Below are 144179 nucleotides of genomic sequence, written 5' to 3' on the forward strand. Positions count from 1 at the left end.
AACCAATCAACAACACAGTCAACCCCTTTTTTAACAAGTTGCAATACCATCCAAACCCGCCGCCTTGCCGGATTTCATCTACCGTAAAGCTTTCACTACCTCTTCTCTCTAAACCAAACCATTCTCCTTAACCCTCCGCACACTATCCCGACCAAAACTCCCTATATCTGTTACTCTATCATCAAATGCATTAAAAAAAACTTTAAAATTTTCACTCCATCTCCTCACTTCATCACTACCTGTTATTACTTCCCCATTTGCCCCCTTCACCGATATTCCCATCTGTTCTCTTGTCTTACGCAAGTTATTTACCTCCTTCCAAAACACATTTTATTCTCCCTGAAATTTACTGATACTCTCTCACCTCAATTCTCATTTGCCTTCGTTTTTAACCCTTGCACCGTTCTCTTGACCTCCTGTCTGTTTCTTTTATGCATCTCCCAGTGATCTGCACTCCTTCCTTGCAAGTATCGTCCAAACGTCTCTTTTTTCTTTCTCTAACAACCTTACTTTTCATTTCACCACTCACTACCGTTTCTAGTCTGCCCACCTCTCACCTTTCTCATGTTGTTATTACCATTATTGTTATTATTATTATTATAATCATTATTATCATTATTATCATTATCATTATTATTATTATTATTATTATTATTATTATTATTATTATTATTATTATTATCATTATTATTATTATTATTATTATTATTATTATTATTATCATTATCATTATTACTTTTACTACTACTACTACTACTACTACTACTACTACTATCATTATTATTTATATGCAAACCCAGTACCCATTTCATGGGCTTCCTTCAGCTTCAAGACGATAGTAATATGTGTTTCATGATACGGGCTTTAAGATCTTATTTTCTAACCATACCATATTCTTCCTTGTCCTTAATGTGTCATTTGAAGCTAATAATTTGCAAAGGGATTTTGCGTTCATAGTAACTAGATCCAATTAAATGTTACATAAAACTAAGAAACAAACAAGTGATATCTTACTAGAATGACAGTGAAATCTCGAGTCCACACTGATATGTGCATAAGGATATCATTCCTCCCTCCTATAGTTATGCAATCAACGATAGGGTATATCATATGAGGTGCCTGGCAACAAGAAGATACAAACATGGCTGCACGTACGTTCTGGCTTACCACTTCGCTCTAGCAGGGATGAATTAAAGACGAAATACAATTACACTAAACAAATAGGAAAATGGACGTTGATGAAAAAGACACACGTAAACAGTTCTTACTCTAGGCTGTTACAATCTTCCTTGAGTGTAGTTTGGACGACTGGTTGTCAGGCAGGAGATGAAAAATTTGGGGTAATTGTAACTGAAGGGTTAATGGAAGGTTAGGACAATAAATTCAAAGTAGAAGTGTCAGAGGCCTTGGGCTCGTGTGTGCGTCGTGGAGGTGGGTGTGATAAAGTGTTTTGTTACGTAATGAATAGTTGGTGTAGTGCTTCGCTGTTTTTCCTTGTGAGTGGCCAACCATGTTCTTATTCTTCTGGTTTGTATCCCTTATCTCCATTATTTTGTGGTGAGCCACCTATTCAGGGCCTTGTGTAATCACAGATTGGTAGTTTGACGAGCAGTAAGGGTTCTAGCTGAATGACTGTTGATAGCTTTTAAATCCGACAACATATATTCATTATTTTACTCCATTAAGAAACAGTTACTAAACATTATTCAGCTGGAATTAAGGAAAAACTTAGCAGTGCATACAACGCACAAAGACGATTATTGAAATAGATGAAAATACTACCTTAAGTATTACTTTAGATTACAGTTTCCAACAGTGTTCAGTTGTGTTTTATTGCAAAACTCGCAACATATCATCGATGTTTAAGTAAAGAGCTTTTTTCAAAACATCTATGAGGTATCAATGTTTTGTTTTACTTTATACAGGACCCCATAAGTTTATAATATTATAAGTAGAATATGTAGATTATTAAGACTATAGTTTATCATATATTATTATCGTGTTCTTTGAATTAGCGAATATCTAAAGAAAATACAATAAATGGGAAACTAGTACTTTAAAATTTTGAATTATCAATTCATAGAAATAGATTATTATAGAGAAACTAGTAAAAGTGAAATACCTAACTTATCAATAGTAAGTGAATAATAGATAAAAATTTGATAAGCCTCTGGATGCCATTTTTTTTCTCTATAAGCATGATAATCAGACGTAGGTCCAGTGCAGGTTATTGCAAATATACAGATTGATATATAGTTCAATAGATAGATAGATATGTACTGAGAGAGAGAGAGAGAGAGAGAGAGAGAGAGAGAGAGAGAGAGAGAGAGAGAGAGAGAGAGAGAGAGAGAGAGAGAGAGAGAGAGAGAGAGAGAGAGAATCAATGTAATATGAGAAAAAATCAAAATCAAAGGAAATTGATAAGGAAATTTTCTTTCAGTGAAATGCAGAGCTTCTCCGTATGATTAAGGTGATATAACAATCTAAATTGTCACGTTTTGAGTTGCTAGGAGTTTATTTGACCCTGAATATCTTACAATCGCAAATTTACGTTGAAGACCTACATAGGAATTTTCTGATTTCTCTTACGTATCGCTAATGAACTTTATCAAAACTTACACCATAATGTTATTACCAGCTAATATATGTAGTAACTCTACAGTAATGAAATACCAACATATACAGCTATTAACAAAGGTTTCCATTCCATTCGTTTTTTCTGATTCTACACATATTGGCAGGTTTGTTATGGGATGATTTTTAGTTTTCTGACGTTGATATGAAGCTGATAATTCGTAACCTATCCTCGCCTATTGAGTTAGACTCACAAGCATATTTTTCCTGACAAAATGCTACTATACAGTGCATCGTTTAATCTTAATATAAAGTTATTATGTTCAGATTGTTTCTTCGCGCTATTGGTCATTCTAGATTTTGATTAGCGTTTGATTGTAGGTTAATTTTGTTTTACATGAACAAAATGAATACCTATATATTCAGTTGAATGGAAATAAAGAAATGACACATTTTCTTTTTTCTAATCTACTGATCTTAAATAAATTAACTGGTATAAATCTGTAACAGAGGGTCCTGTATTTATGCTAATAAAAGTTATCGAGAAAACATTGCACGTGTATCTAAGGCCATATAGTGAATTTGGCTATGAGAGATTGGTGTGAATAAAGTTTATTTATAGGTAAAGGATCACACCCGCAATTTCAAGCAAGAATTTTGAATTTGAAGGAGTGTCATAGATGGCGCTTGAAACGTAAACAAACCAGACTGTGTGTCGGGCGTCTCTGCAGCTTTACCAACACTGTTACAAACCCTTCACTTAAACTAATGGGTATCATGATAATTATGACGCATGTAGATATAATAGATTTGATTCTATCTCATATCCGAAGGGTCTAGATATTTACAGTATCTTTTACAATCAAATGGCACATTCAGTAAGTAGATAGATAAAGATGATATAAGATGTAAGGTTGATTAATTCGGGCTATAGTGCAAGATTCTAGGCAGGCCAGAATCTCTCAGAATTGTGATGCTGGGCGTAGCTCCTCCAGTGGTCGCTCGGTATGTCTCCTTTCAGGTACACACATGCGATTGTATGTAGGATCCCGGAGTCCTTCAAGACGAATGCTGTCGGCGTCTCGACCCAGGTTGACTTGTCCAAGGCGAGTGTTTTCCTAAAGTTCTTAAGTACGGGGATGAAATATACAGGTATGAAAACTTATGGGCCATGGTATGGTATCTTAAAGACATGGAAAGCTTCAGAATATTTGGAAGATGTCCCATCAGAAATGAGGATATCTCGTCACTTATCCACATCTTGAACACAGTGTTCACATAATCCCTGAGAAGTTTATATTTGAGGCCATAAGTAAAAGTTGTCATGTCCCATATTTGCCTGATTTCCTGGAATAGTATTCTGACTAGAAGGTAAAGGATAAGATCCTGGTTACAACTTTGGTAAAGGATAGTTTAGCCTCGACAGTTTCTTTGGTATCTTCCTTACATTTAAGTGATGGAGACCATCTTAAGTGATGAAGACCATCGCTTCGTGAGTAGAATTTTTTTCTTATAATAAGTAAAGGATAGTGGGGAGGGCTTTGAAGATCAGCGAAAATGTTGGGTTATGGATAAGTAGATGAAACACATAGAAATCAAGCACCCCAGAAAACCACTTAGTAACCCCCGGATTTTGAGATGGAACACTTATATAGATAGATTAACAGAATACCTGAAAGCAACACATGATATCCCTCAAGTGATGACATTTACAATAGAATATTTGAAAAGTAATGTAGCTTCTAAGATGATTTTTGTATTGAGAAACAAATCCTGTGGGAGTTGGCCAGATGTTGAGTTGATTGGTACAGGTATTCAGAATTATGAAGGTTTAGAAGATATCTGACTGAATAGGTATTAAAGGTTTGATAAGTATAGATTTAATTGTAATGTATTTAGATTTCTAAGCAAATGTTTGTTTGGTAATATATCAATTTATAGATGCACATGTTTAGCGTGCAATCTGCTTTTCTTTCTCTGGGAATCATTATTTTTTATAAGAATGAGGAATTAAAAGTGCAAGATTTTCATTGGCACTTATTTATCATTTCATAATGAATTACTTTTTAGTGAGGAATGTTATGAAGGAAAAGGAAGACATGGAAATAATAATAGAGCATTGTAAAGTCTAACCATATACTATATCTCTGATCCCCGTTCCCATCTGGGAACTCCCATCAAGGTGTGGCCATGGCAAAAGTCTCCACTAATCCCTTTGCTTATGTGCTTCCCTCGCATACACAATTCCACACTTTCTCTCCCTCCAGTATTCCTCCACCCTATTTGCCCATGTCTCAGTTAGTCTTCCACTCACACATTCTCCTTTAATTGTACTTTTATACACTCTCCTTGTAAACTCCCAGTCTTGCATTCTTTCCACAAGCCCATCCCCCCTCAAAGTATTATGTTTCACCCATTCTACCACTCCACAATTCATTCCCTTTGCGTTCACTGCTGAACCATATCTCTCACACTCCCTTCATTTCTTTCTTCATTCCATCTAGTCACACCACATGCCCTTTTCAGATAGCTCATTTGCACAGCCTGGATTCTTGACCTCTGTGACTCATTCCATGTCCATGTTTCAGCTGCATATCTCATAGAGGATATTGCTGTTCTTTAATCTTCTCTTCACTTCTGTACTTACACCTGTGCCCTTCATTATTCATTTAAGGGACCTAGTGACTCTTCTGCCCTGTACTGCTCTTCCCCTTATCTCCTTCCATATCACCACACTTACCCAAAACAGCTTCTAGATACTTAAATTCTCTCACTTCTTCCAGTCTTTCTCCCCCCATATCCAAAAAATAATTCAGTACACTTTATTCTTTGACTCTGTATGGTTTTACAGAATCTTTACTTTCACTGGTTCCTTTCATACATCATTATTTCAACACCATTACTTTTACTTGCATTTACCTTCAAGTGCTTATGCTTACGCACACCATAAAACATGCTTACAACCTTCTTAAACTTCACCTCACTCGTAACAAACAACACAGTTTCATCAGCAGACAGGCTTGCCACTAGCCACCATGTCATGCCACCACACTCCATCTCTGCACCTCTTTTCCCTAGTTTTACTTTCATCTCTCTTATCACTCCAGCCATTTATATATTGATTTTTTTTATTATACGAAGTCACTGTCTCCTGCTTATGTAAGGTGGCATAAGGAAACAGACAAAAGAATGGCCCAACCCACCCACATACACATGTACATGCATAAACGCCCACACACGCACATATACATACCAATATATTTCACCGTACACACACTTATACATACACAGCCATATACATATATACTCATGTACATATACTTGCTGCCTTCATCCATTCCTGTTGCCACCCTGACATACATGAAACAGCATGCCTCTCCCCCACACGCGCACGAGGTAGTGCTAGGAAAAGACAACAAAGGCCACATTCGTTCATACTCAGTCTCTGGCTGTCATGTGTAATGCACCGAAACCACAGCTCCCTTTCCATATCCAGGCCCCACATAATGTTCCATGGTTTACCTCAGGTGCTTCAAATGCCCTGGTTTAATCTATTAACAGCACGTCGACCCTGGTATACCACATCGTTCCAATTCACTCTGTTCTTTTTACGCCTTTCACCCTCCAGTATGTTCAGGCCCCAGTCGCTCAAAATCTTTTTCAATCCATCCTTCCACCTCCAGTTTGGTTTCCCATTTCTCCTCATTCCTTGACCCTCTGACCCATAGATACACTTTGTCAATCTTTCCTCACTCATTCTCTCCATGTGACCAAACCACTTCAATACACCCTCTTCTATCGCTCAACCACACTCTTTTTTTATTACCACACATCTCTCTTACCCTTTCATTACTTACTCGATCAAACCACCTCACACCACATATTGTCCTCAGACATTTTATATCCAACACATCCACCCTCCTCCACACAACCCTATCTATAGCCCATGCCTTGCAACCATAAAACATTGTTGGAACCACTGTCCTTTCAAACATACCCATTTTTGCTCTCCGAGATAACATACTTGACTTCCACACATTCTTCAACTCTCCCAGAACCTTCGCCCCTTCCCCCACCCTATGACTCACTTCTGCTTCCATGGTTCCATTCACTGCTAAATCCACTCCCAGATATCAAAATCACTTTGCTTCCTACAGTTTTTCTTCATTCAAACTTACCTTTCAATCAACTTGTCCCTCAACCTTACTGAACCTAATAACCTTGCTCTTATTCATATTTACTCTCAACTTCTATCTTTCACACATTTTACCAAACTCAATCACCAGCTTCTGCAGTTTCTCATCAGAATCAGCCACCAGCTCTGCATCATCAGCAAGCAAAGACTGACTCACTTCCCAAGCCCTCTCATCCACGACAGACTGCATACTTGCCCCTCTCTCCAAAACTTTTGCATTCACCTCACTAACAACCTCATCCGTAAACAGATTAAACAACCATGGAGACATCACACACCCCTGCCGCAAACCGACATTCACTAGGAACCAATCACTTTCCTCTTTTCCTACTCGTGCACATGCCTTACATCCTTGATAAAAACTTTTCACTACTGATAGCAACTTACCTCCCTCACCATATAATCTTAATACCTTCCACAAAGCACCTCTATCAACTCTGTCATATGCCTTCTCCAGATCCATAAATGCTACATACAAAGTCATCTGTTTTTCTAAGTATTTCTCGCATACATTCTTCAAAGCAAACACCTGATCCATACATCCTCTACCACTTCTGAAACCACACTGTTCTTCCCCAATCTGATGCTCTGTACACGCCTTTACCCTCTCAATCGATACCCTACCAGGAAACAAATTAAACAACCTTGGAGACATCACGCACCCCTGCTGCAAAGTGACATACACTGGGAACAAAATCACTTTCCTCTCTTCCTATTTGTACAAATGCCTTACATCCCTCCCACACCATATACTCTTAATACCTTCCACAATACCTTCCACAAAGCACCTCTATCAACTCTTATCATATGCCTTCTCCAGATCCATAAATGCTACATACAAACTCATTTGTTTTTCTAAGTGTTTCTCACATACATTCTTCAAAGGAAACACCTGATCCACACATCCTCTGCCACTTCTGAAACCACTCTGCTCTTCCCCAATCTGATGCTCTGTACATGTCTTCACCCTCTCAATGAATTACCCTCCATATAATTTTCCTGGAATAATCAACAAACTTATACCACTATGATTTGAACACTCACCTTTATTCCCTTTGCCTTTGTACAATGGCACTATGCATGCATTCTGCCAATGCTCAGGCTTTTCACCATGAACCATACATACATTGAATATCCTCACCAACCAGTCAACAACACAGTTACCTCTTTTAATAAATTCCATAGCAATTCCATCCAAACCTGCCACCTTGCCGGCTTTCATCTTCCGCAAAGCTTTCACTACCTCTTCTTTCTTTACCAAATCATTCTCCCTGATCCTCTCACTTCACTCACCACCTCCACCAAAGCACCGTATATCTGCCATTCTCTCATCAAACACATTCAACAAACCTTCAAAATACTCACTCCATTAACCTCTCACTTCACCACTGCTTGTTATTACCTCCCCATTAGCCCCCTTCACGAATGTTCCTATTTGTTCTCTTGTCTTACGCACTTTATTTATCTCCTTCCAAAACATCTTTTTATTCTCCCTAAAATTTACTGATACTCTCTCACCCCCAACTCTCATTTGCCCTCTTTTTCAGCTATTGCACCTTTCTCTTTACCTCTTACCTCTTTCTCTTATACATCTCCGAGTCATTTGCTCTATTTCCCTGCAAAGATCGTCCAAATGCCTCTCTCTTCTCTTTCACTAACAATATTACTTCTTCATCCCACCACTCACTACCCTTTCTAATCTTCCCACCTCTAACCTTTCTCATGCCACAGGCATCTTTTGTGCAAGCCATCACTGCTTCCCTAAATACATCCCATTCCTCCCCAACTCCCCTTGCATCATTTGCTTTCACCTTTTTCCATTCTGCACTCAATTTCTCCTGATTCTTCCTTACACAAGTCTCCCTTCCAAGCTCACTTCCTCTCACCACTCTCTTCACCCCAACATATCTTCACCTTCACCTTCACAAGATAATGATCAGACATCCTTCCAGTTGCCCCTCTCACCACAGTAACATCTAGAAGTCTCTCTTTCACACGCCTATCAATTAATATGTAATCCAATAATGCTCTCTGGCCATCTCTCCTACTAACATACGTATACTTATGTATATCTCTCTTTTTAAACCAGGTATTCCCAATCACCAATCCTTTTTCAGCACAAATCTACAAGCTCTTCACCATTTCCATTTACAGCACTGAAAACCCCATGTACACCAATGATACCCTCTACTGTCACATTACTCACCTTTGCATTCAAATCACCCATCACTGTAACCCGGTCTCGTGCATCAAAGCTGCCAACACACTCACTTAGCTGCGCCCAAAACACTTTCCTCTCATGATCTTTCTTCTCACGACCATGTGCATAGGCACCAATAATCACCCATTTCTCTCCATCCACTTTCAGTTTTACCCATGTCAATCTAGAGTTTAATTTCTTACACTGTATCACATACTCCCACCACTCCTGTTTCAGGAGTAGTGCTACTTCTTCCTTTGCTCTTTTCCTCTTACCAACCCTTGAATGTACTCCCAAGACATTCCCAAACCACCCTACCCCTTTAACACTTGAGCTTTGTTTCTCTCAGAGCCAAAACATCCAAGTTCCTTTCTTCAAACATACTACCTAAATCTCCTTTTTTCTCATCTTGGTTACATCCACACACATTTAGACACCACAATCTGAGCCTACGAGAAAGATGAGCACTCCCTGCATGACTCCTTCTTCTGTTTCCCCTTTTAGAAATTTAAATTACAAGAAGGGGAGGGTTTCTAACCCCCACTCCCGTCTCCTTTAGTCGCCTTTTACGACACAAGGGTAATGCGTGGGAAGCATTCTTTCTCCACTATCCCCAGGGATATATATTGGAGGTGGAAATATGGAGTGAAAAAGATTTTGAGCGATCAGGGCCTGAACATGCAGGAGGGTGCAAGGTGTGCAACGAATAGAGTGAATTGGAACGATGTGGTATACTGGGGTCGACATGCTGTCAGTGGATTGAACCAAGGCTTGTGAAGCGTCTGGGGTAGACCATGGAAAGTTTTGTGGGGCCTGGATGTGAAAAGGAAGCTCTGATTTCAGTGCATTATACATGACAGCTAGAGACTGAGTGTGAACGAATGTGGCCTTTGTTGTCTTTTCCTAGTGCTACCTCGTGGGGTGGCGACGGGAATGAATAAGGGCAGACAGTATGAATTATGTACATGTGTACATATGTATATGTCTGTGTGTATATATATGTATACGTTGAGATGTATAGGTATGTATAAGTGAGTGTGTGGATGTGTATATATATATACATGTGTATGTGGGTCGGTTGGGCCATTCTTTTGCCTGTTTCTCTGCGCTACCTCGCTAATGCGGGAGACAATGACAAAGTATAATAGATAAAGATGAATATATTTTTTTTTCTTCATACTATTCGCCATTTCCTGCATTAGCGAGGTAGCGTTAAGAACAGAGGACTGGGCCTTTGAGGGAATATCATCACTTGGCCCCCTTCTCTGTTCCTTCTTTTGGAGAAAAAAAAAATATATATATATATGTGTATGGGGTGGGTTGGGCCATTTCTTTCATCTGTTTCATTGCGCTACCTCGCAAACGCGGGAGACAGCGACAAAGCAAAAAAAAAAAAAAATATATTATATTTTTTTTTTTATTATACTTTGTCGCTGTCTCCCGCGTTTGCGAGGTAGCGCAAGGAAACAGACGAAAGAAATGGCCCAACCCCCCCCATACACATGTATATACATACGTCCACACACGCAAATATACATACCTACACAGCTTTCCATGGTTTACCCCAGACGCTTCACATGCCTTGATTCAATCCACTGACAGCACGTCAACCCCGGTATACCACATCGCTCCAATTCACTCTATTCCTTGCCCTCCTTTCACCCTCCTGCATGTTCAGGCCCGATCACACAAAATCTTTTTCACTCCATCTTTCCACTTCCAATTTGGTCTCCCTCTTCTCCTCGTTCCCTCCACCTCCGACACATATATCCTCTTGGTCAATCTTTCCTCACTCATTCTCTCCATGTGCCCAAACCACTTCAAAACACCCTCTTCTGCTCTCTCAACCACGCTCTTTTTATTTCCACACATCTCTCTTACCCTTACGTTACTCACTCGATCAAACCACCTCACACCACACATTGTCCTCAAACATCTCATTTCCAGCACATCCATCCTCCTGCGCACAACTCTATCCATAGCCCACGCCTCGCAACCATACAACATTGTTGGAACCACTATTCCTTCAAACATAGCCGTTTTTGCTTTCCGAGATAATGTTCTCGACTTCCACACATTCTTCAAGGCCCCCAGAATTTTTGCCCCCTCCCCCACCCTATGATCCACTTCTGCTTCCATGGTTCCATCCGCTGCCAGATCCACTCCCAGATATCTAAAACACTTCACTTCCTCCAGTTTTTCTCCATTCAAACTCACCTCCCAATTGACTTGACCCTCAACCCTACTGTACCTAATAACCTTGCTCTTATTCACATTTACTCTTAACTTTCTTCTTCCACACACTTTACCAAACTCAGTCACCAGCTTCTGCAGTTTCTCACATGAATCAGCCACCAGCGCTGTATCATCAGCGAACAACAACTGACTCACTTCCCAAGCTCTCTCATCCCCAACAGACTTCATATTTGCCCCTCTTTCCAAAACTCTTGCATTTACCTCCCTAACAACCCGATCCATAAACAAATTAAACAACCATGGAGACATCACACACCCCTGCCACAAACCTACATTCACTGAGAACCAATCACTTTCCTCTCTTCCTACACGTACACATGCCTTACATCCTCGATAAAAACTTTTCACTGCTTCTAACAACTTTCCTCCCACACCATATATTCTTAATACCTTCCACAGAGCATCTCTATCAACTCTATCATATGCCTTCTCCAGATCCATAAATGCTACATACAAATCCATTTGCTTTTCTAAGTATTTCTCACATACATTCTTCAAAGCAAACACCTGATCCATACATCCTCTACCACTTCTGAAACCACACTGCTCTTCCCCAATCTGATGCTCTGTACATGCCTTCACCCTCTCAATCAATACCCTCCCATATAATTTACCAGGAATACTCAACAAACTTATACCTCTGTAATTTGAGCACTCACTCTTATCCCCTTTGCCTTTCTACAATGGCACTATGCACGCATTCCACCAATCCTCAGGCACCTCACCATGAGTCATACATACATTAAATAACCTTACCAACCAGTCAACAATACAGTCACCCCCTTTTTTAATAAATTCCACTGCAATACCATCCAAACCTGCTACCTTGCCGGCTTTCATCTTCCGCAAAGCTTTCACTACCTCTTCTCTGTTTACCAAATCATTTTCCCTAACCCTCTCACTTTGCACACCACCTCGACCAAAACACCCTATATCTGCCACTCTATCATCAAACTCATTCAACAAACCTTCAAAATACTCACTCCATCTCCTTCTCACATCACCACTACTTGTTATCACCTCCCCATTTGCGCCCTTCACTGAAGTTCCCATTTGCTCCCTTGTCTTACGCACTTTATTTACCTCCTTCCAGAACATCTTTTTATTCTCCCTAAAATTTAATGATACTCTCTCACCCCAACTCTCATTTGCCCTTTTTTTCACCTCTTGCACCTTTCTCTTGACCTCCTGTCTCTTTCTTTTATACATCTCCCACTCAATTGCATTTTTTCCCTGCAAAAATCGTCCAAATGCCTCTCTCTTCTCTTTCACCAATACTCTTACTTCTTCATCCCACCACTCACTACCAAAACACCCTATATCTGCCACTCTATCATCAAACTCATTCAACAAACCTTCAAAATACTCACTCCATCTCCTTCTCACATCACCACTACTTGTTATCACCTCCCCATTTGCGCCCTTCACTGAAGTTCCCATTTGCTCCCTTGTCTTACGCACTTTATTTACCTCCTTCCAGAACATCTTTTTATTCTCCCTAAAATTTAATGATACTCTCTCACCCCAACTCTCATTTGCCCTTTTTTTCACCTCTTGCACCTTTCTCTTGACCTCCTGTCTCTTTCTTTTATACATCTCCCACTCAATTGCATTTTTTCCCTGCAAAAATCGTCCAAATGCCTCTCTCTTCTCTTTCACTAATACTCTTACTTCTTCTTCCCACCACTCACTACCCTTTCTAATAACCCACCTCCCACTCTTCTCATGCCACAAGCATCTTTTGCGCAATCCATTACTGATTCCCTAAATACATCCCATTCCTCCCCCACTCCCCTTACTTCCATTGTTCTCACCTTTTTCCATTCTGTACTCAGTCTCTCCTGGTACTTCCTCACACAGGTCTCCTTCCCAAGCTCACTTACTCTCACCACCCTCTTCACCCCAACATTCACTCTTCTTTTCTGAAAACCCATACAAATCTTCACCTTAGCCTCCACAAGATAATGATCAGACATCCCTCCAGTTGCACCTCTCAGCACATTAACATCCAAAAGTCTCTCTTTCGCACGCCTATCAATTAACACGTAATCCAATAACGCTCTCTGGCCATCTCTCCTACTTACATAAGTATACTTATGTATATCTAGCTTTTTAAACCAGGTATTCCCAATCATCAGTCCTTTTTCAGCACATAAATCTACAAGCTCTTCACCATTTCCATTTACAACACTGAACACCCCATGTATACCAATTATTCCCTCAACTGCCACATTACTCACCTTTGCATTCAAATCACCCATCACTATAACCCGGTCTTGTGCATCAAAACCACTAACACACTCATTCAGCTGCTCCCAAAACACTTGCCTCTCATGATCTTTCTTCTCATGCCCAGGTGCATATGCACCAATTATCACCCACCTCTCTCCATCAACTTTCAGTTTTACCCATATTAATCGAGAATTTACTTTCTTACATTCTATCACATACTCCCACAACTCCTGTTTCAGGAGTATTGCTACTCCTTCCCTTGCTCTTGTCCTCTCACTAACCCCTGACTTTACTCCCCAGACATTCCCAAACCACTCTTTCCCTTTACCCTTGAGCTTCGTTTCACTCAGAGCCAAAAATCCAGGTTCCTTTCCTCAAACATACTACCTATCTCTCCTTTTTTCACATCTTGGTTACATCCACACACATTTAGGCACCCCACTCTGAGCCTCCGAGGAGGATGAGCACTCCCTGCGTGACTCCTTCTTCTGTTTCCCATTTTAGAAAGTTAATACAAGGAGGGGAGGATATCTGGCCCCCCGCTCCCGTCCCCTCTAGTCGCTTTCTATGACACGCGAGGAATACGTGGGAAGTATTCTTTCACCCCTATCCCCAGGGATAATATATATATATATATATATATATATATATATATATATATATATATATATATATACATTAAATAACCTTACCAACCAATCAACAATACAGTCACCCCCTTTTTTGATAAATTCCACTGCAATACCATCCAAACCTGCTGCCTTGCCAGCTTTCATCTTCCGCAAAGCTTTTACTACCTCTTCTCGGTTTACCAAATCATTTTCCCTAACCCTCTCACTTTGCACACCACCTCGACCAAAACACCCTATATCTGCCACTCTATCATCAAACACATTCAACAAACCTTCAAAATACTCACTCCATCTCCTTCTCACATCACCACCACTTGTTATCACCTCCCCATTTGCGCCCTTCACCGAAGTTCCCATTTGCTCCCTTGTCTTACGCACTTTATTTACCCCCTTCCAGAACATCTTTTTATTCTCCCTAAAATTTAATGATACTATCTCACCCCAACTCTCATTTGCCCTCTTTTTCACCTCTTGCACCTTTCTCTTGACCTCCTGTCTCTTTCTTTTATACATCTCCCACTCAATTGCATTTTTTCCCTGCAAAAATTGTCCAAATGCCTCTCTCTTCTCTTTCACTAATAATCTTACTTCTTCATCCCACCACTCACTACCCTTTCTAATCAACCCACCTCCCACTCTTCTCATGCCACAAGCATCTTTTGCGCAATCCATCACTGATTTCCTAAATACATCGCATTCCTCCCCCACTCCCCTTCCATTGTTCTCACCTTTTTCCATTCTGTACTCAGTCTCTCCTGGTACTTCCTCACACAAGTCTCCTTCCCAAGCTCACTTACTCTCACCACCCTCTTCACCCCAACATTCACTCTTCTTTTCTGAAAACCCATACAAATCTTCACCTTATCCTCCACAAGGTAATGATCAGACATCCCTCCAGTTGCACCTCTCAGCACATTAACATCCAAAAGTCTCTCTTTCGCCTGTCAATTAACACGTAATCCAATAACGCTCTCTGGCATTCTCTCCTACTTACATACGTATACTTATGTATATCTTGCTTTTTGAACCAGGTATTCCCAATCACCAGTCCTTTTTCAGCACATAAATCTACAAGCTCTTCACCATTTCCATTTACAACACTGAACACCCCATGTATACCAATTATTCCCTCAACTGCCACATTACTCACCTTTGCATTCAAATCACCCATCACTATAACCCGGTCTCGTGCATCAAAACCACTAACACACTCATTCAGCTGCTCCCAGAACACTTGCCTCTCATGATCTTTCTTCTCATGCCCAGGTGCATATGCACCAATAATCACCCATCTCTCTCCATCAACTTTCAGTTTTACCCATATTAATCGAGAATTTACTTTCTTACATTCTATCACATACTCCCATAACTCCTGTTTCAGGAGTAGTGCTACTGGGAGTGGATCTGGCAGCGAATGGAGCCATGGAAGAGGAAGTGAATCATAGGGTGGGGGAGGGGGCGAAAATCCTGGGAGCCTTGAAGAATGTGTGGAAGTCGAGAACATTATCTCAGAAAGCAAAAATGGGTATGTTTGAAGGAATAGTGGTTCCAACAATGTTGTATGGTTGCGAGGCGTGGGCTATGGATAGAGTTGTGCGCAGGAGGATGGATGTGCTGGAAATGAGATGTTTGAGGACAATGTGTGGTGTGAGGTGGTTTGATCGAGTGAGTAACGTAAGGGTAAGAGAGATGTGTGGAAATAAAAAGAGCGTGGTTGAAAGAGCAGAAGAGGGTGTTTTGAAGTGGTTTGGGCACATGGAGAGGATGAGTGAGGAAAGATTGACCAAGAGGATATATGTGTCGGAGGTGGAGGGAACAAGGAGAAGAGGGAGACCAAATTGGAGGTGGAAAGATGGAGTGAAAAAGATTTTGTGTGATCGGGGCCTGAACATGCAGGAGGGTGAAAGGAGGGCAAGGAATAGAGTGAATTGGAGCAATGTGGTATACCGGGGCTGACGTGCTGTCAGTGGATTGAATCAAGGCATGTGAAGCGTCTGGGGTAAACCATGGAAAGCTGTGTAGGTATGTATATTTGCTTGTGTGGACGTATGTATATACATGTGTATGGGGGGGGTTGGGCCATTTCTTTCGTCTGTTTCCTTGCGCTACCTCGCAAACGCGGGAGACAGCGACAAAGTATAAAAAAAAAAAAAAAAATTTATTTTGCTTTGTCGCTGTCTCCCGCGTTTGCGAGGTAGCACAAGGAAACAGACGAAAGAAATGGCCCAACCCACCCCCATACACATGTATATACATGCACGTCCACACTTGCAAATATACATACCCATACATCTCAATGTACACATATATATACACACACAGACATATACATCTATACACATGCACACAATTCACACTCTGCCTTTATTCATTCCCATCGCCACCTCGCCACACATGGAATAACATCCCCCTCCCCCCTCATGTGCGCGAGGTAGCGCTAGGAAAAGACAACAAAGGCCCCATTCGTTCACACTCAGTCTCTAGCTGTCATGCAATAATGCCTGAAACCACAGCTCCCTTTCCACATCCAGGCCCCACAGAACTTTCCATGGTTTACCTCAGACGCTTCACATGCCCTGATTTAATCCATTGACAGCACGTCAACCCCGATATACCACATCGATCCAATTCACTCTATTCCTTGCCTGCCTTTCACCCTCCTGCATGTTCAGGCCTCGATCACTCAAAATCTTTTTCACTCCATCTTTCCACCTGCAATTTGGTCTCCCACTTCTCCTCGTTCCCTCCACCTCTGACACATATATCCTCTTTGTCAATCTTTCCTCACTCATTCTCTCCATGTGACCAAACCATTTCAAAACACCCTCTTTTGCTCTCTCAACCACACTCTTTTTATTTCCACACATCTCTCGTACCCTTACATTACTTACTCGCTCAAACCACCTCACACCACATATTGTCCTCAAACATCTCATTTCCAGCACATCCACCCTCCTGTGCACAACTCTATCCATAGCCCACGCCTCGCAACCATACAACATTGTTGGAACCACTATTCCTTCAAACATACCTAATTTTGCTTTCCAAGATAATGTTCTTGGCTTCCACACATTCTTCAAGGCTCCCAGGATTTTCGCCCCCTCCCCCACCCTATGATTCACTTCCGCTTCCATGGTTCCATCCGCTGCCAGATCCACTCCCAGATATCTAAAACACTTTACTTCCTCCAGTTTTTCTCCATTCAAACTTACCTCCCAATTGACTTGACCCTCAACCGTACTGTACCTAATAACCTTGCTCTTATTCACATTTACTCTTAACTTTCTTCTTTCACACACTTTACCAAACTCAGTCACCAACTTCTGCAGTTTCTCACATGAATCAGCCACCAGCGCTGTATCATCAGCGAACAACAACTGACTCACTTCCCAAGCTCTCTCATCCACAACAGACTGCATACTTCCCCCTCTTTCCAAAACTCTTACATTCACTTCCCTAACAACCCCATCCATAAATAAATTAAACAACCATGGAGACATCACACACCCCTGCCACAAACCTACATTCACTGAGAACCAATCATTTTCCTCTCTTCCTACACGTACACATGCCTAACATCCTCGATAAAAACTTTTCACTGCTTCTAACAACTTATATTCTAACACCGTATATTCTTAATACCTTCCACAGAGCATCTCTATCAACTCTATCAACCCTCTCAATCAATACCCTCCCATATAATTTCCCAGCAATGGTCAACAAACTGATACCCCTTTGCCTTTGTACAATGGCACCATGCAAGCATTCCTCCTCAGGCACCTCACCATGAGTCATGCATACATTGAATAACCTTACCAACCAGTCAACAATACAGTCACCCCCTTTTTTAATAAATTCCACTGCAATACCATCCAAACCCGCTGATTTGCTGGCTTTCATCTTCCGCAAAGCTTTTAATACCTCTTCTCCGTTTACCAAATCATTCTCCCTAACCCTCTCACTTTGCACACCACCTCGACCAAAACACCCTATATCTGCCACTCTATCATCAAACACATTGAAGAAACCTTCAAAATACTCCATGTCCTTTTCACATCTCCACTACTTGTTATCACCTCCCCATTAGCCCCCTTCCCTGAAGTTCCCATTTGTTCCCTTGTCTTATGCACTTTATTTTACCTCCTTCCAAAACATCTTTTTATTCTCCCTAAAATTTAATGATACTCTCTCACCCCAACTCTCATTTGCCCTCTTTTTCACCTCTTGCCCCTTTCTTTTGACCTCCTGCCTCTTTCTTTTATACATCTTCCACTCATTTGCATTATTTCCCTGCAAAACTCGTCCAAATGCCTCTCTCTTCTCTTTCACTAATAATCTTACTTCTTCATCCCACCACTCACTACCCTTTCTAATCTGCTCCCACGCTTCTCATGCCACAAGCATCTTTTGCGCAAGCCATCACTATATTTATTTATTTTGCTTTGTCGCTGTCTCCCGCGTTTGCGAGGTAGCGCAAGGAAACAGACGAAAGAAATGGCCCAACTCACCCCAATACACAATGTATATACATACACGTCCACACACGCAAATATACATACCTATACATCTCAATGTACACATATATACACACACACAGACACACACATATATAACCATGCACACAATGTACACTGACTGCCTTTATTCATTCCCATCGCCACCTCGCCACACATGGAATACCATCCCCTCCCCCCTCATGTGTGCGAGGTAGCACTAGGAAAAGACAACAAAGGGCCCATTCGTTCACACTCAGTCTCTAGCTGTCATGCAATAATGCCCGAAACCACAGCTCCCTTTCCACATCCAGGCACACACAACTTTCCATGGTTTACCCCAGACGCTTCACATGCCTTGATTCAATCCACTGACAGCACGTCAACCCCGGTATACCACATCGATCCAATTCACTCTATTCCTTGCCCTCTTTTCACCCTCCTGCATGTTCAGGCCCCGATCACACAAAATCTTTTTCACTCCATCTTTCCACCTGCAATTTGGTCTCCCACTTCTCCTCGTTCCCTCCACCTCTGACACATATATCCTCTTGATCAATCTTTCCTCACTTATTCTCTCCATGTGCCCAAACCATTTCAAAACACCCTCTTCTGCTCTCTCAACCACGCTCTTTTTATTTCCACACATCTCTCTTAACCTTACATTACTTACTCGATCAAACCACCTCACTCCACACATTGTCCTCAAACATCTCATTTCCAGCACATCCACCCACCTGCGCACAACTCTATCCATAGCCCACGCCTCGTAACCTTCAAACATGCCCATATTTGCTTTCCGAGATAATGTTCTCGACTTCCACACATTCTTCAAGGCTCCCAGGATTTTCGCCCCCTCCCCCACCCTATGATTCACTTCTGCTTCCATGGTTCCATCTGCTGCCAGATCCACTCCCAGATATCTAAAACACTTTACTTCTTCCAGTTTTTCTCCATTCAAACTTACCTCCCAATTGACTTGACCCTCAACCCTACTGTACCTAATAACCTAGCTCTTATTCACATTTACTCTTAACTTTCTCTTTCACACACTTTACCAAACTCAGTCACCAGCTTCTTCAGTTTCTCACATGAATCAGCCACCAGCGCTGTATCATGAGCGAACAACTGACTCACTTCCCAAGCTCTCTAATCCACAACAGACTGCATACTTGCCTCTCTTTCCAAAAGTCTTGCATTAACCACCCTAACAACCCCATCCATAAACAAATTAAACAACCATGGAGACATCACACACCCCTGCCGCAAACCTACATTCACTGAGAACCAATCACTTTCCTCTCTTCCTACACGTACACATGCCTTACATCCTCGATAAAAACTTCACTGATTCTAACAACTTGCCTCCTACACCATATATTCTTAATACCTTCCACAGAGCATCTCTATCAACTCTATCATATGCCTTCTCCAGATCCATAAATGCTACATACAAATGCATTTGCTTTTCTAAGTATTTCTCACATACATTATTCAAAGCAAACACCTGATCCACACATCCTCTACCACTTCTGAAACCACACTGCTCTTCCCCAATCTGCTGCTCTGTACATGCCTTCACCCTCTCAATCAATACCCTCCCATATAATTTACCAGGAATACTCAACAAACTTATACCTGCCATCACTGCTTCCCTAAATACATCCCATTCCTCCCCCATTCCCCTTACCTCCTTTGTTCTCACCTTTTTCAATTCTGTACTCAGTCTCTCCTGGTACTTCCTCACATAAGTCTCCTTCCCAAGCTCACTTATTCTCACCTCTATCTTCACCCCAGCATTCTTCTTTTCTGAAAACCTCTACAAATCTTCACCTTCACCTCCACAAGATAATGATCAGACATCCCTCCAGTTGCACATCCAAAAGTCTCTCTTTCGCGCACCTATCAATTAACACATAATCCAGTAATGCTATCTGGCCATCTCTCCTACTTACATACATATACTTATATATTTCTTTATTTTTAAAGCAGGTATTCCCAATCACCAGTCCTTTTTCAGCACATAAATCTACAAGCTCTTCAACATTTCCATTTACAACACTGAACACTCCATGTATACCAATTATTCCCTCAACTGCCACATTACTCACCTTTGCATTCAAATCACCCATCACTATAACCCAGTCTCGTGCATCAAAACTACTAACACACTCATTCACCTGCTTCCAAAACACTTGCCTCTCATGATCTTTCTTCTCTTGCCCATGTGCATATGCACCAATAATCACCCATCCCTCTCCATCCACTTTTAGTTTTACCCATATCAATCTAGCTAGAGTTTACTTTCTTACACTCTATTACATACCCCCACCACTCCTGTTTCAGGAGTTGTGCCTTTATTCGTTCCCGTCGCCACCCTGTCACACATGAAATGACAGCCCCCTCCCCCGCATGGGCACGACTTAGTGCTAGGAAAAGACAACAATGGCCACATTTGTTCACATTCAGTCTCTAGCTGTCATGGATAATGCACCGAAACCACAGCTCCCTTTCCACATCCAGGCCCCTCAAAACTTTCCATGGTTTACCCCAGGCACTTCATATGCCCTTGTTCAATCTGTTGACAGTTTGTTGACCACGGTATACCACATCGTTCCAATTCACTCTATTCCTTGCACACCTTTCACCATCCTGCGTGTTCAGGCCCCAATCGCTTGCAATCATTTTCACTCCATCCTTCCACCTTGAATTTGGTCTCCCACTTCTCCTTGCTCCCTCCACCTCAGACACATATATATTCTTTGTCAATCTTTCCTCACTCATTCTCTCCATGTGACCAAACCATATCAAAACACCCTCTTCTGCTCTCTCAACCACACTCTTTTGCTTACCATACATCTCTCTTACCCTTTCATTACTTATTCGATCAAACCACCTCACACCACCTATGGTCCTCAAACATCTCATTTCCAATACATCCACCCTCCTCTCTATCTATAGCCTACGCCTCACAACCATATAGCATTGTTAGAACCGCTGTTCCTTCAAACATACCCATTTTTGCTTTCCGAGATAGTGCTCTTGCCCTCCGCACATTTTTCAACGCTCCCAGAACTTTCACCCCGTACCCCACCGTGTGACTCACTTCCGCCTCCATGACTCCATCTGCTGCCAAATCCGCTCCCAGATATCTAAAACACTTCATTTCCTCCAGTTTTTCTCCATTCAAACTTACCTCCCAATTGACTTGTCCCTCAACCCTATTGTACCTAATAACCTTGCTCTTATTCACATTTACTCTCATCTTTCTTTCACACACTTTACCAAACTCAGTCATCAGCTTCTGCAGTTTCTCACCCGAATCAGCCACCAGTGCTGTATCATCAGCGAACAACAACTGACACTTCCCAAGCTCTCTCATCCAACACAGACTGCATTCCTGCCCCTTTTCCAAAACTCTTGCATTCACCTCCCTAACAACCCCATCCATAAACAAATTAAACAACCATGGAGACATCACTCACCCCTGCCACAAACCGACATTTACTGAGAACAATTACTTTCCTCGCCTCCCACTCGCACACATACCTTACATCCTCAATGAAAACTTTTCACTGCTTCTAACAACTTGCCTTCCACACCATATATTTTTAATACCTTCCACAGAGCATCTCTATTGACTCTTATCGTATGCCTTCTCCAGATCCATAAATGCTTCATACAAATCCATTTGCTTTTCTAAGTATTTCTCACATACATTCTTCAAAGCAAACACCTGATCCACACATCCTCTACCACTTCTGAAACCACTCTGCTCTTCCCCAATCTGATGCTCTGTACATGTCTTCACCCTCTCAATCAATACCCTCCCATGTAATTTCCCAGGAATACTCAACAAACTTATACCTCTGTAATTTGAGCATTCACCTTTATCCCCTTTGCCTTTGTACAATGGCACTATGCATGCATTCCGCTAATCCTCAGGCATCTCACCATGAGTCATACATACGTTGAATATCCTTACCAACCAGTCAACAACACAGTCACCCCTTTTTTTTAATAAATTCCACTGCAATACCATCCAAACCCACTGCCTTGCTGGCTTTCATCTTCTGCAAAGCTTTTACTACCTCTTTGTTTACCAAATCATTTTTCCTAACCCTCTCACTTTGCACACCACCTTGACCAAAGCACCCTATATCTGCCACTCTATCATCTAACACATTCAACAAACCTTCAAAATACTCACTCTATCTTCTCACATCACCACTACTTGTTATCACCTCCCTATTAGCCCCCTTCACCAATGTTCCCATTAAAAAGCTATGGTGACATCACACAGTCCTTCCTCACATCTAAATGTCTTCCAAAACTTTTGCTGAAATCTCCATCTTTTCTTATGCATTTGTTCCGCTGTAGAAGGCTTTCACACCATCCATTAGTTGTCCACTTATACCATATATCCTTAACACACTCCTTAAAGTATTTCACATGACTGTCATATATTTTCTCCAGATCCATAAAAACTCCATACAACTTCTTACCTCTCCCAAAATATGTTTCCTTAGTCATATCTATTATAATCATCTGCTAGACTGATGTGGTTAAAACTGAAAGCAGATAGAGAGAGATGGGCGATTATTGATGCTTATGCACCTGGTCATGAGAGGATAGGTCATGAAACGCAAGTGTGTGGGAGTAGCTGGGTGAGTTTCTCAACAGTTTTGGTGCACGAGACCAGGTATTAGTGATGGGTGATTTAAAGGGGAAGGTGAGTAATGTGGCAGTTGAGGGTATAATTGGTGTATATGGGGTTGTCAGTTTGTTAATAGAAATGGAAGAGCTTTTGGAATTGTATGCTGAAAAAAGACTGGTGCTTGGGAATACCCAGTTTAAAAAGAGAGATATATATAACTTTATGTATGTAAATAGGAGAGATGGTCAAAGGGCATTATTGGATTATGTGTTATTTGATTGGCATGTAAAATAGAGACTTTTGGATGTTAATGTGCTGAGAAGGGTAACTGGAGAGATGTCTCTTCTTGTGGAGGTGAGGGAGAATATTTGTAGAGGTTTTTAAGAAAGAGGAGAGAATGTTGGGGAGAAGAGAGTGTCAAAAGTAAGTGAACTTGGAAAAGAGACTTATGTAAGGAAGTACCAGGAAAGATTGAGTGTAGAATGGCAAAAGGTGAGAGCAAATGACATGGGTGAGGTGAGGAATAGGATGTATTTAAGAAGGCAGTGATGGCATGTGCAAGAGATGCATGTGGTATGAAAAAGTGGAGGTGAGCAGATTAAAAAGGGTATTGAATGGTGGGATGAAGAAGTATAGTTGTCAGTGAAAGAGAAAAGAGAGTCTTTTAGATGATACTTACAAGGAAGTAGTGCCAATGACTGGGAGATGTATAGAAGAAAGTGGCAGGAGGTCAAGAGGAAGATGCAAGGGTTGAAAAAGAGTGCAAATGAGAGTTGGGATGAGAGAGTATCAATAAACTTTAGGGAGAATGAAAGATGTTTTGGATGGAGGTAAATAACTTGCAAAAGACAAGAGAACAAATGGGAACATCAGTGAAGGGGGCAAGGGGGAAATGATGATAGGTAGTGATGAAGTTTTGGTGAGAGGGGTGAATGTTCAGTCTGTTTGGGATGAGAGGGCCTGGGAAGTGAGTCAGTTGCTGTTCGCTGATGATACAGCACTGGTGGCTGATTCAAGTGAGAAACTGCAGAAATTGGTGACTGAGTTTGGAGAAGTGTGTGAAGGGAGAAAGCTGAGAGTAAATGTGAATAGGAGCAAGGTTCAGCAGGATTGAAGAACAAGTAATTGGGATTTATGTTTGAATGGAGAAAAATTGGAGGAAATGAAGTGTTTTAGATATCTGGGAGTGGACTTAACATTTAATGGAACCATGTAGGCAGAAGTGAGTCAGAGGATGAGGGAGGGGGTGAAGGTTTCTGGAGCGATGAAGAATGTTTGAAAGGAGAGAACGTTATCTCGGAGAGCAAAAATGGATATGTATGAAGGAATAGTAGTTCCGACAATATTATATGGTTGTCAGTCATGGTCTATAGCTAGGGTTGTATGGAGGAGGGTGGATGTGTTGGAAATGAAATGTTTGAGGACAGTATGTGGTGTGAGGTGGTTTGATTAAGTAATGAAAGGGTAAGGGAGATGTGTGGAAATAAAGAATGTGTTTGAGAGAGCAGGAGAGGATGTGTTGAAATGGTTCTGACTTATGGAGGGAATGAGTGAAGAAAAGTTAACGGAGAGGATAAAGGGAACAAGGAGAAGCAGGATACCAAATTGGCGATGGAAGGATGAAGTGAAAAAGGTTTTGTGATTGGGGCCTGAACATACAGGAGGATGAGAGGCTTGTAAGGAGTAGAGTGAATTGGAATGATGTGATATATCAGGATTGACGTGCTGTCAATTGACTGAACTAAGGCATGTGAAACATCTGGGGTAAACCATGGAATGTGAATAGTGAGCTGTGGTTTCAGTGCATTACACTTGACAGCTAGAGACTGAGTGTGAACTAATGTGGCCTTTTTTATCTGTTTTCCTGGTGCTACCTCGCTGAAGCAGTGGTTAGCAATGCTATTTCCTCTGGGTTGGGGTAGTGCCTGGAATAGATGAAGGCAAGCAAGTATGAATATGTACATGTGTATATATTTATATGTTTGTGTATGCATTTGTATGTGTGTATATGTTGATATGCATATGTGTTTGTGTGGGCATTTATGTATATATGTGTATATATATATGAGTGGATGGGCTGTTCTTCGTCCTTTTCCTGGCGTTACCTTGCTGATATAGGAAATGACAATCAAATATGATAGATAAATATAAGTATAAAACATCTGATCCACACATTCCTTACCTTTACTAAAAAACCCTTACTCTTCACTTATTCTCCATTTAGTCATTTCCATCACTCTATCAAGTTATATTCTTACATACTCTTTTCCTGGTATACTTGACAGACATTACCTTATAATTGCTACATACATCCTTAGCACCTTTATATTTGAATAGAGGAATGATGATAGCTTTCACCCAATCCTTAGGCACAACCTTATGTTTCCATGGTAAATTACAAATAAGATGCATCCACTCTTATCACACTTTCTCCTCCATACTTCAGCATTTCAGCTGTAATCCCATCCATTCCAGGTGCCTTTCCTACTTTGAGCCTCATTATTGCCCTTCTTACCTCCCTTTTTGCTATAGGCCCTTGCATTGTATCCTTTTCCTTCCATCCTCCATACCCATGCATGTAACTGCTGCCTCCCCTTCTCCCACATTCATCTGTTCTTCAAAATACTCTTTCCATCTTCCTCTCACTTCCTCCTTTTGATTCAGCAACTCCCCTTTCTTTCTTCTCACATTAAGATTTCCACTCTTTCCTTTTTCACCTCCTTCCAGTATAGTTTCTTATTATCCTGGAACCTAGGAACAGTGCAAGAAGACATGCAATATTGGTATCCAGTTGTAATAGAATTCAAGAGTAGTGAGAATGAATAACATATTAATGGATTGTTTCTGTATACATATATTCTTAAAATCAAAATGTAATAAACTAGAGCAAGATCTCATTTTCATCATCCCTTCAAGAAACAAAAAAGAAGTCTTCTCTGTCATAGGCCCATCAAGAATTCAAGCTTATGACTGAAGGCTTTTGTGAAGTAATTATCAACTCATAGAAAAGCAACAAACAAGCAGTGAAATAGATGATAGTTTGAGAAAATGCGATAGAAATAATAACAACTTTGAAGATCACAAAAACATTAGAAATATTCTCACAGACTTACTTGTTTGATGCAATACCAACTTTAGTGATGTGTGATTTATTGTTGGACAGTTTAACTCAAAGTTGTGCTTGAACATTGAACTTGTTCCTGTTTGTTGTTATTAAAAGAAGCCAGCTTCGTAAAGATACATGGAGTAGAATGTTAGCAACAGTCTCAGTACAAGGTCACATTGAATATTCTGAGTGAACTTTGATTTAAAATGCAGATATTGTTGTTTCACTTTTAAAGAGGGCTTCTTATCCTTTGGGCCATTTTGATACCTGCTTCTTTCCCTACTTGTCGAAGCTTTGGAACTCTCTACCTTCTCGTGTCTTTCCCAATAACTGTGACCTGGCACATTTCAAATGACAGGTTTTTCACTTTCTCAAAAATTCATAAATACTCTTCCTTGTCTTTTCCATTTCATAATTCTCTCTATATTTTAATTAAGGCCTGGCCTTGATGTGGACTTTTATCTGTGACTTGAGCCTTCAGCACATAAAAAATGTCTATTTTGCACAGCATTTAAGCTTGATCTGGTTGAGATGGTTTTGATAGCAAACTAGGTTTGATATCCATTCACATCCTCTCCTGGGGTTGTTGTCTATAGCAAAATGAGCATCAAGCTGTTTTTGCAAAGATTTCAAATGCCTTATAGTAACAGAAGACAAATTATGAATTTCAAATTTTTCAGTTTCATCTCTAAAGGATTACAGCCATGTTGAAGTTTTATGTACCCAAACCTTTAGCTCTTTTTGAAGGCACAAATCTTGCCAAACATACAAAGCAGTGAAGCCTTCTTTACTTGCAGAGATACTCAGCTTATTGAAGATGAAAAATTTGTCAGCCAAATATGCCATTTTGACAACCCGTCCTGGCTCCCCAAAATACTTTAGCTTGCTCACACTTCTCAGTGAGAAATAATGCCAGTACATTGCTGAGTTTAAGGATATGACACAGTACTGTGTCCCATGAAAGCTGAAACACTCTTGGATGAAGAGGTAGCTGTTGATGCATATACCCCACATTATCACACAGCGGTGATAACAAATGACAACTTAGGTGTTAGCTTTTACAAATTTGACCATTTTGTTAGTTCCACTGAAATCATCATTATATTCAACTGCCTTTTTTGTTGTTGTTGCTAGAGTTTAATGGTGGAGGAGGCAGTATATGACTGCAGTTGCAAGAAGTTTCTCTTATTCCTACTATGTGACAACAACAAATTGATGTGATAGATATCATGTGGAGTACACAAGTCCAACAGGCTTTTGTCATATCTGTTTCTTCAGTCTTTCTTCTGAAATCCTGTATTAGCTACTGACTAGCCTGTTCCTGTTTTTCTTTGGTTTTGTATGAACATATAAAGATCTTCTAAGTGATTATTTTAAGGTCTTCCATAGATAATGATTCTGCCCTCCTCTTATATATATGTAGCATAGATATCAGAATTCATTTTTTTTTATGCCTGATCACCTTTCTTGCTTCCATGAGGTATCTTCAGGAACAGAAAAACAGTGGTCTCGTTTGCACATGTCCAGTCTCTGGTTGTCATGTATTATTTATCAACGATAAAATCAGTGAGGTTAAGTTGTCAACCTTGCCTCATTCTTGTGATCCCTCTTCTTAGTCAGATTTCTACCTCCAAAAATTATGGTCATTGTCGTAACAAGGGTTCCAAAAGTTATTAGAAATCCTGGAAAATTCTTTAAAGAAAATTGTCTCTTGGGAAAATTACAGAAAAGCCCTATTTTGATTTTGCTAAAAATCTTGGATACTTAGGAAAAGGTCCTGGAAAATTCTCGAGCATCTTCCAAAAGGTTAGAAGCGAAGAGAAATGTGATGTAGAAAAAATGGTACTGTATATGTCATGAAAATTGACTGTACCAAAGTTATGAATAGTGAATAGTGATCTCTCTGGGAAGAGCTAGAAATACCTAAAGCACTATTTCTCAAATGGTGGGTAGGTCACGAGCAGGTTTCTGCAGATCAAGTGGTCTGAGAAGTGCAAATTTCACCTGCATTGTGGCTTAGTTTATTTTTATATAGTAATAACACATTAAAAAGTCAAATTACAATTAGAAAAGTCTTCATATGGTTAAGTTAAACTGAAAGCTAACTTAACCTTGAATGACTTTAAGATCCCTTCACCTCTTTTTGCTCCTCTTACTAATCCTGTGTCCCTCCCATAATTCCTTTTTGGCTTATCCAAAAAGCTCTTCTCTCTTTGGACACAAACAAGGCTTATGTTCCTGATGGCATCCAACACCATATACTGAAAGAGTGTGCCTCTAGACTTACGCTTGTGCATGCTCGTGTTCCCTTTCTGTTTAAAACCAAAACTTTTCCTTCTTCATGGAAGTGTGCACTGATACATCCCATTCCTAAGAATGGCAACCCCTCTAACTATTGTCCTATTGCTTGTACATCTACCATTTCTAAAGTATTTTGAATCCTTCATCAGCTCCTATGTCCTTAGACACCTTGAATCTCGCAGTCTTCTCTCTGATCACCAGCATGGCCTCCACAAGGCGAGATCCATTGGTGATATTCTTTCCTGTCTTATTAATGTCTGGTCATCATCCTTGAAGGATTTTGAGGAGTCTTATGTAGTTAACCCTTGACATATCCAAAGCCTTTGACAGGGTGTGGGATCATGGTCTTATCCTCAAGCTTCCATCTTTTAGCTTCCCTCCCTCACTTTGCTCCCTAATATCTAGCTTCCTATCTGGTCGATCTATCTCTGTGGTGGTTGATGGTTCAGCCTCCCCACCTCTCTCAATCAACAGTGGTGTCCCTCAAGGTTCTGTACTGTTGCCTACACTTTTTTCCTCTTTATCAACAATTTCTTCTCTTCTTCAGAGATGTCTCAACACTGCATTCATCCACATTCCTCAGTTCTGCTCCTTCTCTCATTTGATCTGCATCTTATCTTGACACAACCTTCTCGATAAACTCAGACTTGGTACAGGATATCTCAGTAGGGTAGACAATATCTAGTTAAGTTTGATGCTTCCAAGACCCAGTTTCTACACATCTTTCCTTCAAAAATTCCTCACAATTCTTGTGTCCCCTTTGATGGTTCTTGACTCAGTGAACATACTTGATATTAATGCAGCATCCTCTCCTTTTTGGAAACCCCACTTTATGAAAATAGCTTTGTCTGTCTCTAAGAAACTGGGAATCCTGTTTAGATGTCAGAATTTCTTTTCTTCCAAAAAGTTGTTCTGTTTATACAAAGTATTGATTCGTTCTTGTATGGTGTACTTCTCTCACACGTTGGGTGGTTATAGCTCTGCATCCTTATTTGACAGAGTTGAGTTGAAAGTGGTCTGACTTATAAACTCTCCTAGGCTAACTCCCAAACTTGATCGTCTTGCCCTTACGCCACAATGCTGGTTTACTTTTCCTCTTCCATAGATAGGTATTGGATTTTGCTTCCGAGAGCTGGCTGCTTGTATCCCACCCGCCACTAGGTAGACCATGTGATACTTGGCAAGCTGCAGCAGCACATGATTATTGTGTCACTGTTAGCAACTCAAGGGTGGGCCATTTTTATAACTGTTTCTTTCTCTACACCTCTAAGCTTTAGAACTCTTTACCTTCTCTTGTCTTTCCCAACAGCTGTAACTTGGCACATTACAAATGACATTTTTTAACTAACTAAAATTCATAGATACTCTCTTGTTTTTACTTTTTCCTTTTCTTAATTCTGACTATATTTCATTTAGTTTTTATCGGGGATGTAAGGCATGTGTACGTGTAGGAAGAGAGGAAAGTGATTGGTTCTCAGTGAATGTAGGTTTGCGGCAGGGGTGTGTGATGTCTCCATGGTTGTTTAATTTGTTTATGGATGGGGTTGTTAGGGAGGTGAATGCAAGAGTTTTGGAAAGAGGGGCAAGTATGAAGTCTGTTGGGGATGAGAGAGCTTGGGAAGTGAGTCAGTTGTTCGCTGATGATACAGTGCTGGTGGCTGATTCATGTGAGAAACTGCAGAAGCTGGTGACTGAGTTTGGTAAAGTGTGTGAAAGAAGAAAGTTAAGAGTAAATGTGAATAAGAGCAAGGTAATTAGGTACAGTAGGGTTGAGGGTCAAGTCAATTGGGAGGTAAGTTTGAATGGAGAAAAACTGGAGGAAGTAAAGTGTTTAGATATCTGGGAGTGGATCTGGCAGCGGATGGAACCATGGAAGCAGAAGTGGATCATAGGGTGGGGGAGGGGGTGAAAATTCTGGGAGCCTTGAAGAATGTGTGGAAGTCGAGAACATTATCTCGGAAAGCAAAAATGGGTATGTTTGAAGGAATAGTGGTTCCAACAATGTTGTATGGTTGCGAGGCATGGGCTATGGATAGAGTTGTGTGCAGGAGGATGGATGTGCTGGAAATGAGATGTTTGAGGACAATGTGTGGTGTGAGGTGGTTTGATCGAGTAAGTAACGTAAGGGTAAGAGAGATGTGTGGAAATAAAAAGAGCGTGGTTGAGAGAGCAGAAGAGGGTGTTTTGAAATGGTTTGGGCACATGGAGAGAATGAGAGATTGACCGAGAGGATATATGTGTCGGAGGTGGAGGGAACGAGGAGAAGTGGGAGACCAAATTGGAAGTGGAAAGATGGAGTGAAAATGATTTTGTGTGATCGGGGCCTGAACATGCAGGAGGGTGAAAGGAGGGCAAGGAATAGAGTGAATTGGATCGATGTGGTATACCGGGGTTGACGTGCTGTCAATGGATTGAATCAGGCATGTGAAGCGTCTGGGGTAAGCCATGGAAAGCTGTGTAGGTATGTATATTTGCGTGTGTGGACGTATGTATATACATGTGTATGGGGGTGGCTTGGGCCATTTCTTTCGTCTGTTTCCTTGCGCTACCTCGCAAACGCGGGAGACAGCGGCAAAAAAAAAAATTCATTTAAGGCTTTTTATCTGTGCAGAGGCCCCCCCCAGTATAAAAAGAACCTGTGCAGAGGCCCCCAGCGTAAAAAGAAAATATGTACATGTGATATATATAACCTCGTTGCAACCGTAAGAATGGGCTTATAAATGTCCCATCTCATAAATCTGGTATTAGTCACCTGTATGGTTAACAGCAATGATAAATATTTATTATTCAGTAACTTATTTTGAGTTTGGTGACAGGACTGATAACACTAAGTTGAATGTAAGTGAACTGACCTGTGATTCAGTGCATGAAAATCTCTTAAGGTCACTGATTGAACAAAAACTGTGAATTGATTATGCTTTCTGGAGTTCAGGACATTGTGGAAAAATCTACTATCCACAATCACTGAGAATTTTTTTGAAAGATATACTCCCATGTTTCTTCTTGTCAATCATTGTTTGTTACTGGATCAAGATGAAATGGTTGTGGCACGTAATGATTGCATTACCAAATTCAGGAAGGTTCTTTTATTAAGCAAATGGTGCTGTGAGAATTAATGTGATCTGGTCTTACTTGATTTTAAAACATTTTTGTGAGAATTAAAACAAGAACGTCTTGATGAGATCAGAAAAATAACACTCATTGGAAAGATTAATGTTTTTCAGTGTAAGTACATCACAGGTGCTAACTTTTAAGAACCTTCTATCTGTGTTCTGAATACTTTTGACTCTCCCATTGCAAAGTGTCTTTTGAAAGAGGTTACTCTGTGAACAAGGCTGTTCTTTCGGAAAATCTTCCAGAAAAGCAGCTTTGATGATGGTATATGAATGTCACCCTTCACTCTATGTGAAATGCCACTTACTACAGTACTGAAAAATAATGTTAGGTTTGCAGGGATGAGGAATAGGAAGTGTTTAAATCAGAAGGCTGAAAAGTAAGATGAAAAAATGAAGAAAAGGAAAGCTTCTCATGAAGAGTTAATTATCCTATGGCAGCTAGAAAATTGATATAACAAGTTTTCTTTGGTCTAGAACATGGAGTCAATTATCTTGCCAGTAAAGTGGAAAAGAAGCATAATTTTATTCTGTTTTGTAAAGGTAATGCCCTAAAGTTAAAAGTTTATGAAAAAGCAATTTGTTTTTCAGCCTTGGAGAAGAAATCAAAGCATTGAGAGGAAAGTTTGAGAATTGAAAATACCTTGAGAGAAGAGAGAAGCGGGTTTGCTGTTTTTTTGGTATATTAGCTATATTTTTTTCCTATTAGAATTGTTGTTTTTTATGTTTTGATAGTTCAGGCTTGATTTATGTGTAACGCTAGAAGTGCATCTACTTTTATACATAGATCTCTCTAAACTGAGTTTCAATTACATCATATTTTTGTTTTTTCATATCTTTTACATCTGTTTTGTATTTTTCTTGTTGCTTTGTATGATTCTTGTATAGGTATACCACAGATTTTCTGGCACTTTTGGTTCCAGAGCCTTGCCGGATTAACCATTTTGCCGGACCAACCATGTTCATGCAATAACAATTCATCAGCACACCTCTAACCCTCTGATTATCCATCTCCCATGTGTCTAAAGTATACCATGGACTACTAGGAATTTAAATTGAACAAATAGTAAATGTTTGAGCACCCTAAGATGGTAAGTCTGTCCTTAGATTGTTTGAATCTTGTGGGGTCTTCTTCGTCTTGTTTTGTTAGTGTTTTCCTAGGTGTGCATTGCTAGAATAATGCAGTTTTGTCTGCATTATATACCTTCTCAGGACTGAGGTGCACGTCAGCTACGAGTTTTGCAATTTGTCCACATACTCGGCAGCTTCTTCGTGGTTTGCAGACTGCTTTTCGCCACACACTTTATTCATGGAAATTCTATGACGCTTCTTGTATCTTTGAAGCCATCCTTCGCTCTAGTCACGCTCATGTTGTAATTTAAGTTCTTCATGGAACAACTTAGCCAGGTCCATTATCATGCTACCTGACAAGTCCACTCCAATGCTGTTGAAATCATTCCATCATCACTCAATCGTGCTCAGTACTCTTACCATCTTTCATAGTTTTTCTAATCGTCATTTGCTTCTTGGAATCACTGTCTGCATAGAATTTCAATACTTTCTCCCTTTGCTTCTTTATATCATAAACAGTTGATGAACCAATACTGTAGATGTCACACAGCTTACGCACTGAAACACCTTTGTCCATTTTTTCAACAATTCTACTTTACCTTGGATAGACTGGTGTTTACATTTGACACCACAACCGACACTCATATATCTTAGAAGTCATAGCTAGGGTTAAATTAAGCTAAATAAGCTAAGAATCTCAAAGAATTGTGGTATCACCACCAACAAGTGCAATGTAAAGAACGTAAATAAGGGCACCCTACACACAATGCCATCTGTGGCCATCCAGTAAACTAGTCTGGTGGCTGCAGTAATTTCAAGTGCCCTCACATAATTTTGTCGTGACTAAAGGAGGTGCCAAACCATCAGTTGTTGGAAATTCAGTGGTGTACTTGTATATTATACTGAAATTATCGCCTTGTAAATAATGAATTGATATTTTTACAAATAAGTCCAGAAATTTTTGCAAAAAAAAATCCTGGAAGTCATGAAAAAATTTTTCAGTATGTCTGTGGGAACCCAGAATATAGGAAAATTGGTCAGACTGTTGTCACTGGCTTTCCATATCTTATGTTATTTAGAGCCAAGAAGCAGCAACTTTCCCAACAGTAAATCTTTGAAACTGGGTTGTCATCCTCACCTCACTTTCATGATTCCCCTTCCTGGTCAATTTCATACCTTTGAAATTATGGTCATTGCAATAATGGAAATCTAGCCAAACTGTTTGTCACTGGCTTTTCATATGTTATTTCAGGCCAGGAAACAGCATGAAACGTATGTGGCAACTTTACGTGAAATAGGTTTAGATGTTATTGAACTACCGGCAGACGAGAATCATCCAGACTGCACGTTTGTGGAGGACGTAGCCGTCGTCTGTAATGGAACGGCACTTCTTACCAGACCAGGTCATCCTTCCAGGGAAAAAGAGGTATAGTAAACAAGTAATGTTGAACTCTTAATATGAATTTTGGACTTACTGAAAATTTCTGATTTAGTTCTTGTGCTGAATGCTAGTAAACTAAGTCTCTCAGTCTTTTTCTTATTTCTCTTCAGCACAGTAGCTGATGCAGATCATCTTTTTCTGGTTACATTGTCAGCTTATCCCTTGTACATGTAATACTTATCTGTCTTATGAGACAGTTTTCTCTTACTTGTGCCTTTGCTTCTCTCATTATTTGGCTCCTCCTGTCCACACTTTAATTTTTTTTTCAAAATCATCCTGCAAAGTTGATATTCCATTTCAAATCTGTGATGCATGCATTTTGCTTTTGTTGTGCTCATCTGCTGTTTCTGTGTATTCATTTTCAAAATGCCACAATTCAACCCTGTAATTACATAAACATATTAGGCATAACCATATCTTCCACTCTATCCTGGAAACTCCACATAATCAACATCATAAATCCATTATTCCAAAAGCTGGGAGTGATGTACAGGTGCTGTAATAATTTTTCTTTGTGAGTGGCTATTTTGTGTCTACAGAGGCATAATTCACCCAAGTGTGGATTATTGCTTACACATCTGGGATTGCTCACCCTTCATTTTTCTGTTAGAGCGGAATCAGAAGCCTTCTGTCTAGTTAATTCTCATTAATTCTTACCTTTTCATGTGCCACAGTAGTGTAGCTCACTCAGTTTTATAGTTGTTATTGTTTTGATCTCATAAGCTGTTTGCATGTGTCCCCACTATATATGTTTGGATGGAAGAATATTCAATAAGGACAGTTTATGATTACAGTTGAACTGTTATTTATAAGCTGCATAGACTTGTACAGAGGTGAATCACTGGGGTTATGTTCCTGGAAGACCCTATATCCCATAAGTCCCTTCAGGGTTAGAATTAAGCATGTTTTACTTCAAAAACAACATGATAATTGTATAAAAGTACAAAACAATAATCTACAAAATTGTACAATTACACATTGTACAATTGAACAGAATTGATTGCCATGTGTCACCACTGATCCTGCACTTTCATTACTCCCGCAACGTAGCCAGCCAGCTGCACTGCACAAAAGGCTACCTTGATACTCACCATAGCAACATCTAATTATGACATTCCTTCCTCTCTGAAGAAATTTTGGTATGCCAATGTAGGCCACAGGCAACCTGTCGTGATCTGACATCCAGTGCATGAATATTATTTTGGTAGTACCATGGAAAATCATGGATACTTAAAACTTGGTATGCACTATTTTAAGCTTGCCATCTCAAAACCATGGTAGTCAAGGGATCTCTGTATACTGTGTCAGGAAATGCCACAGGCTCTTATGATTTTGAAAAGTTTGAAAAGTTTAAAGTTCATGAATGTTCATGATTTTGAAAAGGTGTAAACCTTTATTTTCCACCTGTCTCATGTTTAGTGTGAGAAAATGAAGAAATCCCAATATGAAAGTTATATTAGCATTTACAAGTAACAGAAGAATCACAGAAAGTTAGATTTTTACCTTTTGTGATGGCCTGGTCCTGTGGTGAGTAAGCACTCGGAGGGGTAGAGAAAAATATGTTTGACAGCACCTGATTGTTGAGGATAGAAGGTTAAAACCATTTCTTTCTTTCTTTTGAGTTTGTTTTCCTTGTGTACTTGTATATTATACATGTATATATATATTATATTATACATGTATATATATATACATGTGTATGGGGGTGGGTTGGGCCACTTCTTTCGTCTGTTTCCTTGCACTACCTCGCAAATGCGGGAGACAAAAAAAAAAAAAAAAAACGTATATTATACACAGGCACAATATTTTTGGTAAATAACACAAATATTTAGAAATATTACACCTTTTACAAAAGAATTCAGTGATGAAGGTTATTGGGTGTCTAGTGTTGGGATGATATGGAGGGATTTGTTTCTTTCGTCATACTGAAAACTAAACTCTTATTTCATATATAAAGAAGCAGTCTTATTGGAGAATAACAGGAATATATATAGAAATATTACACCTTTTATTCTACTGATAAGTGTGAGGAGATTGAGTGGGTGGCATGTATGGAGAGGATATATGAGGTGCTTTTTCTTTGGAAATGTATGCACCAAAGTTCTCATATACCCCAGGAATTCATTGAGAAAATAAGGCAATCACTTGATATCTTCCAGAAGAATATAACCCCCTTTCTTTCTTATATGTGACTAAAATCACTTTAGTGAGTCATTTACTTCTGCACATTTCTCATATATATGTCAGAGGTGGAGGGAACAAGGAGAAGCAGGAGACCAAATTGGAGGTGGAAGGATGGAGTGAAAAAGATTTTGAGCGATCGGGGCCTGAACATGCTGGAGGGTGATAGACATGCAAGGAATAGAGTGAATTAGAATGATGTGGTATACCGGAGTTGAAGTTCTGTCATTGGACTGAACCAAGGCATGTGAAACATCGAGGGTAAACCATGGAACGATCTATGGGGCCTGGATGTGGATAGGGAGCTGTGGTTTTGGTGCATTACACTTCACAGCTAGAGATTTAGTGTGAACGAATGTGGCCTTTTATGTCTGTTTTCCTGGCAATACCTCACTGTTGCAGGGGTGGCATTGCTGTATCAAAAAGCCATGATGATATCACACAGCCTTGTTTGACACCCACATTTATACTGAAACCTTTGCACAACTCTCCATCCACTCTTACATTTGCTACTCCAGAGATGGCTTCCACACCATTCAACAGTTGTTTTCCTACCCTATATATTCTTAGCAGATCCCCTAACGCATTCCAATTGGCTCTGTCTTATGCTTACTCCAGGTCCATAAGTTACATGCAGTTTTATTACGTTTCTCTAGATACTTTTCCACAGTCATTTTCACCACAAAAATCTGATCCACACACCCCCTACCTTTCATAAAAACCCCTCACTCTTCACTTATTCTCCATTCAGTCACTTCCATCACTCTGTCAGTTAATATTCTTGCATACACTTTTCCTTGTATACATAACAGACTTATTCCTCTATAATTGGTACATGCATCCTTAGCACCTTGTCCTTTGAATAAAGGAATGATAATAGCTTTTACCCACTCCTCAGGCTCAACCTTCTTTTTCAAAATTACATATTAGATGCATCGACTCTATTACTTCAGCATTTCAGCCATAATCCCATCCACTGCAGGTGCCTTTCCTACCTTCAGCCTCATTATTGCCCTTCTTATCTCCCTCTTTTCTTTTGGCTCTTGCATTCGTATCCTCTTCCTTCCTTCCTCCAAACCCATGCATGTAACAACTGCTGCCTCCCTTTCTTCCACATTCATAATTTCTTCAAAATACTCTTTCCATTTTCTTTTCACTTTCACCTTTTGATTCAGCAACTCCCCTTCCTTCTCACATTATTCTTACTTCATACATCAACATTTCTACTCTTACATCCATCTCTTTCCCTGTTCACCTCCTTCCAGTCTAGTTTCTTAGTATCCTGAAACTTTTCACTTCAGAAATCTTCATACACTCTTTTTTTTTTTGCTTTACTCTATCAACTGCTTAACATTCTGCTTGCATATTTTATATTCCTCTCTCCTTTATTGAACTTCCACTGGTACATTCCTATTGAGCAATCTACCTTATGCCTTTAAGTCTCTTCCACAGCATTTCTAATCTCTTCTGTCCACCATGCATTGCCCTTTTTATTCCTGTATCACAGTACCTTGTGTCCAAATACTGATTACACAACCTTTAAAAGTATTTCTCTAAAAATTTTAGACACCTCATTCAGACAAGACTGCATTTTTACATTCACTGCACTTCCATCTAAGCTTTCAGTTACCTTCCTTTCATACTCCTCCCTGCATTTTTTCTGATTCATCTTCTTGCTTGCAAACACTTTTACCTCTCCATTCTTCCCTACGCCATACCTCCACTTCTCCCTGATCATCATCCTCACAAGAACTGCAAAATGGTAAGTCTCCAAAGAATCCTCTCATGACTCAAGCATCTAGCATGGCCCTTCTCAATCTTTCATCCAATGCCACATAGTCAATCAAAGCCTTTTGCTCTTCTCTTCCATCATTCCTCATCCTTGTATATCTGTGGTTCATCCTATCCTGATAAAAGGGTTTGCAATGAATAAACCCCTCTCAGCACAAATATCCACCAGATAACCTCAATTTTCATATACTCCAGGCACCCACATTTACCAACTATCTCACCAATTCTATCACATCCCACTTTTGCATTCATATCACCCAATATAACCATGTTTCTCTCATTCTCACAACCATTTATACAGTCATTCAAATCTCTCCAGAAAAGCTTTATTTCATCCTTATCTCATACGGTCTTCATAACCACAGGTGCATATATACATACCCATGTATACTTCACAGTCCCAATCTTTCCTTTCACCCACACTATTTTTGATCCAATCTATCCATGCTTTGATGATAGCAGAATTGCACATCCTTCTTTTCCTCTTCCCCAATAACTTTCACTCATTCCCATCCATACCACACCATTCATGCCCTCCCATAACTTGCATTCATCATTTCCTCTTTCACCCCACACACTCTTCCTATAGATATGGGTTTCCTCAATCCTTAGCACATCCATACTAAAACTTTTAAACCCCTCCATGGTGTCCCTCCTTTTACTCTCACCTGTCATCCCATTCACATTCAGTTTCCTAGCCATCAGTATTCTTTTTATATGCATTTCCTCCTTTTTATCCTTTCTTATGTGGTGTTTGATTTTCCTGGCCAGGAAAAATTAGTGATTTGTCACAATGTGGTATACTGGTATCGATGTGCTGTCAGTGGATTGAAACAGGGCATGTGAAGCATCTGGGGTAAACCATGGAAAGGTCTGTGGGGACGGGATGTGGAAAGGGAGCTGTGGTTTCAGTGCATTAGATGACAGCTAGAGACCTGAGTGTGAACGAATGTGGCCTTTTTGTCTTTTCCTGGCACTTCCTGGCTGGGGGGAATGTTGTTTCTTGGATGAAGGCAGCAAGTATGAATATGTACATGTGTATATACGTATGTATGTATATGTATAAATGTGTATGTATACGTATGCATACATTGAAATGTATATGTATGTATATGTGCGTGTATGGAAGTCTATGTATATGTGTATATTAGTATATGTGTTGTTGACTGGTTGGTAAGGATATTGAATATATGTATGGTTCATGGTGAAGTGCCTGAGGATTGGTGGAATGCATGCATAGTGCCATTGTACAAAGGCAAAGAGGATAAAGGTTAGTGTTGAAATTACAGAGTTATAAGTTTGTTGAGTATTCCTAAGAAATGATATGGGAGGGTATTGCTTGAGAGGGTGAAGCAATGTACAGAGCATCAGATTATGGAAGAGCAGTATGGTTTCAGAAGTGGTAGAGGATGTGTGGATCAGGTGTTTGCTTTGAATAATATATTTATATTGTATTATACTTTGTCGCTGTCTCCAGCGTTAGCGAGGTAGCGCAAGGAAACAGACGAAAGAATGGCTCAACCCACCCACATACACATGTATCTACATACATGTCCACACGCGCATATACATACCTTTACATTTCAACGTATACATACATATACATACACAAACATATACATATATACACATGTACATAATTCATACTTGCTGCCTTTATTCACTCCCATCGCCAACCCGCCACACATGAAAAGACCCCCCCCCACGTGCGTGCGAGTTAGCGCTAGAAAAAGACAACAAAGGCCACATTCGTTCACACTCAGTCTCTAGCTGTCAGGTATAATGCACCAAAAATACAGCTCCCTTTCCACATCCAGACCCCACAAAACTTTCCATGGTTTACCCCAGACGCTTCACATGCCCTGGTTCAATCCATTAACAGCACATCGACCCCAATATACCACATCGTTCCAGTTCACTCTATTCCTTGCATGCCTTTCACCCTCCTGCATGTTCAGGCCCCGATCGCTCAAAATCTTTTTCACTCCATCTTTCCACCTCCAGTTTGGTTTCCCACTTCTTCTCGTTCCCTCCTCCTCTGACACATATATCCTCTTTGTCAGTCTTTCCTCACTCATTCTCTCCATGTGACCTAACCATTTCAAAACACCCTCTTCTGCTCTCTCAACCACACTCTTTTTATTACCACACATCTCTCTTACCCTTTCTTTACTTACTTGATCAAACCACCTCACACCACATATTGTCCCCAAACATCTCATTTCCAACACATCCACCCTCCTCTGCACAACTCTATCTATAGCCCACGCCTCGCACCCATATAACATTGTTGGAACCACTATTCCTTCAAACATACCCAATTATGCTTTCTGAGATAATGTTCTCACCTTCCGCACATTTTTTAATGCTCCCAGAACTTTCGCCCCCTCCCGTACCCTGTGACTCACTTCCGCTTCCATGGTTCCATCTGCTGCCAAATCCACTTCCAAATATGTAAAACACTTCAATTCCTCCAGTTTTTCTCCATTCAAAGTTACCTGACAATTGAATTGTCCCTCAACCCTACTGTACCTAATAGACTTGCTCTTATTCACATTTACTCTCAGCTTTCTTCTTTCACACACTTTACCAAACTCAGTCACCAGCTTCTTCAGCTTCTCACCCAAATCAGCCACCAGTGCCGTATCATCAGCGAACAACAACCGACTCACTTCCCAAGCCATCTCATCCACAATAGACTGCGTACTTGCCCCTCTCTCCAAAACTCTTGCAATTACCTTCCTAACAACCCCATCCATAAACAAATTAAACAACCATGGAGACATCTCGCACCCCTGCTGCAAACCGACATTCACCGAAAACCAATCACTTTCCTCTCTTCCTTCTTGTACACATCCCTTACTTCCTCGATAAAAACTTCTCACTGCTTCTAGCAACTTGCCTCCCACACCATATATTCTTAATACCTTCCACAGAGCATCTCTATCAACTCTATCATATGCTTTCTCCAGATCCATAAATGCTACATACAAATCCATTTGTTTTTCTAAGTATTTCTCACATATTCTTCAAAGCAAACACCTGATCCACACATCTTTTACCACTTCTGAAATCACACACTGCTCTTCCCTAATCTGATGCTCTGTATTTACCTCACCCACTCAGTCATTACCCTCCCATGTAATTTCCCAGGAATACTCAACAAACTTATATGTCTGTAATTTGAGTACTCACCTTTATCCCCTGTGCCTTTGTACAGTGGCACTATGCATGCATTTTGCCAATCCTCAGGCACCTACCATGAGCCATACACACATTGAGTATCCTTACCAACCAGTCAACAACACAGTCACCCCCTATTTTAATAAATTCCACTGCAGTACCATCCAAACCTGCCACCTTGCCGGCTTTCATCTTCTGGAAAGCTTTCGCTACCTCTTCTCTGTTTACCATATCTTTCTCCCTAACCCTCTCACTTCGCACACCACCTGGACCAAAACACCCTATATCTGCCACTCTATCATCTAAAACATTCAACAAACCTTCAAAATACTCACTCCATATCCTTCTCACATCACTGCTACTTGATATTACCTCCCCATTAGCTACCTTCACCAATGTTCCCATTTGTTCTCTTGTCTTATGCACTTTATTTACCTCCTTCCAAAACATCTTTTTATTTTCACTAAAATTTATGATACTCTCTCATCCTGACTCTCATTTGCCCTCTTTCTCACCTCTTGCACCTTTCTCTTGACCTCGCCCCTCTTTCTTTTATACATCTCCCAGTCATTTGCTCTCCCAGTCATGTGCACTATTTCCCTGCAAAAATCGTCTAAATGACTCTCTCTTCTCTTTCACTGATAATCTTACTTCTTCATCCCACCACTCATTACCCTTTCTAATCTGCCCACCTCCCATGCTTTTCATGCCACAAGCATCTTTTGCACTAGCCATCACTGCTTCCCTAAATACATCCCATTCCTCCCCCACTCCCCTTACGTCCTTTATTCTCACCTTTTTCCATTCTGTACTCAGTCTCTCTTGGTACTACCTCACACAAGTCTTCCCAAGCTCACTTACTCTCACCACTCTCTTCACCCCAACATTCTCTCTTCTTTTCTGAAAGCCTCCACAAATCTTCACCTTTGCCTCCACAAGATTATGATCGGACATCCCTCCAGTTGCACCTCTCAGCACATTAACATCCAAAAGTCTCTCTTTCCCGTGCCTATCAATTAACACATAATCCAGTAACGCTCTCTGGCCATCTCTCCTACTTACATATGTATACTTCTGCATATATCTCTTTTTAAATCAGGTATTCCCAATCACCAGTCCTTTTTCAGCACACACATCTACAAGCTCTTCACCATTTCCATTTACAACACTGTACACCAATCATTCCCTCAACTGCCACATTACTCGCCTTTGCATTTAAATCACCCATCACTATAATGTGGTCTTGTGCATCAAAACTACTAACATACTCACTTAGCTACTCCCAAAAGACTTGCCTCTCATGATCGTTCTTATGCCCAGGTGCATATGCACCAATAATCACCCATCTCTCTCCATCTACTTTCAGTTTTACCCATATCAATCTAGAGTTTACTTTCTTACACTATCACATACTCCCACCACTCCTGTTTCAGGAGTAGTGCTACTCCTTCCCTTGCTCTTGTCCTCTCACCAACCCCTGACTTTATTCCCAAAACATTCCCTAACCACTCTTCCTCTTTACCCTTGCGCTTCATTTCTTTCAGAGCCAAAACATCCAGGTTCCTTTCCTCAAACATACTACCTGTCTCTCTTTCTTTCTAATCTTGGTTACATGTGGCCACTCACATTTAGACACCCCAATCTGAGCCTTGGAGGAGGATGAGCACTCCCACGTGACTCCTTCTGTTTTCTCTTTCAGAAAGTTAAGATACAAGGAGGGGAGGGTTTGTAGCCCCACACTCCCATCCCTTTAGTTGCCTTTGAAGAACGTATGTGAGAAATACTTAGAAAATCAGATGGATTAGTATGTAGCATTTATGGATTTGAAGAAGGCATATGATAGAGTTGATAGAGATGCTTTGTGCAAGGTGTTAAGAGTATATGGTGTGGGAGGTAAGTTGCTAGAAGCAGTGAAAAATTTTTTATCAAGGATGTAAGGCATGTGTACGAGTAGGAAGAGAGGAAAGTGATTGGTTCCCAGTGGATGTTGGTTTGCAGCAGTGGTGTGTGATGTCTCCTGGGTTGTTTAATTTGTTTATGGATGGGGTTGTTAGGGAGGTGAATGCAAGAGTTTTGGTGAGAGGGGCAAGTATACAGTCTGTGGTGGATGGGAGGGCTTGGGAAGTGAGTCATTTGTTGTTTGCTAATGATACAGTGCTGGTGGCTGATTCGGGTGAGAAACTGCAGAGGTTGGTGACTAAGTTTGGTAAAGTGTGTGAAAGAAGAAAGCTGAGAGTAAATGTGAATAAGAGTAAGGTTATGAGGTTCAGTAGGGACAAGTCAGTCGGGAGGTAAATTTGAATGGAGAAAAACTGGAGGAAGTGAAGTGTTTTAGATATCTGGGATTGGATTTAGCAGTGGATGGAACCATGGAAGCAGAAGTGAGTCACAGGGTGGGGGAGGGGGCGAAGGGATAGTGGTTCCAACAATGTTATATGGTTGCGAGGCATGGGCTATCGGTAGGGTTGTGCGGAGGAGGATGGATGTGTTGGAAATGAGATGTTTGAGGACAGTATGTGGTGTGAGATGGTTTGATTGAGTAAGTAATGTAAGGGTAAAGGAGATATGTGGTAATAATAAGAGTGTGGTTGAGAGAGCAGAAGAGGGTCTATTGATATGGTTTGTTCACATGGAGAGAATGAGTGAGGAAAGATTTACAAAGAGGATATATGTGTCAGAGGTGGAGGGAACGAGGAGAAGTGGTAGACCAAATTGGAGGTGGAAGGATGGAGTGAAAAAGATTTTGAGTGATCGGGGCCTGAACTTAGCGGAAGGTGAAAGGTGTGCAAGGAATAGAGTGAATTGGAATGATTTGGTATACTGGGGTAGATGTGCTGTCAATGGATTGAACCAGGTCATGTGAAGCATCTTGATTAAACCATGGAAAGTTTTGTGGGGTCTGGATGTGGAAAGGGAGCTGTGGTTTCGGTGCATTGTTCATGACAGCGAGAGACTGAGTGTGAATGAATGTGGCCTTTGTTGTCTTTTCCTGTCACTACCTCGCACACGCACGGGGGGAGGGGGGTTGCCATTTCATCTGTGGTGGGGTGGCGACGAGAATGGATGAAGGCAGGAAGTATGAGTATGTACATGTATATATATGTATTTGTCTGTGAGGCAGGGTGGCGACGGGAATGAATAAAGGCAGCAAGTATGAATTATGTGCATGTGTATATATGTATATGTATGTGTTTATATACGTATGTATACGTTGAAATGTAAAGGTATGTATATGTGCGTGTTTGGACGTGTATGTATATACATGTGTGTGTGGGTGGGTTGGGCCATTCTTTCATCTATTTTCTTGTGCTACCTCCCTAATGCGGGAGAGAGTGACAAAGCATGATAAAATGTCTCTGCATGCATATGTATGTATATTTTGAAATTTATAGGTATGTATATGTGCGTGTGGGCCTGTATGTTTATACATGTGTGTATTGGTGGGTTGGGCCATTCTTTCATCTGTTTCCTTGCACTACCTCGCTAACGCGGGAGACAGCGACAAATTATAATAAATGGATGAATATGTGTATATGAATGGTTGGGCCATTCTTCGTCTGTTTCCTTGCACTACCTCACTGATATGGGAAACAGCAATTAAGTATAATGAATGATATATAAGATTTGTCTTATCAAACCCTCTGCTCCACTAATCTTTCTAATTTTGGTGCTAGCCATTTTTCAGCTAGATCCCTTGGTGTGGTAGTTGCATCCATTATGTCTGTAACTTTCTCTATAATCTCTTTTTGGCTTGCAAGCACTGGTACTGCATTCTCAGTACTTTTCTAAACTTTTCATCAAATAACCCATATATTTCCTTAATTGCTTCATCTCTAATGGAGATATTATTCTTTCACCTGCTATCCACAATTTCCTGTGTTCCTCTTTTTGTGTCAACCTGAGTCTGAGTTCTCTCCCATTAGTCATGTTCTGTTGATTTGCTTCTGAATTTGTTCCATCTAATATTTTGTCAGTGTCTGTGTTTGTGTGTGTCTTAGTTCCTTTTTTTTTTTACCTGAACAACTTTCAATATTGTTCCAGTAGATTTAGAATGCAATTTTTTCCTTTGTTCTATCTGGGAGACTCCCATTAATACTGTGTTTTTGTTCCTTTCTAGTATTATGACTCTCCTTCGTGATCCTTGAAAAGCTTCCTAATTTTTTTAACTGCAGCACTATTTGTGGTGTACTCTGATCTTGCTCCTTCACACATTCACATAACATCCTCAAACATTCGTTCTGTCGCATTTTCTTGTTTAACCATTTTCTAGCTTTTATTTTTATCCATCTCTTTGCAGATCTGGTTTTGACTGACTGGTTTAGGAACATTTTGTACCTGAGCCATACTAGCCAGCATGATACATTATTATTATTTTTTTTATTATACATTGTCGCTGTCTCCCGCGTTAGCGAGGTAGCGCAAGGAATCAGACGAAAGAATTGCCCAACCCACCCACATTCACATGTATATACATACACATCCACACACGCACATATACATACCTGTACATCTCAGCGTATGCATATATATACACACACAGACATATACATATATACACATGTACATAATTCATACTGTCTGCCCTTATTTGTTCCCGTCGCCATCCCTCCACACATGAAATGACAACCCCATCCCCCGCATGTGCGCGAAGTAGTGCTAGGAAAAGACAATAAAGGCCACATTCGTTCACACTCAGTCTCTAGCTGTCATGTATAATGCACCGAAACCACATCTCCATTTCCGTATCCAGGCCCCACAAAACTTTCCATGCTTTGACCCAGATGCTTCACATGCCCTGGTTCAATCCATTGACAGCATGTCGACCCCGGTATACCACATTGTTCCAATTCGCTCTGTTCCTTGCACGCCTTTCACCCTCCTGCGTGTTCAGACCCCGATCACTCAAAATCTTTTTCGCTCCATCTTTCCACCTCAAATTTGGTCTCCCACTTCTACTCGTTCCCTCCACTTCTGACACACATATCCTCTTTGTCAATCTTTCCTCACTCATTCTCTCCATGTGATCAAACCATTTCAAAACACCCTCTTCTGCTCTCTCAACCACACTCTTTTTATTACCACACATCTCTCTTACCCTTTTATTACTTACTCAATCAAACCACCTCACACCACATATTGTCCTCAAGCATCTCATTTCCAGCACATCCACGCCTCGCAACCGTATAACATTGTTGGAACCACTATTCCTTCAAACATACCCATTTTTGCTTTCCGAGATAACGTTCTCAACTTCCACACATTCTTCAACGCTCCCACTTCTGACACACATATCCTCTTTGTCAGTCTTTCCTCACTCATTCTCTCCATGTGATCAAACCATTTCAAAACACTTTCTTCTGCTCTCTCAACCACACTCTTTTTATTACCACACATCTCTCTTACCCTTTTATTACTTACTCAATCAAACCACCTCACACCACATATTGTCCTCAAGCATCTCATTTCCAGCACATCCACGCCTCGCAACCGTATAACATTGTTGGAACCACTATTCCTTCAAACATACCCATTTTTGCTTTCCGAGATAACGTTCTCAACTTCCACACATTCTTCAACGCTCCCACTTCTGACACACATATCCTCTTTGTCAATCTTTCCTCACTCATTCTCTCCATGTGATCAAACCATTTCAAAACACTTTCTTCTGCTCTCTCAACCACACTCTTTTTATTACCACACATCTCTCTTACCCTTTTATTACTTACTCAATCAAACCACCTCACACCACATATTGTCCTCAAGCATCTCATTTCCAGCACATCCACGCCTCGCAACCGTATAACATTGTTGGAACCACTATTCCTTCAAACATACCCATTTTTGCTTTCCGAGATAACGTTCTCAACTTCCACACATTCTTCAACGCTCCCACTTCTGACACACATATCCTCTTTGTCAATCTTTCCTCACTCATTCTCTCCATATGTCCAAACCATTTCAACACACCCTCTTCTGCTCTCTCAACCACACTCTTTTTATTACCACACATCTCTCTTACCCTTTTATTACTTACTCAATCAAACCACCTCACACCACATATTGTCCTCAAGCATCTCATTTCCAGCACATCCACGCCTCGCAACCGTATAACATTGTTGGAACCACTATTCCTTCAAACATACCCATTTTTGCTTTCCGAGATAACGTTCTCAACTTCCACACATTCTTCAACGCTCCCACTTCTGACACACATATCCTCTTTGTCAATCTTTCCTCACTCATTCTCTCCATGTGATCAAACCATTTCAAAACACTTTCTTCTGCTCTCTCAACCACACTCTTTTTATTACCACACATCTCTCTTACCCTTTTATTACTTACTCAATCAAACCACCTCACACCACATATTGTCCTCAAGCATCTCATTTCCAGCACATCCACGCCTCGCAACCGTATAACATTGTTGGAACCACTATTCCTTCAAACATACCCATTTTTGCTTTCCGAGATAACGTTCTCAACTTCCACACATTCTTCATCGCTCCCAGAACCCCCCCCCCCCCTTGTGACTCCCTCTGCTTCCATGGTTCCATCCACTGCTAAGTCCACTCCCAGATATCTAAAACACTTCACTTCCAATTTTTCTCCATTCAGACTTACATTCCAATCACTTCCAGTTTTTCTCCATTCGAACTTATATTCCAAATAACTTGTACCTCAACCCTACTGAACCTAATAACCTTACTCTTATTCACATTTACTCTTAACTTTCTCCTTTCACACACCTTTCCAAACTCAGCCACCAATCTCTGCAGTTTCTCACCCGAATCAGCCACCAGAGCTGTATCATCGGTGAACAACAGCTAACTCACTTCCCAAGCCCTCTCCTCCACAACAGACTGCATGCCTGCCCCTCTCTCCAATACTCTTGCATTTACCTCCCTAACCACCCCATCCATAAATTGATTAAACAACCATGGGGACTTCACACACCCCTGCTGCAGACCGACATTTACTGGGAACCAATCACTCTTCTCTCTTCCTACTTGTCCACATGCCTTACATCTTACAACTTACCTCCCGCACCATATGCTCTTAAAACCATCTACAAATCATTTCTATCAACCCTATCATATGCTTTTTCCAGATCCATAATGGCTACATACAGATCTATTTGTTTTTCTAAGTATTTCTCACATGCATTCTTCAAAGCAAACACCTGATCCACACATCCTTTACCACTTCTGAAACCACACTGCTCTTCCCCAGTCTGATGCTCTGTACATGCCTCACCCTCTCAATCAGTACCCTCCCATATAATTTCCCAGGAGTACTCAACAACTTATGCCTTTGTAGTTTGAACACTCACCTTTATCCCCTTTGCCTTTGTACATTGGCACTATGCATGTATTCTGCTGATCCTCAGGCACTTAACCATGATCCATACATACATTGAATATCCTCACCAACCAGTCAACAATACAGTCATCCCCTTTTTTGATAGATTCCGCTGCAATACCATCTAAACCTGCCACCTTTCCAGATTTCATTTTCTGCAAAGCTTTCACTTCCTCTTCTCTCTTTACCAAACCATTCTCCCTGACCCTCTCACTTCGCACACCACCCCGACCAAAACACCCTATATCTGCCACTCTTATCAGCAAACACAGTCAACAAACATTAAACGTACTCACTTCACCACCTTATCACTTCATCACTTCATCCCCTCTTGCTCCCTTCGCCGATGTTTCCATTTGTCCTCTTGTTTCACGCACATTATTTATCCTTCCAAAACATCTTTTTAGCTTTCCTGAAATATAAATATACTCTCACCTCCTAACTCTCATTTGCCCTCTTTTTCACCTTTACACCTTTCTCTTGACCTCCTGCCGCTTTCATATATAATCTCCCAGTCATTTGCTCTCCTTTCCAGCAAGTATCATCCAAATGCCTCTCTTTTCTCTTTCACTAACAACCTTACTTCATCCCACTACTCACTACCCTCTCTGATCTGCCCACCTCCTGCCTTTCTCATGCCCCTTGCATCTTTTGCGCAGTGATGGTATATACACATATATATACATAAACATGTGTACGTGTAGGAAGAGAGGAAAGTGATTGGTTCTCAGTGAATGTAGGTTTGCGGCAGGGGTGTGTGATGTCTCCATGGTTGTTTAATTTGTTTATGGATGGGGTTGTTAGAGAGGTGGATGCAAGAGTTTTGGAAAGAGGGGCAAAAATGAAGTCTGTTGTGGATGAGAGAGCTTGGGAAGTGAGTCAGTTGTTGTTCGCTGATGATACAGCGCTGGTGGCTGATTCATGTGAGAAACTGCAGAAGCTGGTGACTGAGTTTGGTAAAGTGTGTGAAAGAAGAAGTTAAGAGTAAATGTGAATAAGAGCAAGGTTATTAGGTACAGTAGGGTTGAGGGTCAAGTCAATTGGGAGGTAAGTTTGAATGGAGAAAAACTGGAGGAAGTAAAGTGTTTTAGATATCTGGGAGTGGATCTGGCAGCGGATGGAACCATGGAAGCAGAAGTGAATCATAGGGTGGGGGAGGGGGCGAAAATCCTGGGAGCCTTGAAGAATGTGTGGAAGTCGAGAACACTATCTCGGAAAGCAAAAATGGGTATGTTTGAAGGAATAGTGGTTCCAACAATGTTGTATGGTTGCGAGGCATGGGTTATGGATAGAGTTGTGCGCAGGAGGGTGGATGTGCTGAAAATGAGATGTTTGAGAACAATGTGTGGTGTGAGGTGGTTTGATTGAGCAAGTAATGTAAGGGTAAGAGAGATGTGTGGAAATAAAAAGAGCATGGTTGAGAGAGCAGAAGAGGGTGTTTTGAAATGGTTTGGGCACATGGAGAGAATGAGTGAGGAAAGATTGACCAAGAGGATATATGTGTCGGAGGTGGAGGGAACGAGGAGAAGTGGGAGACCAAATTGGAGGTGGAAAGATGGAGTGAAAAAGATTTTGAGTGATCGGGGCCTGAACATGTAGGAGGGTGAAAGGCGGGCAAGGAATAGAGTGAATTGGATCGATGTGGTATACCGGGGTTGACGTGCTGTCAGTGGATTGAATCAGGGCATGTGAAGCATCTGGGGTAAACCATGGACAGTTGTGTGGGGCCTGGATGTGGAAAGGGAGCTGTGGTTTCGGGCATTATTGCATGACAGCTAGAGACTGAGTGTGAACGAATTAGGCCTTTGTTGTGTTTTCCTAGCGCTACCCCGCACACAATAGGGGGGAGGGGGATGGTATTCCATGTGTGGCGAGGTGGCGATGGGAATGAATAAAGACAGACAGTGTGAATTGTGTGCATGGGTATATATGTATGTGTCTGTGTGTGTATATATATGTGTACATTGAGATGTATGGGTATATATATTTGCGTGTGTGGACGGGTGTGTATATACATGTGTATGGGGGTGGGTTGGGCTATTTCTTTCGTCTGTTTCCTTGCGCTACCTCGCAAACGCAGGAGACAGCGACAAAGCAAAATAAATATAAATAAATAATATATACATAAACGCCCATACATGAATAAATACATACATATATATATATCAACATATACATACGCATACACAGACATATAAGTATATACTCATGTAAATATTCATACTTGCTTGCCTTCATCCATTCCTGTCACTACCCCACCACACAGGAAATAGCATAGCTACCCCCCACTTCAGTAATGATAGTAATGATAATGATAATGATTATAATGCCCGCATGTTCCCTGCATGTTGTAAAAGGCAACTAAGATGGGCAAGAACAGAAGGCTGGAAATCCTCCATTCCTGTATTGCTTTCTGAAAGAAAGAACAGTAAAGAGCATAGTGAGGATTTTTCCCTCTAAGGTTTTGTCATTTGTTCTAGATGCTGCCTTGCTTATGTGGGAAATAGCAAGCATGTATTGTATGGTGTGGAATAATGATAATGATGATAATAGTAGAAATGATGATATGATAATGATATTTTTTTTTCATACTAGACCCAGGTAATGTAAGGAACAGATGAACAGTAGCTTCACTTGCTCACATCCACTTTTTAGCTGTCATTTATATTGTACCACATCTGTAGTTCCCATCTTTAGTGAAGGCCTACAGACCTTCCAATGACTTTCCTTGACCCCTTCATATGCCCTTGTTCAACCCATTGATAGCACACTGCTCCCTATATACAAAACTGTAACACTTTAGTTTTTTCTGTTCCATGCATGTTCCTCCTCTCCTGAATGTTAAGGCCCTAGTATCTCAGAAAGCCTCTTTTGCTCTATCTCTTCACTCTTTCTTGGTCACCCTCTATCTTTTGTTACCTCCACTTTTGATACGTCTAACCTTGTAGTCAGTCTCTTTGCTTATCTCTCCATATGTCCAGACCATTTTAGCACACCCTGGTGAGGTCTCTGAATCAAACTCTGCTTACTGGTATACCTCTCTCTTATACTATCATTCTATAGAAGATCAACCTGCCTCACTTGACAAATCATTCTCAGGCAGCTCATTTCCATTGCTTCCACCATGTTTCATTCTTTTGCATTAAGGACTCAAGAAATTGAAAAAAAAACACCATGAGAACTAATATACCTTCAGACCCCACCTTCCATACACTGCTGAGTGCATCCATGACCTTTGCCCCATTCTTTCACCCTTTGACTCACCTCAGCCATCATTGTTCCATTTACTGCCATTCCATCCTCAGGTAACTAATGTGCTCCTTTTCCTCAAGTCCTCCCTATTTAGACTTATACCCAACCCTCCTGTCTCATTCCTGTGCTGCATCTTATTAATTTCCTTTTAATCATATTCATTCTCACACTTTTTCCTTTCAAACCATTTTCTGGAGCTTCTCTCTAGATTGTTCCATCAGAGCCATGTAATGTGCAAATGATAAGTTACAACCCCCTGCCTCCCCTACCCAGTAATGTAGACCTGTCTCTTGTACAAAGACCCTGGTATCCTTCTCCTTCATCACTCTCTCCTTGAATAGATTAAACAACCACATAATGGATGCAAGGCTTGGGCCATGAATGCAAAAGAAAGAAAGAGTTTGTACAAGTTGGAAATGAAATGCTTGAGGACAGAGAATGCTGTGAGGTAGATAGATCATGTTAAGACTGACTATGGAAAAAAGAGATATGATAGTAAGCACAGTCTGATTGAGATAGCTGCTCAGGGACTGCTGAAGTTGTTCAGATGTATAGAGAGAATGAGCAAAAAAATAACTGACTGAGAGAATCTGTGTCAAAACTAAACAGATCAAGGGGATGTACCTTCAATGAGATTTTGTCAAATAGCAGGGTTTGTGTATAGTGTGCACTGCACACATTGCTTGATGAATAATAGCTTCTTACCACTATGCTTATTTTGTAGTTATCAGTTTTGGGTTCATCTTGGACTTACAGTAGATACTGTATGTGAGGTTTTCTCTTAAATGTTATGTTAGTTTTAGGTGCATTTTTTTTTCATTGATTGCTGTTTCCTTCATTAGCAAGGTAATGCCAGGAAAAACTGAAGAACAGCACATCATCTCACATATTTCACATATGCATTTATTTATTAATATTTTTTTTATTATACTTAATTGCTGTCTCCTGCGTTAGCGAGGTAGCACAAGGAAACAGACAAAAGAATGGCCCAACCCACCCACATACACATGTATGTACAAAAACACACACACAGGCACATATACATGCGTATACATTTCAACGTCTACATACATATACATACACAGACATATACATATATACTCATGTACATATTCATACTTGCTGCCTTCATCCATTCCCATTGCCACCCTGCCATACATGAAGTAGCATCACACACACACACACACACACACACACACACACACACACACACACACACACACCTGCCCGAGCACGCGTGGGGTAGCACTAGGATGAGACAAAAAAGGCCACATTCATTCACACACAATCTCAAGCTGTCATGTGTAATGCAGTGAAACCATAGCTCCCTTTCCACACCCAGGCACCACAAAATTTTAACTGGTTTACTCCAGATGCTTCACATGCCCTGGTTCAATCCATTGACAGCATGTCAACCCCATCATACCAAATCATTCCAGTTCTCCATTCTTTGCACGCCTTTCACCCTCCTGTATGTTCAGGCCCCAATCGCTCAGAATCTTTTTCACTCTATCCCTCCACCTCCAATTTGGTCTCCCGCTTCTCCTCGTTCTCTCTACCTCTAACACATATATCCACTTTGTCAATCTTTCCTTACTCATTCTCTCCATGTGACCAAGCCATTTCAACACACCCTTATGCTCTCTCAATGACAATCATTTTATTTCCACACATCTGTCTTACCCTTTCTCTACTTACTCGATCAAATCGCCTCACACCACATATTGTCCTCAAACATCTCATTTCCAACACGTCCACCCTCCTCCACACAGCCTTATCTAAAGCCCATGCCTCACAACCATATAACATTTTTGGAACCTTTATTCCTTCAAACATACCTATTTTTGCTCTCAGAGATAACGTTCTCTCCTTCCACACATTCTTCAATCCTTCGAGAACCTTTGCCCCTCCCCCACCCTGTGATTCACTTCCGCATCCATGGTCCATCCGTTGCTAAATCCACTCCCAGATATCGAAAACACTTTACTTCCTCCATTTCTCTCCATTCAAAGTTAACTCCCAGTTAACTTGTCCCTCAACCCTACTGAACTTAATAACCTTACTCTTATTCACATTTACTCTCAGCTTTCTTCTCTCTCATACTTTACCAAACTCAGTCACCAACTTCTGCAGTTTCTCGCTCGAATCAGCCACCAGCACTAATATCATCAGCGAACAATAACTGACTCACTTCCCAAACCCTCTCATCCACAACAGACTGCATACTTGCCCCTCTCTCCGATACTCTTGCATTCACAAATTAAACAGCCATGGAGACATCATGCACCCCAGCCACAAAGCAACATTCTTTGGGAACCAATCACTTTCCTCTCTTCCTACTCGTACACATGCCTTACATCCTTGGTAAAACTTTCCACTGCTTTTAGCAACTTGCCTCCCACACCATATACTCTTAAAACCTTCCACAAAGCATCTCTGTCAATCCTATCATATGCCTTCTCCAGATCCATAAATGCTACATACAAATCCATCTGTCTTTCTAAGTATTTCTCTAATACATTCTTCAAATCAAACACCTGATCCCACACATCCTCTACCACTTCTGAAACCACACTGCTCTTGCCCTGATGCTCCGTACATGCCTTTACCTTCTCAGTCAATACCCTCCCATATAATTTCCCAGGAATACTCCACAAACTTATACCTCTGTAATTTGAACATTCACCTTTTTCCCCTTTGCATTTGTACAATGGCACTATGCATGCATTCCGCCAATTCTCAGGCACTTCATCATGGTCCATACATACACTGAATATCCTTACCAACCAATCAACAACACAGTCACCCCTTTGCCGGATTTCATCGTCCGTAAAGCTTTCGATACCTCTACTATCTAAACCAAACCATTCTCCCTGACCCTCTCACTTTGTGCACCACCTCGATCAAAACACCCTATATTCTGCCACTCTATCATCAGATACATTCAACAAACCTTCAAAATACTCACTCTATCTCCTCACTTCACCACTACTTATTATTACCTCCCCATTAGCCCCCTTCACCGATGTTCCCATTTGTTCTCTTGTCTTACACACTTTATTTACCTTCTTCCAAAACATCTTTTTATCCTCCCTAAAATTTATTGATACTCTCTCACCCCAACTCTCATTTGCCCTCTTTTTCACCTCATGCACCTTTGTCTTGACCTCTTGCCGCTTTCTTTTATACATCTCCCAGCCATGTGCACTACTTCCTCGTAAAAATCGTCCAAATGCCTCTCTCTTCTCTTTCACTAGCAATCTTACTTCTTCATCCCACCACTCACTACACTTTCTAATCTGCCCACCTCCCACCTTTCTCATGCCGCATGCAACTTTGGCACAAGCCATCACTACTTCCCTAAATACATCCCATTCCTCCCCCACTCCCCTTACATCATTTGCTCTTACATTTTGCCATTCTGAACTCAGTCCTCCTGGTACTTCCTCACACAAGTCTCCTTTCCAAGCTCACTTACTCTTGCCACTCTCTTCACCCCAACATTCTTTCTTCTTTCCTGAAAACCTCTACAAATCTTCACCTTTCCCTCCAGGAGATGATGATCAAACATACCTCCAGCTGCCCCTCTCAGCACATTATCATCCAAAAGTCTCTGTTTCACACGCCTTTCAGTTAACATGTAATCCATTAATGCTCTGTGGCCAACTCTCGTACTAACATACTTATACTTATGTATATCTCTCCTTTTAAACCAGATATTTCCAATTGCTATTCCTTTTTCAGCATGTACAGAGCATCAGATTGGGGAAGAGCAGTGTGGTTTCAGAAGTGGTAAAGAATGTGTGGATCAGGTGTTTGCTTTGAAGAATGTATGTGAGAAATACTCAGAAAAACAGATGGATTTGTATGTAGCGTTCATGGACTTGGAGAGGGCATATGATAGAGTTGATAGAGATGTTTTGTGGAAGGTATTAAAAGTATATGGTGTGGGAGGTAAGTTGCTAGAAGCAGTGAAAAGTTTTTATCAAGCATGTAAGGCGTGTGTACAGGTAGGAAGAGAGGAAAGTGATTGGTTCCCAGTTAATGTCAGTTTGTGGCAGGGATGGGTGATGTCTCCATGGCCATGGTTGTTTAATTTGCGCATGGATGGGTTGCTAGAGAGGTGAATGCAAGAGTTTTGGAGAGAGAGGCAAGTATGCAGTCTGTTTTGGGTGAGAGGGCTTTGGAAGTGAGTCAGTTGTTCTTTGATGACCCATCGCCACCCCACTACACATGGAATGAAAACCCCCTCCCCCCGCATGTGCGTGAGGTTGCACTGGGAAAAGACAAAAAAGGCCAAATTCGTTCATACTCAGTCTCTAGCTGTCATGTATAATGCACCGAAACCACAGCTCCCTTTCCACATCCAGGCCCCACAAAGCTTTCCATGGTTTACCCCAGACGCTTCATATGCCCTGGTTCAATCCATTGACAGCATGGCGACTCCGGTATACCACATTGTTCCAGTTCACTCTATTCCTTGCACGCCTTTCACCTTCCTGCATGTTCAGGCCCCGATCACTCAAAATCTTTTTCATTCCATCTTTCCACCTCCAATTTGGTCTCCCACTTCTTGTTCCCTCCACCTCTGACACATATATCTCTTGGTCAATCTTTCCTCATTCATTCTCTCCATGTGACCAAAACATTTCAAAACACCCTCTTCTGCTCTCTCAACCACACTCTTTTTATTACCACACATCTCTCTAACCCTTTCATTACTTACTCGATCAAACCACCTCACACCACATATTGTCCTCAGATATCTCATTTCCAGCACATCCACCCTCCTCCCCACAATTCTATCTATAGCCCACACCTTGCAACCATATAACATGGTTGGAACCACTATTCCTTCAAACATACCCATTTTTGCTTTCCAAGATAACATTCTCGACTTCCACACATTTTTCAACGCTCCCAGAACTTTCGCCTCCTCCCCCACCCTATGATTCACTTCCGCTTCCATGGTTCCATCCGCTGCCAAATCCATTTCCAGATATCTAAAACACTTCACTTCCTCCAGTTTTTCTCCATTCAAACTTACCTCCCAATTGACTTGTACCTCAACCCTACTGTACCTAATAACCTTGCTCTTATTCACATTTAGTCTCAGCTTTCTTCTTTCACACACTTTACCAAACTCAGTCACCAACTTCTGCAGTTTCTCACCCAAATCAGCCACCAGCGCTGTATCATCAGTGTACATATTAACACATTATTTTTCTTCTATCCCAACGCCTCACCGCTCACAGGAAACGTCACAGAAGTATAAAAGAAAAGACAAAAGTTATACACATTATTCTCTTCTTCCCCATACCTGATTGCCACCCCTTGAGTCAGTGATGTAGTGCCAGGAAGCAAATGAAGAATGGCCGCATTCATACATGGACTGTCATGTGTAATGCACCAAAACTATGCTCTCCCTATCCATATCCATGCCCCACAGACTTTTCCATGGCTTATCCCAGATGTTTCACATGCCCTGGTTCAGTCCATTAACAGCATGTTGGCCCCAGTATACCACATCATTCCAATCTGCTCTCTTCTTTGCTTACCTTGTACCCTCCTGCATGTTCAGGCTCAGATCGCTTAAGGTCTTTTTCACTCCATCCTTCCATCTCCCGTTTGGTCTCCCTTTTCCTTGTTCCTTCCGCTACTGACACATATCCTCTTTGTAAACCTGTCGTCGCTCATTCTCTCCATATGTCCAAACCATTTCAAAACACACTCTTCTGCTCTCTCAGCCACACACTCTTTGTTACTACACAGCACTCTTACCCTTTCATTACTTACTTGATCGAACCACATCACTACATATTGTCCTCAAACATTTCATTTCCAACACCTCCACCCTCCCCCTCACAGCCCTACCTGTAACCCATGCCTTACAATTATATAATATATTTGAGATTACTGTTCCTTTAAACATACCCATTTTTGCCCTCCCAAATAGCGTTCTCTCTTTCTGCACATTCTTCAGCACTCCCAGAAATTTCGCCCCCTCCTCTCATGACTCGCTTCCGCTTCCATGGTTCCATTTGCTGCCAAGTCCACTCCCAGATATCTAAAATGCTTTACTTCCTCCAATTTTACTCTGTTCAAACTTACATCCCAACTAACTTTTCCCTCAACTCTGCTAAACCTGATAACTTCTTGTTATTCACACGTATTCTCAACATACTCCTTTCATGCACTTTTCCAAATTCAGTCACCAACTTTTGCAGTTTTTCACTCCAAACAGCCATAAGTACTGTATCATCACCAAAGAACAACTGATTCACTTCCAGACCCTTTTATCCCCCACGGACTGCATACTTGCCCCTCTCTCGAAACCTTACATTTACCTCCCTCAACACCACATCTATCAACAAATTAAAGAGTCGTGGTGGCATCACAGACCCATGCCACTGACCAACCTTCCCATAGAACGATTCACTCTCCTCTCCTTCTACTCATGCACATGCTTTACATCCATGATTAAAATTTGTCATTGTATGTAGCAGCTTATCTCCCACTCCATATATTCTTAAAACCTTCCACAAAGCATCTTTCTTGACCCATCAGTGCCACATACAAGTGTATGTTTTTCTAAATATTTCTCACATTCTTTACAGCAAACACTTGATCCACACATCCTCTTCCATTTTTGAAACCACACTGATCTTCCCCAATCTGATGCTCTGTACATGCATTCACTCTCAATCAGTACCCTCCCATACAACTTACCAGGTATACTCAATAATCGTATACCTCTGTAGTTTGAACTCTCTCCTTTTACCCCCTTGCCTTTATACAGTGGCACTATACATGTATTCTGCCAATCATCAGACACCTCATCATAATCCATACATTCACTGAATATCCTTACCAACCAATCAACGACACATTCACCTGCTTTCTTAATAAATTCTACTACAATCCCATCCACTCCAGCCGCTTTGCCGCATTTCATTTTACATAAGGCTTTCTCCACCTATCTTCTTTTCACCAAACCCTTATTCCTGACTCTCTCTCCATGTACCATCCCAACCAAAACACCCTTCATCTGCCACTTTATCATCAAACACTTTTAACAGTCCCTCAAAATATTCACTCCATCTCATCTTCACTTCATCACTACTAGTTATCACTTGTCCTTTTGACCCCTTCACCAATGTTTCCATTCGTTCTCTTGTCTTTTGTGCATTATTTGCATCCTTCCAAAACATCTTTTTATACTCCCTGAAGTTTAATGATACTCTCTCACTCCAACTCTCATTTTTCCTTTTTTTTTTTTCAACCCCTGCACCTTCCTCTTGACCTCTTGCTGCTTTCTCTTATAATCTCCCAATCATTTGCACTGCATCCCTGTAAGTAGCATGCAAGCACTTCTCTTTTCTGTTTCACTAGCATCTTCTTCATCCCACCACTCACTACCCTTTCTAATCTGCACACCTTCCACCTTTCACATGCGCATGCCATCACTGCTTCCCTAAATACCTCCCATTCCTCACCCATGCCCCTCGCTTCATTTACTCTCACCTTTTGCTCTTCTTCAACCAGTCTCTCCTGGTATACCTTCACACTGTTAAAAGGAGTCATGGGATAATAGTATGATGATGATAATAATAATAAGAATAAGACAACGATAGTAATGATAATAATAATAATGATAATGATAATGATAATAATAACAGCTAGAGAATGGATTTGAGGAAATGTGGCCTTTCTTCTTCTGTTCCTGGCACTACCTTGCTAATGCAGGAAATGGCGTTGAACTGTGAAAAAAATATATCTCAGATTGGTATAGTGTTTTAGGTATGATCATTAATACTGTACATATTTTTAGAAACATCTGTAAGTTCTTTCCATGCTTTCTTAATTATTCTTTTGAAAACTTATGTGAAAAATCTGTCCAAGAAAGGTTGACTTTATGTTGACAAAATCCAACTTAGTGTCAGGTTTTCTTATCTGACTTGTTTTTAGATTGACATTTAGAAATAAATCTTTCAGGTAAAGAATTCTTTGTTGGATTGTCATCTCGGACCAATCAGGCTGGAGCTTGTGCTCTGGCTTCAGCCTTTCCAGAGTTCCCTTGCACTCCAATTAAGGTAAGACATGTAAGATTTCTCCTTACATAGGTATCCATAAGCTAGTGTTATTAGTTCTTATCATTGAATATCATTATATATTGAGTGGAAGAGCACTAAAAGGGAGAAATGGTGTAAGAATGCATGGAATGGTTTATGCAAGGGAGACATGTAAGAACAGGGATAAGTAAAGATTCTTTTGCCATGGCCACCCCCTTGAAGTGAGTTCTTGGAGGTAATGGGCATCATAAATATAATTGGATAGAATTTCATTGAGATATCATTTCTGTTTATAGTAAGCAAACATTAACTCTCTAAACATGCTGCTGATACTATTTTATCAGATATAGAAAAAGAATAGACCATCACATATTCTCATAGGATGACACATTTATTAGCAGGACGAACAAGTGTGACACAGGTTCTTAATCTCATCTCTATAATGAGATTGTTGATTGATATGAAATAATAAAACAATGCTATTTAAGTTTCTGTATGTGCATTATCTTCAATAAAAGAAGTAGACATACAGAAAGTAGGGGTGTTTCTGTATGGTAATATTCACTCTGCATTACTGTACTACTTGGTGATATGCTGCATGTTTTAACATTGCACCCTCTCCTATCAAGGATTGCTAGTTTGTCTTTTTTTTTTCTTACACCAATACCTTTTTCAGTCTTTTTGTGCTTCCATAGTTTACTTTCCCAGGTGCATGATTACTGATTTCATTGATTTGTGCTGGTTACACCAGCAAATTGATTGTCCACCACATGATCATTCCATGAACAGTAGAGCAAAAGGATTACAGAGTTCACAAAGGGTCTTTGTCAGGGTTGATATTACATAGGATGTTACAATTCATTGAAGACATTTCATTACATAAATACATGGTTTCCTATGGCAAGTTTTACCAACTAAATGCAATAAGCGGATACACACTTAAGATTGCAGGTATTTTGTTATTAGCAGTAAGGTGCTGTGATGTTTCTTGCAGGGTTTGTTTAGACCTATCTCTAAAGGGCTCTTAAATTTTCACATTTGTAAGACATAGTGTTCTAGTTTGTGTCCGAATCTTTGACCACATATTTTACTATTCACATGATTAACATTTCCAGATAGGCCTCAGTGCCAATAGTACCTTATAGTATAGTAGTTACAACATCTTGTAATCTGCTGATTGTATTACTTTCTACATATGCATATTTTACTCTACACATTTCACTGTGATGGAAAATGTTTCTTGTATTTATCTGAACATGTCTTTATGCTTCAAATTTTGATGTTTATAATTGATAACCCAATGTTGTTTTCAACATGGTCTTTACTAAATTCAAGTTTAGCTAAGATATCAACTTTGTTTTGCTCACAGAAGCCTGTATGAGATAGAATCCATAACAGTTTTATTTGGACCCCTTGATCAATAATGTTTGAATATTTGTCTCTGGCTTCAGAGACCAACATGTTATACTCCAATCTCAGGGAGGTAAGGGCAAGTAGTGAAGATAAAGAATTAGAGGTAATTAAACTGTCTGTGACAGTGATTTCTACCAGCTCAAGAGCAATAAGTATGGCGGATAATTCATTTTGTAGGGTAGATGCTTAATTGTTTATTTTAACATTTTCCTCTAATCTATTACCATTTGACTGGATCAGAGTGACAGCTTTGCCTGCCCTCCCAGTAGCAGAATTGCAAGAACCATCATTATCGACGCACTGGGCTATGTTATTTTCAGTCTAGAGTTTTTGTATATGTTCAAGAGCTATGGTTTTGGCTAAGTGTTGAAGGTGAAGATTATATGTATTTAGATTCTCAGATTCTCAGATTCTTAGATTCTCTTAGATTCCAGATGTTCTGGAAGGAGGTAAATAGGGTGCGTAAGACAAGGGAGCAAATGGGAACTTCAGTGAAGGGCGTAAATGGGGAGGTGATAACAAGTAGCGGTGATGTGAGAAGGAGATGGAATGAGTATTTTGAAGGTTTGTTGAATGTGTCTGATGACAGAGTGGCAGATATAGGGTGTTTTGGTCGAGGTGGTGTGCAAAGTGAGAGGGTTAGGGAAAATGATTTGGTAAACAGAGAAGAGGTAGTAAAAGCTTTGCGGAAGATGAAAGCCGGCAAGGCAGCAGGTTTGGATGGTATTGCAGTGGAATTTATTAAGAAAGGGGGTGACTGTATTGTTGACTGGTTGGTAAGGTTATTTAATGTATGTATGACTCATGGTGAGGTGCCTGAGGATTGGCGGAATGCGTGCATAGTGCCATTGTACAAAGGCAAAGGGGAAAAGAGTGAGTGCTCAAATTACAGAGGTATAAGTTTGTTGAGTATTCCTGGTAAATTATATGGGAGGGTATTGATTGAGAGGGTGAAGGCATGTACAGAGCATCAGATTGGGGAAGAGCAGTGCGGTTTCAGAAGTGGTAGAGGATGTGTGGATCAGGTGTTTGCTTTGAAGAATGTATGTGAGAAATACTTAGAAAAGCAAATGGATTTGTATGTAGCATTTATGGATCTGGAGAAGGCATATGATAGAGTTGATAGAGATGCTCTGTGGAAGGTATTAAGAATATATGGTGTGGGAGGCAAGTTGTTAGAAGCAGTGAAAAGTTTTTATCGAGGATGTAAGGCATGTGTACGTGTAGGAAGAGAGGAAAGTGATTGGTTCTCAGTGAATGTAGGTTTGCGGCAGGGGTGTGTGATGTCTCCATGGTTGTTTAATTTGTTTATGGATGGGGTTGTAAAGGAGGTAAATGCAAGAGTCCTGGAAAGAGGGGCAAGTATGAAGTCTGTTGGGGATGAGAGAGCTTGGGAAGTGAGTCAATTGTTGTTCGCTGATGATACAGCGCTGGTGGCTGATTCATGTGAGAAACTGCAGAAGCTGGTGACTGAGTTTGGTAAAGTGTGTGGAAGAAGAAAGTTGAGAGTAAATGTGAATAAGAGCAAGGTTATTAGGTACAGTAGGGGTGAGGGTCAAGTCAATTGGGAGGTGAGTTTGAATGGAGAAAAACTGGAGGAAGTGAAGTGTTTTAGATATCTGGGAGTGGATCTGTCAGCGGATGGAACCATGGAAGCGGAAGTGGATCATAGGGTGGGGGAGGGGGCGAAAATTTTGGGAGCCTTGAAAAATGTGTGGAAGTCGAGAACATTATCTCGGAAAGCAAAAATGGGTATGTTTGAGGGAATAGTGGTTCCAACAATGCTGTATGGTTGCGAGGCGTGGGCTATGGATAGAGATGTGCGCAGGAGGATGGATGTGCTGGAAATGAGATGTTTGAGGACAATGTGTGGTGTGAGGTGGTTTGATCGAGTAAGTAACGTAAGGGTAAGAGAGATGTGTGGAAATAAAAAGAGCGTGGTCGAGAGAGCAGAAGAGGGTGTTTTGAAATGGTTTGGGCACATGGAGAGAATGAGTGAGGAGAGATTGACCAAGAGGATATATGTGTCGGAGGTGGAGGGAACGAGGAGAAGAGGGAGACCAAATTGGAGGTGGAAAGATGGAGTGAAAAAGATTTTGTGTGATCGGGGCCTGAACATGCAGGAGGGTGAAAGGAGGGCAAGAAATAGAGTGAATTGGAGTCATGTGGTATACAGGGGTTGACGTGCTGTCAGTGGATTGAAGCAAGGCATGTGAAGCGTCTGGGGTAAACCATGGAAAGCTGTGTAGGTATGTATATTTGCGTGTGTGGACGTGTGTATGTACATGTGTATGGGGGGGGGGGTTGGGCCATTTCTTTCGTCTGTTTCCTTGCGCTACCTCGCAAACGCGGGAGACAGCGACAAAGTATAAAAAAAAAAAAAAAAAAAAAAAAAAAAAAAAAAAAAGATTCTCAGGTGCAGTGATGTTAAAGGGAGATATCTGCCAGGAAGGCAGGAATTGCTGCTGCTCCATGATTTAATACAGATTATGTACTCCAGGCAGTCATGTGGTTGGGTGTTATATGGATCCATTTTTTATTCACTTGTGCCATGGCATATATGGTTTAACAGTTCTGTAGAGACAACGCTTTCTGGATCACCACACAAAAGTTTCAGTCCTCTCATAAGGCTGATTTCAAGTATTCTGTCTTCAATGCTTGGAATACCAAGTTCTTTCTGCATGTTGAGCACTTTAGTGGTCTATGGGAAATGAGGTATGATTCTTAAGGCTTCATTTTGCATTCATTATGAAGAAAGTTAGATCTGTGTGGTGGAGAAGGTTGGCAGGTGCATAGGCATTCAGTATATTGAGTGTAGAGTTGCCTTTATGTACCTTAATACATTGGTATTGGAATCCATTGGTATTTTGGGAAGATATTGGTGTATGAGTTAGTGACCGTTTTACATAAATTTGACAAATGTCAGTAGATCTTGGATCGTAGCATTTGTAATTGGGTAATTTACATAGGGGTTTGCCTGGAGGCGTTCGACATTCTTGCAGACGTGAGATCATAGAGGTAATGTTCCAGCTGAGTATTTTGATGTCACTATACTATTCAACCATTTTCCTTAAAAATTGTTTTGATCTCCCATATGATGTCAAGTCTTTCATATATTTCTTTACACTGGTTTAGCTTATTTTTAATATTTTCAGTAAGTGCAGATTGACGTAATAGGTCTCATGCTTAATGAGATACCATTCCTTCCTTCGTTTTGATTCAGGAGTGCAGGTGGGTGCCTACTTCTAGATTAAGGTGTTATTCAAATCATCATTTGTAAATTTTATGTCTTTAGATGTAGTGTTGGATTCTACCACACTCCACCTGCCAGTGGTTACATCAGTGAAAAATGACCTTTGGCAAAGCTATATCATCATCAGTCGAAGGAAAGGAGTATAGTCTCATTGAGGAACTTCTCGGTCTGAAGTTGTCTTTTATTTCCTGCTTGTGCTTGGAATGCATCCTTGAAGCTGTAGGAACTTCATAAAAGGGGATCTTATCATTGTATAATGATGATAATATGGAATATTATCATTGTTATGAACATTTAAAGGTGTAGAGATGGTTTATAGCAAATTGTTACATACATTACACTGGTGAAAAAATGATAGAAGGTAATAGAACTTTGTGTGAAATTTGTTCAGGTTATTCATTTTTGGCAATGAGATGTAATTGATTATCATTAATTTCAAGTTGAACAGACTACTCCCTCTCTTGTAGGTGGAGAAATCCTTGCACCTAAAGTCAGCCGTAACTATGGCTGGGCCAGATGTTATTTGCGTTGGTAACACTCCAGAGGCCAAGGATATGCTGAGGGTAAGTCTGATTTTTTGCATACATTTTAGGTAATGTTGCAATATGTGCTTTACATCATATATTTTTATTTAATGTGTTAACTTGATCAAACTTACATTTTGAAATTTAGTTTACATGTGACAAATAAGGTAAAGATGGTAATGCCAGCCTGTTAAGTGAGGTAAAGAATGTCAGGAAAGGTCGAAGGGCACTAGTAATATTAATCTCCTAATGATTCTGCACATATGGGGCTAAGGCTTTCTGAGTTATTAAAAATCACCCCAAAATAAGAGTAAATACTGAAATAAACATGGAAATATTGTCCTCAAACATTTCATTTCCAACACATCCACCCTCCTCTGCACAATCCTATCTGTAGCCCATGCCTAGCAACCATATAACATTGTTGGAACCACTATTCCTTCAAACATACCCATTTTTACTCTCAGAGATAACGTTCTCGCCTTCCACACATTCTTCAACGCTCCCAGAACCTTCGCTCCCTCCCCCACCCTTTGACTCACTTCCGCTTCCATGGTTCCATCCTCTGCTAAATCTTCTCCCAGATATCTAAAACACTTCACTTTCTCCAGTTTTTCTCCATTCAAACTTACCTCCCAATTAACTTGTCCTTCAACCCTACTGAAGCTAATAACCTTGCTCTTATTCACATTTACTCTCAACTTTCTTCTTTCACACACTTTACTAAACTCAGTCACCAGCTTCTGCAGTTTCTCAACCGAATCAGCCACCAGCGCTGTATTATCAGCAAACAAAAACTGACTCACATCTCAAGCCCTCTCATCCCCAACAGACTGCATACTTGCCCCTCTTTCCAAAACTCTTGCATTCACCTCCCTAACCACCCCATCCATAAACAAATTAAGCAACCATGGAGACATTACGTACCCCTGCCGCAAACCTACATTCACTGGAAACCAATCACTTTCCTCTCTTCCTACTCGTACACATATCTTACATTCTTGGTATGAACTTTTTGCTGCTTCTAGCAACTTACCTCCCACACCATATACTCTTAGTACCTTCCACAAAGTATCTCTGTCAACCCTATCATGTGCCTTCTCCAGATCCATAAATGCTACATACAAATCCATCTGTTTTTCTAAGTATTTCTCTCTTACATTCTTCAAAGCAAATGCCTGATCCACACATCCTCTACCACTTCTGAAACCGCACTGCTGTTCCCCAGTCTGATGCTATGTATATGCCTTTACCCTCTCAATCAATACCCTCCCATATAATTTCTCAGGAATACTCAACAAACTTATACCTCTGTAATTTAAACACCCATCTTTATCCCTTTGCCTTTGTACAATGGCACTATGCATGCATTCTGCCAATCCTCTGGCACTTCACCATGAACCCGAATTTGTGTGTGTGTGCTATTTCATGTGTGCCGGTGTGGCGATGGGAATAGATGAAGGCAGCAAGTATGAATATGTACATGTTCATATATGTATATTTCAATGTATGTATATGTATGTATATGTTGAAATGTGTAGGTATGTATATGAGTGTGTGTGGGCATTTATGTATCTACATGTGTATGTGGGTGGGTTGGGCCATTCTTTCATCTGTTTCCTTGCGCTACCTTGCTAACGCGGGAGACAGCGATTAAGTATAATGATAACAATAATAGTAAAAAGATACTTGATACTGAAGACAGACGTATATTAGATAATTAGTGACATCCAGAGAGGAGTTTTGAGGCAATTACAGAGGTGCAAAGGATGATGGTGATGGTGTAGGATGCATGATGCAGTGTGTAGGGGGGCTGGACACTAGTCTCCGAATGCACTTGATTTAAGCTGTATATGTTGTAAGTGAAAAGTGTATCACTCATTGTACAAGTGATACAATTGTACATAAATGAACTGTTCAGCCACTTAATACTACATTGTGGAGAGCACTAAATGGTTAAACTCTTCTCGCTCAGTGTACGTGGAGGCACCAGCGTCTATGCTATTCAGCACTTTTAACTTTTCTTCAATGATGAAGCACTTCAACTTGGCACAGCTTTTGCCAGAGGGTTTAGTTGAGCTTAATGAACCAGAGGAGCTTGCTTTGGAAAACATTATGAGCTTGCAGTACCTCATAAAACATGAGAATGTAGAATGATGTAAGAGAACATAAACGTAGGGTTATCCATAATGAAAGCCATGTTGTTAGTGCCATGCTCTTGAGCTGGGCCATCTGCTTAGCTCCCATGTTGTCAAGTATATTCCGTTATTAGTCAGTTGGGACTATATTGAGTTAATGCTGAATTATTGAGGGTTTTCTGGACACTGATTTATATTTTTTTATTTATTATATATATAATTATATATATATATATATTTTTTTTTTTTTTTTTTTTTTTTTTATACTTTGTCGCTGTCTCCTGCGTTTGCGAGGTAGCGCAAGGAAACAGACGAAAGAAATGGCCCAACCCACCCCCATACACATGTATATACATACGTCCACACACGCAAATATACATACCTACACAGCTTTCCATGGTTTACCCCAGACGCTTCACATGCCTTGATTCAATCCACTGACAGCACGTCAACCCCGGTATACCACATCGCTCCAATTCACTCTATTCTTTGCCCTCCTTTCACCCTCCTGCATGTTCAGGCCCCGATCACACAAAATCTTTTTCACTCCATCTTTCCACCTCCAATTTGGTCTCCCTCTTCTCCTTGCTCCCTCCACCTCCGACACATATATCCTCTTGGTCAATCTTTCCTCACTCATCCTCTCCATGTGCCCAAACCACTTCAAAACACCCTCTTCTGCTCTCTCAACCATGCTCTTTTTATTTCCACACATCTCTCTTACCCTTACGTTACTCACTCGATCAAACCACCTCACACCACACATTGTCCTCAAACATCTCATTTCCAGCACATCCATCCTCCTGCGCACAACTCTATCCATAGCCCACGCCTCGCAACCATACAACATTGTAGGAACAACTATTCCTTCAAACATACCCATTTTTGCTTTCCGAGATAATGTTCTCGACTTCCACACATTCTTCAAGGCCCCCAGAATTTTCGCCCCCTCCCCCACCCTATGATCCACTTCCGCTTCCATGGTTTCATCCGCTGCCAGATCCACTCCCAGATATCTAAAACACTTCACTTCCTCCAGTTTTTCTCCATTCAAACTCACCTCCCAATTGACTTGACCCTCAACCCTACTGTACCTAATAACCTTGCTCTTATTCACATTTACTCTTAACTTTCTTCTTCCACACACTTTACCAAACTCAGTCACCAGCTTCTGCAGTTTCTCACATGAATCAGCCACCAGCGCTGTATCATCAGCGAACAACAACTGACTCACTTCCCAAGCTCTCTCATCCCCAACAGACTTCATACTTGCCCCTCTTTCCAAAACTCTTGCATTTACCTTCCTAACAACCCCATCCATAAACAAATTAAACAACCATGGAGACATCACACACCCCTGCCGCAAACCTACATTCACTGAGAACCAATCACTTATATATAATTATATATATAATGTCTCCATGGTTGTTTAATTTGTTTATGGATGGGGTTGTTAGGGAGGTAAATGCAAGAGTTTTGGAAAGAGGGGCAAGTATGAAGTCTGTTGGGGATGAGAGAGCTTGGGAAGTGAGTCAGTTGTTGTTCACTGATGATACAGCGCTGGTGGCTGATTCATGTGAGAAACTGCAGAAGCTGGTGACTGAGTTTGGAAAAGTGTGTGGAAGAAGAAAGTTAAGAGTAAATGTGAATAAGAGCAAGGTTATTAGGTACAGTAGGGTTGAGGGTCAAGTCAATTGGGAGGTGAGTTTGAATGGAGAAAAACTGGAGGTAGTGAAGTGTTTTAGATATCTGGGAGTGGATCTGGCAGCGGATGGAACCATGGAAGCGGAAGTGGATCATAGGGTGGGGGAGGGGGCGAAAATCCTGGGGGCCTTGAAGAATGTGTGGAAGTCGAGAACATTATCTCGGAAAGCAAAAATGGGTATGTTTGAAGGAATAGTGGTTCCGAGAATGTTGTATGGTTGCGAGGCGTGGGCTATGGATAGAGTTGTGCGCAGGAGGATGGATGTGCTGGAAATGAGATGTTTGAGGACAATGTGTGGTGTGAGGTGGTTTGATCGAGTGAGTAACGTAAGGGTAAGAGAGATGTGTGGAAATAAAAAGAGCGTGGTTGAGAGAGCAGAAGAGGGTGTTTTGAAGTGGTTTGGGCACATGGAGAGGATGAGTGAGGAAAGATTGACCAAGAGGATATATGTGTCGGAGGTGGAGGGAACAAGGAGAAGAGGGAGACCAAATTGGAGGGGGAAAGATGGAGTGGAAAAGATTTTGTGTGATCGGGGCCTGAACATGCAGGAGGGTGAAAGGAGGGCAAGGAATAGAGTGAATTGGAGCGATGTGGTATACCGGGGTTGACGTGCTGTCAGTGGATTGAAGCAGGGCATGTGAAGCATCTGGGGTAAACCATGGAAAGCTGTGTAGGTATGTATATTTGCGTGTGTGGACGTATGTATATACATGTGTATGGGGGGGGGTTGGGCCATTTCTTTCGTCTGTTTCCTTGCGCTACCTCGCAAACGCGGGAGACAGCGACAAAGTATAATAAAAAAAATAATAATAATTAGCTGTTTCCCGCATCAGTAAGGTGGTGTCAGCGAGATGGTGCCTGGAAACAGACGAAGAATGGCCTATGCACTCATATACTTATATATACATTAGCACTCATATACTCACGTATACATATCAACATATACATACACATTTATATATTCTTTTATTATACTTGATTGCCGTTTCCTGCTTCAGCAAGGTAGTGCAAGGAAACAGCTGAAGAATGGCCCAACCACTCATGTACACATATATATGTACATAAACGCCCATACATGCACATATACATTTCAATGTATATATACATATTCATACACAGACATGCACATATATACACACACTTGCTGCCTTCATCCATTTCTGTCGCCAGCCCACCACACAGGAATATAACACACACACACACACACACACTCACCTCCAGCGAGTTAGCGCCAGGAAAAGACAAAAAGGCCATATTCATTTACACTCAGTCTCTAGCTGTTATGTATAATGCACTGAAACCACAGCTCCCTTTCCACATCTAGGCTCCACAGACCTTTCCATGGTTTACCCTAGATGCTTCACGTGCCCTGGTTCAATTCATTGACAGCACATCAACCCCAGTATACCACATCATTCCAATATATTCTAATCCTTGCATGCCTTTCACCCTCCTGTATGTTCAGGCCCCGATCGCTCAAAACCTTTCTCACTCCATCCTTCCATCTCCAGTTAGGTCTCCTACTTCTCCTTCTTCCCTCCACCTCTGACACATATATCTTCTTTGTCAATCTTTGCTTACTCATTTTCTCCATGTGTCCAAACCATTTCAACACACCCTCCTCTGCTCTCAACCACACTCTTTTTATTACCACACATCTCTCTTACCCTACATTACTTACTTGATCAAACCACCTCACATCACATATTGTCCTCAAACGTTTCACTTCCAACACATCCACCCTCCTCCATACTACTCTATCTATAGCCCATGCTTCGCAACCATATAACATTGTTGGAACCACTATTCCTTCTAACATACCCATTTTTGCTCTCTTGAGATAACATTTTCGCCTTCCACACATTCTTCAATGCTCCCAGTTTCTTTGCCTCCTCCCCCACCCTGTGACCCACTTCCATGTTTCCATCCACTGCTAAGTACATTCTCAGATATCTAAAACTTCTTTTTCTCTAGTTTTTCTCTATTCAAACTTTCCTCCCTGTTAACTTGTCCCTCCACCCTGCTGAATCTGATAACCTTGCTCTTATTTACATTTACTCTCATCTTTCTCCTCTCACACACTTTATCAAACTCAGACGCCAACCTCTGAAGTTTCACACCCAAATCAGCCACCAGCGCTGTATCATCAGCGAACAACAACCGACTCACTTCCCAAGTCCTCTCATCCACAACAGACTGCATACTTGCCCCTCTCTCCAAAACTCTTGCAATCACCTCCCTAACCACCCCATCCAAAAACAAATTTAACAGCCATGGAGACATCACGCACCCCTGCTGCAAACTGACATTCACTGGGAACCAGTCACTTTCCTCTCTTCCTACTTGTACACATGCCTTACATCCTTGGTAAATACTTTTGACTGCTTCTGGCAACTTGCCTCCCACACCATTTGCTCTTAAAACCTTCCACAAAGCCTCTCTATCAACCCTATCATATACCTTCTCCAGATCCATAAATGCTACATACAAATCCATCTGTTTTTCTAAGTATTTCTTACTGCTCCCTCCCTGTCTGATGCTCTGTACATGCCTTTGCCCTCTCAATCAATACCCTCCCATATAATTTCCCAGGAATACTCAGCAAGCTTATTCCTATGTAATTTGAACACTCACCTTTATCCCTTTTCCTTTATGCAATGGCACTATACAGAGGGGTATCTGAGAAGTGAATTATTTGTTTTTGTTGATGTCACATTACTGGTGGCAGATTTATGTGAGATACTGCATAGGGTGATGACTGAGTTAGGGAGTATGCTTGAAATGAGGAAGTGAAGAGTAAATGTGAATAAAAGCATAGTTATTAGGTTTTAGCAGGGCAAAGGGATGGGTTAGATGGGGTGTGGGTTTAAATGGAGATTTAGAGAAATTGGAGTGTTTCAGGTACCTAGGATTGGAAATGCCAGCGAATGGAACTATGGAAGCAGAGGTGAGTCATGGGGTGGGTAAGGGGGCAAAGGTTCTGGGAGTGTTGAGAAATATGTGGAAAGAGAAGGTGATATCTAGGATGGCAAAAATGGGTTTGTTTTAAGGCACAGGCAAGTGTGGTTGAGAGAGCTGAAGAGAGTGTTTTGAAATGGTTGGCCATAAGGAATGAAAGAGTTTATGAGTGTCAGAAGTGGAGGGGAAAAGGTGAAGACCAAACAGATGGAAGGATGGAGTGAAAAATGAAAAATATTTTGAGTGATTGGGGCATGAACATTCAGGAGAGTGAAATGCATGCAGGGAATAGAGTGAATTGGAGTGATGTTCTATGCAGAGGGCAACATGCTGTCAGTGGACTGAACAAGGGCATATTAAGAAGCTGGGGGAGACCATTGAAAATTCTGTGGGGGCCTGGTTTTGGGGCATTTCAAATGACAGCTACAGAACAGATGTAAGCTGATGGTGCCTTTCCTTTTTCTGTTCCTGACAGTAACTTGCTAACTATTCATTTATATATATATTTATTTTGCTTTGTCGCTTTCTCCCGCGTTAGCGAGGTAGCACAAGGAAACAGACGAAAGAATGGCCCAACCCACCCACATACACATGTATATACATACACGTCCACACACGCAAATATACATACCTATACATCTCAATGTTTATTTTTATATTTATTATACTTTGTCGCTGTCTCCCGCGTTTGCGAGGTAGCGCAAGGAAACAGACGAAAGAAATGGCCCAACCCCCCCCTACACATGTATATACATACGTCCACACACGCAAATATACATACCTACACAGCTTTCCATGGTTTACCCTAGACGCTTCACATGCCTTGATTCAATCCACTGACAGCACGTCAACCCCGGTATACCACATCGCTCCAATTCACTCTATTCCTTGCCCTCCTTTCACCCTCCTGCATGTTCAGGCCCCGATCACACAAAATCTTTTTCACTCCATCTTTCCACCTCCAATTTGGTCTCCCTCTTCTCCTCGTTCCCTCCACCTCCGACACATATATCCTCTTGGTCAATCTTTCCTCACTCATTCTCTCCATGTGCCCAAACCACTTCAAAACACCCTCTTCTGCTCTCTCAACCACGCTCTTTTTATTTCCACACATCTCTCTTACCCTTATGTTACTCACTCGATCAAACCACCTCACACCACACATTGTCCTCAAACATCTCATTTCCAGCACATCCATCCTCCTGCGCACAACTCTATCCATAGCCCACGCCTTGCAACCATACAACATTGTTGGAACCACTATTCCTTCAAACATACCCAATTTTGCTTTCCGAGATAATGTTCTCGACTTCCACACATTCTTCAAGGCCCCCAGAATTTTCGCCCCCTCCCCCACCCTATGATCCACTTCCGCTTCCATGGTTCCATCCGCTGCCAGATCCACTCCCAGATATCTAAAACACTTCACTTCCTCCAGTTTTTCTCCATTCAAACTCACCTCCCAATTGACTTGACCCTCAACCCTACTGTACCTAATAACCTTGCTCTTATTCACATTTACTCTTAACTTTCTTCTTCCACACACTTTACCAAACTCAGTCACCAGCTTCTGCAGTTTCTCACATGAATCAGCCACCAGCGCTGTATCATCAGCGAACAACAACTGACTCACTTCCCAAGCTCTCTCATCCCCAACAGACTTCATACTTGCACCTCTTTCCAAAACTCTTGCATTTACCTCCCTAACAACCCCATCCATAAACAAATTAAACAACCATGGAGACATCACACACCCCTGCCGCAAACCTACATTCACTGAGAACCAATCACTTTCCTCTCTTCCTACACGTACACATGCCTTACATCCTCGATGAAAACTTTTCACTGCTTCTAACAACTTTCCTCCCACACCATATATTCTTAATACCTTCCACAGAGCATCTCTATCAACTCTATCATATGCCTTCTCCAGATCCATAAATGCTACATACAAATCCATTTGCTTTTCTAAGTATTTCTCACATACATTCTTCAAAGCAAACACCTGATCCACACATCCTCTACCACTTCTGAAACCACACTGCTCTTCCCCAATCAGATGCTTTGTACATGCCTTCACCCTCTCAATCAATACCCTCCCATATAATTTACCAGGAATACTCAACAAACTTATACCTCTGTAATTTGAGCACTCACTCTTATCCCCTTTGCCTTTGTACAATGGCACTATGCACGCATTCTGCCAATCCTCAGGCACCTCACCATGAGTCATACATACATTAAATAACCTTACCAACCAGTCAACAATACAGTCACCCCCTTTTTTAATAAATTCCACTGCAATACCATCCAAACCTGCTGCCATGCCGGCTTTCATCTTCCGCAAAGCTTTCACTACCTCTTCTCTGTTTACCAAATCATTTTCCCTAACCCTCTCACTTTGCACACCACCTCAACCAAAACACCCTATATCTGCCACTCTATCATCAAACACATTCAACAAACCTTCAAAATACTCACTCCATCTCCTTCTCACATCACCACTACTTGTTATCACCTCCCCATTTGCGCCCTTCACTGAAGTTCCCATTTGCTCCCTTGTCTTACGCACTTTATTTACCTCCTTCCAGAACATCTTTTTATTTTCCCTAAAATTTAATGATACTCTCTCACCCCAACTCTCATTTGCCCTTTTTTTCACCTCTTGCACCTTTCTCTTGACCTCCTGTCTCTTTCTTTTATACATCTCCCACTCAATTGCATTTTTTCCCTGCAAAAATCGTCCAAATGCCTCTCTCTTCTCTTTCACTAATACTCTTACTTCTTCATCCCACCACTCACTACCCTTTCTAATCAACCCACCTCCCACTCTTCTCATACCACAAGCATCTTTTGCGCAATCCATCACTGATTCCCTAAATACATCCCATTCCTCCCCCACTCCCCTTACTTCCATTGTTCTCACCTTTTTCCATTCTGTACTCAGTCTCTCCTGGTACTTCCTCACACAGGTCTCCTTCCCAAGCTCACTTACTCTCACCACCCTCTTCACCCCAACATTCATTCTTCTTTTCTGAAAACCCATACAAATCTTCACCTTAGCCTCCACAAGATAATGATCATCTCAATGTATACATATATATACACACACAGACATATACATATATACACATGTACATAATTCATACTGTCTGCCTTTATTTATTCCCATTGCTACCCCGCCACACGTGGAATAACAACCCCCTCCCCCCTCATGTGAGCGAGGTAGCACTAGGAAGAGACAACAAAGGCCCCATTCGTTCACACTCAGTCTCTAGCTGTCATGTAATAATGCACCGAAACCACCGCTCCCTTTCCACATCCAGGCCCCACAGAACTTTCCATGGTTTACCCCAGGCACTTCACATGCCCTGGTTCAATCCATTGACAGCACGTCGGCCCCGGTATACCACATCGTTCCAATTCACTCTGTTCCTTCCACGCCTTACACCCTCCTGCATGTTTAGGTCCCGATCACTCAAAATCTTTTTCACTCCATCCTTCCACCTCCAGTTTGGTCTCCCACTTCTCGTTCCCTCCACCTCTGACACATATATCCTTTGTCAATCTTTCCTCACTCAATCCCTCAATGTGACCAAAGCATTTCAGTACACCCTCTTCTGCTCTCACCACCACACTGTTGATTACCACACATCTCTCTTACCCTTACATTACTTACTCGATCAAACCACCTCACACCACATATTGTCCTCAAACATCTCATATCCAGCACATCCACCCTCCTACGCACACCTCTATCCATATCCCACGCCTCGCAACCATACAACATTGTTGGAACCACTATTCCTTCAAACATACCCATTTTTGCTTTCCGAGATAATGTTCTCAACTTTCAAACATTCTTCAAGGCTCCCAGAATTTTCGTCCCCTCCCTCACCCTATGATTCACTTCTGCTTCCATGGTTCCATCCGCTGTCAGATCCACTCCCAGATATCTAAAACACTTTACTTCCTCCAGTTTTTCTCCATTCAAACTTACCTCCCAGTTGACTTGACCCTCAACCCTACTATACCTAATAACTTTGCTCTTATTCACATTTACTCTCAACTTTCTTTCACACACTTTACCAAACTCAGTAGTGGGTAGTGATAAACAAGTATAAAAAACTCACATAATTTGTGTAGAAAATTTTTGTCAGAAAATTTAATGTTTTACCTTTTTTTTAATGTTAGCTGAGGCAGCATGGGCTGCTGAGGCCTTAATGAAAACAGACCCATTAATGTTATATGTGTATATACCCTAGCCTGTGCCAGGTACTACTTTTATGTGTTTTTGCTGTGAAATTTTGTAACTACTGCATATCTAATGGGTTTGATTGTTTATCGCAGCGTATCGAGCGAGAAGCTACTTTCCGATACCAAACGCTGACTGTACCTGATGAGGCTGCAGCTAATGTTCTCTTTGCCAATGGTTTTTTGATACACAAATCAGCTGATGAACATCCGGCATCTGCTAAGGTAAAGAGTTGGTTTATTGGAGAAATGTTGAACTTTTGCAGTATTAACCATTATAAGGTAATGCATTAAAGTTTCCAAACTAATTAGGATAATTTTACTCTAAATCTGTTTGATGGGCCTTTGTTGTATTTTGAGTCAGTTTGTTGAGGAAGAGAAATGGATTCTTAAAGGACAGATGTTTCCCACTGCATACTTTCTTTCCCTTTATTTTTTTTTCATGTGATTTTGAAACATCATTGAAAGAACATTTTCACCTCCATCTAAATATCCATCATAGTGTAAGCCAGATATGTACAGCTTCTAAAAATCGTTCACTCACATCCTAAACCAGTGCCCAGTGTGTTAGTGACATGCTGGTTTTCATGCCTATGAAGTGCTTCCTATTTTGGACCTTGCACACCTAGGTGATTTGTTATGGGAGGCCAGCATCTACATGTACACATCTTTCTTCGTATACAAAATACTTCCTTTGCATTTGATCCTTAATCATTCCTTAAGCATCTGCATTTGTAATATCCTAAGCCCAGTTTAAGTCCCTCATTGCATTTACCCATCACTTTTGCAGTGTTCCTCTCTGTCATATTTTCTGCTGTACGATTAACGATTATATATTGCTTTAATCAACCTCTTTGTTGCCGTGTTCTCTCTATACTTATACCATCTTCAAACATTCAAGCATGTTTGTTTCTTATGATTTCTTCAGATCACAAAGACTTTCATGCTTTTTGTTTTTTCTAACAATTTTGTGTGTTATTCATCTATAAAGCTCTTATTTTTCACCGGTTCTGATCAAACATCGGTGTTAGAATAAGTACTCCATGAAGATTTCTTGCAACACCTGTGCTTAAGGTTTCCCATTCACCTGAGTTCTTAGTGCACCTCTTGATTTTCTTTCTCCCATAAATGACTTTACTTCAACTTTAACTTTTACTTATGTTCTGTTGAGTTAGTGAATGACACAGCATCGTATCCTTACAGCAACTGTGGCAGCTACCACTTTATTTCTACATGGTTAAGTATCATACACTATCATGTACATACATCAGTGTGGCAGCTTACTGTTATGTTTCTCTGTGGTTAAGTTTCACACTGTCATTTGCATATATCAGTATGGCAACTTCTGTTGTTTCTCTTTAGTTAAGCATCATGCCACAATCACCCCACCATACTTTTATGAAATGCATAGCCCCATCCATAAAAACATTAAAGTATTTATTTATTTGTTATGCGTAGTTGCTGTCTCCCACATTAGCGATGTAGCGTAAGGAAACAGATGAAAGAATGGCCCAACCCACTCACATACACATGTATACACATAAACACCTACACATGCACATATCCGTACCTATACATTTCACCGTATACATACATATACATACACAGACATACATATATACACATGTACAAATCCACACTTGCTGCCTTCATCCATCCATCTAGGCTCCACAGACCTTTCCATGGTTTACCCAAGATGCTTCACATGCCCTGGTTCAATCCATTGACAGCATGTCAACCCTGGTATACCACATTGTTCCAATTCTCTCTGTCCCTTACATGCCTTTCACCGTCCTGTATGTTCAGGCCTGATCGCTCAAAATCTTTTTCACTCCATCCTTCCACCTCCAGTTTGGTCTCTCACTTCTCGTTCCCTCCACCTCTGACACATATATCCTTTGTCAATCTTTCCTCACTCAATCCCTCAATGTGACCAAAGCATTTCAGTACACCCTCTTCTGCTCTCACCACCACACTGTTGATTACCACACATCTCTCTTACCCTTTCATTACTTACTCGATCAAACCACCTCACACCACATATTGTCCTCAAACATCTCATTTCCAGCACATCCACCCTCCTCTGCACCACCCTATCTATAGCCCATGCCTTGCAACCATATAACATTGTTGGAATCACTATTCCTTCAAACATACTCATTTTTGCTCTCAGAGATAACATTCTTGCCTTCCACACATTCTTCAATGCTCCCAGAACCCTCACCCCCTCCCCCACCTTGTGACTCACTTCTGCTTCCATGGTTCCATCTGCTGCTAAATCCACTCCCAGATATCTAAAACACTTCACTTCCTCCAGTTTTTCTCCATTCAAACTTACCTCCTAATTTGCTTGTCCCTCATCCCTACTGAACCTTGCTCTTGTTCACATTTACTCTTTAACTTTCTTCTTTCATGCACTTTACCAAACTCAGTCACCAACTGCTACAGTTCTCACTTCAATCAGCCAACAGTGCTGTATCATCAGTGAACAATAACTGACTCACTTTCCAAGCCCTCTCATCCACAACAGACTGCATACTTGCCCCTCTCTCCAAAACTTTTGGTTAAATAGCCTTGGCAATAAACACTTTTGATGTACTCCCAGGTTTTTTATAAGACTACTCACTCATACCATCGTTTTGTCTTACTTTTTTTTTATGTTGGAGGCCACAATCATGAACAGAAGTCCATATCAAGGCATGTTGTAATCAAAATACAGTGAAGTTGATGAAAGGGAAAAAGAAGAGACAAGAGGAAGTAATTATGAATTTTGGAGGCAGAAAAAACCTGTCTTTTAAAACATATCACATCGTAGTTACTGAGAAAGACATGAGAGGGTAGAGTCCCAAAGCTTCAAGGTTGAGGAAAGAAACAGTTATCAGATAAGGCCACATTTTGAGCGATTGCGGCCTGAACATGCAGGAGGGTGAAGGCGTGCAAGGAATAGAGTGAATTGGAACGATGTGGTGTACCGGGGTCGAGGTGCTGTCAATGGATTGAACCAGGGCATGTGAAGCATCTAGGGGTAAACCATGGAAAGTTTTGTGGGGCCTGGATGTGGAAAGGTAGCTGTGGTTTCGGTGCATTACACATGACAGCTAGAGACTGAGTGTGAACGAATGTGGCCTTTGTTACCTCGTGCACATGTGGAGGGAGGGGGTTGTCATTTCATGTGTGGCGGGGTGGTGACGGGAATGATTAAGGGCAACAAGTATAGATTTTGTATATGTGTATTTATGTATATGTCTGTGTATGTATATATATGTATACGTTGAAATGTATAGGTATGTATATGTGCGTGTGTGGACATGTATGTATATACATGTGTATGTGGGTGGGTTGGGCCATTCTTTCGTCTGTTTCCTTGGGCTACCTCGCTAACACGGGAGACAGCGACAAAGTATAATAATAAAATATTGAGTTCCAACAGCTATGCATTAGTCACATGACACAGCAGGTTGCCAAGTTTTGTTTGGTTTATCAAGTGGTAGGGGCACACAAGTAGCCTGAGGGAAAAGTGAACCAACATTGTGGCTTAGGGCAAGTGAGTCAAGTTTTGAGGTTAGCCTGGTAGACTTGATGAATTTGACCAATTTTTATTTAACTCTCTCAAGTAAAGATGCAGAGCTAGAACCACCCCAGATGTGATGGTGGATCTCCATACAAGTATGGATCAAATCTTTACGTAAACAGAGCATCTGTTCAGAGGAGTAGAAGTTTTAGCATCTAAACAGGACTCCTAGTATTCTAGAGGTAGACTTAGCTATTTCCATAATGTGGGGTTTTCAAAATGGGTGGATGTTACAGTAATATCAGGCATGCTCATTGAGTTAAGAGGTCAAATTACAGAAGTGTCAAGTAGAGTAAAAAAAATTTTCGGTGGAGAGATGGGCAGATATTGGGTCTTAAACAGATTCTGTCTACCTGTGTAATATTATCCCTTGAAACACACCCATTTTTGCCCTTCCAGATAACATTCTTTCTCGCTACACATTCTTCATTGCTTCCAGAACCTTCGTCCCCTCCCCCCAGCGTATGGTTTACTTCGACTTCCATGGTTTCCTTCACTGTCATGTCCACTCCCAGATATCGATAACAGTTCACTTCTGCCAATTTTTCACCATTAGAACTCACATCCCAGCTAACCTGTCCCTCAACCCTACTTAACCCAACCTCATAATATTCATTCTCGACTTTCTCCTTTCACACACTTTTCCAAACAGTCACCAACTTTTGCAGTTTTTCACTTGAATCAGCCACCAGTGCTATAATATCAGCCAACAACAACTGACTCACTCCCCAGGCCTTCTCATCCTCCACAGACTGCATACTCACCCCTCTTTGCAAGATGCTTGCATTTACCTCGCTGACTATCCCCATCCATAATCAAATTGAGTGACCATGTTGACATCATACACCCCTGCCACAAACCAACCTTCACTTAGGATCATTCACTCTCCTTTCTTGCTACTTGCTTCTAGTAGCTTTCCTCCCACACCTTCCACGAAGTGTCTCTATTAACCCTATCATATGCCATCCCAGATCCATGAATGCCACATACAGATCGACTGTTTTTCTAGATATTTCTCATACACATTCTTTAAAACAAACGCCTGATCCACTCATACTTTTTCACTTCTGAAGCCACACTGCTTCTCCCCAGTCTAGTATTTTTTATTATTTATTGATTATTATACTTTGTCACTGTCTCTAGCGTTAGCGAGGTAGCGCAAGGAAACAGACGAAAGACTGGCCCAGCCCACCCAAATACACATGTATATACATACACGTCCACACACGCACATATACATATCTATACATCCCAATGTATACATGTATACACAAACAGACATAGGTATATTTTTTTTTTTTTTTTTTTTGCTTTGTCGCTGTCTCCCGCGTTTGCGAGGTAGCGCAAGGAAACAGACGAATGAAATGGCCCAACCCACCCCCATACACATGTATATACATACGTCCATACACGCAAATATACATACCTACACAGCTTTCCATGGTTTACCCCAGACGCTTCACATGCCCTGATTCAATCCACTGACAGCACGTCAACCCCGGTATACCACATCGCTCCAATTCACTCTATTCCTTGCCCTCCTTTCACCCTCCTGCATGTTCAGGCCCCGATCACACAAAATCTTTTTCACTCCATCTTTCCACCTCCAATTTGGTCTCCCACTTCTCGTTCCCTCCACCTCCGACACATATATCCTCTTGGTCAATCTTTCCTCACTCAATCTCTCCATGTGCCCAAACCATTTCAAAACACCCTCTTCTGCTCTCTCAACCACGCTCTTTTTATTTCCACACATCTCTCTTACCCTTATGTTACTTACTCGATCAAACCACCTCACACCACACATTGTCCTCAAACATCTCATTTCCAGCACATCCATCCTCCTGCGCACAACTCTATCCATAGCCCACGCCTCGCAACCATACAACATTGTTGGAACCACTATTCCTTCAAACATACCCATTTTTGCTTTCCGAGATAATGTTCTCGACTTCCACACATTCTTCAAGGCTCCCAGGATTTTTGCCCCCTCCCCCACCCTATGATCCACTTCCGCTTCCATGGTTTCATCCGCTGCCAGATCCACTCCCAGATATCTAAAACACTTTACTTCCTCAAGTTTTTCTCCATTCAAACTTACCTCCCAATTGACTTGACCCTCAACCCTGCTGTACCTAATAACCTTGCTCTTATTCACATTTGCTCTTAACTTTCTTCTTTCACACACTTTACCAAACTCAGTCACCAGCTTCTGCAGTTTCTCACATGAATCAGCCACCAGCGCTGTATCATTAGCGAACAACAACTGACTCACTTCCCAAGCTCTCTCATCCCCAACAGACTTCATACTTGCCCCACTTTCCAAAACTCTTGCATTCACCTCCCTAACAACCCCATCCATAAACAAATTAAACAACCATGGAGACATCACACACCCCTGCCACAAACCTACATTCACTGAGAACCAATCACTTTCCTCTCTTCCTACACGTACACATGTCTTACATCCTCGATAAAAACTTTTCACTGCTTCTAACAACTTGCCTCCCACACCATATATTCTTAATACCTTCCACAGAGCATATCTTTCAACTCTATCATATGCCTTCTCCAGATCCATAAATGCTACATACAAATCCATTTGCTTTTCTAAGTATTTCTCACATACATTCTTCAAAGCAAACACCTAATCCACACATCCTCTACCACTTCTGAAACCACACTGCTCTTCCCCAATCAGGTTAGTGGTTTTGATGCAGGAGACCGGGTTATAGTGATGGGTGATTTGAATGCAAAGGTGAGTAATGTGGCAGTTGAGGGAATAATTGGTATATATGGGGTGTTCAGTGTTGTAAATGGAAATGGTGAAGAGCTTGTAGATTTATGTGCTGAAAAAGGACTGGTGATTGGGAATACCTGGTTTAAAAAGCGAGGTATACATAAGTATACGTATGTAAGTAGGAGAGATGGACAGAGAGCGTTATTGGATTACGTGTTAATTGACAGGCGCGCGAAAGAGAGACTTTTGGAGGTTAATGTGCTGAGAGGTGCAACTGGAGGGATGTCTGATCATTATCTTGTGGAGGCTAAGGTGAAGATTTGTATGGGTTTTCAGAAAAGAAGAGTGAATGTTGGGGTGAAGAAGGTGGTGAGAGTAAGTGAGCTTGGGAAGGAGACTTGTGTGAGGAAGTACTAGGAGAGACTGAGTACAGAATGGAAAAAGGTGAGAACAATGGAAGTAAGGGGAGTGGGGGAGGAATGGGATGTATTTAGGGAAGCAGTGGTGGATTGCGCAAAAGATGCTTGTGGCATGAGAAGAGTGGGAGGTGGGTTGATTAGAAAGGGTAGTGAGTGGTGGGATGAAGAAGTAAGATTATTAGTGAAAGAGAAGAGAAAGGCATTTGGACGATTTTTGCAGGGAAAAAATGCAATTGAGTGGGAGATGTATGAAAGAAAGAGACAGGAGGTCAAGAGAAAGGTGCAAGAGGTGAAAAAGAGGGCAAATGAGAGTTGGGGTGAGAGAGTATCATTAAATTTTAGGGAGAATAAAAAGATGTTTTGGAAGGAGGTAAATAAAGTGCCTAAGACAAGGGAGCAAATGGGAACTTCAGTGAAGGGCGCAAATGGGGAGGTGATAACAAGTAGTGGTGATGTGAGAAGGAGATGGAGTGAGTATTTTGAAGGTTTGTTGAATATGTTTGATGATAGAGTGGCAGATATAGGGTGTTTTGGTCGAGGTGGTGTGCAAAGTGAGAGGGTTAGGGAAAATGATTTGGTAAACAGAGAAGAGGTAGTAAAAGCTTTGCGGATGAAAGCCGGCAAGGGCAGCAGGTTTGGATGGTATTGCAGTGGAATATATTAAAAAAGGGGGTGACTGTATTATTGACTGGTTGGTAAGGTTATTTAATGTATGTATGACTCATGGTGAGTTGCCTGAGGATTGGCGGAATGCATGCATAGTGCCATTGTACAGAGGCAAAGGGGATAAGAGTGAGTGCTCAAATTACAGAGGTATAAGTTTGTTGAGTATTCCTGGTAAATTATATGGGAGGGTATTGATTGAAAGGGTGAAGGCATTTACATACATATATACATGCACATAATTCATACTGTCTGCCCTTATTCATTCCTGTCGCCACCCCACCACACATGAAATGACAACCCCCTCCCCCCGCATGTGCGTGAGGTAGCACAAGGGAAAGACAACAAAGGCCACATTCATTCACACTCAGTCTCTAGCTGTCATGTATAATGCACCGAAACCACAGCTCCCTTTCCACATCCAGGCCCCACAAAACTCTCCATGGTTTACCCCAAACACTTCACATGCCCTGGTTCAATCCATTGACAGCACGTCGACCCCGGTATACCACATCGTTCCAGTTCACTCTATTCCTTGCACGCCTTTCACCCTCCTGCATGTTCAGGCCCCGATTACTCAAAATCTTTTTCACTCCATCTTTCCACCTCCAATTTGGTCTCCCACTTCTTGTTCCCTACACCTCTGACACATATATCCTCTTTGTCAATCTTTCCTCACTCATTCTCTCCATGTGACCAAACCATTTCAAAACACCCTCTTCTGCTCTCTCAACCACACTCTTTTAACCCCCACACACCTCTCTTACCCATTCATTACTTACTCGATCAAACCACCTCATACCACATATTGTCCTCATACATCTCATTCCCAACACATGCACCCTTCTCCACACATTTCTATCTATAGCCCATGCCTCGAAGCCATATAACATTGTTGGAACCACTATTCCTTCAAACATACCCATTTTTGCTTTCCGAAGATAATGTTCTCGACTTCCACACATTTTTCGACGCTCCCAGAACTTTCACTCCCCTCCCCCACCCTGTGATTTACTTCTGCTTCCGTGGTTCCATCCGCTGCCAAATCCACTCCCAGATATCTAAAACACTTCACTTCCTCCAGTTTTTCTCCATTCAAACTTACCTCCCAATTGACTTGTCGCTCAACCCTTCTGTACCTATTAACCTTGCTCTTATTCACATTTACTCTCAACTTTCTTCTTTCACACACTTTACCAAACTCAGTCACCAGCTTCTGCAGTTTCTCACATGAATCAGCCACCAGCGCTGTATCATCAGCAAACAACAATTGACTCACTTCCCAAGCTCTCTCATCCACAACAGACTGCATTCCTGCCCCTTTTTCCAAAACTCTTGCATTCACCTCCCTAACAACCCCATCCATAAACAAATTAAACAACCATGGAGACATCACACACCCCTGCTGCAAACCAACATTCAATGAGAACCAATCACTTTCCTCTCTTCCTACATATACACATAGTTTTACATGCCTTTATACTCTTAATCAATACCCTCCCATACAATTTGCTAGATGTACTCAAGGAATTTATAACCTCTATAGTTGAGTACTCACCTTTTTTTTCTTCTTGCCTTAATACAATGTCACTATAAATGCATTATGCCTGTCCTCAGGCTCCACACCATGATCCATACCTACATTGAAAATCCTTACCAACCAATCAGCAACAGTCCTCCCCCCCCTTTCTTGATAGATTCAACATTAATAGCATTCAGTCCAGCTAACTTGTCACATTATCATCCTATGCAAGGCTTTCACCACCCCTTTTCTCTTCACTAAACAACGTTCTATGACTCTCACTTCGTATACCATCCCAACCAAAACACCCTAAACTATCATCAAATACATTTTAAGTCCTTCAGAATACTCACTCCGTCTCCTTCTCACTTCACCAATGCCTGTTATCACTTCCGCTTTTGCCCCCTTCACCAGTGTTCCCATTTGTTCTCTTGTTTTTCTTACATTATTTATCTCCTTCCAAAACACCATTTTATTCTTCCTAAAGTTTACTGATATTTGCTCACCCCAGCTCTCATCTCCCCTCTTTTTAAAGCCAATCCAATATCTTATTTACTTCCTGCCACTTTCTCTTCTACATCTCCCAATCATCTATTTGATGATCTATATCCCTGATGCCCATTCGCTCCAGGAGCTCCCATCAAGGGGTGGCCACACCAAAAGAGCCTCCTTTTATCCATGTCACAGGTTGTCTTCCACTCACACCAACCCCTTTAATTGTACTATCATACACTCTCCTTGTAAATTCCCTGTCTTGCATTCTTTCCACATCCCCAAACCACCTCAAAGTATTATGTTTCACCCATTCTACCACTCCACAATTCGTTCCTTTTGCACATCTCTCATCCACCCCTTCAGTACTTTCTTCATTCCATCAAATCACACCACATGCTCTTCTCAAATAGCTCATTTCCTCTGCCTGGATTTTGACATCTGTGACTCATTTCATGTTCATGTTTTGGCTGCTTAGGTCAGGGTAGGGAGAACTGTTCTGTCCCCTAATCCTCTCTTCACTTCTATACTTACTCCCCTACCCTTCAGTATTCTATTAAAGGACCCATTGACTCTTCTTCTGTGACTGCTCTCTCCCTTATCTTTCCTTCCATATCCCCACACTTACCCAAGATAGCTCCTAGATACTTAAATTCTCTCACTTCTTCCTGTCTTTCTCCCCCATATTCAAAGCATGATTTTATACTCTCTTCTTTCACTATATGGTTTTACAAAATTTATATTTTCACTCTGTTTCCTTTGAGACACCATTACTTTACTTTTACTTGCATTTACCCTCACTTGTCTACGCTTACAAACATCATAAACCATGCTAATAACATTCTGCAATTCCGCTTCCCTCTCCGCAAACAACACAGTATCATCCGCAAACAGGCTTGCCCCTAGCTACCATATCTCAGCCACACTCCATCTCTGTACCCCTTTTCCCTAGTTTTGCTTTTATCTCTCTTATCAATCCATCCATATATATTTTAAAAAGCCATGGAGACATCACACAGTCCTGCCTCACACCTGCATGTATCTCAGAACTTTTGTTCATATCTGCATCCTCTCCTACACATTCATTTGCTCCTCAATAGAAGGCTTTCACACCATCCAACAGTTGTCCCCCTATACCATATATCCGTGACTCATCCCATAAAGCAGCCTACTCGACTCTGTCATACACTTTCTCCTGATCCATAAAAGCTGCAAACAACTTCTTACCTATTGCTAAATACTTTTTCATGTTCATCTTTCCTGCAAAAAATCTGATCCACACATCCCCTATCTTTCCTAAAACCCCCTTGCTCTTCACTTAATCTGCATTCAGTCACTTCCATCACTCTGTCAATTATTATTCTTGCATACACTTTCCTTGGCATACCCACAAGACTTATTCCCCTATAATTGCTGCATACATCTGTAACACCTTTTCCTTTGAATGAAGGAATGATAATAACTCTCACTCTATCCTCAGGCACAACCTTCTATTTCCATGCTAAATTGCACATTAGATGCATCCACTCTGTCACATTTTCTCCTAAATACTCCTCCTATCCACTCCAGGTGCCTTTCTTACCTTCAGCCTCATTATTGCCCTTCTTACTTCCCTTTTTGCCATATGCCCTTGCATTTTAATCCTTTTCATTTCATCCTTCATACCCATGCATATAACAACTGCTGCTTTTCTTTCTCCCAAATTCATTAGTTCTTTGAAATACTTTCCATCTTTCTTTCACTTCCAAATCATTTGCATTCCTTTGCTGTAAGTATTGCCCAAATGCTTCCCTTTTCTCTTTCACTAGCAACTTTACTCATCATACTACTGTCTACCCCATGTAATCTGCCCTCCTCCCACCTTTCAGTTGCCACGTGCATCTCTTGCACATGCCATCGCTGTTTCCCCTAAATACCTCCATTCCTCACCCTCTCCCTCTCTTCATTTACTATCACATTTTATCTTTCTACATTCAATCACTAGTGGTATTTCTTCCCACATGTCTCGTTTCCAAGCTCAGTTACTCCATCAATCTCTCCTCATCAACATTATCTTCTCTTTTTCGAAAACCTCTTCAAATCTTCCCTTCCGTTTCCACAAGGTAATGATCGGAGACCCCATCAGCTGCCCTTCTCATTGCTTTTATGTTCAGAAGAGTCTCTTGTACATGCTTATCAGTTAATAGGTGAACTTATAATGCTCCCTGACCATCTCTCCTACCCACACACGTATACTTGTGTATATCCATCATTTTAAACCAGGTATTACCAGTCACCAGTTCTTTTTTAGCACACAACCTCGCTAGCTGTTCACCATTTCCATTCATAGCACTGAATGCTCCATGCACCCCAATTATACCCTAAACTGACCCATTACTTTCCTTTGCATTAAAGTCACCCATCATTGATACTCGGTCTCTCCTACTCACATACGTATACTTGTGTATATCCATCATTTTAAACCAAGTATTGCCAGTCGCCAGTCCTTTTTTAGCACACAACCTCACTAGCTGTTCACCATTTCCATTCATAGCACTGAATACCCTATGAACCCCAATTATACCCTTAACTGACCCATTACTTTCCTTTGTGATTAAGTCTCCCATCATTGATACTCGGCCTGTTACATCAAAACTACTGACACGCTCACTCCACTCCCAAAACACTTGGCTATTATGAATTTTCTTCTCATTGCCAGGTGCATAAGCAGTAAAAATCACTCATCCTTTGCCATCCACTTTCATATGTGTGGAAATAAAAAGAGTGTTGTTGAGAAGCAGAAAAGGGTGTGTTGAAATGGCTTGGACATATGGAGAGAATGCATAAAGAAAGATAGACAAAGAGGATATATGTGTCAGAGGTGGAGGGAATAAGAAGTGGGAGACCACATTGGAGGTGGAAGGATGGAGTGAAAGAGATTTTTGAGTGATTTGGACATAAGCATACGGGAGAGTGAGAGGCATGCAAGGAATAGAGTGAATTGGAACGATGTGGTATACTAGGGTCGACGTGCTGTCAATGGACTGAACCAGGGAATGTGAAATGTTTTGGGTAAACCATGGAAAGTTTTATGGGGCCTGGATGTGGATAAGGAGCTGTGGTTTTGGTGCATTACACATGACAGCTAGAGACTGAGTGTGAATGAATGTAGCCTTGTTTGTCTATTTTCCTGGCGCTACCTTGTTGAAGCAAGGGGTAGCGATGCTGTTTCATGTGAGGCAGAGTAGCGCCAGGAATAGATGAAGGCAAGCAAGTATGAATATACGTATGTGTATATATGTATATGTGTGTATGGGCGTTTATTTATATATATTGTACATGAGTGGATGGGTCATTCTTTGTCTGTTTCCTGACGCTACCTTGCTGACATGGGAGATGGCGATCAAATATTATAAATTTGTAAAGTATGATATATGTTATTATTATCCCTAGGGATAGGGGAGAAAGAATGCTTCCCATGTATCTCCTGCATGTCGTAAAAGGTGACTTTAAGGGGAGAGAATGGGGCACTGGAAGTCCTCTCCTCCACTTTTTACTCTACCAAAAGGGAAGGGGGACAAGAGAGAATTTTCCCTTGCAAGGCTCAGTCCTCTGTTCTTGACACTACCTTGCTAACACAGGAAATGACAAATATGTATGAAAGAAATATATTTTTGATTATTTCATTTGTATTGATTATACATAATCACTGTTTCCCGCATCAGTGAGGTAGCACCAGGAAACAAACTAAGAATGGCCCATCCACTCATATGCATATATATATATACATAAATGCCCTCATATGCACATATACATACATATACATATCACAAATACATACATATGCAGACTCTACATACATACACATGTACATATTCTTGCTTGCCTTCATCCATTCCTGTTGCTACCCCGCCCCACAGGAAAACAGCATCGTTATCCCCTGCTTGAACGAGGTAGTGCCAGGAATAGAGACAAAAAGGCCCCATTCTTTCACACTCAGTCTCTAGCTGTCATGTGTAATGCACCAAAACCACAGCTCTCTATCCACATCCAGGCCCTACAGGCCTTTCCATGGTTTACCCCAGACACTTCACATACTCTGGTTCAGTCCATTGACAGCATGTCAGCCCCAGTATACCACATCATTTCAATTCATTCTATTCCAATGCTCGTCTCTCACCCTCCTGTAAGTTCAGGCCCCAATCGCACAAGATCTTTTTCACTCCATCCTTCTACCTCCAATTTGGTCTCCCGCTTCTCCTTGTTCCCTCCATCTTTGTCAACCTTTCCTCATTCATTCTTTCCATATGTCCAGGCCATTTCAACACACCCTCTTCTGCTCTCTAAAACATACTCTTTTTATTTCCACACATCTTTCTTACCCATATATTACTTACTAGATCAAGCCACCTCATACCACATATTGTCCTCAGACATTTCAATTTCAACACATCCACCCACCTCTGTACACCCATATCTATGTCCCATGACTCGCAACCATATAATTATCATTGTTGGAAATGATATTCCCTCAAACATACCCAACCTGTATTTGCTCTCAGAGATAGCATTCTCTCCTTCCACACATTCTTCATCACTCATTCTCAGAACCACCACCCACTCCCCCACCCTATGACTCACTTCTGCTTCCATAGTTCCGTCCACTGCTTAGTCCACTCCCAGATATCTAAAACACATCACTTCCTCCACTTTTTCTCCATTCATATTTTTTTAACACTTAATCACTGTCTCCCGCGTTAGCAAGGCAGCGCAAGGAAACAGATGAAAGAATGGCCCAACCCACCCATATACATCAATGCCCACACATGCACATATACATACCTATACACTTCAACATATACATACATATACATACACAGACTGAATGTAGGTTTGCAGCAGGGGTGTGTGATGTCTCCATGGTTGTTTAATTTGTTTATGGATGGGGTTGTTAGGGAGGTGAATGCAAGAGTTTTGGAAAGAGGGGCAAGTATGCAGTCTGTTGTGGATGAGAGAGCTTGGGAAGTGAGTCAGTTGTTGTTTGCTGATGATACAGCGCTGGTGGCTGATTCATATGAGAAACTGCAGAAGCTGGTGACTGAGTTTGGTAAAGTGTGTGAAAGAAGAAAGTTGAGAGTAAATGTGAATAAGAGCAAGGTTATTAGGTACAGTACGGTTGAGGGTCAAGTCAATTGGGAGGTAAGTTTGAATGGAGAAAAACTGGAGGAAGTAAAGTGTTTTAGATACTTGGGAGTGGATTTGGCAGCGGATGGAACCATGGAAGCGGAAGTGAATCATAGGGTGGGGGAGGGGGCAAATATTCTGGGAGCCTTGAAGAATTTGTGGAAGTCGAGAACATTATCTCGGAAAGCAAAAATGAGTATGTTTGAAGGAATAGTGGTTCCAACAATGTTGTATGGTTGTGAGGCGTGGGCTATGGATAGAGTTGTGCGGAGGAGGGTGGATGTGCTGGAAATGAGATGTTTGAGGACAATATGTGGTGTGAGGTGGTTTGATCGAGTAAGTAATGTAAGGGTAAGAGAGATGTGTGGTAATAAAAAGTGTGGTTGAGAGAGCAGAAGAGGGTGTTTTGAAATGGTTTGGTCACATGGAGAGAATGAGTGAGGAAAGATTGACCAAGAGGATATATGTATCAGAGGTGGAGGGAACGAGGAGAAGTGGGAGACCAAATTGGAGGTGGAAAGATGGAGTGAAAAAGATTTTGAGTGATCGGGGCCTGAACATGCAGGAGGGTGAAAGGCATGCAAGGAATAGAGGGAATTGGAACGATGTGGTATATCGGGGTCGATGTGCTGTCACTGGATTGAACCAGGGCATGTGAAGCGTCTGGGGTAAAGCATAGAAAGTTCTGTGGGGCCTGGATGTGGAAAGGGAGCTGTGGTTTCGTTGCATTATTACATGACAGCTAGAGACTGAGTGTGAATGAATGGGGCCTTTGTTGTCTTTCCTAGCGCTACCTCACACACATGAGGGGGGAGGGGGTTGTTATTCCATGTGTGGCGAGGTGGTTATGGGAATGAATTAAAGTAGACAGTGTGAATTATGTACATGTGTATATATGTATATGTCTGTGTGTGTATATATATGTATACATTGAGATGTATAGGTAAGTATATTTGCGTGTGTGGACGTGTATGTATGTACATATGTATGTGGGTGGGTTGGGTCATTCTTTCGTCTGTTTCCTTGCGCTACCTCGCTAACGCGGGAAACAGCGACAAAGCAAAATAAATGAATAATTAATATCATACACAGACATGTACACATGTACACATGTACTTATTCATACTTGCTGCTTTCATCCATTCCCCTTGCCACCCTGCCACACATGAAATGGCACCCTCCTACCCCCGCGTGTGCGTGAGGTAGCGCTAGGAAAAGATAACAAAGGCCACATTCGTTCACACTCAGTCTCTAGCTGTAATGTGTAATGCACTGAAACCACAGCTCCCTTTCCACATCCAGGCCCCACAAAATTTTCCATGGTTTACCCCAGATGCGTCGCATGCCCTGGTTCAATCCATTGACAGCACGTCGACCCCGGTATACCACATTGTTCCAATTCACTCTTTTCCTTGCACACCTTTCACCCTCCTGTATGTTCAGGCCCCGATTGCTCAAAATCTTTTTCACTCCATCCTTTTGCCTCCAATTTGGTCTCCCGCTTCTCCTTGTTCCCTCCATCTTTGTCAACCTTTCCTCATTCATTCTTTCCATATGTCCAGACCATTTCAACACACCCTCTTCTGCTCTCTAAAACATACTCTTTTTATTTCCACACATCTTTCTTACCCATATATTACTTACTAGATTAAACCACCTCATACCACATATTGTCCTCAGACATTTCAATTTCAACACGTCCACCCACCTCTGTACAACCATATCTATGTTCCATGACTCGCAGCCATATAATTATCATTGTTGGAAATGATATTCCCTCAAACATACCCAACCTGTATTTGCTCTCAGAGATAGCATTCTCTCCTTCCACACATTCTTCATCACACACTCTCAGAACCACCACCTACTCCCCCACCCTGTGACTCACTTCTGCTTCCACAGTTTCGTCCACTGCTTAGTCCACTCCCAGATATCTAAAACACATCACTTCCTCCAGTTTTTCTCTATTCATATTTTGTTAACACTTAGATGCTGTCTCCCACATTAGCAAGGCAGCGCAAGGAAACAGATGAAAGAATGGCCCAACCCACCCATATACATCAACACCCACACACGGACATATACATACCTATACATTTCAACATATACATACATATACATACACAGACATGTACACATGTACATATTCATACTTGCTACCTTCATCCAATCCCCTCGCCACCTTGCCACACATGAAATGGCACCCTCCTACCCCCGCCGTGCGCATGAGGTAGCACTTGGAAAAGATAACAAAGACCACATTCGTTCACACTCAGTCTCTAGCTGTAATGTGTAATGCACTGAAACCACAGCTCCCTTTCCACATCCAGGCCCCACAAAATTTTCCATTGTTTACCCCAGATGCGTCGCATGCCCTAGTTCAATCCATTGACAGCACGTCGACCCCAGTATACCACATTGTTCCAATTCACTCTTTTCCTTGCACACCTTTCACCCTCCTGTATGTTCAGGCCCCAATTGCTCAAAATCTTTTTCACTCCATCCTTCTACCTCCAGTTTGGTCTCCCACTTCTCCTTGTTCCCTCCATCTTTGTCAACCTTTCCTCATTCATTCTTTCCATATGTCCAGACCATTTCAACACACCCTCTTCTGCTCTCTATAACATACTCTTTTTATTTCCACACATCTTTCTTACCCGTATATTACTTACTAGATTAAACCACCTCAGACCACATACATTTCAATTTCAACACATCCACCCACCTCTGTACAACCATATCTATGTCCCATGACTCGCAACCATATAATTATCATTGTTGGAAATGGTATTCCCTCAAACATACCCAACCTGTATTTGCTCTCAGAGATAACATTCTCTCCTTCCACACATTCTTCATCACACACTCTCAGAACCACCACCTACTCCCCCACCCTGTGACTCACTTCTGCTTCCATAGTTCCGTCCACTGCCTAGTCCACTCCCAGATATCTAAAACACATCACTTCCTCCAACTTTTCTCTATTCATATTTTTTTAACACTTTGATGTTGTCTCCTGTGTTAGCAAGGCAGCGCAAGGAAACAGATGAAAGAATGGCCCAACCCACCCATATACATCAACACCCACACACGCACATATACATACCTATACACTTCAACATATACATACATATACATACACATGCACGTACACATGTACACATGTATATATTCATACTTGCTGCCTTCATCCAATCCCCTCGCCACCCTGCCACACATGAAATGGCACCCCCCTACCCCCGTGTGTGCGTGAGGTAGCGCTAGGAAAAGATAACAAAGGCCACATTCGTTCACACTCAGTCTCTAGCTGTAATGTGTAATGCACTGAAACCACAGCTCCCTTTCCACATCCAGGCCCCACAAAATTTTCCATGGTTTACCCCAGATGCGTCACATGCCCTGGATCAATCCATTGACAGCACGTCGACCCCGGTATACCACATTGTTCCAATTCACTCTTTTCCTTGCACACCTTTCATCCTCCTTTATGTTCAGGCCCCGATTGCTCAAAATCTTTTTCACTCCATCCTTCTACCTCCAGTTTGGTCTCCCACTTCTCCTTGTTCCCTCCATCTTTGTCAACCTTTCCTCATTCATTCTTTCCATATGTCCAGACCATTTCAACACACCCTTTTCTGCCCTCTAAAACATACTCTTTTTATTTCCACACATCTTTCTTGCCCGTGTATTACTTACTAGATCAAACCACCTCATACCACATATTGTCCTCAGACATTTCAATTTCAACACAACCACCCACCTCTGTACAACCATATCTATGTCCCATGATTCGCAGCCATATAATCATTGTTGGGAATGATATTCCCTCAAACATACCCAACTTGTATTTGCTTTCAGAGATAACATTCTCTCCTTCCACACATTCTTCATCACTCACTCTCAGAACCACCACCCACTCCCCCACCCTGTGACTCACTTCTGCTTCCATAGTTCTGTCCACTGCTTAGTCCACTCCCAGATATCTAAAACACATCACTTCCTTCAATTTTTCTCCATTCATATTTTTTTAACACTTAGTCGCTGTCTCCCGCGTTAGCAAGGCAGTGCAAGGAAACAGATGAAAGAATGGCCCAACCCACCCATATACATCAACGCCCACACATGCACATATACATACCTATACACTTCAACATATACATACATATACACTTCAACATATACATACATATACATACACAGACATGTACACATGTACACATGTACATATTCATACTTGCTGCCTTCATCCATTCCCCTCGCCACCCTGCCACACATGAAATGGCACCCTCCTACCCCCACGTGCGCGTGAGGTAGTGCTAGGAAAAGATAACAAAGGCCACATTCGTTCACACTCAGTCTCTAGCTGTAATGTGTAACACACTGAAACCACAGCTCCCTTTCCACATCCAGGCCCCATAAAATTTTCCATGGTTTACCCCAGATGCGTCGCATGCCCTGGTTCAGTCCATTGACAGCACGTCGACCCCGGTATACCACATTGTTCCAATTCACTCTTTTCCTTGCACACCTTTCACCCTCCTGTATGTTCAGGCCCCGATTGCTCAAAATCTTTTCCACTCCATCCTTCTACCTCCAATTTGGTCTCCCACTTCTCCTTGTTCCCTCCATCTTTGTCAACCTTTCCTCATTCATTCTTTCCATATGTCCAGACCATTTCAACACACCCTCTTCTAACCCTCTATAACATACTCTTTTTATTTCCACACATCTTTCTTACCCGTATATTACTTACTAGATCAAACCACCTTATTCCACATATTGTCCTCAGACATTTCAATTTCAACACATCCACCCACCTCTGTACAACCATATCTATGTCCCATGACTCACAACCATATAATTATCATTGTTGGAAATGATATTCCCTCAAACATACCCAACCTGTATTTGCTCTCAGAGATAACATTCTCTCCTTCCACACATTCATCACTCATTCTCAGAACCACCACCCACTCCCCCACCCTGTGACTCACTTATGCTTCCATAGTTCCATCCACTGCTTAGTCCACTCCCAGATATCTAAAACACATCACTTCCTCCAATTTTTCTCCATTCATATTTTTTTAACACTTAGTCGCTGTCTCCCACATTAGCAAGGCAGTGCAAGGAAACAGATGAAAGAATTGCCCAACCCACCCATATACATCAACGCCCACACACGCACATATACATACCAATACATTTCAACATATACATACATATACATACACAGACATGTACACATGTACATATTCATACTTGCTGCCTTCATCATTTCCCTCGCCACCCTGCCACACATGAAATGGCACCCTCCTACCCCCGCGTGCGTGTGAGGTAGCGCTAGGAAAAGATAACAAAGGCCACATTCGTTCACACTCAGTCTCTAGCTGTAATGTGTAATGCACTGAAACCACAGCTCCCTTTCCACATCCAGGCCCCACAAAATTTTCCATGGTTTACCCCAGATGTGTCACATGCCCTGGTTCAATCCATTGACAGCACGTCGACCCCGGTATACCACATTGTTCCAATTCACTCTTTTCTTTGCACACCTTTCACCCTCCTGTATGCTCAGGCCCCGATTGCTTAAAATCTTTTTCACTCCATCCTTCCACCTCCAGTTTGGTCTCCCACTTCTTGTTCCCTCCACCTCTGACACATATATTCTCTTTGTCAATCTTTTCCCACTCATTCTCTCCATTTGATCAAACAATTTCAATACACCCTCTTCTGCTCTCTCAACCACACTCTTTTTCTTACCACACATTACCACACATCTCTCTTACCCTTTCATTACTTACTCGATCAAAGCACCTCACACCACATATTGTCCTCAAACATTTCGTTTCCAACACATCCACCCTCCACACAACCCTATCTATAGCCCATGCCTCGTTACCATGTAAGATTGTTGGAACTATCATTTCTTGAAACACCCATTTTTGCTCTCCGAGATAACATTCTCACCTTCCACACATTCTTCAACGCTCCTAGGACCTTCGCCCCCTCCCCCACCCTGTGACTCACTTCCGCTTCAATGGCTCCATCCGCTGCTAAATCCACTCCCAGATATCTAAAACACTTCACTTCCTCTAGTTCTTCTACATTCAAACTTACCTCCCAGTTTACTTGTCCCTCAACACTACTGAACCTAATAACCTTGCTCTTATTCACATTTACTCTCAGCTTTCTTCTTTTACACACTTTACCAGTCAGTCACCAACCTCTGCAGTTTCTCACCCGAATCATCCACCACCGCTGTATCATCAGCAAACAACAACTGACTCACGTCCCAAGCCCTCACATCCACAACAGATTGCATACTTGCCCCTCTCTCCAAAACTCTTGCATTCACCTCTCTAACAATCCCATCCATAAGCAAATTAAACAACCATGGAAACATGCACTCCTTCCACAAACCGACACTGTGGACCAATCACTTTCCTCTCATCCTACTTGTACACATGCCTTACATCCTTGATTAAAACTTTTCACTGCTTCTAGCAACTTACCTCCCACACCATATACTCTTAATACCTTGCACAAAGCATCTCTATCAACTCTATCATATGCCTTCTCCTGATCCATAAATGCTACATACAGATCCATCTGATTTTCAAAATATTTCTCACATACATTCTTCAAAGCAAACTCCTGATCCACACATCCTCTACCACTTCTGAAGCCACACTGCTCTTCCCCAATCTGATGCTCTGTACATGCCCTTACCCTCTCAGTCAATACCCTCTCATATACTTTCCCAGGAATACTCAACAAACTTATACCTATGTAATTTGAACACTCACCTTTATCCCCTCTGCCTTTATACAGTGGCACTATGCATGCATTCTGCCAATCCTCAGGCAGTTCACCATGAACCATAAATACTTTGAATATCCTTACCAACCAGTCAACAACACAGTCACCCCATTTTTTAAGAATTTTCACTGCAATACCATCCAAACCCACTGCCTTGCCAGCTTTCATCTTCCACAAAGCTCTCACTACCTCTTCTCTGTTTACCAAACCATTCTCCCTGACCCTGTCACTCTGCACACCACCTCGACCAAGACACCCTATTTCTGCTATTCTATCATTACACACATTCAACAAACCTTCAAAATACTCACTCCATCTTCTCACTTCACTACTTGTTATTACCTCACCATTAGCCCCCTTCACCGATGTTCCCATTTGTTCTCTTGTCTTACGCACGTTATTTACTTCCTTCCAAAACATCTTTTTATTCTCCCTAAAATTTAATGATACTCTCTCACCTCAACTCTCATTTGCACTCTTTTTCACCTCTTGCACCTTTCTCTTGACCTTTTGCCTCTTTCTTTTATACATCTCTCCAGTCACTTGCACTACTTCCCTGCAAAAATTGTCCAAACGCCTCTCTCTTCTCTTTCACTAAAAATCTTACTCATTCATCCCACCACTCACTACCCTTTCTAATTTGCCCACCTCCCACCTTTCTCATGCCACAGGCATCTTTTGCACAAGCCATCACTGCTTCCCTAAATACATCCCATTCCTCCCCCACTCCTCTTACGTCATTTGCTCTCATCTTTTTTCCATTCTGCACTCAATCTCTCCTGGTACTTCCTCACACAAGTCTCCTTTCCAAGCTCACTTACTTTCACCACTCTCTTCACCCTGACATTCTCCCTTCTTTTCTGAAAACCCCTACAAATCTTCACCTTTGCCTCCACAAGATGATGATCAGACATCCCTCCAGTTGCCCCTCTCAGCACATTAACATCCAAAAGTCTCTCTTTCACGCACCTATCAATTAACACATAATCCAATAATGCTCTCTGGCCCTCTCTCCTACTTACATACGTATGCTTATGACATCTATCTTTTAAACCAGGTATGCCCAATCACCAGTCCTTTTTCAGCACACAAATCTACAAGCTCTTCACCATTTCCATTTACAACACTGAACACCCCATGTACACCAATTATACCCTCAACTGCCACATTACTCAGCTTTGCATTCAAATCACCCATTACTATATCCCTGTCTTGTACATCAACTCTGCTAACCCACTCACTCAGCTGCTCCGAAAACACTTGCCTCTCATTTTTTAAGCTTCCAAAAGAGGAACAAAAGGGGGTCATGTGTGGATATTCTCTGAAAGGCTCAGTCCTCTCTTCTTAATGCTACCTCGCTAATGCAGGAAATGGCGAATAGTATGAAACATTTTTTTTTATTACTATTATTACTGTTATACTGCTTCAGGTAACTTAAAGAAAAGAATTTGATACGAATTTCGGAGGAAGGGAAATACCTGTCTTTTGAAATGTGCCAGGTTATAGTTATGGGAAAGAGATGAGAAGGTAGAGAGTTCCAAAGCATCGATGTGTAAGGAAAGAAATAGATGATTATTGCACGAAGAAAGTGTTCCTATATTCAAAGGAAGTGTGATAACATTTCTTCATCCACTGATAGGTCTTTCTGACCCAGGTAACTGTCTTTTCTTTCTGCCTAATCCACACATGTACCACAGGCCTTCTTTCTACAAACATGCAATTTCTCCTTGCCACACATAGCACTTGATAACACTTGACTCACAAAGCTCATTCTTTGTAACTAGATTTTCCTGTGGTGAGCGCTTTGTGCTAACATTACCTTTTGGCAATACATAGAAGTAGTAGGTAGGAACATTTAGGTAGGAGCATTAGGTAGAAACATTGGGTAGAAGTAGTAGGGAGGAACAACAGGTATGAGCATTAGATAGTAGTAGTCAGTAGGAACACTGAAGTAGACTTGCCCCTCTGCCAGTTACCTGTTAAGGGTGAGGCACTGAAGGCTAAGAAGTGGCACTAGAGTTCTTTAGTTATGGAAACTCTGTTGCCATGGCCACCTCCTTGGCAGTTCCAGAATTGAACTGGCATCAGAGATATAGATAGATAGATAGATAAAATAGCTAATGTTATTACTAACAACTTCTGTCACTCTTCCTTTCCTTCACCTCTTTGATCTGACATTACTATAGCTGTCTCACCCATAGACAAAGCAGCTCTCTTTGGATCCTGTTTCAACTTTAAATCTGCCTTAGATGACACAAACATTCCTTCATTCCGATAGACCTCTTACTAATCCTATGCCCCTCCCCATAATCTCCTTTTGAAATGTCCAACGAGTGCATCTCTCTCTGGACACAAGTAGGGCCTATGGTCCTGATGGCCTCCATTCCCATTCCCATGTACTGAAAAAGTGTGCCTCTGAACTTCCACCTGTGTTTGCTTGTCTGTTCCATCTCTTGTGAAAAAGACAAGGATTTTTCTACTTGGAAGCATGTGTTGGTACATCCCTTTCTTAAGAAGGGTGGCTGTTGTAACCCCACTAACTATCATCCTGTTACTTTGACATCTACCACTTGAAAAGTCTTTGAATCTTCTCAACTCCCATATCCTCAGACATCTTGAACCTCATAGTCTTTTCTAATCCCATTATGACTTTCATAAGATGAGATCCACTGGTGTTATTCTTTCCTATCTTACTAATGTCTGATCCTCATCCCTGAAAGGTTTTAGGGAATCCTATATAGTTGCCCTTGACATCCAAATCTTTGACAGGTATGGCATCCAGGTCTCATCTCTAAGCTCCCCTTCTTTGGCCCACACTCACTTTGCTCCCTCACATCTAGCTTTCTCTCTGGCCAGTGTATCTCCATGGTTGTTGAAGGATCTACCTCTCTCCCTTATTGTTTCTATCCTGTTTCCTAAACTTTTTCTGTTTACTTATAACTTCTTCCACAAATAACCAAATGAACTCATGGTTGATGACCCAACACTTCATTCGTCCTTATCCTTCAATTCTGCTCCTTCTTTTCTCACTCGATATACGTCTCACCTCAACACAACTTCCTCGATAATCTCAGACTTGGACAGAATGTCTCATTTGGGTAGATGAAATTTGGTTTGGTTTATTGCCTCCAAAACCTAGTTTCTAACCATCTCTTTATCAAAAATTTCTCTCAACTTTCCTTTTGCCTTTGACAGTTTTGTAAATCCACCTCTTGACTTGGTGAACATTTTTTTTTTTTTTTTTTTTTTTTTTTTTTTTTTTTTTGCGCTGTCTCCCGCGTTTGCGAGGTAGCGCAAGGAAACAGACGAAAGAAATGGCCCAACCCACCCCCATACACATGTATATACATACGTCCACACACGCAAATATACATACCTACACAGCTTTCCATGGTTTACGCCAGACGCTTCACATGCCTTGATTCAATCCACTGACAGCACGTCAACCCCGGTATACCACATCGCTCCAATTCACTCTATTCCTTGCCCTCCTTTCACCCTCCTGCATGTTCAGGCCCCGATCACTCAAAATCTTTTTCACTCCATCTTTCCACCTCCAATTTGGTCTCCCTCTTCTCCTCGTTCCCTCCACCTCCGACACATATATCCTCTTGGTCAATCTTTCCTCACTCATTCTCTCCATGTGCCCAAACCGTTTCAAAACACCCTCTTCTGCTCTCTCAACCACGCTCTTTTTATTTCCACACATCTCTCTTACCCTTACGTTACTTACTCAATCAAACCACCTCACACCACACATTGTCCTCAAACATCTCATTTCCAGCACATCCATCCTCCTGCGCACAACTCTATCCATAGCCCACGCCTCGCAACCATACAACATTGTTGGAACCACTATTCCTTCAAACATAGCCATTTTTGCTTTCCGAGATAATGGTCTCGACTTCCACACATTCTTCAAGGCTCCCAGAATTTTCGCCCCCTCCCCCACCCTATGATCCACTTCCGCTTCCATGGTTCCATCCACTGCCAGATCCACTTCCAGATATCTAAAACACTTCACTTCCTCCAATTTTTCTCCATTCAAACTCACCTCCCAATTGACTTGACCCTCAACCCTACTGTACCTAATAACCTTGCTCTTATTCACATATTTGGTATTAATATAACAGCCTCTCTATCTTGGAAACCCCATATTAAGGAAATAGCTGAGTCTGCTTCTAAGAAACTGAGTCCTGTTTAGTTGTTGGAAAAAATCTTTTTTCTAATGAGTAGTGGCTCCATTTGTACAAAGAATTGATCTGTCCTTTCATGGAGTACTGCTCTCACATCTTGTGTAGATCTAGCTCTGCATCCTTACTTGACAGATTTGAATCAAAAGTAGTTGGATTTATAAACTGTCCAAGCTGACTTCAAAACTTGACCCACTTGCCCTACACCACAATGTTGGTTCACTTTTCCTGTTCTTTGGGTATTGCTTTGGTTTTTGTTACTGAGAGTTGGCTGCTTGTGTGCCCTCACCACAAGGTAGCCCATGTGGGTATTACTTTGGTTTTTGCTCCTGAGAGTTGGCTGTTTCTGTGCCCCCACCACTAGCTAGACCATGTGATACTCGGCAAGCTGCTGTGTCACATGATTACTGTGTGAACATCAGCAACTCAAGGGTGGGCCATTTTCATAATTTTTTCTTTCCCTACACCTCAAAGCTTTGAAATTCTACCATCATGGTCTTTCCAAACAACCAACCATGACCTGGCACATTTTAAAAGTTGGGTTTTCACTTCCTCTAGAATTAATGAATACTTTCCTTTGCCTTTTATTTTCTCTTCCATTAACCTTTCTATATTTCAATTTAAGGTCCAGTTTCAATGTGGACTTCTGTACGTGAGTGGAGCCTCTAACATAAGAGAGACACATTCAGACAGTGCTGTCTCAGTCACCTTTTGCACCTCATTATCTTACCTTTGTTCATGTTAACTTTCAATTTCCTTTCTTAACACATTGAAGGCGGGCGTAGTTTTTTCTTTTTTTTTTATACATCCGTGTAAAGTGGCATATTTTGAAGATAATCAGATACCAAGGAATAAGCCAATACATATATAGATAGATGAAATTGGATTGGTTCTCAGTGAATGTAGGTTTTTGGCAGGGATGTCTGATGTCTCCATGGTTGTTTAATTTGTTTATGGATGGGGTTGTTAGGGAGGTGAATGCAAGAGTTTTGGAAAGAGGGGCAAGTACGCAGTCAGTTGTGGATGAGAGAGCTTGGGAAGTGAGTCAGTTGTTCGCTGATGATACAGCGCTGGTGGGTGATTCATGTGAGACACTGCAGAAGCTGGTGATTGAGTTTGGTGAAGTTTGTGGAAGAAGAAAGATGAAAGTAAATGTGAATAAGAGCAAGGTTATTAGGTACAGTAGGGTTGAGGGAGAAGTCAATTGGGAGGTAGGTTTGAATGGAGAAAAACTGGAGGAAGTGAAGTGTTTTAGATATCTGGGAGTGGATTTAGCAGCGGATGGAACCATGGAAGTGGAAGTGAATCATAGGGTGGGGGAGGGAGCGAAAGCTCTGGGAGCGTTGAATGTGTGGAAGTCGAGAACATTACCTCGGAAAGCAAAATTGGGTATGTTTGAAGGAATAGTGGTTCCAACAATGTTATATGGTTGCGAGGCGTGGGCTATGGATAGAGTTGTGCAGAGGAGGGTGGGTGTGCTGGAAATGAGACGTTTGAGGACAATATGTGGTTTGAGGTGGTTTGATCGAGTAAGTAATGTATGGGTAAGAGAGATGTCGGTAATAAAAAGAGTGTGGTTGAGAGAGCAGAAGAGGGTGTTTTGAAATGGTTTGGTCACATGGAGAGAATGAGTGAGGAAAGATTGACCAAGAGGATATATGTGTCGGAGGTGGAGGGAACGAGGAGAAGTGGGAGACCAAATTGGAGGTGGAAAGATGGAGTGAAAAAGATTTTGAGTGATCGGTGTCTGAACATGCAGGAGGGTGAAAGGCGTGCAAGGAGTAGAGTGAATTGGAACGATGTGGTATACCGGGGTCGACTTGCTGTCAATGGATTGAACCAGGGCATATGAAGCGTCTGGGGTAAACCATGGAAAGTTGTGTGGGGCCTGGATGTGGAAAGGGAGCTGTGGTTTCGGTGCATTATTACACGATAGCTAGAGACTGAGTGTGAACGAATGTGGCCTTTGTTGTCTTTTCATAGTGCTATCTCGCGCACATGAGGGGGAGGGGGTTTTTATTTCATGTGTGGCGGGGTGGCGATGGGAGTGAATAAAGGCAGCCAGTATGAATTATGTACATGTGTATATATGTATGTGTCTGTTTGTGTATATATATGTATACGTTGAGATGTATAGGTATGTATATTTGCGTTTGTGGACGTGTATGTATATATGTGTATGTGGGTGGGTTGGGCCATTCTTTCGTCTGTTTCCTTGCACTACCTCACTAATGCGGGAGACAGCGACAAAGCAAAATGAATATTAAATGAATGAATAGATAAAATTGCATGAAAAATGAAGGTAAGAGGTATTACTTAAATGATACTCCATCATAGCAGACTGTGGGATGAGGGGAGGAGTAGTGCGGTAGGACCTGGGTTGGGCAGCTTATCAGACACGCCTGGGACTAGCCTAGGGGACTCTGCAATCACTTTTGTTTTACACTAGATCTCTCGTTTAAGCATTTATTTACAACTGCTCTTTACATCTATTTACAACTTTTCACTTATTATTTACTTAGTAGTTCTTGAGTGTGTGATAGTCCCAGAAACAGAGCACATGCATACCAGCATTATAGCCTGGGCACCATGTGGTGACATCTCTGCATCTCTTAGGGCGTCTGATTGTATTGTGACACACAATACAGTTCCTCTGTCATTTATGACCTTTGGCATCCATGGGAAGATAATCGAGGTCCTGTCTTGAGATTTAATCTCAACCCAACAAGCAGTTTGGTTGACTCTGTCTTTAGATGGCCAAATACAGTAGGTGTAATTGTACCATAATTTGCCTGCAGTTCTACTATGCTTTTGCTGAAGACCCTGGGCAATACTTGTTTGTCAGTCTTTATTAGGTACAAATTGTAGAGTTGTAACATTGTATTATCCAGCAGGTGAAAGAACATTTTCCTAATCATTTCACATTTTTCCTCAAACAATCTATAGGTGCATCCTGCATATTGCTCTTGTCAACCAAATGCATGTTCACATTGTAATCCATAATGGGGTTTGGCTTCTTCACTCTCTCCCTCTGTGGTACGGTTGACTTTGTCACTCGACATCATGTTACCTGGATGTGCCATTGAGAGGAAGGATATGCACATGTTTTCTCTCTATCCATTGACCAGCCAAGATGTTATGTTCAGACATCTTGAATTGCATGTCATAGCATTTTCTAGTGTTGAGGAATGTTGGCATGTTCTTTCTTTTTGACCCGAGTGTGCCACATAAGCCAGTGTTACAATCTAGGAGGAATTTGGCAAGATTTGGCAATGTATAGTAATTGTCTTTGTATAGCACATGTTTTTTATCCAGGAATGGTGACATCATTTTATCCGGTAAGTGCCCACAAAATCCTAGTGGATCATTTTTAGACACTCAGAATATCCATGTCAGTGGATGTCTGCACTAGCATATTAAGGATGTACCCAGTTTCAGTCACAGAGGACAAAGGACTTGATTCCATGGCAGTGCCTCTTGGAAGGAATGTACTGGTGAAAAGTTAATCATTCCCTGAAAACCACCAAGCTTTCATCAATCACCAGGTTCTGGAAAAGTTGAAAGAATTTCACAAACTTTGCCTTTAATATCACAAACAGTGTCCTTATTTTCCACAGTCTGTCCTGGCTATTTGGATTATAATTATCACTGAAATGTAGATAATGCAATAAATGGACAAATTGGTCCTTAGGCATGTATTTGCCAAAAGTAGTTATGTCACTCTGAGTCTAGTATTCCTTCTGTATGTTTTTTTACATGGCTCATGAACATAGTCAGAGCTAGGTACACACACCTCTGGGACAAATGTATCATGAAATCTCTTCCATTTGCCAGTCTATTCAGCAGTTTCTCTGGGAATCGTTCACATGGAAATTGTTCATTTCTTCATCAATGAAGTTCTTTACTTCACTGTCAAAGAGTGCTAGGAAATACAGCAATTCATCTTCTGCCTCTGCATAACTCATTGGAAAACCATCTGTTATTTCTGAGTCACTCCTGTCAAAATCCACTGTCTGTGGCTGGTAATTGTATGGTTTTATCCTCTACAGAAAGGATTGAGATACAGCAACAGTTGCCTGTGCTTGTGTGGTATTTCTGCCTTGTCCCTGGCACCTCACTCCATGTTGTGAAATATGACAGTGAAACCTTTGTGACCTCACGCCTCTAGCGTGCAGACTCGCACCAACCCCCTCTTCACCACTTTCACTACTAGAATCATCACTCATGTTCACTTTCTGGTACATATTCCTCCACTACATTGTTGACATCAAGCTGACTCACATTTTCATCACCGTCTCCATCTTCATCACCAGATGATTCAAAATCATCACTTGCTAGATCTAGAGCGAAGCAAATTTTCAGCTGATGTGTCTAGGAGTGTAGGCGAAATTTCCTAGGTGTCGATGTCAACACGCATCTTCCTTTCACTCTGGGCTCTTACCAGTGAAGAGATGGTGTAGCACTTTGTTAGGATATATCACTTCGTGAGGTGCTAGGCAGGGGAGAACACAATCGATCACTACGTAAGGTGCTCGTCAAGGGAGAGTGCGACCTATCTTCACCTTCCATTGTCTCGGCTAATACTGACATTGACCTTGGCTGGGCGAGCATGGATGGCTGTTTACAGGCTTGTCCAAAGAGAGCGCCTGATAGTACTTTTTCAGAGATGCCACATCCACCAATTTCACCTTACAATTACAACACAAAAGGGCCCAGCGTTACGTAACGTTGCCCCCTATTACTGTACGAACGTTAGATGGCAGCTGATACTGGCACTGACTGCAGATGGTCGAGCAAGGGTAGCTGTTTACAGGAATGGTTAAAAAGAGGTCATGATAGTAGATGACAGTGATGTCACATTGCCAAAATAAAAGAGACTACTGTGCAAAATAGCCCAATCTTACAAAACGTTGCCCGGCTTCCACGGTACGAATGTTAGGTAACGTTGCCTGCCGCATTGGGGTTAATGCCATAAGATACTGTCACCAGCTTCTGGAATATATTTCTGTATTTGCCATTACAATTTTCTCATCCTCAAACAGCAATTGATTTGCATTCAGTGACCATCCTTTCCCCAACCATCAGCATACTACAGATGCAGTCCTTGCTCCAAGATCTACATATGTACCACCATTTTCATATACACATTAAATAGCCATGGCAGCATTACATTCATGATGAAGACCTACCTTTGCAAAAACCATACGCTTTTCTCCTTTCTTGCATGAAGAAATGTATAGATAGATATGAACTGATTGTAAAACGTACATTTCTGTTGATGGGTTTGCACTTAATATTTTATCTTTAGTCTCTGTTGTGTGAAATTTTTTAGTATTTGTTTTATTTTGCTCTTTTTCAAAGCCTGGTTGAATATGGTTTTTATAAGTGAAGTAAACTCATTAACTAGTTTTTAGTTACAGAATATCCTGGTGCACATTTGAATTGTCAGTTATATTCTTTTAATGAAGAAGAATTATTTTATTCTTTTCTTTTCTTATAATTACAGGTTTTTGAGGAGAAACTATCTCATTGGAACTTAAAGCCAATGGCAATGTCAGAATTGGCAAAAGCCAATGGCTCTCTTACATGCTGTTCTATTCTCATACGCAAAACTCGTCATCTCAAGAACATCATGTGAGATTAAGAGCATTTTTAATGCTGTTTCATTTTCATGTGCAAAATTGATTGTGAAATTAAGAATTTGTTTGTTAATGTTAAACAGAACAAAGAATGTCACTGTCTAACACGGTTAAATGCAGTCATCAAACTTAAGACATAATATATTGAAGGTTAAGCAATCCCTTATACTTTATTTGCAACTTTGTAATCTTTGGTGAGCTGCTTATGCACTATTGGCCTGAGAACATTCCATTGCCTTTCATGATACATGAAATAATTAGATGGAAATGATTTATTTAGGGTACCAGATAATTCTGTATTTAGAACTTTTTATATAAGATTTATATTTTGCAAATGTACTAGAATATATTGTTTTGTGAATGAATGGGTAATTTTTCTGTTTTTCAAGGTTTATATAAACTTGTTTCCCTTATCAGTAATAAGTTTATTGTTCACAGAATAATCTACATCTTGATGATTAATGAATAAGTATGAATGGGTAATCTGTAAATGTTATAGAATTTATGTAAAACTTGAATAATTTGGCAGATACCATTTGGCTGATATGATTTCTTAAATTTTTACCATGTTTTAGATACATTATCTGGTAAATGAAAATTATTACCTTCCATCATAAGTGAATATGAGTGTTTTCAGAGTTTACTATTATTCAGGTAAGCCATTCATATGATATCTTATAAACTGTTGTTGATTAGCATTTTTGTTTTGACTGATACATCTTATCTGATAGATTTTCTGTTGATATATGGATTGCGACATGTATATTGATTCAAAATATAGGGTATAGAATATTTGTCATGGCATCTTTTGTGCAACAGTTTGTGCTGTTTTACTGTAATCATGTAAAATGGTGTACGCTCATGATTGGATTCTCTAGAATATTAAAAAGAAATAATTCACCTCTGAAATGAACCCAGGTCCTCATGAGAAACCCTAGACCCATAAATATGCTGTATTTATCAGTGATTTTATAACAAAAAAATTACAATCATATTGGAATTGGAATTAGATGTAACATATAAAACTGCTGGGAAATGTTTAGTAGAAAAATTCTATTCACTGTTACCACCTCAATAAGAATAAAAGCTATGTGGTATGGGTATTTATTCATGAGTAATTGATTCAGTTATTCTTCATTAAGTCCATTCCCAGGTATCATGGGGTGATTTTAGTACATATACAGGCAGGTTTTTTTTTTTTCTAAATGTTCATAGAACCAGGGGGTCCCATGTCTGCCCTGCATTTTAGCAGAAAAGGCAAGGAACTCCTTCTTCCTGAAATGGACTTACAACCTTGAAACATATTGCCAGTAATCTGTAAGAAACAGAGTTGTAATTTTAGAGACAGCTTCCATGAATAGCATATGCAGTGTTTGTAGTTTCTCTCAAAAATGCAGTGGGTATAGAAAGTCAAAACTTAATGGCTTAATATTCCAGAGATGAAGATACAAGTGTTTGTATATGTCCTGAACCTTCCCCATTGCTGTGAAACTCATTGAGAAGATTCTAGATAATTGAAAAATGAGTGTAAAACTGTTGAATTATATTCTCCTTTATTGGTAACTGTTAATTGAAAGGTGCTAAGTAGTAATTCTCTTGTAATACCACTCATTTAATGTGTATTATATAAGTTTATTGATTTATGTTTTGCCTACAGATATCTATAGCATCTGGAAGTGATTGGTGACTAATCATTTAATCATTTAATCATTAAGGAAACATTTTTTGATGGTTTTATGGTAGGATATGTGGAGTTTGTAATGATGAGTTATGAACTAATTTCAAGGTTACCCACAATGCAGGATGAATGGAATTATTTTACTTTATATATTTACAGCGTTAAGTGTTCAAAATATATTACAGTTTGGAAGTTTGATCTTTCTAAACTTCCCAACCAAGTAGGATGATGATTTTAGGAAATATCACCATTTTTTTTCTTTGATCATTATCATTTTATTCACAAAGATTTATCACTGGTTTTAGAAACATTGTCCTGGAAAGACCCATAAAAAGAAAATGAATTAAAATCCTCTCATGGTCTGTTCTGGAAATCTGTCTTTCTGTTTATCATCTATCATCAACTCCAGTACTGTTTTCATAGGGTGGATCAGATGCACACAGGCATGCACCAATTTGGGGTCCCAGCCCCCCAGATCCTTTGCTAGCCCCTTGGATAGGGGATCTCAATTCCGAAAAAAAAGGTGTAAGATTGGTTGCAGTTGGAATGAATTAATGGTAGAAGAAGAGTGTGGAAGAAGAAAGTTAAGAGTAAATGTGAATAAGAGCAAGGTTATTAGGTACAGTAGGGTTGAGGGTCAAGTCAATTGGGAGGTAAGTTTGAATGGAGAAAAACTGGAGGAAGTGAAGTGTTTTAGATATCTGGGAGTGGATCTGTCAGCGGATGGAACCATGGAAGCGGAAGTGGATCATAGGGTGGGGGAGGGGGCGAAAATTTTGGGAGCCTTGAAAAATGTGTGGAAGTCGAGAACATTATCTCGGAAAGCAAAAATGGGTATGTTTGAAGGAATAGTGGTTCCAACAATGTTGTATGGTTGCGAGGCGTGGGCTATGGATAGAGTTGTGCGCAGGAGGATGGATGTGCTGGAAATGAGATGTTTGAGGACAATGTGTGGTGTGAGGTGGTTTGATCGAGTAAGTAACGTAAGGGTAAGAGAGATGTGTGGAAATAAAAAGAGCGTGGTTGAGAGAGCAGAAGAGGGTGTTTTGAAATGGTTTGGGCACATGGAGAGAATGAGTGAGGAAAGATTGACCAAGAGGATATATGTGTCGGAGGTGGAGGGAACGAGGAGAAGAGGGAGACCAAATTGGAGGTGGAAAGATGGAGTGAAAAAGATTTTGTGTGATCGGGGCCTGAACATGCAGGAGGGTGTAAGGAGGGCAAGGAATAGAGTGAATTGGAGCGATGTGGTATACAGGGGTTGACGTGCTGTCAGTGGAGTGAATCAAGGCATGTGAGGCGTCTGGGGTGGACCATGGAAAGCTGTGTAGGTATGTATACACGTGTGTGGACATGTGTATGTACATGTGTATGGGGGGGGGGGGGGTTGGGCCATTTCTTTCGTCTGTTTCCTTGCGCTACCTCGCAGACGCGGGAGACAGCGACAAAGTATAAAAAAAAAAAAAAAAAAAAAAAAAAAAAAAAAAAGGTTTTATAAAAACTTGAATAAACTTTTAGGTAATTTTGTATTTGTATCTTTTGTAATTCTTGTGGACTATATTTCTAAAACTATTGAATTTTCTTTGTGAAACAGGCACATGCTATGGGTTCAGAAATCATGTTTTATTTTGTAGATGTTACAGATAGAGAAGGGTTTTTGATCCCTTGTGCCTCTATGAGCCCTTATCTTTTATATATTTTCAAGGTTGTATAGGGTTAAAGTCATTGTTTTGCACCTGTATTCTTGATTGTTTTATCTGACTCTTAGCTAGGTGAGTATATTGAAAATAAGATTTATGAAAGTTTAGCATCAAATGTTTTTGAAAGTATTTTTAAAAGTAGTAAATCATTTATGTGCCTGGAGTTCATGTATTAAGATGATATGTATATCTTATCTTGGTTTGTTTATGAATTAGACAAAACATCAGAAAATAATACTTTAGTAATTTTCTCAGTTATCTTGAAATGCATAAGAGAGTTATGTGGTGCATTTTTTCAAACTTTACTAAATTATCATCCAGAATCTGTAATTGATTATGGTAAATTTGACTACTTGGTAACAATTTATGACTAAAATTGCCTTGATTTCATGAACATTTTCCAATGGTTTTTGGAGGAGTTTTAGAACTATAGTTATTATTGAATTTATGCATTTTATAAGAATTTAAATGTAATTCACGCCACTTCTGTAATTATGTAGCACCTTGATTAATAATTCAAATGTACTTAAGATTTGACTAGATCAGTCTTTTGCATGGCACTGCCACACTGTTGTAAACAGCAAAAAAAAAAGAGAAAGGTTCATAATGACAGGTTCTTGCTGAATGCTGTATGACGCATTTAAAACCTAAAAGATGGTGCAGCCAGTGCAGTCATTGGGAACCACTTTTATTTTCATATAGTTGGTTTTATCTTTTGCAACTACAGTACATATATAGTCCACTTGCAATGTTTAGTGACTTCCTTATGACCTGCCAGACAGTTGATGGTGAGGGGAAGTGTTATTAGTCTGGAGCAGCCACTCCTTTCACATCTTTATGGCCTTACTCCTGTGCCATAGATGCAAGCACCAAGGAGTCTGTTGTGTCCAGCAGCATTGCGTAGTCCATAGTCTCAGTGGTACTGAAGGATTCTGAACACTCCTCCAGAACTATGGGTATTTCACAATAGCATCAGGGTAAATGTTGGATTGCATTGTGCCTTCCCTCACTATGTTGGTGTAGGCTGGTTTTATCCAAGGTGTTTCCTACTAAAGTTAGTGCTACCATAGCCTCATCAGGAATCAAGTCCTCTTAATCTTGCCTCAAGATTATTTTTTGCCCCAAGTGAACATCACAGACCAAGCATGCCATTTCAGGTATATTGGCTGATGAAAACCTACGTACATGTTTTTGAGAAGGCCTAACCCTTTTTAAGGTCAGAGTTGTACAAATCAAATTAACCATCCCAGCTGCAGGTAAAATATGATGTACCTGTCTAGTTAGCTATCAGGAAAACTAGTTCTGTACTTCATTGATTATGGCGATCACTTTTAGTCAGGAATGTGTTATTTATATAAGTAAGTCACATGAAGTAACTTCTTATGACCATTTCACTGATTTTCATTCACATTGATTTAGATTTTTATTATGAACATGAATTATGTAGTGTGACAATACTTGAATTATACATTGAAATTTAAACTCTGGGATGGTGATATTTTGAGTTGAAGAGTTTTGAAAATTCAATGCTCTCATTAGTATCATTTAGATGCTTTAAGGATGATTACATAATATTTTTAGCTTCTTTGAAGCTGTAGTTATGCCACCCTCCTTTTTCATCTTTATTTCCGAAACTGTCAAGAATTTTTGAAGAATTATTATTTTGATATTTCCGAATAGATGCAGTGACAGGAATTTTGGAATCATTTATCCTTTTGGCTTAGATTTGACCTTAAGACAAGAACCTCTTATTTTTGTATGGATTAAAGCTTCAGTTTTGGGTTGACTTTGTCATCAAGGCCATTATGTACATGAAGAAGGGGCAAGACATTGAAAAAAATCATGGGTAAATTGAGAAGAATGGGTGAAATGGTGCAAAGACAAGAGGTGAAAAAGACAGGATAAATGTACAGAATACATAAAGAAGAGATGTTTATATTTTAAGTGTAGCCCAGTAGCATAGTTTTAATGAGAGAGAAAAATGAGCAATGGTAAGACAAAGAATGTAAGATAGTTTTGGGCATTACTTGTGATATGTACAGAATTGGTGTCTTTATCATGCTCAAACCAGTGATTGTTGACCTTGTACTAAGAGGATGCTGCACTATGGAAATAGTATGACGGTGCAAGAAATAGATTTTTTCCAAGTATTGGTAATGCAAACAACAGCTACTGATGCATTTCAGTTAACCATCTGTTAGGATGACTATAGCATATCATAATCAGCACACTTCAATTTATGAAAGTATTTTTTTTCAGCTCTCAGTTTAAATTGTAACATTACATTTATGAATGATAAAAGATGTATTAAACTCCCAAAACTATGCTTTATTACATTATGGAATGCTATCTTAGTGGCGCTAAAACTAAAGTTTCTATGAAATTGATGAATGTATTTTTCAAGAGTTTGTGTTCAAAAACATTTATGCAGTTTATACTAATCCTTATATCTCAGCAGTGCCACATATGTATAATGATTAGCATAGGTTGCGGTGCCAGTACATTAAAGTAATATGAGTTTATCTTTGTATAAAATATATATTTAGTATTCTTTTTAACCCCTTAACTCCTCCAAACATAACTTACCTGAGGTGAGTGACTCCACAAGGTGTAAATGTATGCATCAATTTTCTCACCTTTGTTTCATGGCTGCCAGCCAGATTAGGTAGATTCCCAAGTTGGCAGTGTGTGTGATGATTTCTCCTCACAGTCAGTCATGCCCTAGTTATGCTAGTGACAGCACATTCTCATGAGTTTTCTAGGAAAGAAATGAAGTGGTTTTTAGGTAGATCTAGAGGACCAGGCAAATGATTGTGAATTACTTGATGATGATATGATGATGATCTACCATTGGATCATGGGCAGAATATCTTTAAGGACACTGACTCCTACAACATTGAAAGTTGACCAAGATGAAGCTGGCGTTTCTTGTGCGTTTGGAATCAGTGTTGCCAGCGCCTGCCTGACCTGGACAACACTGAGTCTGGTGCAGCTGGCAATTTTACACTATTTTATTTTTGCTGTTATTAAAGAATTATCAGCAATTACATTCATTGTAAAGAGATTTATTATAGATGAAATGTAATAAAACAAGCAGAATGGCCAATCACTTGATGACCAGGCCTTACTCCTGCACTTTTTAGCTCCTGTGCTGACAACTACTAAAATTCTTCTCATTGTCATATTGACAATATTGGATGAAATATGCTTATGGCAGGGATGGGTTTTTTTTTATTGCTTTGTGAAGTTCTTTAACATCATAAGGATTAAGACATTTTTGAATATGAAAAACAGATTCATAGGACTGGAATGGAAACTTAACTGAGGAGTTAAGAGGTTAATTATAACCCCAGGACTCCTTTTATGAGGCTCCTGTAGTATCAAGGCTGCTGTGATATCAGTAGCAGGGAATGAGTGAATTCCTTTAAAGTGATAATTTCTTTGATGTTATTTGCCTTTTTTTCAATGATAACCTCAAATAAGGTGAATTTTTACTTGCTACATAACGATATGCAGGTGGAGTCCAGTATCACATACATATTGATATTATTATTGAATAGCCCTCGTATCCCTTCTTCAGGGATTCCTGCCTCTTTAAGGTTATGCTACAGTCAGTTGCAGGGAAAGAATGGAATCCTCTGGATTGAGAAGTTCTTCAATGAGATGTTTGCTGTGACGATTCAGCCTTGATGACGGTGACTTTTTTCTTTTACAGGGTAGTCATAAGGAGGCTGAGTATGGTAATGCTGAAATAAATATAGATATATCTTTTCATACTTTTTCACCATTTCCTGCATTAGCAAGGTAGTGCTTGGAACAGACAAAGAATTGGCCTCGTTCGCTCTCCTCCATTCTGTAGCTCTCATATGTAATGCACTGAAACCACAGCCCCTTATTCACAACCAGGCCCCACAGACCTCTTCATGGTTTCCCCCAGCCATTTTGTTTCCCTGGTTCAGTCCACTGAGCATGCCAAAGGAAGCCAAGATAAATAATTTTGTATGTGTGATTTATCTTTTTAGCTGTATTTTATAGGAAACCCAAATATATAATTTAATGTAGATGGTCCAAAGTTTTAGATATCTATTCCATGCTAAAAAATGCTAAATACCTATAAGGTTCTAGTGCTTTACTAAGTCCACAAAATGAATCAATCCTTCCATACATTCCTTACTGCACCCAGAACCTTTCCCACCTTATGATCCATTGCAGCACCCACTGTTCATGGGCCATGCATAGTGAAAGTGTATGTGTTATTAGAATAATCTTAATATCTGAGGGAAGTTTTAAAGATATTTTGGTTGGTGGTTGTAGCTTGATGATAATGGCCTTTGTAATCATGATGGTTTATAGGCCTTAGCCCAAGCAGCCAACCAACTAACCTGTGGCTCCATTCACTTCCATGTCCAATCCTGGGTGTGTTAAGCACTCCACTTCCTACAGGTTCTTTCCCTTCAGGCTCATGGTCAACCCCTTCCTCTGTCACTTTAAGCCTGATATACCATTTAGTAATACTGCACTCTGTTTCTTGAGAAACTCATCTGTAATTCCATCCACTCCTGCCCCTTTCCTACATTTCATCTTGTACAAGGCTTTCACTCCTTTCTTCCTTTTAGAAAACCACATCACCATGACTTCCTAGCTCTGCATACCACCGTAACACAAACACCCAACATCTTCCATCTTATCATATAATACATTCAGCAGCCCTTCAAAAAATTTCATCTCTTCTTTGCCTGTTATGGTACATCTACTTTTCTCACTGATAGTTCAATTTTTTATCTTGTTTTTCACATTATTTTCATCCTTGCACGACATTTTTTTTCTCCCCTAAAGTTTTATAGTGCTTTCTTACACCATCTTTCATTTGCCAATATTTTCAGTTACTGCATTCTTGCTGCTTTCTCTTATACATATCCTCTGAATACCTTCCATTGCTCACCCACTGCCCTGGTTAATGTACTCTAACTTTATGCCACTATTCACTGAGTCCCTCAGGGTGTCTCAACACACAATCCTCTTTTGTAAGCTCACTCAATAATACTATCCATGTCATTTTCTTTTTACCACTACAAATTTTCACACCTCTCTCCACCGAGAAATGATTAGACATCCCGCTAGCTGTTCCCCTCAACACATGCACATTCTGCAGCCTTTCTTTTGCATGCTCACTCACCCATGTTTACTTATAAAAAGGGAATCAACAGCAACAGACCATTAGGTTCTAATGAGGCTGTTTGTAATAGTGGAGGAGGTTAGAAACTATTGTCAGAGTAAAGACATACTCCTTTCCTTTTTCCTTTTGCTTCAAGGTGTATAGCCATTGACAGTCACTTACCTCTTGTAATTCATTCTCACCCTCATCAGTCTTGAACTTGCATTAATAAGTAACAATTTATAGGTGTCAGTGAACCCCTACTACTCATGGTGACACCATAGAAGGGAAGTCAGTATTGGTGACATGTTCAGCAGCAATATCAGATGAAAGTCAACAGCTGTGAGAAACTGGCAAGTGTATGGTGCATTGACCATCATTGCTGAATGGCCTCCTTCCCCTGAGGAGCCCATTTAACCCTGCCCCTGCTTGGAGCACAGCCTTGAGCTGTCCCTGACCATCCTGCCAGACCATGGGTCAAACCTAAAACTTCCTTAGAATTGTGTATATATTTTGATTGTTGAAGAGTCATGCCCAGTATTATCTCCCAATTACTGATACAAGCCAGTAATGTTAACTCCAACTCTGGACCACCCAAACACATCAGCTCATTATGCCAAACCTTCATAATTGGAAAACAGAATTATGTCATGTAGCATTTGCCTTCAGGGATGTAATCTCCAGTGTACATTATTCACTTTCAGAAAGGACTATTTGGAAAACTAGGCATGAAATTGTAACTCAGGCATACCCACTCAATACACCCCCACACTTCCAACACAAGCATCCAGCAAGCACCAGCACATGATATATAATGCCCTGCAAAATTAACACTGCTACTTCACAAAACTTCAGTTATCAGTGACATTGTCCAGTTTGATTGCAGTAGTGTATAAAACAAACTTACACAAGTACATAACATTACAAGTATAACATTCACTTAGCTCTCATTAAAGAAATCCTACTTACAACTACATCCATCCTCCCTCCCTCTCTTTGGCTTACTGACCCCATTTATTACTCTTGCTACTGTTTAATTTCCCACACAGAGCAATATACTAGTGATAAAATCCTGTTTTGTATACTTTCTTTTGTACCCAATTATGTATTAAATTTTTTAGCAACTGGAAATCATAAGCAAAAGTTTGCCATTTTTGTTTGTAGAACTTTCTTCTATCTATATGAATTATCTAATATCAATTTTGTTCAGGTTTTCCCTTAAGACTTTAGTACAAAGCCTTTTTTTCTAGTGTGTGTAGAAAAAAAATGTTTTCAAATCACGTTCTTACAAAAGATTTTTTTTCTCAGGCAAGAATATTTTTTGAGCACCAAACAAACTTTATAAGGTCCACACAGATGGATTTCCTTGTACACCTGAAAATGTTGGGTTATGAAAAGTATATTTTGGCATTTAAATACACTGCTGCCATCTCATGAATCTATGCCTAGTCTTCACTTATCATTTCAGACCACCCACACACTATTTTCCTTCTATCCTGTGCAATATTTCACACCACTTATTATTTATGTGTATGATAATGTAAATATCCAGTAATTCATTTTTCTAAATTTATTTATCGCCACACCTTGCACCGCATTCCACTGGCCAACACATTGAGTCTGTCATATGGCTGTGCCCCTTTGACCATTTGGCCAATGATAATTCATTATCCACCTAAAATAGTTTTGTGATATATCAAAAGTCAAATACAGCTCTTAATCAGCAGGAAGACGATCAAGACTTCTATGCATGAGAGCAGAGAAAAGCAGTGTTGTATGGTCCAAGTGGTTCAAACTTGCCCTAACCTGGCACACCTGAATTGGTCAGGGCAGAGTAATGGGGGTAAACAAATATATAATTACCTTAAATAGTGACAATACTTTCGAAATTTCATTCAATGAAAATAGAACTACATAACGTCTCCTCTAGTACATTTCAATCAATGCCTACCCCTTCCCCCAACCATCCCCACCATCACATACCTTCCCAGGTACTTTCCCCAGCTGAGGAACTTGAACAGTACATCCAACGCATACTGGTGTGGAGAATTCAGCCTGTATCACCCTGCTTGGTTCAGTACCCACACTCAAGATTTCAGAGGTGAACTGAGAAATCATCAGTATCCCCTCAACATCCTCACCTTTGCAGTCAACCAACTACTCTCCTAACATGCCTCTTGAATGATGATGAAATAGATGGAGTCAAGAACAGAAAAGAGAAATAGTAAAGTGTAGGTATCTAGAGAGTTTAGTTTTAGATGGGTGTGTGTCTGGGAGGATGAAGTTGAAGATTGGATTGGGAGAGCAGAAGAAGTTTAATACATGTCTCATCTTTTTGCTGTGTATACATTTTGTCAGTGTTGTGTTTGTGGTGGGGGATCTGGAAATATGAATTATTAATGTTTATTGGATTACGTGTTGATTGATAGGCGCGCGAAAGAGAGACTTTTGGATGTTAATATGCTGAGAGGTGCAACTGGAGGGATGTCTGATTATTATCTTGTGGAGGCGAAGGTGAAGATTTACAGAGGTTTCCAGAAAAGAAGAGAGAATGTTGGGTTGAAGAGAGTGGTGAAACTAAGTGAACTTTGGAAAGAGACTTGTGTGAGGAAGTACCAGGAGAGACTGAGTACAGAATGGAAAAAGGTGAGAACAAAGGAGGTAAGGGGAGTGGGGGAGGAATGGGATGTATTTAGGGAAGCAGTGATGGCTTGCGCAAAAGATGCTTGTGGCATGAGAAGCGTGGGAGATGGGCAGATTAGAAAGGGTAGTGAGTGGTGGGATGAAGAAGTAAGATTATTAGTGAAAGAGAAGAGAGAGGCATTTGGACGATTTTTGCAGGGAAATAATGCAAATGAGTGGGAGATGTATAAAAGAAAGAGGCAGGAGGTCAAAAGAAAGGTGCAAGAGGTGAAAAAGAGTGCAAATGAGAGTTGGGGTGAGAGAGTATCATTGAATTTTAGGGAGAATAAAAAGATGTTTTGGAAGGAGGTAAATAAAGTGCGTAAGACAAGGGAACAAATGGGAACTTCAGTGAAGGGGGCTAATGGGGAGGTGATAACAAGTAGCGGTGATGTGAGAAGGAGATGGAGTGAGTATTTTGAAGGTTTGTTGAATGTGTTTGATGATAGAGTGACAGATATAGGGTTTTGGTCGAGGTGGTGTGCAAAGTGAGAGGGTGATTTGGTAAACAGAGAAGAGGTAGTAAAAGCTTTGCAGAAGATGAAAGCTGGCAAGGCAGCAGGTTTGGATGGTATTGCACTGGAATTTATTAAAAGAAAGGGGTGACTGTATTGATGACTGGTTGATAAGATTATTTAATGTATGTATGATCCATGGTGAGGTGCCTGAGCATTGGCGGAATGCTTGCATAGTGCCATTGCACAAAGGCAAAGGGGATAAGAGGGAGTGATCAAATTACAGAGGTATAAGTTTGTTGAGTATTCCTGGTAAATTATATGGGAGGGTATTGATTGAGAGGGTGAAGGCATGTACAGAGCATCAGATTGGGGAAGAGTAGTGTGGTTTCAGAAGTGGTAGAGGATGTGTGGATCAGGTGTTTTCTTTGAAGAATGTATGTGAGAAATACTTAGAAAAGCAAATGGATTTGTATGTAGCATTTATGGATCTGGAGAAGGCATATGATAGATTTGATAGAGATGCTCTGTGGAAGGTATTAAGAATATATGGTGTGGGAGGCAAGTTGTTAGAAGCAGTGAAAAGTTTTTATCAAGGATGTAAGGCATGTGTACGTGTAGGAAGAGAGGAAAGTGATTGGTTCTCAGTGAATGTAGGTTTGCTTTGGGTTGTGTGATGTCTCCATGGTTGTTTAATTTGTTTATGGATGGGGTTGTTAGGGAGGTGAATGCAAGAGTTTTGGAAAGAGGGGCAAGTATGCAGTCTGTTGTGGATGAGAGAGCTTGGGAAGTGAGTCAGTTGTTGTTCACTGATGATACAGCGCTGGTGGCTGATTCATGTGAGAAACTGCAGAAGCTGGTGACTGAGTTTGGTAAAGTGTGTGAAAGAAGAAAGCTGAGAGTAAATGTGAATAAGAGCAAGGTTATTAGGTACAGTAGGGTTGAGGGTCAAGTCAACTGGGAGGTAAGTTTGAATGGAGAAAAACTGGAGGAAGTGAAGTGTTTTAGATATCTGGGAATGGATTTGGCAGCAGATGGAACCATGGAAGCGGAAGTGAATCATAGGGTGGGGGAGGGGGCGAAAATTCTGGGAGCCTTGAAGAATGTGTGGAAGTCGAGAACATTATCTCGGAAAGCAAAAATGGGTATGTTTGAAGGAATAGTGGTTCCAACAATGTTGTATGGTTGTGAGGCGTGGGCTGTTGATAGAGTCGTGCACAGGTGGGTGGTTGTGCTGGAAATGAGATGTTTGAGGACAATATGTGGTGTGAGGTGGTTTGATCGAGTAAGTATTGTAAGGGTAAGAGAGAGGTGTGGTAATAAAAAGAGTGTGGTTGAGAGAGCAAAAGAGGGTGTTTTGAAATGGTTTGGTCACATGGAGAGAATGAGTGAGGAAAGACTGACCAAGAGGATATATTTGTCAGAGGTGGAGGGAACGAGGAGAAATAGGAGACCAAATTGGAGGTGGAAAGATGGAGTGAAAAAGATTTTGAGTGATCAGGGCCTGAACATGCAGGAGGGTGAAAGGCGTGCAAGGAATAAAGTGAATTGGAACGATGTGGTATACCGGGGTCAACTTGCTGTCAGTGGATTGAACCAGGGCATGTGAAGCGTCTGGGGTAAACCATGGAAAGATGTGTGGGGCCTGGATGTGGAAAGGGAGCTGTGGTTTCAGTGCATTATTACATGACCGCTAGAGACCGAGTGTGAACGAATAGGGCCTTTGTTGTCTTTTCCTAGCGCTACCTCGCACACATGAGGGGGTAGGGGGTTGTTATTCCATGTGTGGCGAGGTGGCAATGGGAATGAATAAAGGCAGATAGTATGAATTATGTACATATGTATATATGTATGTGTCAGTGTGTGTATATATATGTATACATTGAGATGTATAGGTATGTATATTTGCGTGTATGTATATACATGTGTATGTGGGTGGGTTGGGCTATTCTTTCGTCTGTTTCCTTGCGCTACCTTGCTAACGCGGGAGACAGCGAGAAAGCAAAATATAAAAAAATGAATAATGTTTAAATATGGATAAGTTTTGTATTTCTTTCTAGTGGCTGGTTATGAAATGGTTTGGATGGGAACGGGTCCAGAGCTGATGCAAAGCGCTGACTGCCAAGCATATTGTTTTGTTGTGCAATCAGTGAATAATTATGGTGGAAAGATGGCTGGTGATTTTTCGGAGTGCTCTGTTTTGAATGGATTACAACCTACCTCACCAGACATTACCCTCTGCATAGAGTTTAATCATGGAGGTGGAAAGATGGAGTGAAAAAGATTTTGAGTGATCAGGGCCTGAACATGCAGGAGGGTGAAAGGCGTGCAAGGAATAAAGTGAATTGGAACGATGTGGTATACCAGGGTCAACTTGCTGTCAGTGGATTGAACCAGGGCATGTGAAGCGTCTGGGGTAAACCATGGAAAGATGTGTGGGGCCTGGATGTGGAAAGGGAGCTGTGGTTTCAGTGCATTATTACTTGACCGCTAGAGACCGAGTGTGAATGAATAGGGCCTTTGTTGTCTTTTCCTAGCGCTACCTCGCACACATGAGGGGGTAGGGGGTTGTTATTCCATGTGTGGCAAGGTGGCAATGGGAATGAATAAAGGCAGATAGTATGAATTATGTACATATGTATATATGTATGTGTCTGTGTGTGTATATATATGTATACATTGAGATGTATAGGTATGTATATTTGCGTGTATGTATATACATGTGTATGTGGGTGGGTTGGGCTATTCTTTCGTCTGTTTCCTTGCGCTCCCTCGCTAACGCGGGAGACAGCGAGAAAGCAAAATATAAAATATAAAAAAAATGAATAATGTTTAAATATGGATAAGTTTTGTATTTCTTTCTAGTGGCTGGTTATGAAATGGTTTGGATGGGAACGGGTCCAGAGCTGATGCAAAGCGCTGACTGCCAAGCATTGTTTTGTTGTGCAATCAGTGAATAATTATGGTGGAAAGATGGCTGGTGATTTTTCGGAGTGCTCTGTTTTGAATGGATTACAACCTACCTCACCAGACATTACCCTCTGCATAGAGTTTAATCATGGACCACCTATCTTCTGTCATTAGACTTCGCATAACCCACCAGCTTGCACATAAAGAAAAAAAGAATACAGTAGAGCAGATTGGTCTTGATACAAAACATAGAATCCAAGCTCTAAAACTTCACCTTAGATATCTTTGATATCAGTGATAAAGCCAGCAAAAACACACTACAATAATTCAACATTAACTTAAACAAAACTACCCACCATCAGTATAATAGGTCGTGGAATAAATCCAGACCTTAAACAATACCATCACTAACCCAATGCCTGTAAAGCAAACAGTGAACTAACACTCCTAAACACCATGAGTCAAAATTAATAGTATCCAACAATGGTGAATGAAAAATGAAATTCACACCAACACCTCACTAGCCCCACACATGAAGCACTTTGAACCCAAGGCAACATCCCCTTTACTATAGAACACACACATATTGATGTACTATGTTACTTTAAATCATCCCCCAAAAAACAACCCTGAAGATAGCAGTAATAAAAACCTACACAAAATTTGACGACATAACTGGTAGCACTCTAACACTCACAAATTGACTAAAACCTTAAAGAAATACCCTGTAGAAGGGCCTGACAACAAATCAGGCTACCACATAAAATCTTTGGACTAATAACAACTCGGGCATATGCAGACTGTCTTCAACCACTCCTGACCATGATCCTAGACATCTGGAAGCTCACCAACTGGCATTTGGTCATTGATATACAAATTCCTTAAAAAGAAATAATCCAAACTATGTGACTCCCACATGCACAGCTTCAGACCTTGTCACTGTACAACTACTCTACAGACAAACCTAAAGCATTGCATTCTCAGTGGCTTAAACCAGCTGTGATCTTTCTTGTGCACAGAATTGGCAGTAGACATATTATTGTTAAGTAACACCACCTTTCACAAAAATTATAAGAAATAATTAGGTGGCTTCCCATTTTAGAAAGTTAATACAAGGAGGGGAGGATTTCTGGCCCCCCGCTCCCGTCCCCTCTAGTCGCTTTCTACGACACGCGAGGAATACGTGGGGAGTATTCTTTCACCCCTATCCCCAGGGATAAGTAACGTAAGGGTAAGAGAGATGTGTGGAAATAAAAAGAGCGTGGTGGAGAGAGCAGAAGAGGGTGTTTTGAAATGGTTTGGGCACATGGAGAGAATGAGTGAGGAAAGATTGACCAAGAGGATATATGTGTCGGAGGTGGAGGGAACGAGGAGAAGAGGGAGACCAAATTGGAGGTGGAAAGATGGAGTGAAAAAGATTTTGTGTGATCGGGGCCTGAACATGCAGGAGGGTGAAAGGAGGGCAAGGAATAGAGTGAATTGGAGCGATGTGGTATACCGGGGTTGACGTGCTGTCAGTGGATTGAATCAAGGCATGTGAAGCGTCTGGGATAAACCATGGAAAGCTGTGTAGGTATGTATATTTGCGTGTGTGGACGTATGTATATACATGTGTATGGGGGTGGGTTGGGCCATTTCTTTCGTCTGTTTCCTTGCGCTACCTCGCAAACGCGGGAGACAGCGGCAAAAAAAAAAAAAAAAAAAAAAAAAAAAGTTAGGTGGCTTATAAGTCAAAGGCTTTGCTTCCAAAATCTTTAAGAGCAGTTCTCTCTCCAGTCTTCTTCAGCTTCTTCCTGTACAGCCTCCATGGAGAATGAATGTCCTCTCATACACGCATTACCCTCATAATCATACCACAGTGCCCTGACACTTCACAAACAGCAACAAACATTCATCACTTAGTAGTCAGAGTAGTGGATCACCCAAAATGGAATAAGCATCCCCACAAAAATACACCATCAGCATCTTAACCCCCCGTAGATGTTATTCCAACTATCCTGAATGATCAATTCTTCCTACTCAACAGAACTCCAACCATACTTAGCAGCATGTATGACACAGACACAATCCCTGAAACAAATTAAATACCTTTAGAACACTTACTGGCACCAGCTTTAAACAAGACAAAGAATCCCTCAACATTCTGTACATACCGTTCATCCTCCTATTCCTCGCCTGCCAGGTCTTCCACCCTTTCAACAAAAAGCAAACGAAACTGAATCACACTGAACAGATTGCTCATAACAGTCATTGGGTGCTTAGTAACCAAACACTTTCAACACCTACACAAGGAAACAAAACCATCTCAATCTGCTGGGAGACCACTCCTTCCCACCCAAGCCTCCTAATCACCCACTTTCTCCCATGCAGAAATAAAAGCTCTTCCCTACTTCATGTTTTAGCTACCTGTATTCACAGATCCCTCTCCCCATCAGATATGTCAAAACAACCACCGACAAAAACTCCAGAATGCCAAACCTACATCCTTTTGAAGCCACTCTCTCCAATCATGATGTAGTGTTGCATGTTTGTTGCTACTTGCATATTACTGTGACATTAGATTAAGGCTGTCTTCATTTGAGCAGACCTTCATACGTGGAAGAAAAAGGAACTGCATATTATTGATGGGTGATATGAGTGCGAAAGTTACTATTGTGGCATTTGAGTGTGTAACTTGAGGGGCATCTGTGTTATGGACACTATCCATCTCCAACATTGATTTAACTTCACAAGACCCCATATGCTGAAGATGCAGCTTCTATGATGAAGACAGTTTCCTTGTTCTCACCTCACTAATTTTAACACAGAGTTACTACTCTTAACTGTGGTTCCTCATAGTGGATAATGGCTACTATACTGACTGCTGTGAGAGCCCCATAGTATGGGACCCCTGGCACATGAATGTAGGTTAAATTGGATATAATTTTCATGAATGTACAACTCCAGTACCCTCTTTATAGGGATCCTGCAGCATTTGAAGCTGCATTCCACTCAGGAACAGGGAAATGAAGGAATCTTTGATTGAAAGATCTTCAATGAGACTGAAAAGTAATTCTGATAAAGAATTGATTTATGTTATAACAAGAGGACCCCTTTTTTGGATTCTTATAGTTTCGAGACTGCACTGTAATCAGAAGCTGGGAAATGATGGACTTCTTTGGAGTGAAACATTTCTCAGTGTGACTGGACTGACCTCTGTCAGCTGATGATACAGCCTTTTTGTTGATGCTTGTGATGCAGGGAATGAATATTGTGTTTTGTATGTGACACCTGGAATAGTTTGAGATTTTTTGCGTGGGAGCAGTTGGCTATACACTGATAGAAGGGCTGCAGATTGGAGTCACATCTATTAGGATTTAAAGGTGACTGAAGACTTCTGTGGAGATGCAGACATTCTGTTCTGGATGACCCAGTGTTCTAATTGTTTGATTTAATGTTGCATGTTTGTTGCTGCTTGCATACTGCTGCGACATGATGTTATGGTCGTCTTCATATGAGAGGACCTTCATACATGAAAAAAAAGAAACTGCGTATTACCGATGGGTTATATAGATGCAAAAGTGAGTAATTCAGCATGTAAGGGTATAAATGGAGGGGCATGGGGTATTCAATTAGGTGAATGGAAGTAGCATACAGCTTGTGGAGGTGTATGCTGGAAAAGGATTTGTGATTGGGAATGCCTGGTTTGAAAACAGGTATTACATAAGAGGATGTGCAAGGAAGATGGTATATGGGCATTGGTAATTTACGTAATAATTGATAGGGATGCAAAAGAGAGACTCTTGGATGTGACTGTGCTGAGAGGGGCAGCTAATAGGATGTTTGATTATTACGTGGTGGAGGCGAGGATGAAGATTTTTAATGATTTTCAAAAAGAGGAAATGATATGAGTGAGAAGAGGATAGTGAATAAGAATGAGCTTGGAAAAGAGATTTGTGTGAAAAAATATCTGGAGAGATTGAGTGTAGAATGACAAAAGGTGAGAGTAAATGAAGTAGGGGATAGGTTGAGGAATAGCACGCAGTGCTGGCATGTAGAGAATTATGTGGCATGTGGAAAGTAGGAGGTAGATAGTTGAGAATGGTTAGTGGGTAGTTTGATGAAGTAAAATTGCTTGTGAAATAGTAAGGGAGATGTCTGGGCTGTATTTAGAGGAAAGAAGAGTAAGTGATTGGGAGATGCACAAGAAAAGGTAGGTCAAAAGAGAACTGCAGGGGCTAAAAGAAATGGGCAAATGAGTTGGGGTGAGTGATTATCAACAAATTCAGGGAGAATAAGATATTTTGGAAGTTTAATAGCATGAGAAAAACTGAAAAAAACATGGGTATATTGGTGAAGGGGGTTAATGGGGAAGTGGTAACAGACAGTGATGAGATAAAGAACAGATGGAGTGAGTACTTTGAAGGATTGTTGAATGTGTTTGATGATAGGGTGGTAGATGTGAGGTGGTTGGGTTTAGGAGGTATGCAAAGTGAAAGAGTAATGGAAAATGGCTTGGTGAAGAGAGAGGAGGTGGTGAAAGATTTGCATATGATGAAATGTGGCAAGGCAGATATAGGTGAATTTTTGAAGAAAAGGGATAACACTGCTGTTAACTGGTTAGTTAGGATTTCCAATGTATGTGTGAATCATGGTGAGGTGTATCATGATTGGCAGAGTGCTTGTATAATACCATTGTATAATGGGGAAAGAATTAATGTTCAAATTACAGATGCATTAGTTAATTGAGTGTACCTGGTGAGTTATATGGAAGAGTGTTGATTATGAGGGTGATAGCATGCATGAAACATTAGATATAAAGAATCATCTTTGGCAAGGCTGTATTAGTTAGGGTACAACCTTGTCAAAATCCTTCTTAATGTAGAGTTGGGATACAGTCTTGCTAAAATTCTTCTCAATCCATAAGAGTCTATATTTTCCTGTTACTGTAAGTAGCACAACCTTGGACTTCAGGAGCCTTTAGAAGGTCTTAGGTAAGATCAAGAATCTTTATATGCATATCAAGGGTGTAAGGCATGTGTATGAGTAGGAAGAGAGGAGAGTGATTGGTTACCAGGGAAGGTCAGTCTGTGGCAGGGGTGTGTGATGTCCCCCTGGTTGATTAATTTGTTTATGGATTGGGTCGGTAAGGAAGTAAATGCAAAAGTTTTGGAGAGAAGGGCGAGTATGCAGTCTCTTGGGGATGAGAGTGCCTGGGAAGTGAGACAGTTGTATGCCAATGATACAGCGCTGCTGGCTGATTCAAGTGAGAAACTGCAGAAATTGGTGACTGAGTTTGATAAAGTGTATGAAAGGAGAAAGTTGAGAGTAAACATGAATAAGAGCAAGGTCATTAATTTCATCAGGGTTAAGGGAAAACTTAATAGGGATGTAAATTTGAATGGACAAAAATTGAGGGAAGCAAAGTGTTGTAGATATCTCGGAGTGGACTTGGCAGCGAATGGAACCATGGAAATGAAAGTGGGTAGTTTGATTAAGTAATGAAAGGGTAAGAGAGGTGTGTGGTAATGGTAATAAAAAGAGTGTGGTTGAGAGTGCAGGAAAGGTTGACAAAGAGGATATATGCATCAAAGGTGTAGGGAACAAGAAGAAGCAGGAGACCAAATTGGAGGTGGAAGGATGAAATAGATTTTGAGCGGTTGAGGCCTGAAAATGCAGGAGGGTGAGAGGCATGAAAAGCATAGTAAATGGACTGAACTAGTGCATGTGAAATGTCTGTGGTAAACCATGGAAAGGTTTGTGGGGCCTGGATGCGGATAGGGAGCTGTGGCTTCGATGCATTGCACATGACAGCTAGAGACTGAGTGTAAAAGAATGTGGCCTTTTTTGTCTGTTTTCCTGGTAATAACTCGCTGATACAGGGGATGGTGATGCCGTTTCCTGTAGCGTTGGGTGGCTTCAGGAATGGATGAAGGTAAGCAAATATGAATATTCTACGAGTGTATATATGTATATATCTGTGTTTGTGAAGGTATATGTATGTATATGCATATATATTGGTGTGTGTATGTATGAATATGTATATATATATATATATATATATATATATATATATATATATATATATATATATATATATATATATATATATATATTTTTCTTTCTTTCTTTTAAACTATTCGCCATTTCCCGCGTTAGCGAGGTAGCGTTAAGAACAGAGGACTGGGCCTTTTTTGGAATATCCTCACCTGGCCCCCTCTGTTCCTTCTTTTGGAAAAAAAAAAAAAAAAAAAAAGAGAGAGAGGGGAGGATTTCCAGCCCCCCGCTCCCTCCCCTTTTAGTCGCCTTCTACGACACGCAGGGAATACGTGGGAAGTATTCTTAATCCCCTATCCCCAGGGATAATATATATATATATATATATATATATATATTTTTGTGTTTCATTTTCCCCGTGGACTTATAGGAATATATATATATATATATATATATATATATATATATATATATATATATATATATATATATATATATATTTATATATATATATATATATATATATATATATATATATAGTGCCATTGTACAAAGGCAAAGGGGATAAGAGTGAGTGCTCAAATTACAGAGGTATAAGTTTGTTGAGTATTCCTGGTAAATTATATGGGAGGGTATTGATTGAGAGGGTGAAGGCATGTACAGAGCATCAGATTGGGGAAGAGCAGTGTGGTTTCAGAAGTGGTAGAGGATGTGTGGATCAGGTGTTTGCTTTGAAGAATGTATGTGAGAAATACTTAGAAAAGCAAATGGATTTGTATGTAGCATTTATGGATCTGGAGAAGGCATATGATAGAGTTGATAGAGATGCTCTGTGGAAGGTATTAAGAATATATGGTGTGGGAGGCAAGTTGTTAGAAGCAGTGAAAAGTTTTTATCGAGGATGTAAGGCATGTGTACGTGTAGGAAGAGAGGAAAGTGATTGGTTCTCAGTGAATGTAGGTTTGCGGCAGGGGTGTGTGATGTCTCCATGGTTGTTTAATTTGTTTATGGATGGGGTTGTTAGGGAGGTAAATGCAAGAGTCTTGGAAAGAGGGGCAAGTATGAAGTCTGTTGGGGATGAGAGAGCTTGGGAAGTGAGTCAGTTGTTGTTCGCTGATGATACAGCGCTGGTGGCGGATTCATGTGAGAAACTGCAGAAGCTGGTGACTGAGTTTGGTAAAGTGTGTGGAAGAAGAAAGTTAAGAGTAAATGTGAATAAGAGCAAGGTTATTAGGTACAGTAGGGTTGAGGGTCAAGTCAATTGGGAGGTGAGTTTGAATGGTGAAAAACTGGAGGAAGTGAAGTGTTTTAGATATCTGGGAGTGGATCTGTCAGCGGATGGAACCATGGAAGCGGAAGTGGATCATAGGGTGGGGGAGGGGGCGAAAATTTTGGGAGCCTTGAAAAATGTGTGGAAGTCGAGAACATTATCCCGGAAAGCAAAAATGGGTATGTTTGAAGGAATAGTAGTTCCAACAATGTTGTATGGTTGCGAGGCGTGGGCTATGGATAGAGTTGTGCGCAGGAGGATGGATGTGCTGGAAATGAGATGTTTGAGGACAATGTGTGGTGTGAGGTGGTTTGATCGAGTAAGTAACGTAAGGGTAAGAGAGATGTGTGGAAATAAAAAGAGCGTGGTTGAGAGAGCAGAAGAGGGTGTTTTAAAATGGTTTGGGCACATGGAGAGAATGAGTGAGGAAAGATTGACCAAGAGGATATATGTGTCGGAGGTGGAGGGAACGAGGAGAAGAGGGAGACCAAATTGGAGGTGGAAAGATGGAGTGAAAAAGATTTTGTGTGATCGGGGCCTGAACATGCAGGAGGGTGAAAGGAGGGCAAGGAATAGAGTGAATTGGAGCGATGTGGTATACAGGGGTTGACGTGCTGTCAGTGGATTGAATCAAGGCATGTGAAGCGTCCGGGGTAAACCATGGAAAGCTGTGTAGGTATGTATATTTGTGTGTGTGGACGTGTGTATGTACATGTGTATGGGGGGGGTTGGGCCATTTCTTTCGTCTGTTTCCTTGCGCTACCTCGCAAAAGCGGGAGACAGCGACAAAGTATAAAAAAAAAAAAAAAAAAAAAAATATATATATATATATATATATATATATATATATATAATAGGAATATATATATATATATATATATATATATATATATATATATATATATATATATATATATTCCTATAAGTCCACGGGGAAAATGAAACACAAAAAGTTCCTAAGTGCACTTTCATGTAATAATCACAACAACAGGGGAGACACAAGAGAGAAATATAACAGTCAGTTGATATACATCGAAGAGACGAAGCTAGGACGCCATTTGGTAAACATGGGGATAGGTGTGAAAGAATACTTCCCATGCATTCCTCACGTGTCGTAGAAGGCGACTAGAGGGGACGGGAGCGGGGGGCCAGAAATCCTCCCCTCGTATTTTTAACTTTCTAAAAAATGGGAAACAGAAGAAGTCACGCGGGGAGTGCTCATCCTCCTCGTAGACTCAGATTGGGGTGTCTAAGTGTGTGTGGATGTAACCAAGATGTGAAAAAAGGAGAGATAGGTTGTATGTTTGAGGAAAGGAACCTGGATGTTTTGGCTCTGAGTGAAACGAAGCTCAAGGGTAAAGGGGAAGAGTGGTTTGGGAATGTCTTGGGAGTAAAGTCAGGGGTTAGTGAGAGGACAAGAGCAAGGGAAGGAGTAGCAGTACTCCTGAATCAGGAGTTGTGGGAGTATGTGACAGAATTTAAGAAAGTAAATTCTCGATTAATATGGGTAAAACTGAAAGTTGATGGAGAGAGATGAGTGATTATTGGTGCATATGCACCTGGGCATGAGAGGAAAGATCATGAGAGGCAAGTGTTTTGGGAGCAGCTGAATGAGTGTGTTAGTGGTGTTGATGCACAAGACCGGGTTATAGTGATGGGTGATTTGAATGCAAAGGTGAGTAATGTGGCAGTTGAGGGAATAATTGGTATACATGGGGTGTTCAGTGTTGTAAATGGAAATGATGAAGAGCTTGTAGATTTATGTGCTGAAAAAGGACTGGTGATTGGGAATACCTGGTGTAAAAAGCGAGATATACATAAGTATACCTATGTAAGTAGGAGAGATGGCCAGAGAGCGTTATTGGATTACGTGTTAATTGACAGGCACGCAAAAGAGAGACTTTTGGATGTAAATGTGCTGAGAGGTGCAACTGGAGGGATGTCTGATCATTATCTTGTGGAGGCTAAGGTGAAGATTTGTATGGGTTTTCAGAAAAGAAGAGTGAATGTTGGGGTGAAGAGGGTGGTGAGAGTAAGTGAGCTTGGGAAGGAGACTTGTGTGAGGAAGTACCAGGAGAGACTGAGTACAGAATGGAAAAATGTGAGAACAATGGAAGTAAGGGGAGTGGGGAAGGAATGGGATGTATTTAGGTAATCAGTGATGGATTGCGCAAAAGATGCTTGTGGCATGAGAAGCGTGGGAGATGGGTTGATTAGAAAGGGTAGTGAGTGGTGGGATGAAGAAGTAAGATTATTAGTGAAAGAGAAGAGAGAGGCATTTGGACGATTTTTGCAAGGAAAAAATGCAATTGAGTGGGAGATAAATAAAGGGAGGGTAAGGGAGATAAATAAAGGGAGGTAAATAAAGTGCGTAAGACAAGGGAACAAATGGGAACTTCAGTGAAGGGGGCTAATGGGGAGGTGATAACAAGTATTGGTGATGTGAGAAGGAGATGGAGTGAGTATTTTGAAGGTTTGTTGAATGTGTTTGATGATAGAGTGGCAGATATAGGGTATTTTGGTCGAGGTGGTGTGCAAAGTGAGAGGGTTAGGGAAAATGATTTGGTAAACAGAGAAGAGGTAGTAAACGCTTTGCGGAAGATGAAAGCCGGAAAGGCAGCAGGTTTTGATGGTATTGCAGTGAAATTTATTAAAAAAGGGGATGACTGTATTATTGACTGGTTGGTAAGGTTATTTAATGTATGTATGACTCATGGTGAGGTGCCTGAGGATTGGCGGAATGCGTGCATAGTGCCATTGTACAAAGGCGAAGGGGATAAGAGTGAGTGCTCAAATTACAGAGGTATAAGTTTGTTGAGTATTCTTGGTAAATTATATGAGAGGGTATTGATTGAGAGGGTGAAGGCATGTACAGAGCATCAGATTGGAGAAGAGCAGTGTGGTTTCAGAAGTGGTAGAGGATGTGTGGATCAGGTGTTTGCTTTGAAGAATGTATGTGAGAAATACTTAGAAAAGCAAATGGATTTGTATGTAGCATTTATGGATCTGGAGAAGGCATATGATAGAGTTGATAGAGATGCTCTGTGGAAGGTATTAAGAATATATGGTGTGGGAGGCAAGTTGTTAGAAGCAGTGAAAAGTTTTTATTGAGGATGTAAGGCATGTGTATGTGTAGGAAGAGAGGAAAGTGATTGGTTCTCAGTGAATGTAGGTTTGCGGCAGGGGTGTGTGATGTCTCCATGGTTGTTTAATTTGTTTATGGATGGGGTTGTTAGGGAGGTGAATGCAAGAGTTTTGGAAAGAGGGGCAAGTATGAAGTCTGTTGGGGATGAGAGAGCTTGGGAAGTGAGTCAGTTGTTGTTGGATGATGATACAGTGCTGGTGGCTGATTCATGTGAGAAACTGCAGAAGCTGGTGACTGAGTTTGGTAAAGTGTGCGAAAGAAGAAAGTTAAGAGTAAATGTGAATAAGAGCAAGGTAATTAGGTACAGTAGGGTTGAGGGTCAAGTCAATTGGGAGGTAAGTTTGAATGGAGGAAAACTGGAGGAAGTAAAGTGTTATAGATATCTGGGAGTGGATCTGGCAGCGGATGGAACCATGGAAGCAGAAGTGGATCACAGGGTGGGGGAGGGGGCGAAAATCCTGTTGGCCTTGAAGAATGTGTGGAAGTCGAGAACATTATCTCAGAAAGCAAAAATGGGTATGTTTGAAGGAATAGTGGTTCCAACAATGTTATATGGTTGCGAGGAGTGGGCTATGGATAGAGTTGTGCGCAGGAGGATGGATGTGCTGGAAATGAGATGTTTGAGAACAATGTGTAGTGTGAGGTGGTTTGATCAAGTAAGTAACGTAAGGGTAAGAGAGATGTGAGGAAATAAAAAGAGCGTGGTTGAGAGAGCAGAAGAGGGTGTTTTGAAATGGTTTGGGCACATGGAGAGAATGAGTGAGGAAAGATTGACCAAGAGGATATATGTGTCGGAGGTGGAGGGAACGAGGAGAAGTGGGAGACCAAATTGGAGGTGGAAAGATGGAGTGAAAAAGATTTTGTGTGATCGGGGCCTGAACATGCAGGAGGGTGAAAGGAGGGCAAGGAATAGAGTGAATTGGATCGATGTGGTATACCGGGGTTGATATGCTGTCAGTGGATTGAATCAGGGCATGTGAAGCGTCTGGGGTAAGCCATGGAAAGCTGTGTAGGTATGTATATTTGCGTGTGTGGACGTATGTATATACATGTGTATGGGGGTGGGTTAGGCCATTTCTTTCGTCTGTTTCCTTGCGCTACCTCGCAAACGCAGGATACAGCGACAAAGCAAAAAAAAAAGGAAAAGAAAAAAAAAAATATATATATATATATATATATATATATATATATATATATATATATATATATATATATATATATATATATTCACTTATTTTTTTTTTGCATTGTCGCATGTCTCCCGCATTTGCGAGGTAGCGCAAGGAAACAGACGAAAGAAATGGCCCAACCCACCCCCATACACATGTATATACACACACGTCCACACACGCAAATATACATACCTATACATCTCAATGTACACATATATATACACACACAGACACATACATATATACCCATGCACACAATTCACACTGTCTGCCTTTATTCCTTCCCATCGCCACCTCACCACACATGGAACACCATCCCCCTCCCCCCCCATGTGTGCGGGGTAGCGCTAGGAAAAGACAACAAAGGCCTCATTCGTTCACACTCAGTCTCTAGCTGTCATGCAATAATACCCGAAACCACAGCTCCCTTTCCACATCCAGGCCCACATCCATATGTAAATAAATAAATTATATATATATATATATATATATATATATATATATATATATATATATATATATATATATATATTTATTTATTATACTTTTTGCTGTCTCCCGCGTTTGCGAGGTAGCGCAAGGAAACAGACGAAAGAAATGGCCCAGCCCCCCCATAGACATGTATATACATACGTCCACACACGCAAATATACATACCTACACAGCTTTCCATGGTTTACCCCAGACGCTTCACATGCCTTGATTCAATCCACTGACAGCACGTCAACCCCGGTATACCACATCGCTCCAATGCACTCTATTCCTTGCCCTCCTTTCACCCTCCTGCATGTTCAGGCCCCGATCACACAAAATCTTTTTCACTCCATCTTTCCACCTCCAATTTGGTCTCCCTCTTCTCCTCGTTCCCTCCACCTCCGACACATATATCCTCTTGGTCAATCTTTCCTCACTCATTCTCTCCATGTGCCCAAACCACTTCAAAACACCCTCTTCTGCTCTCTCAACCACGCTCTTTTTATTTCCACACATTTCTCTTACCCTTACGTTACTCACTCGATCAAACCACCTCACACCCCACATTGTCCTCAAACATCTCATTTCCAGCACATCCATCCTCCTGCGCACAACTCTATCCATAGCCCACACCTCGCAACCATACAACATTGTTGGAACCACTATTCCTTCAAACATACCCATTTTTGCTTTCCGAGATAATGTTCTCGACTTCCACACATTCTTCAAGGCCCCCAGAATTTTCGCCCCCTCCCCCACCCTATGATCCACTTCCGCTTCCATGGTTCCATCCGCTGCCAGATCCACTCCCAGATATCTAAAACACTTTACTTCCTCCAGTTTCTCTCCATTCAAACTCACCTCCCAATTGACTTGACCCTCAACCCTACTGTACCTAATAACCTTGCTCTTATTCACATTTACTCTTAACTTTCTACTTCCACACACTTTACCAAACTCAGTCACCAGCTTCTGCAGTTTCTCACATGAATCAGCCATCAGTGCTGTATCATCAGCGAACAACAACTGACTCACTTCCCAAGCTCTCTCATCCCCAACAGACTTCATACTTGCCCCTCTTTCCAAAACTCTTGCATTTACCCCCCTAACAACCCCATCCATAAACAAATTAAACAACCATGGAGACATCACACACCCCTGCCGCAAACCTACATTCACTGAGAACCAATCACTTTCCTCTCTTCCTACACGTACACATGCCTTACATCCTCGATAAACTTTTCACTGCTTCTAACAACTTGCCTCCCACACCATATATTCTTAATACCTTCCACAGAGCATCTCTATCAACTCTATCATATGCCTTCTCCAGATCCATAAATGCTACATACAAATCCATTTGCTTTTCTAAGTATTTCTCACATACATTCTTCAAAGCAAACACCTGATCCACACATCCTCTACCACTTCTGAAACCACACTGCTCTTCCCCAATCTGATGCTCTGTACATGCCTTCACCCTCTCAATCAATACCCTCCCATATAATTTACCAGGAATACTCAACAAACTTATACCTCTGTAATTTGAGCACTCACTCTTATCCCCTTTGCCTTTGTACAATGGCACTATGCACGCATTCCGCCAATCCTCAGGCACCTCACCATGAGTCATACATACATTAAATAACCTTACCAACCAGTCAACAATACAGTCACCCCCTTTTTTAATAAATTCCACTGCAATACCATCCAAACCTGCTGCCTTGCCGGGTTTCATCTTCCGCAAAGCTTTCACTACCTCTTCTCTGTTTACCAAATCATTTTCCCTAACCCTCTCACTTTGCACACCACCTCGACCAAAACACCCTATATCTGCCACTCTATCATCAAACACATTCAACAAACCTTCAAAATACTCACTCCATCTCCTTCTCACATCACCACTACTTGTTTTCACCTCCCCATTTGCGCCCTTCACTGAAGTTCCCATTTGCTCCCTTGTCTTACGCACTTTATTTACCTCCTTCCAGAACATCTTTTTATTCTCCCTAAAATTTAATGATACTCTCTCACCCCAACTCTCATTTGCCCTTTTTTTCACCTCTTGCACCTTTCTCTTGACCTCCTGTCTCTTTCTTTTATACATCTCCCACTCAATTGCATTTTTTCCCTGCAAAAATCGTCCAAATGCCTCTCTCTTCTCTTTCACTAATACTCTTACTTCTTCATCCCACCACTCACTACCCTTTCTAATCAACCCACCTCCCATATATATATATATATATATATATATATATATATATATATATATATATATATATATATATACATATATACATATGTATATATATATATTTTTTTTTTTTTGCTTTGTCTCTGTCTCCCGCGTTTGCGAGGTAGCTCAAGGAAACAGACGAAAGAAATGGCCCAACCCACCCCCATACACATGTATATACATACGTCCACACACGCAAATATACATACCTACACAGCTTTCCATGGTTTACCCCAGACGCTTTAACTGCCCTGATTCAATCCACTGACAACACGTCAACCCCGGTATACCACATCGATCCAATTCACTCTATTCCTTGCCCTTCTTTCACCCTCCTACATGTTCAGGCCCCGATCACACAAAATCTTTTTCACTCCATCTTTCCAACTCCAATTTGGTCTGCCACTTCTCCTCGTTCCCTCCACCTCCAACACATATATCCTCTTGGTCAATCTTTCCTCACTCATTCTCTCCATGTGCCCAAACCATTTCAAAACACCCTCTTCTGCTCTCTCAACCACGCTCTTTTTATTTCCACACATCTCTCTTGTCCTTACGTTACTTACTCGATCAAGCCACCTCACACCACACATTGTCCTCAAACATCTCATTTCCAGCACATCCATCCTCCTTCGCACAACTCTATCCATAGCCCACGCCTCGCAACCATACAACATTGTTGGAACCACTATTCCTTCAAACATACCCATTTTTGCTTTCCGAGATAATGTTCTCGACTTCCACACATTCTTCAAGGCCCCCAGGATTTTCGCCCCCTCCCCCACCGTATGATCCACTTCCGCTTCCATGGTTCCATCTGCTGCCAGATCCACTCCCAGATATCTAAAACACTTTACTTCCTCCAGTTTTTCTCCATTCAAACTTACCTCTCAATTGACTTGACCCTCAACCCTACTATACCTAATAACCTTGCTCTTATTCACATTTACTCTTAACTTTCTTCTTTCACACACTTTACCAAACTCAGTCACCAGTTTCTGCAGTTTCTCACATGAATCAGCCACCAGCGCTGTATCATCATCAAACAACAAATGACTCACTTCCCAAGCTCTCTCATCCCCAACAGACTTCATACTTGCCCCTCTTTCCAAAACTCTTGCATTCACCTCCCTAACAACTCCATCCATAAACAAATTAAACAACCATGGAGACATCACACACCCCTGCCGCAAACCTACATTCACTGAGAACCAATCACTTTCCTCTCTTCCTACACGTACACATGCCTTACATCCTCGATAAAAACTTTTCACTGCTTCTAACAACTTTCCTCCCACACCATATATTCTTAATATTTTCCATAGAGCATCTCTATCAACTCTATCATATGCCTTCTCCAGATCCATAAATGCTACATACAAAACCATTTGCTTTTCTAAGTATTTCTCACATACATTCTTCAAAGCAAACACCTGATCCATACATCCTCTACCGCTTCTGAAACCACACTGCTCTTCCCCAATCTGATGCTCTGTACATGCCTTCACCCTCTCAATCAATACCCTCCCATATAATTTACCAGGAATACTCAACAAACTTATACCTCTGTAATTTGAGCACTCACTCTTATCCCCTTTGCCTTTGTACAATGGCACTATGCACGCATTCCGCCAATCCTCAGGCACCTCACCATGAGTCATACATTAAATAACCTTACCAACCAGTCAATAATACAGTCACCCCCTTTTTTAATAAATTCAACTGCAATACTATCCAAACCTGCTGCCTTGCCGGCTTTCATTTTCCGCAAAGCTTTTACTAACTCTTCTCTGTTTACCAAATCATTTTCCCTAACCCTCTCACTTTGCACACCACCTCGACCAAAACACCCTATATCTGCCACTCTATCATCAGACACATTCAACAAACCTTCAAAATACTCACTCCATCTCCTTCTCACATCACCACTACTTGTTATCACCTCCCCATTAGCGCCCTTCACTGAAGTTCCCATTTGCTCCCTTGTCTTACGCACTTTATTTACCTCCTTCCAGAACATCTTTTTATTCTCCCTAAAATTTAGTGATAGTCTCTCACCCCAACTCTCATTTGCCCTCTTTTTCACCTCTTGCACCTTTCTCTTGACCTCCTGTCTCTTTCTTTTATACATCTCCCACTCAATTGAATTTTTTCCCTGCAAAAATCGTCCAAATGCCTCTCTCTTCTCATTCACTAATAATCTTACTTCTTCATCCCACCACTCACTACTCTTTCTAATCTGCCCACCTCCCACGCTTCTCATGCCACAAGCATCTTTTGCGCAAGCCATCACTGCTTCCCTAAATACATCCCATTCCTCCCCCACTCCTCTTATGTCCTTTGTTCTCACCTTTTTCCATTCTGTACTCAGTCTCTCCTGGTATTTCCTCACACAAGTCTCCTTCCCAAGCTCAAATACTCTCACCACTCTCTTCAACCCAACATTCTCGCTTCTTTTCTGAAAACCTCTACAAATCTTCACCTTCACCTTCACAAGATAATGATCAGGCATCCCTCCACCACCTTTTCAGCATATTAACATCCAAAAGTCTCTCTTTTGCACGCCTATCAATTAACACGTTATACCATAACACTCTCTGGCCATCTCTCCTACTTACATATGTATACTTATGTATATCTCTCTTTTTAAACCAGGTATTCCCTATCACCAGTCCTTTTTCAGCACATAAATCTACAAGCTCTTCACCATTTCCATTTACAACACTGAACACCCCATGTATACCAATTGTTCCCTCAACTGCCACATTACTCACCTTTGCATTCAAATCACCCATCACTATAACCCGGTCTCGTGCATCAAAACTACTAACACACTCATTCAGATGCTCCCAAAACACTTGCCTCTCATGATCTTTCTTCTCATGCCCAGGTGCATATGCACCAGTAATCACCCATCTCTCTCCATCAACTTTCAGTTTTACCCATATTAATCGAGAATTTACTTTCTTACATTCTATCACATACTCCCACAACTCCTGTTTTAGGAGTAGTGCTACTCCTTCCCTTGCTCTTGTCCTTTCACTAACCCCTAACTTTACTCCCAAGACATTCCCAAACCACTCTTATCCTTTACCCTTGAGCTTCGTTTCACTCGGAGCCAAAACATCCAGGTTCCTTTCCTCAAACATACTACCTATCTCTCCTTTTTTCACATCTTGGTTACATCCACACACATTTAGACACCCCAATCTGAGCCTTTAAGGAGGATGAGCACTCCTCGCATGACTCCTTCTGTTTCCCCTTTTAGAAAGTTGAAATACAAGGAGGGGAGAGTTTCTAGCCCCCTGCTCCGGTCCACTTTAGTCGCCCTCTACGACACGTGAGCAATGCGTGTGAAGTATTCCTTCTCCCCTATACATACACAGACATATACACATGTACATAATTCATACTTGCTGCCTTTATTCTTTCCCATCACCACCCCACCACACGAGAAATGGCCCCCCCCTCCCCCCACACACGCACAAGGTAGTGCCAGGAAAAGAACAACAAAGGCCTCATCCATTCACACTCAGTCCCTAGCTGTCATGTATAATGCACCGAAAACCATAGCTCCCTTTCCACCTCCAGGCCCCACAAAACTTTCCATGTTTTACCCCAGGCGTTTCACATGCCCTGGTTCAATCCATCGACAGCACGTCGACCCCGGTATACCACCTCATTCCAATCCACTCTATTCCTTGCACGCCTTTCACCCTCCTGCATGTTCATGCCCCTATCGCTTAAAATCTTTTTCGCTCCATCCCTCCTCCTCCAATTTGGTCTCCCACTTCTCCTCGTTCCCTCCACCTCTGACACATATATCCTCTTTGTCAATCTTTCCTCACTCATTCTCTCCATGTGACCAAACCAATTTAATACACCCTCTTCTGCTCTCTCAACCACACTCATTTTATTACCACACATCTCTCTCACCCTTTCATTACTTACTTGACCAAACCATCTCATACCACATTTTGTCCTCAAACATCTCATTTCGAACACATCCACCCTCGTCCGCACAACCCTATCCATAGTCCATGCCTTGCAACCATATAACATTGTTGGAACCTCTATTCCTTCAAACATACCCATTTTAGCATTCTGAGATAATGTAGTCGCCTTCCACACATTCTTAAATGCTCCCAGATTCTTGGCCCCCTCCCCACCCTCTGACTTACTTCCGATTCTATGGTTCCATCCGCTGCCAAATCCACTCCCAGATATCTAAAACACTTCACTACCTCCAATTTTTCTCCATTCAAACTTACCTCCCAGTTGACTTCTCCCTCAAACCTACTGTACCTAATAATCTTGCTCTTATTCACATTTACTCTCAGCTTTCCTCTTTCACACACTTTACCAAACTCAGTCACCGGCTTCTGCAGTTTCTCACCCAAATCAGCCACCAGCGCTGTATCGTCAGTGAACAACAACTGACTCACTTCCCAAGCCCTCTCATCCACAACAGACTGTATACTTGACCCTCTCTCCAAAACTCTTGGATTCACCTCCCTAACAACCCCATCCATAAACAAATTAAACAACCATGGGGGCATCATGCACCCCAGCTGCAAACTGACATTCACTGGATACCGACCACTTTCCTCTCTTCCTACTCATACACATGCCTTACATCCTTGGTAAATACTTTTCACTGCCTCTAGCATCTTACTTCCTACTCCATATACTCTTAATACCTTCCATAAAGCATCTCTGTCAACCCTATCATATGCCTTCTCCAGATCCATAAATGCTACATACAAATCCATTTCTTTTTCTAAGTATTTTTCCTATACATTCTTTAAAGCAAACACCTGGTCCACACATCCTTTACCACTTCTGAAACCACACTGCTCTTCCCCAATCTGATGATCTGTACATGCCTTTACCCTCTTAATCAATATCCTCCCGTATAATTTCCCAGGAATACTCAACAAACTTATAACTCTGTGATTTGAACACTCACCTATATCCCTTTTGCCTTTGCACAGTCGCACTATGCATGCATTCTGCCAATCCTCAGGCACTTCACCATGAACCATACATACATTAAATATCCCTACCAACCAATCAACTATAAAATCACCCCCTTTTTTAATAAATTCCACTGCTATACCTTCAAACCCGCTGCCTTGCCGGCTTTCATCTTCGGCAAAGCTTTCACTACCTCTTCTCTGTTTACCAAACTATTCTTCCATGACCTTGACCAAAACACCCTATATCTGCCACTCCATCATCAAGCACTTTCAACAAACCTCCAAAATACTCACTCCATCTCTTCTTACATCACCACTACTTGTTATTATCTCCCCATTAGCCCCCTTCACCGATTATCCCATTCGTCCTCTTGTCTCACACACTTTATTTACCATCTTCCAAAACATCTTTTCATTCTCCCTATAATTTAATGATACTCTCTCACCCCAACTCTCATTTGACCTCTTTTTCACCTCTTGCACCTTTCTCTTGACCTCCTGGTGCTTTGTTTTATACATCTCCCAGTCATTTGCATTACTTCCCTGCTAAAATCGTCCAAACAACTCTCTCTTCTTTCAGTAACACTCATACTTCTTCATCTCACCACTCACTACCCTTTCTAATCTGCCCACCTCCCACCTTTCTCATGCCACAAGCATCTTTTGCACAAGCCATCACTGCTTCCCTAAATACATCCCATTCCTTCCCCACTCCCTTTATGTCATTTGCTTTCCCCTTTTGCTATTCTGCACTCAATCTCTCCTTGTACTTCCTCACACAAGTCTCCTTTCCAAGCTCACTTACTCTCACCACTCTCTTCACCCCAACATTCTTCATCTTTTCTAAAAACCTCTGTAAATCTTCACCTTTGCCTTCACAAGATAATGATCAGACATCCCTCCAGCTGCCCCTCTCAGCACATAAACGTCCAAAAGTCTCTCTCTCACTCCTATTAATTAACACATAATCCAATCTCTGGCCATCTCGCCTACTTTCATAGGTAGACTTATGTATATCTCTCTTATTAAATCAAGTATTCCCAATCACCAGTCCTTTTCCAGCACACAACTCTACAATTTCCATCATTTCCATTTCCAACTCTGAACACCCCATATATGTATGTATAGATATATATGTACATAGATAATTGAATATATGTTTATATTTATGATGATATGCTGTGATGTGCTGTGAGGTGGTTTGATCGAGTAAGTAATGAAAAGAGTGTGGTTGAGAGAGCAGAAGAGGGTGTTTTGAAATGGTTTGGACATATGAAGAGAATGAGTGAGGAAAGATTGACAAAGAGGATATATGTGTCAGAGGTGGAGGGAACAAGAAGTGGGAGACCAAATTGGAGGTGGAAGGATGGAGTGAAAAAGATTTTGAGTGATCGGGGCCTGAACATACAGGATGGTGAGAGGCATGCAAGGAATAGAGTGAATTGGAACAATGTGGTATACTGGGGTCAACATGCTGTCAATGGAAAGATCTGTGGGTTCTGGATGTGGTTAGGGAGCTGTGGTTTTGATGCATTAAATACGACAGCTAAAGACTGAGTGTGAACAAATGTGGCGTTTTTGTCTATTTTCCTAGCGCTACCTCGCTGAAGTGGGAGGTAGCAATACTCTTACCTGTGTGGTGGCGTAGTGCCAGGAATGGATGAGGGCAAGCAAGTATGAATATGTACCTGTGTATATATGTGTATGTTTGTGTCTGTGTGTATATGTATGTATATGTTTATATGTATATGCATATGTGCATATATGGGCATTTTTGTATATATATGTGTATATGAGTGGATGGGCTAGTCTTCATCTGTTTCCTGTCGTTACCTCACTTACATGGGAAATAGCGATTAAGTACGATAATTCAAATGATATATATATATATATATATATATATATATATATATATATATATATATATATATATATATATATATATATATATATTTCCTCTTTGTCACGCATTCCTCACGTGTCGCAGAAGGCGACTAAAGGGGACCGGAGCGGGTGGCTAGAAACCCTCCCCTCCTTGTTTTTACCTTTCTAAAAGGGGGAAACAGAAGAAGGAGTCACGCGGGGAGTGCTCATCCTCCCTGAAGGCTCAGATTGGGGTGTCTAAATGTGTTTGGATGTAACCAAGATGAGAAAAAAGGAGAGATAGGTAGTGTGTTTGAGGAAAGGAACCTGGATGTTTTGGCTCTGAGTGAAACGAAGCTCAAGGGTAAAGGGGAAGAGTGGTTTGGGAATGTCTAGGGAGTAAAGTCAGGGGTTAGTGAGAGGACAAGACCAAGGGAAGGAGTAGCACTAATCCTGATATGGGTAAAACTGAAAGTGGATGGAGAGAGATGGGTGATTATTGGTTCATATGCACCTGGGCATGAGAAGAAAGATCATAAGAGGCAAGTGTTTTGGGAGCAGCTGAGTGAGAGTGTTAGTAGTTTTGATGCACGAAACCAGGTTATAGTGATGGGTGATTTGAATTCACTGGAGAGTAATGTGGCAATTGAGGGAATAATTGGTGTACATGGGGTGTTCAGTGTTGTAAATGGAAATGGTGAAGAGCTTGTAGATTTATGTGCTGAAAAAGGACTGGTGATTGGGAATACCTGGTTTAAAAAGAGAGATATACATAAGTATACGTATGTAAGTAGGAGAGATGGCCAGAGAGTGTTATTGGATAACGTGTTAATTGATAGGCGTGCAAAAGAGAGACTTTTGGATGTTAATATGCTGAGAGGTGGTGGAGGGATGCCTGATCATTATCTT

General features: G+C 41.0%; 1 protein-coding gene across 1 annotated transcript; it reads left to right on the forward strand.

The window, feature by feature from the left end:
• The first annotated feature begins 1495 nt into the window (after window positions 1-1495).
• On the forward strand, window positions 1496-113492 carry LOC139752574 (N(G),N(G)-dimethylarginine dimethylaminohydrolase 1). The gene is made up of 8 exons (XM_071668331.1): window positions 1496-1527; window positions 3596-3680; window positions 34083-34261; window positions 45185-45189; window positions 60018-60130; window positions 65243-65338; window positions 76451-76579; window positions 107443-113492. The coding sequence occupies exons 1-8, from the start codon at window positions 1511-1513 to the stop codon at window positions 107572-107574; spliced, it is 756 nt and encodes a 251-aa protein (XP_071524432.1). The 5' UTR covers window positions 1496-1510; the 3' UTR covers window positions 107575-113492.
• Window positions 113493-144179: the final 30687 nt, after the last annotated feature.

Source organism: Panulirus ornatus, chromosome 13, assembly GCF_036320965.1.
Source record: "Panulirus ornatus isolate Po-2019 chromosome 13, ASM3632096v1, whole genome shotgun sequence".
NCBI lineage: Eukaryota > Metazoa > Arthropoda > Malacostraca > Decapoda > Palinuridae > Panulirus > Panulirus ornatus.

Excerpts from the sequence above, each read along its gene's own strand:
- LOC139752574 (XM_071668331.1), top strand. Across the intron at positions 3,681-34,082 it reads CCCAGGTTGACTTGTCCAAG|GCCAGGAAACAGCATGAAAC; the intron begins GCGAGTGTTTTC and ends ATGTTATTTCAG. Across the intron at positions 65,339-76,450 it reads AGGCCAAGGATATGCTGAGG|CGTATCGAGCGAGAAGCTAC; the intron begins GTAAGTCTGATT and ends TGTTTATCGCAG.